The sequence below is a fragment of the Passer montanus genome, unplaced genomic scaffold (genome assembly GCF_014805655.1).
Source record: "Passer montanus isolate IOZ18808 unplaced genomic scaffold, ASM1480565v1 scaffold2, whole genome shotgun sequence".
NCBI classification, from domain to species: Eukaryota; Metazoa; Chordata; class Aves; order Passeriformes; family Passeridae; genus Passer; species Passer montanus.
Window position 1 is genome coordinate 17,932,283 of NW_024366591.1, and position 121,896 is coordinate 18,054,178.

Sequence of the window (121,896 nt, forward strand, 5' to 3'; positions counted from 1 at the left end):
TTACAGCTTAAGGTATAACAGGAAAACCAAATTGGTCTTCTCTTTGAAACAGGGAAGGCAGGCTTGATGAGGATGACAGTCTGGTTAGGGGTCAGTAAGTCACAGGAACTGTTACAGGGAAGAAGACAGAAACTGGGTTCTGCTACTGACCTGCTGAGCAATCGGGATTCTTTCGTCACTTCCTCTGCCTTATTAATTCCTGTAAATGGTTGGTAATGCTATCCTCTTAATAAAGCAGGTTAAGAGTAAGTGCTGGATCAGAGCAGATCTTAATCTTGTGACTTAAAGGCTTCATTTTGATGTAGGTTCTATGCTTAATTGTGAGGTCTGACTGAAGATGATGTGGTTAGTGTGGCCATAAAAGCTCTCTCTTGCTTAGCTAATGCCTAAATCTAGAATTAACCAAGTTCCATAGAGTTTTAATGTGGAATTGTCCCCACATTGCATATTGGTATCTGTTTTTTCTATATTTGTACTTCTGCCCCAGAATGTCTTGATGTGGGTTGATTGTTTTGTGCCGATTTCATGCCTTCTCCAATATTCCCTCACACCCACTCCAAAGAGGATCCAGCCTCTAAACATTCTCAGACAATGCTTATCAGTATTATACATGATGTCCATACTCTCAAAATTCAATATACTGATTTTCAAGGCAATCTCAGGAAATCCAGAGAACAGAGAGCTTTTGCCCCCACTCTGGAGCAGAGGAGAACTGTTTTGTGTCTGGAAACAATGAGAAGGCTTCTGTATAAAAGGGAAGAAGAAGCTTGCATTATGTACCTTCCCATCCTTTTAGGGGGAAGGTGGGGAGAGAAATAAAAAGGAAGGAGCTGAGTGACCAGCTGTAGAAGAGAATTTTGTACCGTCACAAAGACACCTACCTAGCCAAGTCTTCTATAAGGTACAGAGCTCTGCAGACAGCAGGGTTTGAAAACACACCTAGCACGAGGCAAAAGCCCAGGAAGGAAGCGAAGGGTGCCTAACACACACTCCAAGCTGGCAATTGTTCTGGTTCCTTCCACTGAAGACAATTCTTCCTGTGTAAGCTCAGTATGTTCACAGTGGCTGGTTTTGGGTGGAGTGGTATTGGGCAAGCTGGTAGTTATGGATGCCATTGAGGTATCTAGCTTTCCCCATGTATTGCAGGTGACTGTGGAAGAATGGCACAAGTTTATGTGCTGTGGCAAACAGGAACCTAGAGATGGTATGTTGCCACACTTAATTATTAGTCACCTAAATTCCTTTTGCCTCTAGGTTTGTGTGTTTAGGAAGCAATGGTAAGTGTTAGAAAAAAAAAAAAAAAAACAACAACAACAACAAAAACCCAACCAAAACAGGGGTTTTAGCTTGGATATGTAACTAACATATGGAAACAAATACTTACCTGACTAAATATGATGTATTAAATGAGACATCTCTCTGACATAGAGGTTCTTCAACATGAAGCCCCAGGGTGATGGTCTCTGAGCCCAAGTTGAGCTATGGACAGGAAAGGAGTTTGGGAATGAAAATCTCTCAGAATGGAAATGGGTTTCCCATTAGATCTGTGCGATGCTTTGTTTCAAGGGTATGGAAACACATACACTTGTTTTGACTTTTCTGTTTCCAGTCACAGCCAAAATCTGGATTTTAAGACTATGGCATGAAAATATCTCTATCCTTTTCCGTCCCCCAAAATATCTAAGCATGTCACTTAGGGTTCTGAGTGAGAGCTGCAGAAGCTGGGTTCTTACAGCACTTCTTACTTGGAACAGTTGTTCCTCGTGCTTGGCAGCCTACCCAAAACACTGTGATAATTTGGTCTGGTTCATTTCCAGTGTCATCCTGCTGAATAAGGCATGAATCCCACCATAAACTTATTGCTTAACAGAAGAGCATAGAAAGTGTCTCCACAAATCATATTTTTGTTAAATTAACCCAATCCAACAGAGTGTCAGCACATTTTGTTAAATTAACCTGACCCAAGTAAATCTCAGTGGAATTGTTTCAACTGAAAATGGAGGCCATATCTGTTTCCCAAGGATGTTTGATCCCATGGCCCTTTTCTTGGAAGCTGTTCAGCTTAGACTATTTCTTCTCACCTGCTATTGCAAGCTGCCACCCCCATGGCTCTGTTTTGATGGCAAAGCCGCCTCTAATCTCTGAGGATCATGCAGCAGGAAAGGAATATCACCATGAATTCCTTCAGCCTCCAACTCAGCTCCCCTCCCCTTTCTTTCACAGACCTGACACAGTAATGATTCTTTTATTTTAATGTGGCACAACCAAGTGCTGCTTGGGGGAAGACACCATTTGGAACTCTGCCCAAAGCAAGACTTGTATTGTTTGGGCTGTCCTTTTCATCACCATCCCTTGATATTTCCCAGGCTCTCTCCTGCCCCATATATTTTCCATGTAGTGGGTGTTACTCTCCTTGTTGTGTGCCTCCCTGTTCCCGTCCTATGCCAAACAGACAGACAGTGGGGTGTTGCAGACAGCGGCTTGGGGACAGGCTGCACAATTTCCTCAATCTCACAGCTCAACCACATGCCATTGCTGGCGCAGTGGAAGACCTGTGTCCTACAGGCCGTTCGTTGCCCATGACTATGTAAATCAATGTGCTCTTGTGACCAGCCAAGCAAGGAGATGCAGTGGGAGGCCAGCAGCTCCTGGCAGACACTATGTACAGAAGTGCATTACACTCATGGGTGAGGAGGGAGAAGGAACAAGGGGCAGAGACACAAACTTCATTATCTGTGTATGTTCGTCAATTGTTACGCTACTTGCATGAACTTTGTTGGGCTTTATGAGAAATCAGAACCACCTGAAGTATACTCTATAGTTTCTGAGCTTAGATGGATTTTCCAAGTTTTCTCTTTTGCTGACAATATGCTTTACTACACAAAGCAAGCCTGGGTTTTGTTAAGTAATCCCATTTTCTGACTTCGCACTCCGGACACACAGCAACTATTACAGACCACCGCTAAGACATCACCCCTGTGCCGGACGCTTTCCCGGTGCCACCCACCGGCTTGGGAAGCGCCGACCCTGGCAGGTGCGGGGGCGGAGGGCAGGCAGGGCAGGGCCGGGCCGGGCAGGGCAGGCAGGCTCGGGGGCTGCCGAGGCTCCGGGCCGCGGTGCCCCCTGCGCGCCGGGGACGTGGAAGCGAAGGCGGCGGGGGTGCCCCGCGGTTGGGCGAGGCCGGTGCGGCGCTCGGCAGGCGCCGGGGGGAGCGGCGGGCAATGGCCGGCGGTGAGTCACCGCCGGGCCCCACCTGCCGTACTTAACCCGCCGCCGGGCGGCCGCCGCGCACTCGCGGGCTGCGCTGCCGCCGTGGCCGGGAGCGGCTCCTTCCTCCTCCACCTCCTCCGCACGGGGCGCTCGGCAGAGGCGAGGCAGGCGCTGCATGAACGTTTGTGTCGGGAGCAGCAGAAGCAGCAGCAGCCCTCAAAATGCCGAAGCCGGTGAGCGGGGCGCGGTGGGAGGGAGGCGCTCGGCGGGGCCGCACCGGGGCCCGCCCGCCCGGCGCTGGGCGTCGGGGGCTTGCCCGAGCCCGGGCGCTCGGCGGGGCGGTCACCTCCGGGTGTCGCGGGCTTTTGCCGGGCTGGAAGGGCTGAGTCCCGGTCCCTGCTCCCCGCGACTGGACGGGGCGTTTGGACTGGCGCGCCCGGGGAAGTTGTGCGCGGCGCCGGGAGGGAGCGGCGGGCACCCCGCTCGGGAGCCACATCAGCGGCTGCTCGGAGCCGCAGGGATCGCTAGGGCCGCGGGCGGGACGGAGGCGCCTCGGGGGGGCTGGAGGATCTCCTCGCCGTCCCGCCGCCGGGAAGGGGAGCACGGAGCCCCGGTCCCTGTGCTCCAGAGATCAGGCGGTGGATTTGCTCCGTCTTGTGCAGCGCTTCCGTGCTAGATAGACATGTACAGAGCTCCCGAGTAACTCTCGAAAGAAGAGCTTTCATCACGCTCCCGCTTAAGGAGAAATGATACAACTGCGCCGGCTGCCATTTAGTATGCTTGTGGCCTATGCATTTATCTACAGGAAGCATGTATGCATCTGTAAACATAGCAAAAACCTTGTTCCCGCCTTTTTTGCGATCTAAAAACGAAATGCTAGGGGCTGTTAATAAAAGTTCTCCACACTGGTCTTTACCAGTCGTTATCGAAGTCCTGTTTCCTTTTTTGGTTGGATTTTTTTTTTTTTTTAATTTGAACGGTCCTTTTTATCCCTCCTTCTTTTTCTTGACACCACCACCTCCTCACTGCCTCCCCCACCCCCCCACCCTTCTAGTGGGTTTTTTTGTTTGTTTTATTTTAAAGTCTGCTGCTACTGTGCCGGTTAGAGACGGTAATTCCCTTGGGGAGCCAACTGCCTAATGCGGAGCTTTGAGCAGTCCTCCGAGCAGACGCATTTTTGAACTTTGAGGAGCATAATCAGAACAGATTGTTGTTACTATCTATTTTCAATAGAGGCAATATTTCTTAAAATGCAACGCAGTGAAGGACTTATGTATTAGCTCACTTAAATGAAATGTGAAATAAGAGCAAACAAGCTTATCTTTGTGGTAATAAGTAATTGATGTTTTATCACCATAACGTTAAAGTTAGTTGAATTTTTTTTAAAGTATTTAGGTTAACTTATATAGCAGTTGCTATAAACCTACCAAAAAAAAAAAAAAAAACCCAACACAACAAAAGACAAAAACACGCCAAAACCAAACTGTGTTCAGTCTGAAGAAATGATAAATCTTCAGTCTCTCTGGTTGTATTTCATCCGTAGGAGGTGATATATTGCTGTGTATAATAACATCTAACTGAAAGGGCCCTTCTGTAACTGGGGAAGCAAATATATAATTTATAAAGTATGGATAAAAAAGGGTGTGTGTGAATAATCTCTTTCTGCCATGTTAGCTGTTTGCTAATTAGAGTGCTTTCTTGAAATATCCTGGTTAGAATAATCTGAAATCCTGGTTTAGGACTAAGTCACGCTGGAAGCCATGGATAGGTGTACAAAAACTCTATAATCTCTTAAAAAAATACAGCTGTGTTTATCCTTTTGCTTGGCAGTGCTAGGTTTGCATTCCCTCAGAGATGGTGATTTTTCTTTGTTTCTTAGCTGAGTAGTCAGTGAATAACAAAGGTGGATGGTGTAAACCACCATCCACTAGGGAAGGACAGTAGTACTGTAAAAACTTCTGAGGTGTGACCTACTGGCTGGGATTTATGGACAAGACTCTGTGTCGATACTTTGTAAATATAAGCCTTTTTCTTATTTAGTCTGCTGTTCAGTGGGACTAACTGCCACCTTATTGTAAATTGAAAAAAGAAATTTTGCAGAGGCTATTTTAGTAAAACACACTGTTCACTCTGTCTGCTTTAGGCTGAGACTGGATTTGGATCCTTCCCAACTCAGCTCATTTAATCTTAATACAGCTAAATAGGATTCGTGTCAGTTTGCATGGAGAGGGGATGTAAAGCTGTCACTCCAGAGGCAGAACTGTGCTCAGGACGAATGTGACAACAGCCTTTGGCATGTGTGAGGAGCGATAGCACGACCTCTTGGGATGCACAGGGAAGCAGTGTGTTTCTGCTGGGTATTTAGCATGGATGCTAAATATTTATTACCTGTGCTTGTTTGCATGTGTCTTGTCTACATGGCATAAGTAAATATGGTGTTTCTTGGCAGGCTTCGTGCTGCTGTGTGTGAAGTCTCACACACTGGTCATCAGTTATTTACAAGTAAAGATTATGATGACAGAAAGCAAAATTTTGGCAACACCTTCCCCTCTGGCCCCTCCACCCACAACCCAGTAAGCTAAACCTTTATATGAAACTATTGCTGTAACAAAAATTATAAATGCACGCAAAAAGCTGATGGATCATGTTTGTAATTTATTATTTCACAATAAACAATTGGTGAATCCATTAATAGTAGGACATTAGTGATTTTGTATCTTAATTGAGTACCAAAGTGAAGTCCTAGAAAGCCGACTTCCTGAGTCTGTGGTAACATTTGGTCACAATTAGTTGTATCTGATGCATGTTTACCATGCTCAAAATAAATCTTAGTACAAGTCCAGAAAACAATACTGAAATAAGTATATTTGTTAATGTAGACACGTGTTAATATGTAATTTAACACAGCCATTCTGCCATGTGCAAGAGTTACAAAGTAATGAGATCTCTCCAAGGTAAGCTATAAATATATAACCTATACCCAGTTCATGAGGTTTTATGGCTGGGAGTTCATCAACAGTTCAGATGCATGATTTCTATCTAGTCTGTACAGAGGTTTGTTAGGCTTTACAGGTAGTGAATTATTTTGTAAGGAAATGCAAAAGGTGTCATCTTGTCCAAATCTTGCTGTGCTATCTGGAAATGAGTGAAATGCTAAATAAACTTACTTGCTCAGCCTTGCTTCGTTTAATTACTGGAGTGTCTGTGTGCTCTGTGCATTTTTCCTAGATTCGTGGTACTAGTTTATTTCTGATGGTGTTTTAGGTGGATTATATCCTCTTGCAAAACATACCAATCTAATAAATTGTGGCAAGAACAGCATGGCTGCGGGCTAATGAACAGTGCTTACCAAGGAGGAGGAAATGTGATCTTGGGTCTCTACAGCTCTTAATTTGATCTGATCTACCAGCATTCTTGGTTACCTTATTGAAGGTGGATTTTTTTGGTTGGTTTGGGTTTGGGTTATTTGTTTCCCGTTGGGGGGAAAAACCAAAATGTAAAGCTTCACAAGGAATTAAATTAGCTTTGCAGTATAGCATTTGATTGATGTGGTGTCACGCAAGAACTTCTAATACTTGTGTGAATGTGTATAAAGCTATGTAAAGAGAGGACAGCAGTAAATGCAGTCTAGCAGCTTTTGGTCCTAAAGAGAAAATACAAGTGAACAATATCCAGAGGCACCTTTTTTAATACCTTTATTAATGGCGTGTGGTCAGGAAGCTGAGCATACTAATGAAATCTGTTCATGTCATGCTGCTGCGGGGGGAGTATTATTGATGCAGAGGGCCAACATATAAAGGGCATTGAAGGGCTGGGGTAATAAGCTCCCTTTGCATATAGTTGAACTTGGAGGGGTGGGGAAAGAAGGTCCCTCACTAAATAGGTTAGAAGGAGATAGATTAATCAGTGGTAGCATAACTGTCCTGTTGTGCCTGTCATCCGCAATGGGTAGGGCTTCTCTATCAGAAAGCATTAATAGAAGGCTCTGGTGAGAGCTTTCCTTTAGTGTAGGTACTTACCTGTGCCCAGGACAGACAAATTCAAAGCAAAACCTAGAGAGTGGGTTTGGGATGACCACAGACAAAATTCCACATTAAGATAAGAGGGTGCTTGGCTATTTCAGCCTGGTAGAATTCAAGGAGTTATCTTTTCCTTCACCTGTGTAATAAAATGTAAGGAATTTAAATGCCAAAGAGGAGAAAGAATTGCTTTAAGCACAATTTGTGGTTTAAGAGACTTTAAACTTTTAGAACCAATAAGCATGTGTGGTGGGGAGGGGAGGGGAGGGAGTTGTGAGTGGGTAGGATTTTTTCCCCTTCTTTGTTGATCTTATTAGAAGACTATTCCAAGACCTAATTTTATCCTTAAGATAAAATTTGACAGTACACAATTTAATGCTGCTGCCTGTAGGAGTGGGGAACTGGAACTGATGTCTCAAAAGGGTTTTCCCAGCCCTGTGTTGTTAATAATGGGCTGGTGTGTGCTAGGCATTAAGTGGTTAGACAAGTCATCCATACCTGTTTGATGTTGAATATACATGCATGCTGTCTTCAAGTTGTTTTTTCAGAATACAGGTCTTCTGCCAAGCCTTTATCTCTCTGTGAGCAGACTATGGCATTAAAATTTAACAAGTTTTTGATAAGCCAGCCAAAAAAATATGCAAGTGTAGTGACAGGAATTTATTTCTAAATATCAACAATTAATATTAGTAATTGTTTCAAGATCTTCTCAATTTATTCTTGACTATGTGTCTTCTAACTACACACAGTGGTTTTATCTCAGAGCTCTTTACAGCAGATTCCTGTAAGTGGACTGAAATAAAAATACTTTTTCAGACCTTTAAGTGTTCACCATCAATTAAAATACTCTTTGCTTATGGATGGCTACAGATTTAGTCAAGAATAAAATATTAACCTCGTAAGCACCAATTGCAGTCCATCAGGTGATACAGTGTATGGTGTATTTGATACCAGGAGACATATACTCACTCTGGGGCAAAATGGAAACTCAAGGAAGCTTCCATTTGCCAAATGTCAGAACTCCCTTACATTTGCCAAATGTGTCACTCACTGCTGAAAAAGAAAGGTGGAGGATTCTATGAGTAGTAAATTTAAGGATTCTATGAGTAGTAAATTTAAGGAGATAAATAAAGTTTTAAGAGAATGAGTTCACAGTTTGCCAAAACCCTTATTTACTGTGTGAGCTGAGTAAGCATTTCCGAGGGCAGTTTGTTGTGGGATGTTAGCTGCTACAGAGAAACCAAGGGTGTTAACTATTATGTTAGTCACTAATTAAAGAATTTCTTAACCTTCTTAAAGGTCAAAAGGAGGGAGATAAGCCTTCCTGTTCTGTTCTCTTCCTCCACCCACATGAACATCTTCCTTTGTCCATGAAAAAAAGCTGTGATATGTCAGGACTTTTTGAGAATAAGACTTCTTGATGACCACTGAAGATTCCCACTTCGGTGTCGTTCTTGTTTGGCCCACTGTGCCCAAAGAGCTTTACATGCCCTGTAAATCCCATAATCACTCAATTGACCTTGATGGAAGGCAGTGCTGCCCAGGATCACTGACCCACGCTGCACACTGTTAAGTAACGTGCTTTAGCTGTGTTGTGTGCTTGCTTTGAAGCCTGGTTTCTGCAACAGATAACATTTACCCTGTGAGCTGAGATGTACGAAGAACAGCAGTATATGTGCCTAGGAGAGGGGAAAACTGTTGCTATATGAGGCTGGAAACAAGGCATAGCTCAGTGTAACAACCAACCATGCTGCCTCCATACTGCTCATCTGTTCAGATCCAGATTTTGTTTCTCTTTCTAGTTCCTACTTCATAGTGGGGAAATTCACTTGCTTTCTCTGCATCTGCTCTCATCTTTGAGAGGGCGTGAGTAGCAGCCATGTGCTCAGCTGAGGCTGATGGACACCTCATAGTAACAGCTGTCCATTAAGGAAAAATCCTGACTCCTAAGAATTAACATGCAGGACTCTGCCTTCTAATTGAGTAAGTAAGAAAAACTGTTGCTGATGACCATGGACTTGTATTTGGCTACCTACTGTGCAGGCTCAGTGGAAGAGATACTAACTCCCCTACACAAGGCATATAGCCTTTTGCTTCCTTTGCGAGGGGAGTGTGTGATTGCCCTGTTTGGTTTGTGTGCATCTGCTTCTCCCTCACTTTCACGAGCAAGTGCTGTAGCTATTGTGTAAAATTCTGAGGTGTTACTATCACCATCTCTTATTTTCTTGTTACTGCATGAAGAAGTCCATGCTTGCTGTATCTGTTCTAACCTCAGTGTGAAATGAGTGTGAGAGAATTCTCAGTGGATGGATGTCCTGTTGCTGAATCTTTAGCAGGCTTACAAAACTCTAGAGTGGCTCAGTTCTGCCAAGACACCATCGCTGTGTAGATGCAGAGAGCAGGTCTGTGAGCTGTCTGCTACCTGAAGAAGCAGAGATTAAAAAATCTCACTTTTGAACCCAGGCATCTGAATTTAGCCTGTGTAGCTCAGTAGATGACTTCAAGCCTATACCATAAGTTCTGGTCTTCAGAGTTATTTGTGGGAGCTAAAGTTGGTCTTCAGCACCTAGCTGAGTACATTTAACTGGCTTAACTTTTTGTCTCTGAAGAGATAAGTGTTTGTACAGAGTTCCTGCTGCACAAACTGTGGTGTGTGGTGGGGTGATTTGCATGATTGATACTCGGTGATCTCAGTGTGGGGGCGATAGTTCTTCCTCCAAAACAACTGTCACAGCTGTGCAGACAAACTCTTTAAAGGTACTTTATCTGCTGTCACTATGCTCAAGGTACACTTTGGGAACCACTGGAGCATATTTGTTTGCCATCACACATCTATAGTGAGGGGGTGAGAAGAGTTTCATCTCAGAAGCCCTTAAGCTGTTTTAGGGGTTACGAAGGGCTACTTTGGTACTTTGCCAGTCCTTGCAATTACTTTTCCTTTATGATTTGTAACTGCTCAAGAGCAATACCTTTGTGCTCAGGTGACATTCCAGGACTTGCCATGACCTACCTTTATCTGGGAGCAAATAGTACCTCTTGCATGCTGTTTGAAGTACCTGCTTGAGAAGTGGAAGCATTGTAGTATATTGCACATAGATCAGATTGTCGAGCTGTCAGAGGTGATCACATCACGTAACCCCACTAAGAAATTTCACAAATGGCATGAAGTGTGTTCCACTGAAGTCTGTGAGTAAAATGAAAGATGCTGATATGGAACAGGTGAAACAGAAGGGTGGAGTATCAAACAAAAATCTCTCTGACAAAAGGATTTGTATCTAGAATGCAGAATGAACGAACGTCATTACTGGGCCTTGTGTGACTTGTTTCATTGCTATTTCTCCCTAAGTAAATGAAGTTAATTTTCCTTCTGCACTTTGATGTCTGTATGAGCATGGCTGGCCTTGTAGGTCAGGCAGAAGCCCTTGTGGCCTAGTAGTACACCTCTGATGTTGGCCAGAAGCTGATGCCTGAGGAAGAGTATTTCAAAGATATGCACCATTGCTTTCCTCTGAGGTATTGGAGGTTGAAAGGTCGTATATAATGAGTTACTAAATGGATTTCTGTGAACTTGTCCAGTCTTGCTTTAAAACCCTGTGAACTCCAGCATCCATAGTATACTTTAACAAAGGCTGTCCTAGGTAACCTTCACATTGTTTGGAAAGTTATCTACAAACCTCCTTGCTACAGTGTTACATGAACACACCTCCCTTGTCTAGTCTGTTCATGTAGCTCAGGAGTTTATATGCTCTTATGTCCTAGCCTCAGTTAATTTTCTTCCTGTTCACATCTGATGAAAATACTGCTTTGCATCCTGTAACATCTCTGTCCGGGAAGAGAACAGTTACTGAGAACGTTTCCCCAGTAGTTGTTTCTTGGATGCCTTAAACTCCCAGGTCATAGTCCTGTGAGACAGTAAGTCACAGATAATCCTTGTGTTCACTCAGCCCACACTGTTCCATTGTCATGTGCTGCTCTTCCACCCCCGAAGAACAACCACCACAGGGTCTATTGAAAGTGTGGAGAGCTGTGTGCTGTCAGGCAATGTTGTTGCTGTCAGACTTCTGACTGTGTAATGGCACTGGGTTTTCCATGCACTTTGCCCTCTAGCCCTCTAGAACATAGATCTCTCCATAAGCGTTGGAATAAAAGGCACCAATATTGGTGCTTAGATTCAGGAGAAGCTCTGAGGCTATTGTAGCTTTTATTTAGATTATTCACAGATTCACATCCTGCCCTGGTTGTTGTGAGACTGTGTAGTTTACCTTTTGCAGAAATTGTTGTGTGTTTGTTGCTTCCAAGTGAAAAAGCCAAGCAGAGGCATAACATGGTGTTTGTGTTCCAGATCAAGACTGTAAGATACTAATTTATTTTTTTCTTTTTCCTCAAGGGGATTGCAGAAGAATGATATTGCTTTATGTAGTGTAAATATTGGAGATGTTAAATTGTTTAGAAGACTCTAAAATTATGATAAAACTTGATAAACTCTATATTATTTGCACTTGGCCCCATGCTTATGTTTCTGATGGAAGACAGCAGAAGATCTGATCCATGCTGATCAACTGAGCATCCATTCTGAGCAACTTCTTGAGATAAAGCATATTTGAGGGGTGTTTGTGGGACTTGCTGTAAACTTCATGTGTAAAGCCTCAGTCTCGCAACTTCATTATGTTTAATTAGATGCAACAGCTGTCATGATAAAACAGTCTGTGTATGCAGGAGTTTGATCCAGTGGCCTCTAGCTTTCCTCTGTATTTATTCTTTATGTACAAAGGAGCTATTGTTGCTGCACTCTGTGTTCCTAAATCCATCCTAGCATCCATTGAGGGCAAGTGACACATCCAGGCAGTGGTGCTATGTTGAGCCTGTTGTCACGGGCTGTGTTCCTCCTTTAAAGAGCAGACTGCTGCTTGTACACAGATATTTTGAAAATGCTAATGGCGTATTATACAGCATCAGAGAGTCTTTAAAGTGAACATTAATGTATTTCAATGAAACACCATAAACCTTCCTGCTTCTTCATAATATTGTGTTCAAAGTAAATCATTCTTACATCCCTCACACAGAGTGAGGGCAAGTGTTTTGCATGAAAAACACCTGGGCTCCTTAAGTGTACGGGGCTTTGTTCAAGGGCAGTATCCTGGGGCCTTTCAGACTTACTCTGCATTGCTTCATGTCTTGCCAGAACATAGAGTTGTGCCTAGATATTTTCACATTAAAAAAAAATAAAATTGAATTTTAAAGTTTTAGATAGGCCTCTGTCTCTCAGTTTTTCAACTTGTTTATGGCTTGAGACAGAATGATGCTGTTAGGAAAGAGTTGGGGGAAATCTTCAGTGACTGGAGAAAGATTCTTAAATTTTTTTTCTTTTTTTTTTTTCTTTTTTTTTTTTTTTCTGGGAAGAGTGTTTGCTGGGTTTTATTCTTTGACTGAGCAGTTACTGTTAACTGTACAGAGCTGACCAGGGATGGAGAATGCTGGAAGTCCGTCTGGGGCCTAGGCATTTGAGAGCCAGGGCTATCAGAGTTGTACTGTCACTTGCACTTGCCACACCTGTATGAAATCTTCATGATCTTTTGGCATGCAAAGTGTTATTGCTTGACCTAAGATAAAGAACTGAATTGCAGCCATGGCTGCTTCTTGACTTTTCACGCAGATGCCTACTATGCAGTTATTACATGCTGACAGAAGAGATAGTAGGCCTTCATTAAGGGAACTGAGATAGGCACGCAATTTAGTTTGGCATCTTCTGCACATCTAAACATAAAAAAGTTTGAATTTGCATTCTAGGATTATGTTAATGTTTAATTATAAGGACAGTTTCATGCTATATTACAAACGAAAGTGGCATGGCTGCAATACTGAACTCCATGGATTTGCTGTCTTGTGACCTGTTTGTGTGTGTAGGCAGGGAGGGAGAAGTTTGTTCTCAAAATTCCACCCACTTTGTTAAAACTGGAATTTCTGGATGACTCCCCACGTCTGGGTATTGAAGGTTTTCCTTCTTACATGAACCTCCCCTCCCTCCACTTCATCCAGAAGTCTAGCTTTCAGATTTCTCTCCAGAATTTTTCTTGGCTTCCCCTCAAAGTACTTTATTTCTCTTCCGAAAAACTGCCACAAAAGAAGTTATAAGTGTTTTTCACCATACATGAGAGCAAATACCTGGGCTCCTATTGCCTTGACTAAACTTAAGAAATTTCAGTTAAGTATGACTGATACAGCTATTGCTCCTTAAAACTGAGGACTAGTGCCCCCAAAAATGTGATTCTGCAAGCTGTTGCATTAAAGCTGACTAGTAGTTAAGGCTAACAATAGTACTGGGCAATTTAAAAGTAACTACTAGATTATAGATTACTGTATACAACTCAATTTAACTTCAGTGGTATTTCTCCCTCTCCTGGGAAGGTAAGCAAGGTTTTAAGGAACAAAGACCAGTCTACCAGCTCTAATTTTACCTGTTACAAGTGCAATACCTAACTGCTTCATAGACTCTGAGGAATTCCATTGGAACGTGACTTAATGTTCCCATTTATTTGCAATGAGGAAGCAATGTTTAACACAATGAGATCTGAAATGGAACACGTCCTTCAGTTCACAGAGGGGTATTTTGATTTAGCATGGTATGCTGGGAAACTGGGTCGGTCAAATGGGTGCAACCAGCTTGCCTTGTCAGCCAAGGGAATGCCACTGAGGCCGTCTCCTGTTCTCCTGTTGTGAGTCTCTGAGGCTCTTTTCTTCTTTGTCAGCAAACTGCTCCCCACTGCACAAGGGAAGGCTCGTGGCTGCTGTGCTGTGCTGCCACTGCCCTCTCTGAGATGCTCTGTGTCAGGCCGGCAGTGCATGAAAGGTTCTGCCATGGGAGCTGGGGAGGAGCCTGTGAAAGGTTTTCTTCATTGCTGGGCTGTGCGGTTCTTTCCCATTCTCACAGGAATCAGATTCTCCTTCCCCCAGAAGAGAAATGATAGGTCTGTCATTTGCCTTTTCATTTCAGGTTCTTGGACATCCTTTAAATCATAAAAATGTAGCACTGGGAAGGACTTGGACCTCTGTTTTCTGAAGGCTGCATGGAAGTGGCTACATAATATCATAATACCTTAGCACTCCAGCAATTATTGTTTCTTGTCATGTTACCCAGCCTGCAATAAGAGGGCTTTTTGTTGGTTTTCTCCATGTGGGTTTAGAAGTTTTATAGCCTTCTATATAAAACATATCATGTTTCAGACAACTCCCATTTGGAAAGGGATTACTAACATGTTTAAAAATAAAATATAGTTTGAAACAAACAGAAAACCCCCACAAACAAATAAAAAGCCCTAAACACACACAGATTTAAAAAAACCCAACTGGCAACCAACCCAGCAACACTTGACCTGTAGATCAGTGTAGACTTTCCTTGATTAACTTGCCCCTTCCAAAAGAAGCATTCAGATTTGGGTGACAGCATTCCATCTAGCAAGTCATCAAGGCAGGCAGAACAGAATAGTCACCTGCTGTAATGCTTCCGGTGACAAATACACTCAAGAATGTAATTTTCCCCTCTGTGTAATAGCATCGCACCAGGAAATGTAGTGTTTTTCTGGGGATTATAATAAACCACATCCTTGTCTACAGTGCTGCTGTAGCCCATTGTTTGCAAGTCTGTAATTTGTTCATCTCTGCCTCTTATCCATTCTCACCTCTCCAAGTGTAACACTTGTAGCTATTTTTCAGACCTATCAACAGCCTTGAATTCCAGTGCTGTCCTCCCAAAATACTTACTTGTTCTTGACTAGGTGCTGTTCATGATCTTGTAAGTGCACTCCATCTTCCAGGGATTGTGAGAAAACTTTGTTTTCTTATTCCCTCAATCCCACCACACTCACATCCCCTTTTCAAGACCTTGGTTTAGCAGGAAAAGGTCAGAATATGTATCCCTGCTGTAGTTCCAGCAAGATGAAGGTGCTGAGCCCAGTTGAGAGGGAAGCTGTGTTTTGGCAATCCTGCAGCAGCAGATGGAATTGGTAATTTGCTTGACATTCATGACATTTGTCTCCTGCTCTGAAAGATGCTATGGAGAATGCAGGTGCGCAACTGGTCATTTGGTTGTAATTTCACATGGCTCAGATTTGTTGTATGCCTAGTCTGTGTTATATGGCATCACATCAAATATGCTTTTAGATTTTATTTGATCCATCAGGCAGGTTAGTTATTCTGTCAGAGAAGAAACAGAATTGTCTCCAGGTGTTGTGTTCTTGATATGCTGCTGTTCATAAAGTACATTCTTAAGATGTATACCATAAATTGAACTAATATTTCTGCAGTTGCTTCTGTGATATTTACCTTCTACTTACCTTCTCAGAGTTGTCTTCTCTGCACGATTTTTGAATCATTACCTGTTGACTTAAGTAACTTGTGCAGGACAGAGGAATGCAGATACTGAAGTGTTAGCAGATTAACTCTGAGCTCTGAAGCTGATAGGATTTTTTTCCCTCCTCAAAGTTGAAAATTTTCCCTTAACAGTTTCCAGGAACTGGGACAACAGTTGCTCCATCAGTTAGGACAATATCTTTCTTTGTGTTGGACCTGGAACCAGTGAACACTACTGAATGGAATGTGGAAGAATAGAGAGCAGTTTCATTGCCCTTCTGATGCTGCTGCATGAAGTTGTTTTTCCTATTACCAGATACTTAATCACTACACGTGTCTATGAACAGCTCTGGTTGCTAAGGTCAAAATGAGATTACTTTGTCCTTGCAGATGCATTGCAGCCCAGGCCAAGAAGCTTGCCTGTTGTTTATTCCATTAGTAGTTGCTGCTTGCCTGGTGAAAGAGTAGACCTACAGAAGTGAGAATTAATGCTACTATTCTTAATACTAGTATTAATGCCACTGCATCCTCCTTAAGACTTTTGTATTCCTTCAGCACAAGCAAGTCCATATCCATACAGTCTGTGTGTGTGCAAAAAGGCATAATAGCTCTGCACACTGTTTTTCATAGAATGTGCTGTGCTGTACAGCAGTTAAAAATGTGGCTGATTTCCTTAAATGTACCAATGACTCCTGGGATTTCCAGATATCCAGTGACTGAAGAAACAAGTCATGTCTATCATGGTTTCTCCACTACCAATTGCCACCACTTGGAAAGATACCGTGCTTGGAAACCTGCTGTTTAGGAGACTCTGGTCTTTCTTGCTCCTTGTAAAGAGGAAGAAAACATTCCTGAGCATTGTCTAAGGCATTTAGACCTGCCTAATGATAATGATAAGTGACACAGTTAAGTACGGGTTTGTCCTGTGTTAATGGGTAAAAGTTGGTATTTAGTGCCCTTTATCATATGTATTTACTGAAATTAAATTGCATGGTCTTATTTAAATGACTTGCACAACTTCATGGTTTCACTATTTTATTATGCAAGTGAACTATTAGATTACGTGCATCAGGGTGCAAAATATCCACAATAGCATAGTGTGTCTGAGAGCTGTGGGGTTTTTTTCCCCTGTTCTCCCTGCCCTTTTCCCTTTAGTGTGGGATGTTTTTCAGTGGAGCTGCACTATCAGCAGAGCGATGGTTAACTTCAAAGACACCGTGTTGCCTGCAATCAGATTGCAAACCAAGGTGCTCAAGAATCCAATGTTAGAAAAACTACAGCTGTGTGTTCAGTGTCCAACAGACCTGAAAACTGAGTGTTTGTCAGAGGATGGGTTTGAAGAGGCAGTGTCTTCTTGGGCTCCTATCTAGGTTTTGATTCTTGCACAGACATGGTGCCACTCAGCTGCTTGGCAGTGTTGCCTCCTTAAGAGAGTTTTCTGAATGTTTTTCAAATGGCACTTAATTTTTTCAAGTTACTCTACTGATATGCATGGACTCTGAAAGGCTGCACCTGCCCCACAGATCGATCTACTGACTTAGCATTAGAAAAGATGTTGTTTTATCGACAACAAAAGAAACAAATGCATGACTTAAGGGCATTGCTAAAGCACAGAAGATTCCATCCTAACTACCATTGCTTTCCATAGTGTTACAATCATTTAAACTGTACTCTGAAGTTATCTCTAGCTCTGGCCTTCATCTTCTATTCTCTTGTTCGACTTGGTAAGGTGGCTAATATTTTACAGTCCAGTAAGAAGTCATGGAACTGGTGTTCAGTCTTTCAGTGTACTAAATTCTTCAGCTTCATGGATAGTTTTTTCTTTTAATGCAAATGGCATTGCCTTTTCAACAGCATGCTTTTTCCCTTCTGGATCAAATTTGTTAGCAATTTTATGCATCCTAAGACGGGATGAGGAAAATCTTGTGTTCTGTAATGTTTTTGTATGCACAAGCAAACCTTAAAGGCCCTATTTGTCATTTTAAGTGTGTTAGCCTCAAACATAAAAGTAGAATTATTGAATAGTTACAGTTGGCAAGGACCTTAAATATAATCTATTTCCAACCCCCAGAATAATAAAGCGTTATGACATTGGCCTATCAAGAAAGAAGTTACATCTTGCTGTCCAGGATTTTTAGTGTGTTTTGTGCATTAAATCACATATTTTTTAATACAACCCTTTTTTCATGTATAACAGCCATGTGCTGTTCTCTCCACACCCTTCTGCTCTTAAAAACGAAAAGCTGTTTTCATTTTGGTTATGGCTTCAACATTGTCCTGCATTGCTGCCAGGATTTGGTAGGATCTTATAAAGGACATGCCTTGCCTAGACAGGGTGAGCAATACTTCACTTGTGAAAGTTGTCCTAACGACTGTGTCTTCCTCTTGTTGCTCATGGAAATGAGTTTGAGTTCTTGGTTGTTTTCCTCCCCAACAATACCTGAATTGGTTAGCACATTAGGTGTTGATTTAATCACCTTGGCGCCGTGGGAAGTTCCATCCGGTCTGAGCTGAGTGCCAAACTGATGGACTCTCAGTGTAGCAGACATCAAGGTTTCTTCAGGTTGTCTAAACCAGGGTTTCATGTGGGTTAAGCTCTGTTTGCTGCTTTAACACGAGTTTCTCTGTGGCTAAAGGCTTGTATGGAGTGGTTGTAGGACATCCATTTAGAAACACTGTTAAAATCATTATGTTCTTGGAGTCAAGGCTAAGGTTTGGAGATAAGAAGCAGGAGAGCTTAATAGGGCAGGAAGGAGACTCAAATGATATTCCCAGGCAGTCATCAACTCAATGAAGGACAGAAGGTCTCTTCTTGTTCTGCCTGTCTTGTGCCTGGCAGTTTGTCTGAGGGCACCAGGGAAATTCCTCTTTGTCCTGATGGTTATGCAGCCCTTAAAGAACACAGAAAAAATTAACCTTTACTGCAGGCCCCAAGTGTCCTTGAAAGCTTTTTGGATAACCAAGTAGTCATGTTCCTGCGTGCTTCTGGCTTTAAATGATTCAAGTGGAAAAGCAGATGACTACAATTTTTAGTCTTAATACTAAAATAATTCTTGAAATCTGTAGCAGCTAAATGCACTAAATAGCTCACTATATAGCTGATCGTACAGTCTTTGAGGATTGTAGTAAAACAAGACTAGGGAATTTAACTTTTTTACTACCAGTTAACCACTAAGGAGAGATAGAGGAAAATACATACTGGTATGAGCTGGAATTTTGTACTCAGCCAGCACTCTGCAGGTTTTCTGGTAAGGAATAAGAAGCACCTCCCTTTAAGTTCTTTAGCTTGTAAAGTGATACTTATTTTACACTTCTATGGTGTTTCAGCCAGAAGTACAAATAACTTGCTCAGCACAAAACTAAGACGATGAGCATATGTTTTCTTGAAGTGGGTAGAAAGGGATTAGAATATGATTAGGGATTTATTGTTGAGAGGGATTAAGCAACAGGTGTTTGAGGTCACATCTTTGAAGTGCAGACTTGCTGTTCCAGAGATTTGATATCTGAACTTCCCCTCCCTTCCTACACTGGAAACATTTCTTGGGAAACCTGTGGTTCTTAAGGCACAGGAAGAAAACCTTAAGCATAGCTCCATTATGATCTCAAATGCTACAGTTAGGTTTTCCAAGAACTCCTTTTACCTTCTTGCTTGTTCTTCCATCTTGCATTTAAAGAAAATATTTTCAAGTCCTAATTTAAAGGACAGCTCTTTAAAAACACAGCTTGAAAGTGGTGTCACTAAGTCATCTTCCCTGGTTCAGTTCTGGGGTCCTGTAACTTGGAAAGTGCCTTCAGTCATCTTTCTTTGGGAGGATACTCTGTCATGTGGGAGCAGAAGAAAAGAAACAACTCTGTAAAGATACTTGATGCCTTTATAGAATCATTTAGTTTGGAAAAATGTCTCTAAGATCAAGTTCAGCCATTAACCTAACATTGCCAGGTCCACCATTAAACTGAAGAAGGTTGGTTAAACATTGTGTCTCATTTAAAAAGTAGTGCAAAGCTTTGTAATATATTTTACTAAAACTAGCTGAAGCAACTTGTTTTATTCACAATTCTGTGTTAATTGTAACATTGTTACACCTGACATTTGTTCTAGAGTTTAAACATACATAATTTAGTTGCTAGGAACTGCTGAAGGCCAAGGCTTTGTAGTGAGCGATTGGATTCCTCTCCTACCTCTTTTACCTCTCATGTCTTCAGATGTGTGCCAGGCTCTCTGTAATGTGGCATTTACAAATTGTTGGGAAATTGTCATGAAATCTCATCTGCCTGTACCTTACATGTTTTCTGGCCTTGTAGCATAACTGTACTACACAATCATACATGTTTGGGATTTCTAGATTTGTTTTGGGATTGTTGGGTTTTTTGAGAAGTAATATAATATTACAAGCTGTATTCAGAACAGTTGGAGATAATCCTTTCCCGATTTGCCATTTTACTGGTCCTTATGCCATTCCCTGCAAGATTAGTTGCTGCTTTTGCATCCTGATTAACTGCTAATAGACTTTTTCTAGTAATTTAACACTCTTGCCTTCTGCATCAGCAGTAACCTCTTCCTTGCAGTCTGGCTCTATTGCAGTAAATCTAGTTACGTTGTTTCTTCACTGGCAGCAAGAGCTTATGGAACTCCTGCCCTGTAGAATCATTCAGCACCTGTTACTGCTGTTTTTATGTGCTGAATAGATTTTTATGAGGGAAAGAATGAACGTTTATCAGGTTAATGCTGATTGCTTTATAGTAATAATCTGCAGCCTTTTGCCTTTAAAACCTCAGATTAATTCCAGCTCTAATATAAATGGAAGTTAAATTATAAGTCTTAAATTTAATTTAGTCATTAGGGCCTTTCGTAATCCAGGGGATGGCCTGCAGGCAGCTATACTGTGCACCCACAGTAGCTCTTAGTCCAAGAGGGTTTAGGCCTGGAAAGGGTCAGGTCTAAAATACCCTTCTGTTGAACTAGAAGATCTGCCCAATCCTGTGTTGAATAAGAAAACCTGTGGAGCAATTTGGTTAAAACAGCAGAATGAGTGCCTCAATTAAGTTTGCTGGTGTGATAACACGATTCTAATTGAGGCTTAAGTGTATTTATTATAGAGGTTACAGGAGTGCATCAAAGCGTGGAGACTCTTGTACACAAAGTACTGTGTTAACACCTAGAAGTAACTTTCAATGCATCTTAATGCTTTTTGTTTTTTTCCTTAGATCAACGTTCGAGTTGTTACTATGGATGCAGAGCTGGAGTTTGCCATCCAGCCAAACACTACAGGCAAGCAGCTGTTTGACCAGGTCAGTAAAGGGTTGGTGTGGGCTCTTGTTGTTTAATTTTGCAGTATGTTTTGGACTATAGTGTTTTCTTAAGACTGGATTCCAAACCTGTCTTGCTTCTCTCTACCTCCTAATCAAACGGCCCCAGTCTGAACTAAGATCTCTAAATTCCATCACAGTAAAAGAAAAAAGCAAAAACCCCTTGCAGGTATGTCATGTTCCAGTGAAACCTGTCTTCCTAGCATGCTGGATGATGAACTGTCACAAGGGATCTAAAATATTTAGACAGCATAGGTAACATGTAAAAATGTATCTCTTGCTTTGAAATGCTGCTTAGCTCTTACATAGTTCTTAACTTCTAAGGCTGAACTGTTGTGCTTGTGCATAAAACTGTTCAGAATCAGGTCTTCAGGCTGCTGCTGAGGGCGTTGGCATGGCTGTATTCATTCAAATGCTGGGTTTGAGGAACCACTTAGCACAGGTGTTTGAGTTTGTCAAAATACTGGAAAACCAGAAGAGTTTGTGATCTCTTTACATCATTTACAAGTAACATGTCTTGTAAGAAGCCCCTGTGCAGCAGGGTGGAAGAGAGATTAGTGCAGCCTGCTTTCAGGGATTCCCAGGGAAGTGGAGGGCATGAGTGGCTAAGACTCTCCTCCTGTACTGTTATTCTTCCTGTTATTGCTTTAACAATGCACAGGTCTATTTGAAGATGGACCTGCAGAGATCAGATAAAGGCAACTAAAACAAACTCTGTGCTATTTGTGAAACTTTGTTATTATTGACTGAGTAGCTTGCTGTTATAAAACTGAAGCAAGGCCTAGATTTTAGTAGAAAAAAATTTGCTTACTGCTCTTCAACTCAAAAAAAAATTGCTGCTAGCCATTTCTGCTGTAGACCTGAAAAATAAGAGTTGGTCTATGCAGGCTTCAGTCACACATTTTAACATGTTCACAAATTGTTGTTTGTACTTCTTCCCTTGTGCTCACCAGCCTTGATAGCTAAGGGTGGTTGTGTTTGAGTAGCTACTGCTACTCAGGTAGGCAGTACTGGCTAAACAATGTCCACTCCTTCTGAGGTATTGTTGGTACAGTTTCTTGTTTCAGTGAGTTAACTAGAACTTGCTAGGCCTTATGGCAATTGTGCATTGAGAAGTACTTAAAAAGAAAACCCCCCAAAAAACCCCAAAACAAACAACCCACAGATCAGTTAAAAATAAACAAAATTCCAAACCCTCAACAAACAAATGGAAAAAAAGCTTTTAGTGAGTTCTTGAAAGGAATCAAAGAAGGAAATCAGTTTTGTACTGTGAACTGCAGAAGTTCACAGTACAAAACTGAGTAGTCCAGCTTGTGTTTAGCATTAAATCTAACTTTAATTCCTTACGATTACAACTAATGTGGGATAAGTATCAGGTGTTCATTGAACACAGAGGCCAAGGGTTCAATCCCCATATGGTTGATTCATTTTAGAGTTGAGCTTGATGATCCTTGTCAGTCCCTTCCAAATCAGAATATTCTATGATTCTGTGACTGGAAATTTGCTGAAGTGCATTTGAAACCTGCATTTTTATAGAACCAGTACCTGCTGCTTGATCTTCCAGAGGAGAGTCACCAAGCTGATTAGGGAGATGGGTCACCTCTCCTATGAGGAAAGGCTGAGAATTGGGATTATTCAGCCTGGAGAAGAGAAGGCTTTGGGGTGACCTGACTGCAGCCTTCCAGTACCTGAAAGGAACCCTAAAAAAAGATGGAGAGAGATTATTTACAAGGGCATGTAGTAACAGGGCAAGGGGATATGGATTCAAACTGAAGGAAGCATCTTTAGATTAGATATAAGGAAGAAATTCTTTACTGTGATGGTGGAGAAGCACTGGAACAGGTTGTCCAGAGAAGCTGTGGATGCCCCAACCCTGGAAGTGTTCAAGGCCTGCTTGGATGGAGCTCTGAGCAATCTGGTCTAGTGGAAGGTGTCCCTGTGCATGGCAGGGGGGGTGGAACTAGATGATCTTTAAGGTCTCTTCCAACCCAGGCCATTCTATGATTCTGTGATTCCATTCATGCTGATCACCATGGCATCAGAGTAACTTCTTCCCCCAGCCTTTTCATGTTAATCCAAAACAGAGAAATTGGATTTTATCTCTATCAGGACGAAAATCCAAGTTACTGAAAGCCAGGTTTTTAAAAGCAATGCTTTAGATTAGACTGTAAGTATGTCCTCATGACAAGCATTCAACAAGTACTTCCCTCCTCCATATATATTAACTAATGCTTACATCTATTCAGAGTCAGGGTCATCTCTCTGGCAGAAGAGAAACTACTTTCTCTGTTTTCAGCTGAGAAGTTAAAAATCCTGAGAACATGAAAAAGGCAGGATGTTTCAGATTCAAGATACTTCTATTTTCTCTTGCTGTCTGGGTACTTTGGGATTTCTGAAGAACGCTTACTGCAGTGCTTAGTGCATGATTGGGATAGACCTACTCCTCATGAAGATTTGCTCCTTACATCCAGTGGCATGGGTTTAAAACCTGCGACTGAAAATTCTTATCCATATTTCATACCTTGTTGGGGGATACTTCTGCATATCAAGGGAAGGCTGAGGTAGAATTGAGCAGCACAAAACTAGAAAAGGTGAAGACCATACATTCTCTCTTCAGTTCTGTTGAGCAAGCCTTTCACTAGGCCCTTATCTCGGGTGGAGTTTACACTCAGATAAAGCCTGTGGAGGCAACAGGTTTTCACAGGTATGGGGAGTGGCCCAACTGGAACTGCAGAACCACTGTGGGGGTTTTGAAGAAGCAAGCTATTTTTAAAAACTACAAGGTAATTTCTTGGCCTGGTTGTCAGCTAGCAGAGCTAGGCTTTGCTAGCATGTCTGTATCCTGCAGGTAAGGTGTTCTATAGCTCCTTTTACAGGAGAGGGAGACCTGTGAATATTAAGTTTCTCTCCACTTAAGCCAGTCCTGTGCAGAGTTTGTGCTGCAGTGAGGTCTGAGGCATCCCAAGAACCAACCCAGTGTGCTCTGCAGCTGGCTGGAGTATGTTCCAGGTAGTCATGTGCCCTCCTGACCATGCATAAAAGAAATTCAAATGGAGGAGAGTGTAACTGGCATTTTCTGGAAGTGAATGCGTAACTGGATGGAAGGGGAAGACTCAAGATTTGCGGCTTCATGCATTTGAGGAAGCAGAGGAGGTGTCTTTCATCTTGCGTATAATGCCTCGTTTCTTATTTCTTCCTTGTTTTGCCATGGAGGAAGTTTACAGAGCATTTCCCAGTACAGGCTAAAACAGTCTTTGTTCTTTGTATTGAAACTCAAACAGTCAAATTATGAAGTTTAGCTTAATACTTTCTCCTTCCTTGCTTTTGGGTTTGGGAAGAATTTGAGGGGTCATGATTTCTGAAAGCTTTCTAACTCTATAGGAAGTGTACTTTTTCTCTTGTAAGAGACATTCAGAGATAATGACCTGATAACTGCTTGATTTATGTAACTTTTTATTTTAACAAAGTTGCAACATTCTTTTGTGCAACAGGAAGTACTACACTCAACATACCCCTGGTTTTCTGTTAGACTTCATAAAAATACATCCAGCTGACAGAAAACTTGTCTCTTCCATGATGAAACAAGCCACTTCGAGGGAGGAGGGAAAAGGAATTTTTGTCAAGTAAAAGCTGAATTATTTACAGAGCCAAGCTCTTCTTTTAAAAGGACATGGGGTTTGTGTTTTTTGTTTGTTTGGATTGGTGGATTTTATTGTCTTTTTTGTAAACTCTAGTTAAATCTTAGCTAATGTGACATTGTTTCTCTCAAGCCTGCTCTCCAGCCAGAGTGTCTCCAGCAATACCATAAATGTGGAGGTGAAACAGATCCTTGGTTGAGGTCTTAGACTTGTTGAAGCACATGTAACTACACATTCCCAAGTCTGTCACATTCCCTAACTCACTAAGTAGTTTTAAGTACTTCTTGCCTTCCACTCAGTTGAGCTCACTCTAGCGATGCCTGCACCACTTTTTGAGGGGCTGCTCTGCAAATAACATTACAAAGTGATCCAGCTATGTACGTAGTAGATCTTTGCAGATTTTGTCTGTGTCTAGAGCACAGCTTTACAGGTAGATGAGCTGGCAGCCAAACACTTGGCTGTAAGAACAAGCTGTCAAGAGTAGGTGAAAGTCAGGGACTTGTTCACTCTGTCCTCCACTGAGGAAATGTAACATGTCCAAACAGGGCTGCTTTTCTAGTCAGTGTGCCATCCAGTCAATGGATGGTGTTTCTGTGTCTCTCAGCCGGTTAGTATTTATATCTATGAAATTAAACTTGTCCTAATGTAGGGGCATCAATGTATTTTTGTCCTTCATAAACTCAGCCTTTTGGGGAGTTTAAAAAAATAATTACCTTGACTGAGAATACTTGCATCTTGTTTTAACTCTCAGAGCCTCACAGCAGCGTTACGAAGCACCTCTCAATTGCTTCCCCTAGAAGGAATAGTCTCTGGTGACTGGCAGACAAGGTCACTTGAGCCACTAGTACTGCTAACTAGTTAGTACTAATACCACTAGAGACCATCCCACCAAGAACTTTGGTGACTTAACTCGTCTGCTTCACTAACTACAATTTTAAGATGGGTCAGTAGATAAAAGCAAGCAGAAACCCCACTTGCTGCCAGTGTATCAGTCTAGCAGTTGGTGGCCTGTCACTTGCTGTTTGTCTCACCTGCTTTCCCCAAGATCATCATCTTCTAGAAACTGGGTGGGACAAGTATCTTAGCCTATGCTGTCATCATCGTCTACAATGGCAGTTGTATATCCTTGTCTGCAAGGTGAAATTAAGAGATGAGTAGGTTTAGGCTGTTGCCTACACCCATCACAGGTGATGTGGGACTCGAAAGGATACCTGGACCTCAAGTGAAGTTTTTCCTGCAATAGCTTTTTCTTTTTTACCTTTCTGTTGCAGGTGGTTAAAACCATAGGTTTGCGAGAAGTGTGGTACTTTGGTCTTCAGTATGTGGACAACAAAGGATTCCAAACTTGGCTGAAGCTTGATAAAAAGGTAACAGACTTTGGGCTCATTGCTGGCCAAAGGTTAAAGCCTGTATGTTTCCTGATGTGTTATTGGCTGCAACTTTATACACCTTGTGCCTGCTGTTGATTGTGCCCTAATTTTCATAATTCCAGGATTGTTTTTAGAGATAACATTGTGATTTCCATAGGTGAGGTGTGACACGACAGAAACCCTTTCACTCTCTGAGTTGCAGGAAGCATTTGCCACATGTGCAGCAGCACCTTGATACTGTACTTTGTTGGGAGAAAGCAACTGCACTTTCTGTGGCTGGAGGAGCACCTTGGCTGACGATGGGCTTAGGCCCTGCCTGGTCAGGATCAGTTGTGTCCTAATTGGAGAAGAGGCACTTCCAAGCTGGGCAGCCAAGTGCTGATGCCTCTTATGGGCTCCTGTTTTTGTTTTCCCAGCTCTTATGAGGGCATGAACTGCTTTTCCTGGTGGGGCAGTCGGTGACACACCTGTTTAATGTCAGGGGGCTGATCTCTGTCAAACACACACAGTACTGGGTGGGTTTGCCATCTGATGCAGCACAGTAAATCATTCTCCAGTGACCAGTGTTTGCTGTACAAACAGTATTTAACTGGCTTAGTTGGAAAACATAGTGCATCTCCCCCATGTTCTTTCCTATCAGTAAGCAGCCAGAATTAAGGAATTCCACTGTAGAGTTGCCAGTCACTCACCTCTTATGGCAAATGCCCCAAATTCTTTTTTCTGTCTAAAAGCAATCTATTCTATTTGCAACAAAAACACCTGCTCAGTTGTGGTGTCATCTCTGTCCTCAGGTTTCTGCTCAAGAAATCAGAAAGGAGAATCCCCTCCAGTTCAGATTCCGTGCCAAGTTCTTCCCAGAGGATGTGTCTGAAGAGCTGATTCAGGACATCACGCAGAAGCTGTTCTTCCTGCAGGTGAAGGAAGGGATCCTCAGTGATGAGATCTACTGTCCTCCTGAAACAGCAGTACTTCTTGGTTCCTATGCTGTGCAGGCCAAATTTGGAGATTACAACAAAGAGGTGCACAAGCCTGGATACCTCAATTCAGAGCGTCTGATCCCCCAAAGGTGAAAGAATTGGCTGATGCAGTCTCTTTTTTAATTTTTTTTTTAAAGCATCTTTGATTGGTTTTTTTTTTTAACTGAATTGCATATAATTGGGTTTTTCCCTTATTTTATTACTATCTGTCATACTTGGGTATGTTTTTGCTTCTCCTTGAGCTGTTAGAGAGGAAATACAGTTTTGCATTCAGCTTTTATTTCTTAAACACTGCTGCCGTGCTGGTATAAGTGGCAGTATGAATGTTTCCTCTTTAAGAAGAAAAGAGTAGCATTAAATCAAGAGTATGACATTCTTGAAGAAGGTTGGGTTGTGTGTCCTTAATCCTAATGTACAGTCCTAAAAAATTTGTGTGTGGAAAGCGTGTCTTGCAGCTTCACAGTCCATCCCCACAGAGGATCAGTGGATGTTATCAGACCAATGGCTTCTGTTTACCCTTCCTGATGACACTGCAGCAATGTCTAATTCCAGGGATTGCACCAACTTTTGCTTTGCTGTAATCCCCTGGTGTCTACAGTATGTGTGTGATTTGATTGCAGAGTTTTGCTTATACCTCTCACGTGTCTGGTCAGTGACCAGAAAGGCTTTGCAGAGGGTTATTGCTCATTCTGAATTGCTCTGCTTCACAGAGAACATCTTTGGGCTGAGTAGGGTTTTCCTTTTGGCTACAGTAAGGCTTCCACCAGGGTGAAAGTAAGACTATGGCAAAGATCACCATCAGTGGATATTGCAGGACATCTAATCTTGCTGATATCTGTTTCCTTGTGTAGGGTGATGGACCAGCATAAACTCTCCAGAGAGCAGTGGGAAGAACGCATCCAGGTGTGGCATGCTGAGCACAGTGGCATGCTCAAGTGAGTGTTTTGTGTTGGTCCTCGGGCTGATCACCTTGCTGCTTGTTTGATTACCTGAAGTTTGCATTTCTACAACATGGTTTTGTTAGTCTGTGGTTTAGATTCTGAGCTGCCTGTGTGAGCCTATTCCCGGTGGGTGTTTTTTAGTTCAGTATTGAATCACATGGTAAAGCACAGCAGTATATTTTGTGCTGGAGAACAGTGTGGCTTCCTGAAGATCTTGGACCTGTGCACATTGTATTAGTGATAGCTTTGAGTGGGAAAAAGAGCAAAGGTGCTGTCAAACCTTACAGTCATTGAAGCATTTGCATTGACAGATGGGGAAGCTCAGGTCCTGTACCTTTCCTACCCACTGTACCCTGAGACAAGGATGAGTGCTGAGAGAGGTGAATGTTGCAGATTTTCTGTCTGGAAGTACTAGGGATTGGTATATGGAAATATTCTCTGTGTACGCTCTTAGATGTGATATCAAAACTTCTAAAGTCCATCCTAAATGGTGAATGTTCAGTTTTAACTTCTGTGTTTGAAGGTTTGGAAAAAACTTTTTTTCTTCTAAGGTGTTTGTGTTATCTGAGATAGAGCACATGTTGTTTTCTCATTTATCTGATTTTTTTTCCTGTCTCAATCAGAGAGAATGCCATGCTGGAATACCTGAAGATTGCCCAAGACCTGGAGATGTATGGAATCAACTACTTTGAAATCAAGAATAAGAAAGGAACTGACCTTTGGTTGGGGGTCGATGCTTTGGGGCTCAACATCTATGAAAAGGATGATAAGTAAGGCTTTTGTTTTTGCCTCTGATCTTCCAAAGAGGGCTGGTACAGGATATTTCTCATTTACAGAAATGCTTGTGTTCCAATTTTGGATCAGCAGGTGAAGCTAGGAAATGGGCTTTCACATCCCCTGTGCTTTCATGTCTTTCCTGACCTGCTAACACTACCTGCTGTGTAAAGAGAGATGTCAGTTGTGTGATGCCATCTTCCTAGTAATGCACAGTGGTGGAGCTGAGTCCTGAACTGAGGAGTTTGCCAGGCTTTCCCTTGAGTCAGGTCACCAGGTTTGCCATCAGTGACTACAACATGAGAACCTGACTAGGCTAAGGTTATCACTGGCTAGGCCAAGGTTAACACTGCTATCTGCAGTGTTCAGACACCTAAGGAACTCCTGTCCTGAAGTTAATGATGGATGTGTGTGCAGCTGCATGGTTCTGAAAAAGGCAGGTTAAGGGTGGACACGAAAGCAAAGCTGGGTAACACCCAGAACCCAGGGAGAGGCTAACCTATATAGTTACTGTGAACAAGGAATGAAATGAGGGCTTACTGAAGTACACACAGTTTTAATCAGCCCTTCTGGTAAAGGCAGAGCCATTATTAATTGGATAGTAGGTGGGAAATGATAGACTACATCTATAAATAAACATAATAAGAAGGTGAGAACAGCTGTGTCTAAGCCTGCTAGTCTCTTCTAATACTCTGCAACTGAAGGATTGAAGGGAGTTAAAATAGATATTTTTTAGAGGGAGCATTGCTGTTTAGACTGCTTTCTTTTCCTCTCCCCAATGTTTCAAATCTTTGTTTCATGTCACTAATCTGTAACAGACTATCATTGAAATACAGAATGGATTTCACCTGTTCTACATCTTTGCCTCCAAAAAAGCTTTGAATGCAACCCAAATATTAATTGGAACTCCCTGGGTCTTCTGTTGATAAGGCAAAGAGAAAGGCAGTCTTTTCTGCAATGCTAATATGTGCTGTCACCCAGAAAACAAGGAGTGTCACTTGAAAGAAAAGTAGTTTCGCTCATGTAATACTTCAGTCTTGAATGACTGGTCTTGCTATGTAACCATGGTCACACAAACAGGTTTTTCGAGCTGCAGAAATCAGAGTGTAGCCATTGACTGTGCAGACCTATCGAGAGCGTTTGCAAAACAAATACAGTGCTGGAATAAACTGCTTATTTCTGCTGTAACTCTTGCCACTATATAATTAAGTCTTTCCAACAGATGTGGGGACTAGGAAAACAGAGATGCCATACACATTACTAGTTTGTAGATGCAAAGATTGGGGACTGAGGGCAAAGATGAAAAAGCAGAGATTTCATTGTTGGAGTTTAACATGGGGAAGATGAGGCTGTGCTGTTGGTGTGTGAGCCTCTATACTGCAGTGCATGTCAATGTCCTGTTTGTGGGTATATTCAAGCTTTTTTCCCCTGCATTAAAGGGAAGAATCTGCATAGAACTTACTAATGAGTGAATTATTTTAGTTGTCTGACGTACTCTATTATCTGGGATTTAAGTACTTGTACTAATGTGATGGAGGCTGGAGTAATTAGTTCATCTTAGTCTAATCAAATAATTTTCTTTTACTGTTCTTAATGTTACACACACACACAGTTGCATAATCTTGCAGTTGAGTTAGAGGTTAGGGAGTGGATAGTTCTGAAGAGGGTGAATTTTATTCTTGATGTTTGAATTTAAATGAAGCAAGGGGTTTTTTTGTGCTTGGACCCAGCAAAACCTTTTGATGTAGTAGCTTTCCATCTCTTTGACAATGAGTGAAATTCCTCCCAAAATTGCTCTTTTTTTCTTTGATCAGTGTGTTCCATAGAATTCTTACAGAATTTGACTGGTCCACTGTGATGATAAACATTTCTGTAAGTGCTAAACATTAAATACTTGTGCCTTCAAATAATTTGCAAGAGTAATTGTGACAGAGACACATACATTGGCGGGGCTAGAGAATAACAAGATTGCTTATGTAAGATACAGTTATTACAATTATTAAAATTCTTAATCATTACCAGCTATCTCTAGAGAATATACCCTCCCTTGCTAAGAGAAAAATAAAAGAATAATAATGTGATATTAAATATAAAACCAAAATATTTTGTTGGGGTAATTAAAGGACTTTATTATAGTCAAATGCACAAGTCCTTGTGATGTTAGAACTTGCTGCAGAGCTGATCAGCTGTGTGAAGGTGAAGTATTGGAATGGCTCAGAAACATCTGATCTCATGACAAACTGGATTCTTTTTATATGCAAGACTCTGGAGAAATTAAGGCAGAGGAAAATCTCAAGTGTTTAGTGAGTGATATAGCAAAATTTCAAACAAATCAACAGACCTGAATTCCTCAGCAGTGAGGAAGAGCTGGGAGTCTGAATCTTGCCCTTTGCTTCATAGGGGAGCTTTTCAATAGTGGGGAGCCACGTGGCACAGCTCATTGCATGACCAGTGGGTAAAGTTCCGCTTGGTGACTCATGGGATGGGCTGAAAGAGCAGTTTGTATGGAAGAAAAGAACAGGGCCCTTTGTTACTAACCTTGCCTGTAATCCAGGGGAGGAGATATCTGAAGGGAGGGCGTCAAGAGGATGGAGCCAGGCTCCTCTCAGTGCTGCTGAGCAATGGGGCAAGGAGCAGGCACTGATGCACAGGAAGTTCCACCTGAAAGTGAGGAAGAACTTCTTTACTGTACAGGTGACCATACACTGGAACAGACTGCCCAGAGAGGCTGTAGAGTCTGCCTGACTGGAGGCATTGAGGATGCAATCCTGTGCCATGTGCTCTGAGATGACCCTGCTAGAGCAGGGAGGTTGGACCAGATGGTCCACTGTGGTCCCTTCTAACATGACCCATTCTGTGAAACAAAAGAAAATAAATCTTCTCCTACCAATGGTGCCTGTCCAGCACTTCAGAGTGAAGGCAGCATGGAGGTGACTGGCTAGCTGTAACACAGCAGGATAGGTTTGCCTGTGGGTGCTGTAAGGTGTGGGAAGCAGCTCAGTAACTTTGACTTATGCCTCCCATGATGTGTGAGAGGCCTGTGCAGGGAAGCACTGCACATACCATCTGCATGCTGTGGATTTTGGGTCCAGAGTTAAAACAAACAAGCTTAAAAGCAGCTGAGCGTGTGGCTTGAGTCCACCCTTGTTACATAGCCAAAGGTCAGTAGGGGTGGCTGATGAGAAGGACAAGAGACTCAGCAAGAGAGGTTGTTGGGCTTCTTTTCCTACTCCCTGTGGTGTTCTGGTTCAATTACTATCTTCTCTGTTTTGGGACAGCATTGCATTCCACCAAGTCTGTGTGTTGGAAGCAATATAGGGGAAAAATATTTATTGCATCATCCCTTAAAACAAGTTTTTCTTCTTTCCAGACTAACCCCAAAGATTGGGTTCCCCTGGAGCGAAATCAGAAATATCTCTTTCAATGACAAGAAGTTTGTTATCAAGCCTATTGACAAGAAGGCACCAGTAAGTATATCTAGAAGGGACTCCTGGGTACTGCATAGGAGTAACTGGTACTGTTTCATCTCAAAATAAAGTAGTCTTGGGAGAGGAGAAAGCCATAGATATTCTAGATGCAAAATAAGCATTTGTATTTAGAGTGTATTTAGAGCTGCTGTTTTTTCTGTGCAGCATAAATGAAGGGCTGATAGTGATAGCTAGTGTGGAAAAAGATAAAGATTTTACAACTGCAGACTGGGTAACTTCATGCTCAAATTTGAGATTCTTTGCTAGTTCACTACTTCTGTGAGTCCTCTGTGCATATCTTTCAGTGCATGCAAGCTGATAGCAAAATTTTATTTTTGTTTTTTCATTTACAAATACCCAAACATTAAAAAAATTACAGAAGTAGTTCAAGTGCTACTGCAAAACCACTTGGATGTATAGGGCTTCCCATCCATCACTGCTGACTTCCACATTACTGACAGAGTAAAATATGGTATTCATTGACTTTCTGGAACACCAAGGTAAATTTCAGGGATATGACTTTGGTGGAGAGCTGAAATATAGCTACCTGTGAATGTTGCTTTTCAATACTTAAAAGTATGTTTTCAGAGTTATTTTAGTGAGGAATTAGAAACTTACTTTGACCTGTTGAGAATGTAAGGTGGAATAACTGGTATAGGTGGATGTCATTCTGTCAGTCTTGTGAAATTATTGGAGTAGTTGAGAAAGACCTCTTCTGCTCTTCCCCCACCCCAGTACTTGGCCTTGGTGGGTAAGTACAGCCCAGAGAAATAATAAGCAGCCTGGCTTTGGCAAAGGATGATGGCTTATAAGTATCTCCAACAGAAAAAGATCCTCCCAGTAATCTAAAGGATATTAATGCACTGTGTGCTGCAGGGATTTCTTCCTTCCTTTAGATAAGAACCTGGGGGAGAGGAGCTTTTTTCTGTGATGCTGTTAATGAAAACAACAGAACTCCCCAGAGACAGAAAGCTGGTCTGTCAGGCATGCTTTTCTCAAGAGAAGAGCCTCTTGCATGTGTTGCAAATAATTACAAAACACAGATCACAGCTTGCCACCCACTCCCCAAAGAGTAAATCTGAATTTGAAATGGAAGGCTTGCAAAAGGCTGGTACAGAAAGGTGTTAGCATTGAAAACCTCAGTTATGTTTCCTCCTTCCCTGTCAATTGTTATTTTCCCTCTGGCTGATGGTATGTTTAAAGCTGTGCTTAAAATAAGAATTTACCTGGGCACTAATTTTGAGTATTCAGGAAGTTGTCTGGGTCTTTTTGTGTACTTGTGTCTCCTTTTAAAAAGGCAGGCATTATAACTACAGTGAAATACTCAGTCCACTTGAGTTGTAGGTTGGAAGGTCTCTTTTAATTTGGAGGATTCTATATGTTTGTGTTTAAACTTACAGTAATGTAAAGGGCAGAGTCTTGTGGCACCTTGCCCAGGATAAGCTTTTTAATTTTTGGGCTGTGTCTGCCCGTATACTCCAAGATCTTCAGCACTTAAAATATCAAGGAGCAATTCTCCCAGTTGTGTGAGATCTGGGGTATGCTGAGGATGAGGAAAGAAAGGAATTCTTTTATATTTGTATTTGAATGTTGTGTCCCTTGATTATGGCCTTAAATGACAAATGTAAGCACCGTCCACACCCTTAGTATTTACTTCCATGAAAGTGGGCTTTGCCTCAGCACAGGACCTGTTCATCACAATGTGCACAAGCTGTTTTTACAATTATTTGTCAGAAGTAGGAGGTTGGATGAGCAGCTTACAGTCACAGTTATCAGGATCAGACCTTTGAGCCTCGGAATGGCTCTGGCAGGATTTAGTGGGAGAGCACAGCACACTGCCCTGACTGCCTCCTCTGCAGTCAGTGTGCATTAGGGAAATGCATTGGAGAAAATCAGTCTTTGTCAGCATATTCATCTTAATACCACTTAGGGAGCTTTTAATTGCATTGTGTGACTTCTAGTTTTCCCAGAGATAGCCACAGTTGTGCTTCTGAGCTCAGGCAATTAAAAACATGGTCACTGCTTCCATGCCTGGTTCTATCTCTTGCTAACAGTGAGGCAATCCATAGTAGAGTCATTCCAAGGAATGAGCACTGGTTTATGGTGGTAATGTGCAGCTTGCCCACTATCCGTGTAGTACACAGAAAAAGCACAAGGATGTTTAACCACTGTGGAAGTTTAAACTGTGTTGTAGATGTGCGTTGTTGTGGAGTCAGAAAAATTATCAGGGAGGTAGTGAACTTGGGCCCTCTGTATCCCTTCCTTAGCTGGTTTTCTTCTAGAAGAGCTAGTCTAATTTATAGTTTCTGTAAAAGTCTGATTATAGGACAGGTAACAGGAAATTTGGGAATGTCCTTTTTACTGAACCAGAAATTTTAGAATATCATGTGTTTTGTTACTGCCTGCAAACTGATATTCCAAAGAAACCATGTGATTGGTGGTTAAAAAATTAGTTTTCATTTGACACTCTTCTAACAGCCTAGGTCAACTTAACTAGGAAATGCCAGGGAATGGACAAGAATTATATTGAAAGGCACTTTTCTCTGAAAAAACATGGGCCCTCAAATGTTGATTCAGATAGATTGAAAAATTCTACAAAGTTACATTTGTAGTTTGTGCTTTGTCTTTCAGTCACAAAACTGCAAACTGAAAAACTACTCAATACTAGAGGTCTGTGTGTTGCCCAGATATTTACCTGCCAACCTAGAACCTTCTATAACATTTAACAATCTCCATTTAAATGAGACTTCATCTATCTGGGATTTTCTCTGAAAGATGCTTTATCTAGAAGAGTAACTTGCACATTCTATATAGACTTTAAATGGATAATATAAATCACAATAGTTTTGGCTTCAGATGAAATTTGCAGTCCCCACTGCTGTGTTTAAATGGCCTTGCATGTGTGTCTGGATTAGAATTAAATTAGTGACAAGATGTTCTGTCTGCAGTTAGCTGGGAGGAGAATGAGTGTTTGGAAAAAACTGACTGTGGTGTCTCTCTCCTAGGACTTTGTGTTTTATGCCCCTCGTCTGAGAATTAACAAGAGGATCCTGCAGCTCTGCATGGGCAACCATGAGCTGTACATGCGGCGCAGGAAGCCCGACACCATTGAGGTGCAGCAGATGAAAGCCCAGGCCCGGGAGGAGAAGCACCAGAAACAACTGGAAAGGTGGGCTTGGATACAGGCAGCTGGTGTGGCATGGCAGAAATAAATGGCACCCAAGTGCCAGGGTTCAGCAAGCAGCTGCATCCCTGGGCAGGGTCAGCGACGCGGGCGAGGCTCTGAGCCATCCCAGGCTCAGCAGGAGCACTGGAATATGGGCAGGGACTTGGGGTGTCCTGCAGTGGGACAGTTTTACCCTTCCTGCTTGGCCCTGTGCCCACACAGTCAGCTGTCCTGGCTGCAGCCTCAGGAGCTGCAAGAAAAAGTGCAAGTAAAGGTGCAGCAGGCTCTGGTGTGCACCTAGAGAAGGGTTTTCCTGACTCTGGAGTGTTGGCATCTGATTTATGTGCTGGGCCATGGGATGGTTGGGGGTAAGGAGAAGCCTTCACAGGGAGCACATAGGTGTACACTGTAAAGACAGAAGGAACTGGGAGATCTCTTACAGGCAAGGAAAAAGGAATAGCAATTCTACCACTGGCTGCAGGTTGCTTATGATTCAAGAAATCATGCGGCTTTTTTCCTCAGCTTGTGGATTGTTTATCTCTGTTCTCTCAGTGCTGTTGTTTTCACAGCTCCTTAAGTTTCCATATGGCAGAAGTAACAAAGTTACACCTCTTCTGCCTTGCAGTACAAGTCCTCTTTTTCTTCTCTGTGTCTAACAGCTATTTGGTATTCTAAATTTCTGTGGCAACCAACAAAAATACAAATGCTTTTGTGAAATGAGGTATCTAAAACAGAGCAAAAATTCTGAAGAGATGAAGGAACAGCCTATTTCTGTCTTCTGGCTCCTGTTTTGTGGCAGCCACTTTCCCATTGAGCTGCCTGGAGAGATTCCCAGCCAGCTTTCTTGTCTGGCAGTAGCTTGGGTCTGAAAGTGAGCTTCCAGCATGAAATGTGTTCCTAACAGGAAACAACTAGAAGACGAAAAGAAGAGGAGAGAGACAATTGAGAGGGAGAAAGAGCAAATGCTGAGGGAGAAGGAGGAGCTGCTGGTGAGGCTACAAGAGTATGAAGTGAAGACTCAGAAAGCAGAGAAAGGTAAAGTATTTGCCCTGGCTGACCAGAGCACGTATTGTGCTCCATAGAGGAGTTGTATGGGTTGTTGCCCATGCCTTTCCTAAATCTGATGACACTGGGATCACTTGGCAAGACTTTCTAATGTCTGTCTGCCTATACAGCTAAATGTACAAATGTGCATCCAAGGGATGAAAGTAGTATAAAATCTGCAGCTTTTATTTGGAACCTGAAGGGCAGGAACTCTGTCTTCCCCTGTTGCCAGGAGGATTTAAGTAGCAGAGCCTCTTCCAACAGTGAGCAAAAGTTCAGCCCTCAGGTACTTTTTACTAACTCCTAACAGAAAAAGTACTTTGGGAACAAATCTTTCCAGTGAAATGGAAGCTTCTGTTTCAATGCACAGAAAAACACATTGGAGGCAACAACATCTGGTCCATGCAGCAAAATTAACGGCAGCAGAGTCATGTCAGTATTGCAGACTTCAGTGCAAACATCTCGCAGAATATTTGATTACAATGTGCATCTGACTACTTCTGAATTACTTACTTGGTGTGTTATGCAAATAATTACTGTGAGGAGCACAGTGAAGGGAGTATTCCAAGCTGGAATAAGGTCCTATCATGACTTTTGCAGTTTCCTAAGGGACTGAAGTTCTTTAGCTTTGACCAGACTTGTGGACTAACCACACTGATCTGTCTCTTTGCAGAGCTGTCAGATCAGATCCAAAGAGCCATTCAGCTGGAAGAGGAGAGGAAACGGGCCCAGGAGGAGGCAGAACGCCTGGAAGCTGAACGTTTGGCAGCTCTGCAGGCCAAGGAAGAGCTGGAGAGACAAACTATGGACCAGATAAAGAGCCAGGAACAGCTGGTAAGACTCAGTTATTTTGAGAACAAGATACACAGACATATTACTGTGCCCTTGAGTAAGGCAAAGCCAGCATGTCCAGGGAAAAACATAGTGCAGTGAGGTACTGGGCCATCATTGTGGCACTGATTTCTATCATAAGCAATCTAATTTTTAGTTCTTCGTTTTCCTATTCAGTCTCTATTAGAGTTAACAGTATTTTTATTGTGTTTGTTTTTTTTGGTTGGGTTGGTGTTTTTTCTAAGAGTCCTTGTAATTCCCATTTTATTATTCAACAGGCTACAGAGCTTGCAGAGTATACAGCCAAGATAGCACTTCTTGAAGAGGCAAGGAAACGTAAAGAGAGTGAGGTTGAAGAGTGGCAAATCAGAGTGAGTATTGGCTTTACCATTTGCTCTAAAATTCTGTGTTTAAGCAGAGCATACTGTGACTTCTCGAACATGTGGAAGCAAACATCTGTACAGCAGTGAAAAAGACCAAACTTGCACGTATTGTCATGAACATGCAATATGTCTGCAAAAACACCTTTCTTCCAACAACCCTTCAGTCAAAAGTCAGACTGAAAACCTGTATAAAACCTAAAAATGTGATCATTGTCTTGAAGCCTTGGAGAGAGAGTGGCACGTGAATAAATGATGCATGTAATCCATGATAAAATGTCTTCAAACATTATATCAGTCAAGAGAAGATGCTGCAAATGCAGCCACACTGCAGCTGTCTGTTTCGAGGGACATGTGCTGTTGTTGGTGGCTTCCTGGTACCTGGATCAGGAGAGTTTAATAAACTGCTGCACTAAAACCACACAAGGCTCAGAGTGCTGGTACTCCCAGTGCACTGTAAGACACATGGGAGGGCAGAACCACTGCAGCAGCAGGGAAGGTGACTGCCTGGTGTGTAATTGCACTAAAAATGCCAAATTAGATTCCCAAAGTCTTACTCTGTGGAACCGGTGTGTCTCCAGCCTACACCTCTTCAAATGGAGAACAGAATGATGATAACTGTAGCTTTCCATAGAACTTTTTCCTGGGTTGTTTTATTGGAAGAATATTTTTTGTTCAGACCCCCTGCACATTACACAGTGGCTGATGATGACAGCATCCCTAGCAAAAAAAAAAAAAGTTCTCTAATAATGGAGTACCATCAGCTGCAGGCATTTAATTCTCTCTTGCTTTTCATAGTAGATGGAAAAAACTGTGAAGATAAGCATTTAAGTGTTCATTAAGCTGATTTAAAGTAAGAAATGAGTTTAAAATATTTTCCACTCTTTTCCCTAAGGCCAGGGAAGCACAGGAGGATCTGGTAAAGACCAAGGAGGAGTTGCACCTGGTAATGACTGCTCCACCTCCACCGCCACCCCCTGTCTACGAGCCAGTGAATTACCACGTCCATGACAACTTGCAAGATGAGGGCTCAGAGTACTCAGCCTACAGCGCCGAGTTCTCCAGCGAGGGCATCAGGAATGACCGCAACGAGGAGAAGCGCATTACCGAGGCCGAGAAGAACGCACGGGTGCAGAGCCAGCTGAGGGTAAGGCCCTGCTTGGAGCAGGCAGAGAAACTGAAACAATTGGTCCTGGATTGTCCAAGTGGTCCTTTAACCACTTGGTTAAACACACAAAGCATGACAGTTTCTCTGTTACTCTTAATGCTCAAATCATCCATATGGTTTTGGAAAGGCCAGGTCAAAACCAGGTCATGTGTCTGTCCAAGCATTAACACCTATCAGCTCTCCCCAGAGAACATGACTGACAGGAGCTGAGAGCTTCTCACAATAACCTGTATTTATTGGTCTTCGTATTGCAGGCGCTGACAGATGAGCTGGCCCAGGCTCGCCATGAGGACAAGAGGACCCAAAACGACATCATCCACTCGGAGAACATGCGCCAGGGACGGGACAAGTACAAGACGCTGCGGCAGATCCGGCAAGGCAACACCAAGCAGAGAATCGATGAGTTTGAGGCAATGTAAAGATGCTTGTAAGAAGAAGGCAGGACTGTGGGAAAGGCAGATCTTAATGCTGTGTTCTTGTTTTGGGGTTTTTGTTGTATTGGTTTTTTGGTTTGTTTTTTTTTCTCTGAGGAGGGGTCACTGTATGACACTTAACCAATGTTGTCTAAACTCAGAGGTGTTTGAATCTCCCTTCTATTCTGAACCTTCTGTGAAATTTGGTATAGTTTAAAACTTATTGTACCACAGATCCTGGTAACTTGCTCATGCCTTTACTTCGTGCCAAAAGGCCTTATGTCACATCTCTCTTTAAGCAAGACAAATTTTAACAGGCCATGCTTCTATTTAAAGATGTGTGTCCTGTGCAGGTGCTGGATTCAGCCTGGTCTAAAAGATAAGCATCTGTGGGTGAATTTTGTGCCATATGTCTTTGTATTATTAACTACGGTGTAAAGTGTAACAGCTGAGAAGACAGGTTGTGGAACTCAGGATTTTCAAGCACCTGTATGTGCGTTGTATATCCACACACAGGTGCTTGTAGATCCTGTTTTTCCTTAGTCTTGATGCCCATGTTCCCCCTTCCCTTCCCCCCCCACACAAAAGAACTGACAACACCTCAGAACTTCTTTGTGTAGAATTTAGATATTTTCTAGTTGCTGTTCTCAACTGGAGAAATGGTGCAGTGCTGGCTCAGAAGTGCATAGGGACACTGATACCCTCTTCATGTAACAAGTAGCAAATACTCCTGGAATCTACGACACCGCTGTGTTTGCATTCCAGCTTCATTAATGATCAGTTGTAGTGTAGTATTTATAAATATATATATATATAAGACATGCAATATGTGAATTGCAGTACTAGTTAAAGGGAAATAGTTTTGCTCTGTATATTTTGTTACTTTTCAGATTTAATAAGACTTGCGTCTGTAAAAATGCCTAAACAAGACTGTAGTCTGATACAGTGCAGCTGATTATTTACTATAAAGCATTATTTGTAAAGATCATTTTTTTTACTTAATGAAAACTGTTATGTGTACACATGATCCAATATATACAATTTTACTGCACCTATTTTTCTAACAAATTTTCTAATTTTTTTAAATGTTTGATTTAAAGTTTCAGACTCCAAAGATGAAGGGACTGCTTGTTAATATCACAGTTGTATTCTCTCTAGTAGAGAGCATTTCTGTGACCATCCTTCCCCCACTCTCCCCTTTTTTCCTTGAAAATCTGTTAGAAAGTGAGATACAGTATGTTGTCACCTCTTCATTTGCAATATCTATGCTGCGTTATACTTGAGTTGAATCTTGTGTGGGGTTTTTTTATTTGCAGCAGCAACCATCTAAATAAAAGATCTGCAAAGTAACAAAGGCGATGGAGTGAAGAGTTTCTTGTGTGGGGTGTATTTTTAATAAGCTGTGCTTCTGCTCTTTCAGTTCCTGAACTTAGCTTATGAGTCCCTGTGTTTTTAAGTCTCAAATCCTTAAAAGCCACAAGACCAACAAAAGAAGGGGGAATACTCCAAGGACTAAAAGTATAACACAACAACACTAGTTAGGGTTGTACACAAGAAGTTTCTGCTGACTGTAAAGCTACAGCCAAGGCAAGGCAAACTGACACAGGAGTTTGGCCCTAAGCTTGTCTACATGAAGCAATGATAAACTTAGCTAAACTTTTGTCATGTGCTGTACACCCTAGGGATAAAGTTGTTAATTCTGTCTTACAGAGGCAGCTGATAAGAAGGCACTTGTTACACCCACCCTTATTCCATTGGCTATAGTCCCACCCTGGTACTGACAGGGACTTTATACATTTAACTTTCTAAGCACCAGGCTAGAGCACACATTTGAGAGACCTGGCTACAGGCCAAAGCTTTTTAGGATCACGTGAAATAAAGTGGCACTGTAGTTAAGGCTGAAGCAGAGGCATTAGCATCACCCAGTTGCAGCAAGCAAAGATAAACTGGTTTTGCATTCTGTGGCCGAAACATCAATGTAAGAGGGAAACAATGTAACAATGTAACTTTCTTGTTGTAACAGTTATTCTCTCAGAAGTAGTCCTAGGTGTGACTTAAATAGTAACAGTTCTGGGGAAGCTGCACATTGTCTGGCTCCTGTTACTTTGACAGCATAATGCATCTCAAACTGAGGCTGTCACTCCTGAAGAAACAATATTATCCTTATGCTCAAGCTAGAGACAGGCTAAAGCCTTAACTTTTGAAGAAATATAACATTCAGAATGTCACACACGTTCAAACACATAATTTTATTCCCAAAAAAACTGGAATAGGTGCTATTGCAGTGTACCTTTCCCAGACCTGAAGCATATGTACCACTTCAGTTTAAAACATTGGACATGGGACAGGAAAGGTTGTTGTGTGATAATCTCTCATGATTTAAAGTTTTCCTTATTTGAATGCAGTACAAGTGTGAAGTCCATCCACGTGTTTGGGTTGCAGAGCACTTCCTGCCATTGGAGCACTCCCTGAGAAGCAAGGTCCACAGACCCAAAGAATTCTTCTGCAAGAAAGCAAAAGGAAAGATCAGAGTTACTTTTCACTTGGCCTTACTTGGCCTCACTTGGCCTTTACTTGGCCAACTTCTGGCCAGCCCTTTCACCCACTTCTACAGTAATTTCAGCTGTTCTGTAGCTCCTGAGGCACTAATTGCAATAAATGGGATTTATACTTTTGAACTATTATTTAGATCCTGTTAAACTGGGAGCACTTTCTGAAGAGTCCAACCTGCAGCAAAGAAAAAGTTTTTGGTTGTATGACTAAAAGCAGCAGAGTAAGTGTGCATGCTCACGATGGCAGAATGGCACTAAGCCTCCTGCTTCAGTTCATTCCATGTTTAGGATAATAATAGATAATCCCTGCTCTAGCAGAAAGGCAAGTGGATCACTTACACACAGATAATCCCTGCTCTAGCAGAAAGGCAAGTGTGGGCTAGGATAAGCACAACAACTTCATGAGGAAGCCTGCATGACATGGAGCTATCACTAGTGACAATACTCTGTAAACTGCATGGTGACACCAAAAGAACATCTGACCCTTTCCTCTCAAATACAGCCAGGGCACTTAACTCACTGGGAGAAGGAACCAGGGTGGGAGACTTGAGCAGCCTTCAAGGGACAATGCTTCCCTGCTCAACTACCAGTGAAACAGGGCCTATTTAGTCACTGGGAGAAGGAACAAAGGTGGGAGACTCTTGAGCAGCCTTCAAGGGACAATGCTTCCCTGCTCAACTACCAGTGAAACAGGGCCTATTTAGTGAGCAGAGGGTTCCTCAGACATTGCTCAGCCCAGAGAAAGAAAGCTCACTCTTAGGTTAGAGCAGAGCCCAAAACTTCAAACATCCAACATTGCCTTTGGAGCAACTTTCACCTCCTGTATTTCACTGATTGGATTGATTTGTGGATATTAAGCCATAAGCACAGACATAAGCAAGGTTGGAATCTATGAGATGATTGATTCTCCTGCTTCCTTTTGATGGGAAGTTATTTAAAATAAGCCAATTCATAGAAAACAACTAAAGGAATAAGTCTTTAAAAATATGTAGAGCTCTGTGTGAGTTAGAGCACACAGTTTCTGTGCTTGTCTCAGCATGGCTCTGTCCCATAAAAATCACCATGCTAACAAATGGCTTTCCTGAAAATTTCCACTGACAACCTTGATCTTCTGCACAGACCTGAACAGAAGCATCATGATCAGAGCCCGAGACCGAAAGTTGCTTAGGACAGAGGCTGGGACTGCATGCGCAGGCACATGAAAGCAGGTAATAAATAGCACAGGATAATTTATTATTGCTTGGGATGTAAACTAAACTTTTCCCCAAATTACATTCAACTTTCAGTGATAGAGAGCTTACTGGCACCAAGCTTGGCTCCTCCTAGGAACTGATCACTTGAGCTGAAAGTTGACTTGTGCCACACAGTCAGGTGTAGACAGGATTGCTGTAGCTGAGCTGGGGTCACACCATCAAAAACAAACAAGTGTTTCCACTGTGGACAGGCTTCTTTCTTCAGGACAGGAGACTTTTGCTTTACCTCTGCTTGGTCTGGAAGGATAAGACAACTTCCCCCCCCGCCAAAAGAAGAGAGTTCAGCAAGGTTATTGATTTCTCAACCAGAAAACAGAACATTTTGATAACCAAATAGAGGTTAGAGGGTTTAACTAGAGCCCGTTGGTTTGCCTTAAATAGCAAAAAAGTTCTGCCTTAGTGAAAGGTAGAACATGGTGCTCTGGTGTCGATTTTGGGACAGGACCTTTTCCTGCCAGCCTTTAGTGCAGGTGCAAACAGGCTCTTGGAGTCTGCTCTGACTTTGCTGTCACTATCTGGAAGGATAAGACAACTTCCCCCCCAAAACAAAAGAGTTCAGCAAGGTTACTGATTTCTCAACCAGAAAACAGAACATTTTGATAACCAAATAGAGGTTAGAGGGTTTAACTAGAGCCCGTTGGTTTGCCTTAAATAGCAAAAAAGTTCTGCCTTAGTGAAAGGTAGAACATGGTGCTCTGGTGTCGATTTTGGGACAGGACCTTTTCCTGCCAGCCTTTAGTGCAGGTGCAAACAGGCTCTTGGAGTCTGCTCTGACTTTGCTGTCACTGACTGCTGAAGGAGTCTTTGCTCCACGTGCTGCTACCCAGTAGTGGCTCAAACCTAACTTTCAGGAGATGAAATGCCCACCCATTTCACCAAAGGTGAGGGGCACAACAGTGAAATGGCTTTATGAGATGTAAGTTTACCCCAGTATCATCCTTCCAGCAGCATCTGATGCCTGACAGCAAGGAAGTAAAACAATCCCATGTACAAGCTACTCAGCACACTGAAGAAAAATTCAGTTTTCTCTTCCAAAATGTCAAGAATGAAGAGGATAAAAGTTTTCAATGTATCCAGAGCAATACTTAATTCTGCAAAGGCACAGCTGAAACTGTGACAACAGCCTCTTCATTTGCACCTTTTTTCCCCTCACTACCCTGCACAGTGCTGCTGTTCTGCAGACACCCAAGTGTCACCATTTCTAGGAAGTCTGGTTAAGAGTGTGGGCAATGCCACCTTCCCATGCCAGTCTCCTGCTGGAAACATGTTCATATGTACATTTGCATGGAACACATGTGACAATCTCTATTTGAAGTGCTAGGTCTCAGACATACCCTTTAACAAAGGAGTTCAGCATTCCAGCAGATCTCAGCATGGGCAAGTTCTTGGCCCCAAATATCATAACCTGAAGCTGGCAGGTGAGAACTCCTTGGTCTTTGTTTCCTGAAAAAGGAGCACTTATCACATGAAATGCCCAGTTAGCTCAGCTCATAGCTTAAGATGCTGCTAAAAGTAAGCAGGGGAATGCTTAAGTGGCACTACTGAGATAAGGAGTCATAAGGCTGGACTAGGAACATTTCAAAGATTTGAATGTTTGTACAGTGAATGATTCACACACAAAGCAAACCAAGCAGTGAGTAGCAGGCTGCTTTGTGATCCCTGTTCCAAAGACAAAGCTTTCTGTTGTGTTTTGAAAAGCAAATACAGGGCAGTACACACAGCATTTCTCTGGAACAGTCAGAAGCAGTGGAAAGAGCCAAAGCCATGGTGTGGTACTGCTTCACTCACAGCTCTTGGCACAGAGCAGAGACCCAAAACACAGGCCTGCACAGGGAGGAAAACCAGAAGATAGAGTTGGCAACTTTGGGGTCATTTGGAAAAGAACAGGGAACAAAAAAACCAAATCAGTTCATTAGAGCTTCCCATTGGTCTCGACCTGCTGCTGTGGTCCTGACACAGAGAGCACTACTGGAGCTCTGAATGTCTGTACATCTCACTAAGGTCTGGGGAGGTAAGGAAAAGAAGTTTTTCCTATCCCGCCCTCCCAAAGTGTTTACTTCACTCCAGCAGCAGGTGCTTGCTCTGACCTACTACAGCAATACTTAGTGTACCTTACAAGTTTTCATTACTAGAAACTGAATCCTGACTATACATTTTGAACCTAACACCTTTCAAGTTAAACAATCTCCCCAAGATGAGACCACTGGAAGAAGCCAAGGGTGCTGGTCTGGTATCATTGCAAATATCTTCCAAATTTCCCCCAAATTGGCAGTCTCTGCCTTGGACAGCAGAACTGCTGTTTCACCTCCCGAATAACTTCTACTGGTAACATCATGACAGGCACAAGTTTGGAAAACAGCTGGATGCAACATACTGCTGCCATTATAATGTACAACTTTTGCTGGCATTAAAAACAACAAATATACAAAGCTTGAAAAGGTTTTGATTTTAAATAATCTAAGACATAAAACACCACAAAGCACCATTTGCTGTAGCTGTTAAAAAACTCATACAAGAATATTACATGGACATTTTGCCAGTCCTTCATTGATCTCAATTCTTTTCTAGCCAAGGAATTCACAGAATCATAGAATCATTTATGTTGGAAAAGACCTCCAAGATGATTAGAGCAACTGGTAAGCACTTGTGGATGCCAAAACATTTCATACCTTCAAACTGGAGGTTTTGACACTGGGCTGGCACCGACAGCCTTGCAGACACGTGGAGTTCAGCGCTGTACTGGATAAGATCAGCTTCAGGTTTTTCAAGCTGAAGAAAGACACATACAGAATCTTGCATTACTGCAATCATCCTCACAGCTTATTCTCACATCCAATTTGTGTTTCCAACACATCTTGCTAATGGGCTGGATTGACAGCACCTTCCCCTCAGTGATCTCACAGGGGTGATCTTTCTCACGGTTTTCATCACAACTTGCTCTTAAGGCACAATTAATCACAAAAACTTAATCACCTTGGGTTTCAGTGGGTACCAGTCAAACTGCATCGAGTCCTCTTCAAAATTCCATGCTGCCAGGGGAATCACCACCTCCCCCAAAAACACCCTGTATTTGAGAGCTCCTGCATGCCACACAGAGATCTGAAGTTGCCGACTTCTCAGCTGGGAGTGTTCAATCTTGTACTAGAAAGACAAAGAGCATTTACAGAGCAGGGCACAGGATGAATGCAGGCCCATGCTCACAACCTGCTCCCAGGAAGCCCAGCCAGAGCACGACTGAAGGCCTCTGGATGCAGACAGAACCACGTTGTCTGACTGTGCTTTGCAATCTGAAAAAAACCCAACTACTTACACATTATACATGCTGAATAATGGTCATTCAAATAGGAAAAAACATTCCAGGAATACCTTGGCCTGCCTTGCTAAAGTTTTTGAATATAAATTCAGAACTTTAAATAACTCTTCAGCATTTTTGCTGGGGTTTGAGGTTTTTTTTTTCTTTTTTCTTTTGCGGGGGGTCTTGGGGGTTGTGGGTTATTTGGTTGGTTGGTTGGGTTTTTTTTGGGGTGTGTGTGTTTCGTTTATATACATCTAGATGTTTATAGATTTATATAAATTTCTGTTTACACTCCCAGCAGAATGTGGCTGCTCTGGAAGCCAGTTCAAGAAGACAACACCTAATGATGGTTCTTAAATTCCCATTCTGGCCAGTGGACATCTACTTAATGCAGTCAGCAGGGGCAAGGAAGTAATTCAGCTGATGACTAATGAAAGCCTTGATCCACTCTCCAAACATAGCTAGAGCCCTTTGAGGCATTGCTGGGTATCTAATTCACCCCCTGAGACTGGCAAACCCAGCCCACAGGTGACCTGCACAGAAAGCTGGGGGCAATGGCACAGGCAAGGAAATCAGTACCCATATTTAGGCTGCTGAATCATAAGCTGGGTGTGGGCTCTGTGGCTCACCTCCCTGAGTCACCCTGGGCTCCAGTGACTCCCAAGAGCACTCACACAGCTCTCACACATGAAGCTACCTCCAAATGCAGGTGCCTTAACCTGCAGCTGAATCCCACCCACATGGATGTCAGTGTCATGATGGAGCTCACCTGCACTAGTGCTACGCACTTTTGACCATTTCTGCTACTGTGGAAAAACTAATAATTAAACTATTTTTAAATATTTCCAAGTAAACACCTTTAGAGTTTATGCAGCCAGCTCAGGCATGGCTCTCACTCTGCTTAATCACTTCTGCAGGACTGTCATTGAAAAACTACTATAAAATTAGGATCAGCTACTTCAACTTCTGGCCATTTTTTCTGCCAATTTAAAAATTGACAGGCTTTGGGCTGTGTAAGAATCACATACATTACAAAAATCCATTTATGTTATTATCAATCTTTAACTACTGTCTTTACAAACATTTTGCTTTTTTCACTCACTATTGATTTTTGATGTTCACACACACCAAGAGTGGGGGGTAGCACTGAAACTTTCGTGTAGTTCAAGAAGCAACACAAGTTTGCCTCTTCTCTAACTTTGTGTCATATCTCTTCCAAGACAATGTATTAGTGAAGAACTCATCATCTTATGTCCTACTGCAGCTTGCCAAAGCACATACACAAAACAATGGTTTGCAGTGATCTGAGTACAGAAGTGGAGCTGGGAAAGCTGGGAACAACCAAACTAAGGCAGGCTCTCCTGGCTGACAGTACTCATATTTAATGAAGTGACTGGGAAGTAAGAATAATGACTCCAGTTTCCTACACACAACTCTAACAAGGATGTAAGAAGCAATACTGAAAGGCATTAAGGAGTTGAAAGCGTAACTACTCTTCTCTGCTGGGATTATTAATGTTTGAAATTAGACAGTACAAAGAAAGAGCCTGGCATCAGCTGCAGAGGGAAAAGGAAGGAGATGCTGTTTAGAGATGGTGGATTTCAGTTGGCACACAGTTAACTGTAGAGAGACTCTTCCAGTGGCATTGACCAAAGGAGTATCACTTGAAAAGGATATTTGTGTAAAATTCCAATTGTTCTCCAATACACCCAGTTACTGAATGTGCAAGAAAAAGCATCTATGGAAAACATTTTGCTTTTGCCACACGGTAAATCAGACCAATACTGGTATTCACTAAAAGTACTTTATTGGACAAAGGCAGACTTCTCTAATGGTTTACAATTTACTGTTGAAGCTCCAAAAGCAAGTCTCTTTTATTTAGACTAAAAAAACCATAATTTTTAAACTTATTATTTTCAGTGACTCCTAAATTTGTCCCATCAGGTCAGTTCAGAACTTGCAGGATTGTACCATGGAAATGCAAAGTTAGCAGCATGGGAGTGCAAACCATACCTTCAAAGTCTCACCAAACTCTGGATCCACTGTGCTCTTTTTGACAGCTGTCTTCCTCTTACTCCAAGGAGATTTATCAGGAAGCAAATAAACCTTCACATATCTTGGAGATAAAGATACATGGAAAGTGATCAGAAAGAGCAGGGAAGATCAAATGAAAAAACAATTAGACGAGAGGAGATTTCTCTTAATTCTTAAACAACTCTATTGACTTTGTAAGTTCTCAAGCAATAACATGGAAAAATATTATTTATATATTTTCTCAATATCCTTGTGGGTATTCAACTATCCTTGTGTACCATTCAGCTCATGTGTTTCAATTCCATTGTACTTGGGAAGGGATTAAGGTCTGAACAGGAATCCTGTTTCCATACTCTTGGCCTCTGATAAAACAGCCCCTAAAGAAGTCACCTTGTCAGTTGCAGTGACAGCTTTATGATGAAAACAAACAGCATATTATGTGCTCAAAGAAAAAAAATATAAACTCAATCAACTTTAGAATCACTACTACTTATCCCCCAACATTCATGAAGAAAATCTCATCTTCACAACATCAGGTAAATACAGAATAACTCAGAGGTCTTACAAATGCCAATTATTCTAACAGCCACTAGAACAAAAATGGGAGATTGTTTCAAGGGCTCAAAATTGCCCTAACATTGATTCAAGAAAAACCAGCCAAAAAAATCTCTGGAAGCTGAGTTGGACCAATATCAAGCACCAATGATTCATACCCAAAGTTTCTCAAGTGTAGGTCTAGTGAACACCCATACTTAAATATTTCCCTTAATATCAGTTCAGTGGGCTGTACATGTGGTACACCTTCAAAACTAAAGAATTTCAGCAATAGAAAGTGCTTCTAGCCTGTCAGGGAAAGGAGCAGCTGTTTACATAATACAAAGCATTTTTACACTGTACTTAAACATATTTCAGATATTATTATTTAAATGAATTTTAAAAGAGCTTCTTGATTAATTTACTGGGCAAATAAAATCAGCTGTATCTCATCATCAATGCAGAACTTACACATATTCCCTATTTTTTCCAAATTGATCCGTTTAAACATAGTTTTAAAAATATACAGGTACTAGACAATTTAGCCTCTTTTCTATGAGCCCAGATCATTTTAATTAAAACATAGCCAGCCAGACTTCAAACCAGCAAATAAGCTAAATAATTAATCAGTTTTAAACATCAGTTAAAAGCCTGCTTTTCAGCAAGCATGTCAAATAAGTGTGCTGTACTTTTTCATCTGGCTTGGAAACCAACAGAAGTATATAAATATATACCCACAGAGAACATAATGTTTACTACACAGCACTTCCCACGTTGCCTTTCAGGCTTCCTGCAACTGTTTGCCTGGCTTAATTACCAGGGGACTTAGAGAACCTTGACCCACTTCTGAAGTGCTCCCAAACAGCACTTCTCCACAGGCTGCTCTTCCAGCAAAGTACTGCTCATCACCAAGCCTGTCTTGATGAATATTCTCTGCAAGATCTGCACAAAATCCACTTCCTTCTAGGTGAAAGTGACCGTAAGTCCACAATTCCAAAGTGAGCACTCAAATACTCAAACATGGTGAGACAGCAGAGGCAAGAACAGGTAGTCAGAGACTCCACCTGGTGATTTAGTGTCAGTGGTTACTGCACAGTCAGAGAGGACTCTTTAGTGATAAACAGAGAAATCTGTTTTCTGTGGCATGTTTTATGCACTGAAATATCTACTTCCTCTTACAATGGTGCAAAATTATTAAACAGCTTTAGATTTTAAAAACCAAGGCTTAACTATCCAACCAAAATTTTCTATGGCATGTTTTATGCACTGAAATATTTACTTCCTCTTACAATGGTGCAAAATTATTAAACAGCTTTAGATTTTAAAATACGTTGTAGAAGCTGAAATGTTTACTTTTATCACAGAAGATGGAAGCATCCAAGTAGTACAGCAACCACCCAGTGACCCTCAATGGGTCAGCAGATGAATTAGAAACATGTTTCAACCACAACTTAATAATTAAAAACTGATCAGCTGTTCCTGAGGCCCAAAGGTACTCACCAGCAACGCACATTCCCAACTGCCTGCTCACAGGCAGGGAAAGAATTCCTAGCAGAAAATGGTCATAATGGAATAAGAACTGGTATGAAACCTATTTGTCTTGCAGAGTGTGTCTGTGCAAAGGGCTGGTGTGTATGTTGGATGTTCTGAAGGTGCCAGTATGGCATTTCACTCAGAACATGTATAAGTATTGTAAAAACCAGAATATTTTCCTTATGTTTCTTCTTCTCTACATAAATACTTACGGGTTACACTTTTTCTTCTTCTCCTCTCCATAAGCCAGGTTCTTGCATCCCTTGATGCAGATTTCCAAGATGCAAGCTCTAAAGTTGTACTTTAAGGCAAACTCTATTTCTCCTGTGATGTTAGCCTTGCCAAAATTGCCAGACTCAGTGCAAGTGCTGCTAAGGCTATACAAGCTCCCCTAAGAAAAGACAAATGCCTGGTAAAAGCAGCTCCAGATCAAACAGGACAGAACATTTATTTTCCACAGTAGTCAGTATTTTTACAGCTATCACTGTAAAGCTACTGCAAACCATGAAATTTAGGGTATCTGTATAAAATATTCCCTTGCTTCCATAACATCCCTGAAAATCACGACTGCAATTGCAATTCTACTGCTTTGCTCTCTTCTCTTCAGTAAACCTTCTAGGCTGAGAAAATGCTTTCAGTAACTTCTGGATCTAGAAACTGCTTTCATATAAAACTGCTATGTTGCTTTGCACGAGAAAAATGGGCAAAGTGTCTGAAAGGGAATAAAAATACCCTCTGAAATCTAAAAATATTTTAAAAAACCCCATTGAATTATACTGTTTTTAATACATAGCTCATAGTAGGGCATACTACCAAGACATTTGGTTCTACCACGTATTAGACGAAATACCAAAGTGGCCTCTACATCCAGTAAATGCTTCACAAGATGCATCAATTCCATGTAAAAATTATGTACTCTGTATTGCAGACCACTCAGGAGAGATTAAAACATGAATACTTTCACCTGTTGCATTTAGGTGCATAAAGATGTTCCCTAGCTGAGCTCAGCCACTTTGTTCTCCCTTCATTTACTTCCACCTTTGGGGTAAAGGTTTGGATGCTTTATATATGGTCCATCCACACATGTAAAGAGCACTTGTGTCTAGCACTGACCAAAGGCAGGACACTGCAGAGCAGGAAGAGACCAATCCTTTGGGTGGCCCAGCCAGACACGTAACTCTAGGGTGCTATCTTGCACTCACTGTAACAAATTATGAACTCAGAACAGTTTGATCTCCATTCATTTATAATGATATTCTTTAAGGTGAGCCCTAGAAACTTTTTACACAGCATTTGTCACGAAGGCACCACTGTTGTGATCAGTCTCTCAGCAACACTGCCCTAGATTGCTAAGATATCTGTGTTAGATCACTCCTCCCCCCGAAAATAAACACCAACCCACACAGGACTGGTTGACCAAGGAGTTCTGCATTGCACAACCCAGCAGCTACGAGTGCAAAGCAGTGTTTGCAAGATCATATCTCTCTTCTGTGGAGAAGCTTCTCTTCCTTTGTACAGCACACCAAATACTCATTTCACACCAAGGGATTTATTAGATTAAAGAGGCTACCTACTCTCTCTTTTCAGCTCTAAGCAACACACACACGGGTCAAAAGAAGGGTTAGAGTGCTTACTGAGGAAGTCAAAGAAGGGTAAGGACTGTTTTGACCTGATGCTTGCTGCAAATAATGTTGCTCCCTTCATAAGAAGTGTATCAGTGTAATCAGTCTAACTTGCAGCTTTGCTCAGCTCTGCACTTTCTTTCACTAAAATATTTTTATCCACCAGACCAGAAAATGTTTATTTTCCACCAAAATCCGTTATGGCAATGGAACGCAAACAGAGTTTTGTCCTAAGATCATATGTCCCAACACAAAATTCTGTGAAAGTCCCTCACATGTATTCCACAGAACATCCTATTTATTTAGGAAGGCTGGACAGGTGTTATGATTAAGGATGTTTGGACTGAATATCACTACATATGTCTGCCACCTGATCAGGCATCCCATATATTCTATGTGGAAGTCACCACTTTAGGTTCAGTGAGCAGGGATTTAGCAATGACTTAACATACTGAACTTCTGCTGGCATGGCTGGAAGCAATGCCATCTGATGTTCTGGAAGATACACTTTTTATGGAGTGATCTTTAACATCCAACAATTACCCATAAAGCGAAGTTCAGTGGAATTTGACCTCCACCTTTATAAGATAGTGGAAAATATTTCAGTTTTAAGACAGCTTTCTGTAGCCCAGCTCAAATTGTTGTCATTGGAATCACAAATGTAACACAAAACTGTTTTCCATTTGTCAGCTTAACACCTCAGACTCCCCAGTGCAATGAACTACAAGAGAGCACCTAGGTCCCTGTGTTTCTGCTTCTCTGTCAAGTGTGCAGCCTGGTTTAATTTTGATTCCCTAAGTCATTTTAGCTCCTCTCTTTACGAGATCAGTTGTGAATTCTTTGGATACTTCACCTTGCTTAACCTCATCACTAATAGATAGAAATTAGTTTCCACAGTTAATCACAGAGGCTTTAAAACACTGTGCTGAATTCATTTATAACCAGCTTCCTTCTCTCTCATTTGCAGTATTCAAAATGCCATCCAACAGAGGATGATTCAATGTCATCCCCTAAGCCTGTGAACTGTTCCCCTGGCTTCCATCACTGTCAGTTTCCTCTTCATTCACTGGCATTCTGACATTTGAATTTTCACTGACATTTCCAGTACCACAGTTCTTGCAGACTGATAAAACCCTTCTGCTAAATGAAGCTTGAAGAGAAAAAGCCAGATACCAGGTGAGAAAGTACCACGATCATAATCCTGATCCTAATTATCAAATGGGAAGACTGTTAGCTGCATTTGCAAAATTCAGAAGTTTTTCTATCAATTATTCATTATCAGTGGATGATATATCCATCAATTATCCATTATTAATTTGCCTTATGCTTCAAAAGGTTCACAGTGTTACCATGAGGACTGTGCCAAAGGCATCAGTCTTTCATCAGATAAAAACTCAAGTGCAATTCTTCATTTTGTAACATAATCCAAAATGCACCAGCATTCTGCAGAAGCTTTTATATCTGTGCCCTTTAAACACCTCTTCTGTTGTTTTTCACCTTTAACTTACATGTCTTCTGCCATCACAGAAAACGGTATCACTTGTGGGACTGGTTGTTATGTCTTCTTCCCCCTTGCAACTGCTTTTTCTCTGAGTTTCACTGTCATATTGGGCCCCAGTGATGAGCTGTTGCAGACTGGGTGTACTTTTCATCTGTAAGAAATTCAGAAAGCAATTTTATTTTTTCAAATTAAGAAAGATGTCCTGATTCAAGAATATTATCAGAAGAAAACTCAGTAAATATCTACAACTGACTCTGATTAAGGTCATGCAGGTGACACACCTTCAAAGATAATGTAGCAACTTAACTTAAATGTTGATTTATAACTCTCAACCCAGTTAGTGGTTTATATATGGTTTAGTATAACAGTCATTATATTAATAATTTTTAAAAAATCAACATACCACCATCTAATCGAAGGGTCACAGCCACAGCAATTACTAATAGCAATCTACTAATAACATACCAAAAGTAGCAATATACTAATAGAAGTCCTTATTAGGCCTCAACAAAACAGTAATTTTGGAAGAAAACATAATCTTGCCTCCAGGAAATTAAAAACTGTGTTTTGCAATATGCATGACACATGCCCATATTTACCTATGCAAGAATGAACATAAGCTGAAAGAGATTTGAAAATAGAAACAGACTGACAAGTTGCCGTCCCTTTGTTTATAGAACAAGTTTAAATTTCCAAGGTGTTTTTGACTTTGCTTTGACTAAGTCCATTCACCTTTCCAATTTTCCCATGAAAACCCGGATTATTTCTGAGACAGTTTTAAATACATATATAAATCAAAACTTCTTGAGTTTTCTCTTCAGCCACCTCTGTTACCAAGAACAACAGCTAACAGAATGCAGTGCCAAAATACAAATATATAGGGCTGGAAATATGCTCAAAATATTGGTGTTTGTGGCACATCACTTCCTGGGGATAATACAATCTGTGAAATGTACGTTGACACCTCAATGGATAACAAAAAAGCAAGGTAAGAAATTTTACATGGCTAGGATCTAAGAAAACAACTTTTTAAAGTAAGTTGTGTAACAGATTACCTGAAAGACTAAAAAGAATACAGTGTGACTGAATCAATAGCAAGGATTACGACTTATTTGCACAAAGGAAACAGGAAATGTGAAAGAATCCCTCCTGCACAGCAGCAGACAGCACTAGAGAATGAGGACAAGAGGTGAGATAACACAGTGAGATTACTTCTGAAAAAAACAGTTTGTGCAAAATCTTAACCAGTCTGCTGTTATTATAACACACAGAAGTTGTGATGTCTATTAAGTGCCCTGCCTTAAGAATAGATGCAAGAATTAAGTTACCTTGTGAGAGGGAAACAGATATAAAATGTATTCAGAATACAGTCTCAAAAAACCCCCAAGTAAGCCCAAAATAACATTTCCTAGTAAAGAAAGTGTCTTCTGCTTTATAAAACCTGAAGCACAACCAATTTTCACTTGCTAACCAAAACAAGCTGAAATACACTGAATTTTAGCTTCTACTTGGATCAGAATGACTTTGCTGTTGTGCAGTACAGAACAGAAGAGAGTGACAAGGCAGCACAGCTATCAGTGCTAAACTCAGCAGCAGGTGACACAAGCCCAGCCCAGCTCTAATGTCTGCTGCTGTTGCCACAGCAGAGGTATCCCACAGCTACCAATGCACCACAAACTGCTCCCAAACGTGGCACATGCCTGCTTGTTCCCTCAGTGAGGCAGGGATAACTGCACTTCCTTTACTAAAGATAGGGATTCTAAAGATGAGAGGCCCTCAAAATCCAGATTTTACACTGGCTGGTACTTCTTGCCATTGGATTTGGTTTTTTTTCGCTAATACTGAGTTTAATTATAATCTCCTCCAACTTTAATCCAAAGGAATCAAACTCTCCACACATCTCAAATTTAGAAAACACATTTAAGAAACAGTGTCCTTGAGGCTTAAATAGTGCCCCAGATTGCAACACTGCACATTCAAACTTGTGTTTACAGTTACTACTTCTCAGTCATTCCTTAGAGAAAAATACAGTTTCGAGGAGGAAAAGCCACTCTTCTGATTCATGCTCTGAAAACAGAAGTTCTTTCTGGGGTGGAAATCATAACAAGTAAGATTTCAACACTATATTTTCTTATAAATATAATTAGTTGTTTGGCAAGTGTAATTTAAAACAAGTTCTGTCCCATACTTAAGGCATAGTTCTAGTAAGGATGTAAACAGCTACCCTTTCTAAAGGAAAACAAAGTCGAAGGACATAAAAAAAAAATCAACATTACTTCTTGCAAAACTAAAATTTCAGCTTAAATATAGTCCAATTGGTTCAAATTACTCAGCGAGATAGTGCTCCGGCACAGAAATATTGAAATCTATTTTTCAAAACTTGCAATGTAAAGCGTGGACATAAGTTCTAAATTTTTAAACAGGCAATTAAAAATCCACACAAACAATTTGGATTCTCCTAGTAATTAATGTCTTAAGCCAAAGAATCCATATCCATCTTTTAAACGTGGCAGATTGTTTGTGATCAGCATGCACTGAAGCGTAATCTGAATTCACATTGCCTCCAACAGTGATGTTTGTCAATGCATTAGAAGGGCAGTGCTTTGCCTGTGGAATAAAGCTAGTACCAAAGTGTGGCTTGCCACAATGAAAGCAGCACTCAGGTAACCAATAATTGTTGCGAATTCTATTGATAATTTAGTTGCATACACAAATACCAGAACTGATTTCACAGAGTCCTCAGATGTTGTTGGGCCAGTTCAAACTGCCCAGTCCATGCAATTGGACATCCTGTCTCTTCCATTTATCAGCACTCAACACTTCTGAGGAAAATGAAAAAGTGCACAAGGGAACTGTGAGCAATGTGTGCCACAAGGTCTGGCCCAAAGCAAGGGCTTTTCTCAGCATCTAATCCAGGCTCTTAGCAAACCACACTGACCTCATTCAGACTAACAAGGCAATTCAGTAAGTAACCACAATGTGGAAAACCGGGTATGGACAAAGTTCAGTCACTTGAGAGCTGAAAGTGTACAAAACAAAATCTTCAGTGTAACTCTAAAACAGAAATGTGAGATCATCTTCAGCCCTGAACAATTTATAGGAAAACATTTGACTGGATTTTTCTCAAACTTCTCAAGAAAACAGTGAAAGCTAGAGACTGTAACCAAAGCAAAAGGAAAAGAGAGGTTGCATAGCAACTAACAGCAGCGCATTCTCCCTGACAATTTAAAAAATGCTCAGAAAACATCAGGATGGGTCTGGGATGGCCATAGCTTGTCCTGTTCAGCAGCAAAAGGGGCTGGAAGAAGACAAGGCAGAGCACCTCCTTGCAGTCTAACAATCACATAGAGCAGGTATCAATTCAACCTCAAGAGAATCTGTGAGCAAAATGTCCCATCCTCGTCATCCTTCCCTCTCCCTTGTTAAAAATCTCCGTCTAACATTTCAATTCTGGGCAGAATCTGAAAAACCTGTGAAGAATCAGAGTTCTGACCATAGTCAGTGAACATCAGCTCTGTTCTGTTCATAAAATAAAAGAAAAATTCCACTGTGCATATGATTGCTCTCACAAATGCATTTCACTCTGAAACAGCTCTTACAATTGGAGACTGTGTATAATAATATGGATACCCTGCTTGTAATGTTGATTGCAGTGTCAGACTGGCTCCTTCTTTGCTCTCTTCTTTCCACATTCTTCCCATAATCTGTGGTTAGGACACATCTGTCAGCCATATCATTCTGGGACTTTGATATTTCTGAAGATAAAATAAAGAGAAAAGTCACAATAACAAACTTTGCATGCAATCCTATAGATTTATAGGTTAATTCTGTAGCTTTCAAACTGTCATCCTGCACCTTCAGCATTGATCTCCTAAGAGTAAGAAGCAGCTGGGAAGACAAGTGGTTGTCATATTGTATATAATTATATTTTGCCTGCATGAAATATTTCATGCTGTTTCAACTGGAAATTATACTCCTTGCTGCCTATCATTATAGCTGCTGCAAGGAATTGTAAGCCATCAAATACAGTTTCCTCTCAGAAGCAGCTACTACAGTCCCTATGTATAGTTTGATTTGTAAAGTGGTTTGGTTGAGGATAAAAGCAAAATCATTACAACAACATAAAGCAACATGACAATGAAAAGTAGAAAGAAAATCATATTGGAAAATATTTAGAAATGTATCCCAAAATATGGATGAAAGGAGAGATATTACATACTCTGGTCCCAAACCACATATAATTTTAAGAACCTGAATAGCCCTCATTGACTTCAATAACATTACTCATATGGATAAGCTTATGTCCATACTTAAGCATCTTGTTGCATTAGCACTTCAGTAACATTTAGTTTATTGGCAAATAAATCTAGAGGATGATTGAACATCTGATGCCCCACTTTTCACTTCTTATTCCTCAGTGTATACTCAATTTTGCTTAAAGGGAAGGGCAGCACTCATCCATGATTTCTGAAGTTGAATATGAGCAGGCTTAACTGCAGATACTTCATTGTCAATCCCAGATAGACTCCCATGAAAAATTAAAAATTTATAAGTAGCACATGAAATAGCTATCATATGTTTAATTCATACAGAAGAAATAAACACCTCTCACAGCATGAACCTCTGTGGAGGAACCTCAGACAATACAACATTATGGTATTCAAAACCAATGGCACTCAAGTGTGATTTTTAAAGACACTCTGGGTTAGTTTTGTTCTTAGCAGCAATCAGTCCTCAGTTGTTTACTGTACTCTGTGTACACCATTAAGGTACCATGTGACCCATTCAAAAGCAGGCTCAATTAAGCCATCTCTGTAAATGCAACCAGGTTTTTAACATACACAATGAAATCAGAGATCATAAAAGAGACTGGAATTGAGAGTTCTAATGGAATAGATACAATCTGAGTGCCTTGACCAGCAATAGAGGCAGAAACACCAGCCTTGTCCCACACTCTCTTACAAGGAACGTGTTACAGAACAGGTTACTGTGTGAGAAAACACAAATGTTCAGTTTTCATATCTATTCCTCTTTTGGCTTCTCTACCCAAATATCATTAAGACTGACACTCTCTCTAGTGTCAAGGGCAATTTTTCACTTCAAATAAAACTACAATCATTTTACATTCACCAAAAGGCCACTACTGGATTATAATCTCCTCTTGCTGCCAAGGCACACTGGAACAGGAGGTAGCAGCATAAAGGAGCAGACTGTACAATGGCAGCTTTGTGCTGCACGCGCCGATCCCTCGTTCCTGCTGCTCTCAGACACGCACACACACTGGCTCCAGTGGGAGAGTCAGAGGCAGAACAAGCTTCTTCAGGTTTATTTACTGTAGTACACAAGAGCTGGGTGCATTAAATACCTCTGCAAACCAGGACACTTCTATCTAGATAAGATACAGGGTACTAACTTTAGACGTGATCAACAACATTTATCAGCACAGTACCAGGTTTCATTGAGAAGCCATATTGTCTGAAAAAGTTGCTTTCTTAAGTCAAGAAACCAAAGTCTGTAAGACTTCCTATACTTTTTAATTACTGACTTAAATGATTGCAACAGCCTGTTATTTTCTCCCAAATTAAACTGCTCCACAGCAACTGAGGATGAGAGCACCTGAGTGGGGCTTCACCTGTAGCTGAACTGAACTAAGAACCTGCTTCCATCTCCCTCTGGAATGCCTGCTCTGCTCTTCTCCATCCCTGATAAGGCTCCCGATCACATGGACCAGCACTCTTTGTTCCAACACATATCTTACCTTGATCCCATTTAAGTCACTAAAACAGCAGAAAAGTACCTATGTGTTTTGTCTAGGTTAATGCTCTGCCCTTTAAAAGAGATAAACCAGTTTCCAGAGGGTTCCAGATGCTAATTATATATATATGCTCGAAACAGAGAGAAAAGAAAGATGTGAGTGGAGTAAGACTTTCCTTTTGGTAGCAGGAAAATAATGAATTAGTTTGCTGCAGTCCTGACAGTTTTTACCAGTAACTGGGATATGGCCAGGCTTCAAACTAACAGAAAGCTGAATAAATTACACTTTGCATCTGGTTCTGTGCTGCCACTATTACTGTTTCCAGGGTCTTACACCACTGTATGCTTCTCCTTAGGAGCAAATCACCACATCTCTGCATAGCTTTAATATGTGTTCTCACAGGCACAACATTAAATTTGCAGAGTTCAAGGAGAATAGGTCTTTAAGATGGGTGGAAGAAGCTAAAGGAAAGACCAAACAAGAACTAAAACAAGAGTTAGGGGGAAAGGCACTGAAGCCAGATTTGTTGAGGTCTAATCTCACATAGGGGTTGTGTAAGTTGAAGTTAGTAAGAAAATACTACTGTTTGTTCAAAGCCATGCAAATTTGCAAGGCCCTGTAATCTTCTTAAGGCTCAGAAGTTGTTTTCCTCTGGTCACTGATGCCTTTAATTTGTTTTTCACAAAGGCTGACTGTCCTCAGTGTAGTTAGCCTTAGAGGTGCACACAGTCTGCATCCCTAGGAAGAAGCAGGCAGTGCAAGAGAATGGAAGGAACCAAAAGCATCAGAAGGGAGCAGGAGTTGTTAGGACTGGAAAGCACTTAGAAATGTGCACTGAAAAGTTCCACACAACTAGACTGAGGAAAGAGGGAGGAAGTCCTCATGAATACTGCCAGTGAATGAAAATATTAAACTCCTGTTAAATGATAGACTCTAACTGTGTCAGCTGGGGTTTGGCCAGATAACATGAAGATCAGGAATTGGTTATTACTCTAACATGAATTAAATAGACTGCATCTGAACACCTGGTAAGTGAAAAGAAAAATTATACAGTCTTTTCACATCTTTACAAGAAAGGCATTTGATATAATCAGTTTATTTAACAACTGGCAGAATACTCAAGGAGAATTAGATTTCCTGTATTATTTTTCAGGTTGGCACAACCTTGGCATTAATAGTTTCAGCCATTACTTGATAGCCTTTTTTTATAACAACCTCTTGGCCAACACTGCGGTCAAAAAATCAAAACATTTTACTGTATTATCCTGGAATGACAAGACACTGAAAGCTACTTACTTTTTATATGTGTTGTGAGAGACAAAAACAAGTTTTCCACAGATTTATTAAACCTTTTAGACTCTCCAAGTTCCTGCAAATGTGAGATGCAAAGAGTAAGAAAACACAAAATATTTGTAATTTTCAAGTTCCCATGATCACATATCTACAGACCACATAACAATCAGATGGTAAAGCTGCAGCCCTTTGTTCACTTCTGTAGACAAATACATCTGAGGACATACATGGACACAGTTGGAAACTACCACACTAATGGACAAAGATGGAAAGTAATTTTTTCAGTCCCATGGTCTTTCACATATAAGCGGAGCTCCTCGCAGAAAGATTACACAGTAAGTTCATAAATACAGCTAATTACATCAGTGACTTGTGGTAAGGTATTTAATACTTTTATCTATTACTGAACAAAGTTTTCATCAAACTCTAGGTAAGTATTTAACAATGTTTACAGAACTACAGTGGGCTTTAAAACCAGGGCCTGAGGATCCAGTTCAAAATTAAACAAAATTACACAAAATTACTAAACAGTAATTTAGTGCAATTTCTGTGAATTTCAAGCCATGTTCTACTATTCTACCCACTAGAAACTGGAATGCAAAGGCAGCCATCAAATTCACTGTTTCTCACACAGTAATAAAAGTGACACATGACTACTGAATGTCACAGGAACATGGGATCCTTCAGGTTTGAGTGGAACTCAGATCTCAGTCCAGTCTTCCTGTGATGAGGCACCAAACCAGATGCAGCATTTCAAACTCAAGTAGAGTGGTTAACCACTTCCCTCAAAACCTGAAAACTAATTGAAAACAGCCCTCATAGCCTCTAAACTTTCTCTCTCGGTACCCATGCAGCATAAAAATAATGACAAAGTAGCAAAAGGCTGTATTTATATTGCAGAGAGATGTTACAGCAGTTATTTACCACATTTCTGTGGCTGACCTTTTCATATGAATGACACCCTAGGGGGTGCACTTATATGTATATTTTACAGATACATACATTTCCCATCACATTGGTTCCTGCTGGTGATTCTGTGAAAGGAGGTGGAGTTGGAGGTACGACAGAAATTTTACTAGAAATTTAAGAGATAAACAGTACAGCAATTAATATATGATGCCAACAGATGAATAAATAAACCACGTCCAAGCACAGCATCTTCATTATGCATGTTTCCTGCACTCTGTGAAGGTCTGGGTCAACATCCTGTGTCTGTAAGAGTCGCAGCACAGGTTTATTGCCTGTTCTTAGAAATTAGGACTACCTTTCTACAATCTCAATCTTGGGGTGCTCCAGGTAAAATTATTAAATTAGAACTATCAGGAAGACCTAATTTAGGATAGGCTCCCTGGACTTCTATATGGCTGGCAGTATCACAGCCTGTGTCCTGAATTCTAAAACAAAATTGCTGTAAAATGCACCCCATCTCTTGTTTAGAGATGTTTTCACAAAGCAGTCATCTTTATTTACAATACTAAAAGGATCCTTCCTTGCCTGGGTTCAGAGCTGTTAAAGACCCTTTAAACATTCCTGCCATTCCATCTGTGGTAAACAGTCCTGGTCTGTGAAAAAAACTCAAACGGACTGATTCTGTTATCACAACACAATCACAGATCCTAAGGTAGCTGATGAATTTCCTTCTTGATTATTTTTTAATTTTTACCATATTCAGGTAAGAGCAAGTCTTGTTTAGGATCTTATCCAGCTGAATATAAGTTTCTTTCTTATGCAGCCATGCCTTTCCAGACAATTATAATAAATTGAGACCATCTCTTTATATCTTATCTTACACAGGGTTTTTGGGGGTTTTTTGGTTGGTTTGGATTTTGGTAGTAGTTGTTGTTTGGTGTTGTAGTTTTTTGGTTTGGTTTATTTTGAGGCAGAGGCCTCCTTTAATAACCTAATAGACAGACAGTTACTTCATTATATATCACTGGTAATAAGTTAAGTATGGTCATGTATTGGCCTCTAGTCAAAGTATTTATTCACTGTAAACTAAACTTTTAAAATTTTTTAAAGTTTGGTAAGTGAAAGTGTCTAATTTATTTCCACTATTTATTGTAAAACTATAACATCAGCAATATCTCCCATTGAACAAATAATGATGCTGTTATGGTAAATAACTTTCATTTACAATAATTTAAAAGTATTTTAAAATGCAAAATGCAAATTTAACAGATAATTGTATAAATAATTACGCAAAAAAATACAAGCAGATAAAACAAAGATAATGCATGTCCCTTCATTTCAAGTAAGACACTATTACTCCAAACATGGTACTTTCTGTTGTGAGACCTATTCTGTGGATTGCTGACAGCTAAAAGTAAAAATTTTTCTATGCTTTTATAATTTGAACTCCAAAAGTATTGAATCTTTTTCATAATAAAGGAATACAAACTACTGGTTGGTTTATAACATAAAATATATCACCCATACAAATTCACAGTGTCCCAGGACTGTTTGTCCTTTTATGAGTCTTACCTCAGATTTTGGTAAGATTCCAAGAGCTTTGCACCAGCCGTTTCATGTCTGCCTATGAAGCAGGGAAAGAAAAAAACAGAGACCATTTAGTAGCAATATCAGTTACTTATGCCTGTGTAACACTTTTTAAAATCGGTGCCTTTCAGGAACTGGCCTGTGAGAAAAAACAGAGACAATTTAGTACCAACATCAGTTACTTATGCCTGTATAACACTTAAAATCGGTGCCTTTCAGGAACTGGCCTGTGTTTACAGAAGCTCATGCACATTCAAGTCAGGAATGAAGTCTATTCCCAACTAATGTATCAGCACATGTGCCAAGCAACACAAAAGTCTCTCCTGCATCTCAAACTGTCCCATGATCTCACCCTCCCCTGTTGCAGGTGACACACTCAGATGAACTCTTCACAAATGCTAAGGACAATCACAGAGATGCCAACATGGCCATTCCTAGGTTGCTAAGTGCTGTCAGCCTCCCAGGGTCCAGGAGGCAGGCAGTGCATGGGCCTACTGGGCTAAAGCACTTCAGCCACAAAACTCAAACACTAAGGGAAGCTTGAAAATATCTACAAGAGCAGGCACATGGTCAGTCCTTGCACCTCATGAAAACTTTTTTCACTCTTCCTACTAGAGACCTGAACAATGATGAAAATGCTTGACTAGCTCACAAACATGAGTGGACCCTTTGCTAAGAGCATCCCTGCAGGGAAATGGCAACCATGGCACATTCCTGAGCTGAGCAGCCACACGATGTGAGGACACCAAGGAGCAAGAGCTCCATCAGGCACGAACAATGAAGACTCAAAACTGTTGTTTGTTCCTGGGGGATCACAAATATAACAAATGGTAAACTGAAATTATCTGGAGTGACTTTAATCACTAGTAATTTCTGATACAGTAAGCAGCATGTGATCCATGTTTTCCTGAAGATGTAATTAATTAGAACATTACTTATATGAAAGTAATAGACCTTAGCAGTGGGTAGAAACAATGATCAGCTCACAGATGTTAGAATTTCCAAACAGAACTTCAGAATTTTCTTTTATTGATAAAGAACATTTGCTATTTAAATTGATTGGTCATGAAAAGTAATCTACCACTTTAATGAAAATATTAATCTCATTCTTTAGGTAGAAGATACAAAAAATTAATAAAAAGCATAACAATTGGGGTTTTTTACTACACAGCATGAGAAAACTTCACTGTAAAATTTTTTTTCAGTTAAACTTACTTTCTAGTGCTTACTTCAGTTTTGTTATATTTTCAAACCAAAAGAGGGCACTGTCCCTCCAGGATTGAAGACTCAAACAGAGCAGCCTTTGCAAAATTTGTCACTTTTTAAACTCCTTCAAACAGTTGGTCTAATCAAAGGAACTAAACAAAACATATTTCTCCCTGCAGGTTTATCTTCTGTATATCCTTAGATCTTTGTGACTTTAATAGTATTACCATTAGACTAACTGAGCAAAATGCTTCAAGAACCCACAAAGCCTTCATAACTCAAAGTGAGAACTGATTTATTTTGCTGGAAAAAGGGACAGTCAGTAACTTGCATTATGAGATTTGATATCCAAGAACAACATTTTCCAATAATAATGTATCATTGACAGATTGATAAAACCACCAGCTTCATACTAGTTGAAAAGAATGAGGGGAAATTATTATCAATGGTTATTGGATGAAACTGTGCTTTTAAAAGATCTGTCAACTAATACTTCAAAATCAGAAACTGTGCTAGCTAGAATGGACTTCAGTGAAATCTTTCAAATTTTAAATTAATTGTTTTAACAGGAAAACAAAACTTTAACAGGAAACTAAACTTTAGTTTCTCAATATGCTGCCTGCTGCCTTTCACAAACACCCACTACCCAAAATGTACCTGATTATGCTCTTCCTTTTATAAAATTCTTCCTACTCAAGCTTCCCAATAGAGATTTAAGGCCTAGTTCTTTCCTTTTTACTGACTACTCTTAAACATAGATGCAGATACTGGAAGTGAAACTGTGTCATTTAACTACAGTCAGGCACAAAATTAAGTAGATGCCTGTCTGAAGTGGCACTTGAAGGGAAAGAGGAAACAAATCTTCTCCACCTTGCTAGTTATTATAGGTGAAAACAAACACTAACTACCCCTTTGTTGGCAAAACACATTCCCCATAGAGCAATCCATCCACATCCTCTATAATTTCTTTTAGAACTTTGTATTTTTAATGATTCTGAGTAGACCCAGCACAAGGCAATGGCACAGTCAGCTGGCTGAAGGTAACAAAACAGTGTTTAGCACTCTGCTGATTTATTGCTGTACATGGGGGGGTTTATTTTATTCTATCTTTTCTTTAAACTTTAGAACTTCCTCAGTGAAAGCAAGTGAAGTTTAAACTTGGACAAATTATGAATGCAAGACCATTTTCTTCCATATCTTCTGTACATATAACACTTCTATATTAATTTCACATTGCTGTATTTCTTAGAAGTCTTACATGCTCATTAATTCAAATGTACATGGCAATGTACAAGCAATATTCTTATTTTTATTACTCCAACAAAATAAGTTATACTTTTAAATGCATTCTGCTAATTTGTGTTCACGTTTTATTTACTGCACAGAGAGATGGACTGCATGGTAAAAGGGAAGAAACACTGGATACAGTGTCAGACTACATTTGGTGTTGCGCTTGGATGACAACTACACTTTACATAGCAGTTTATGATCTGTTCCAGTGATTACCTTCACCTGGATATTTCTTTGCTCGTTCCTCAAAGAACCATTCACCAGCCTTTACTTTCACATCCCTGGAAAACAATCAAAAGAGATTCAAATCAAAATTTCTGCAAGTGCATTTCTTCAAATATTCGGTTACCACATAACCATCCAACATCTTTTATTAATCCTACCATAAAACTAAGATTTCATGACTATTCAATCTATTGACTGGTTTTGCTTTGGGTCTGAAAAAAACATGGAGGGGAGGAATCCTTTGGGGACATTTGTTTTGATTTTGTTGTTGGGAGGGAGGGTTTGTTTGATAGCTTGTTTTCCTTTTTGCAGTGCAGGACTGCCATGGAAAGTGATACACACTGCTCTGGCCATTGCTCTGAATGCAGGAGAGTCCTGGGTGCACTCCAGTCTGCACAACCAAGTTGCAAAGCAGCCCAGGCACTTGTGCTGACTAGGGAGCTGGCTGCTTACAGCTGCAGCCTCATCTGAGAAGTGAGTAATGTCCATGGTAGAGGACATGATTCCAAGCAGAACTCAGGATGGTTTCCAGGGAGCACTGAGCTCCACAGCCCTGGCAGCACAGGGGCTTCATGGCCCAGCTCTCCATTTTCTGGAGACTACCATCAGTTACATCGATGTTTTACAAAGGCACCAGGATCACAGGAACAGAAAAGTAATGATTAGCAAGTACAAGACCATATCAGATTAAATAGCTTTGTCACTATCAGATTTTCAGCAAATCTTATTCTTCCTGAAGCCTGCAACTTAAACTCGCCCATTTTTAAAGAGACAAAAAAAATTTCTCATCTAAATGTCTTACTAATTTTTAGGGCACATTATATATCTCCCTTCCTTATCAATTTTGTGATGCTTACTATAAGATGAAGTCTCACTGAAAAAATTTCCTCAGTGTAGGCACTGCTAAACTTTTTCTCTACTGTGTTGTTGATTTTCCTTTTATAGAGTTAATCTCTTTATTACCACTCCCTCTGCCAAAAATTGCTTGACACTGGCAACAGCATACAAACAGTAAATTCACGTAGGGCTTACCTTCTTAAAAAGCAAAATCTCTAAATGCAAGAGCTAAAGTGATATCCACAAATAGGCAAGGCAACAAAACATCTGGGTCTACCATTTCACACCTCACCTTTCTCTGCATCAAAACAAACTATAGATAGGATGCTTCTGGTTCTGTCACTTGATTTTAAACTCTTTTAGGCATTTTAATGATAACTTTGTAAGAAGCAATGCAGACAATTAAAAAAAAAAATCAGCACCCACGTAGACTGTACAATTTATTTTCATACCTAACCATAGACCCTCATGCATAACTGAACATAGGTTTAAATAACTGAGACAGGATACTTACACATTTTGGATGGAGATTTATTAACTAATAAATGTCTGAAATCTCTGTCTTCAAGGGCTTTGCATTGGTAGTGCCTTGGTTTCCATTCAACCCCAGGCCTCCCTTTATACTATTCCCACCACCCCCTGGTTATCTTCCAGAGTTTAATCCCCACTTCTGCACAGATCCATGTGATAATTGAATCTACTCACAGAAGTTCTGGACACCTTGGAGGTATTCCAGGCCAGGCTGGATGGGGCTCTGAGCAACCTGGTCTAGTGAAAAATTGTCCCTGCCCATGGAAGGGTGGGTGAAACCCAGACAATCTTTAAGGTTCTTTGCAATCCAAACCATTCTGTGATAATTAGACCACACAGAGAATGAAAATACCCGTCTCTTTTTGATAGTGTGTTCAGTTAAGATTTGACCAAAAGTATGAAAACAAAGCTAATAAAGAACCTTCATCAGGTAAAATAGAGTAAACTCCTCCAAAACAAATGCCTTTCTAGACTCCTAGAACATAGGATTCCTTTAAAAAGAAACCCAACATACTATACCAACTCCATTTACATAAGAGATGCCTCTTCCAGGTGAAAGATACAAATTTTATATCAGTTCACAAGCTTTTCAAAATTCCTTATTTTGTAAGAAATACTATATTTGCCTCTCCTGCATGCTCTTTCATTGAGGTGTTTAAGCACACTCCTTACAAACATGACTCCAGTGTCCAGGGGAGAACTCCGTAGTGCTACTGCTGCTGTTTGGTTCAGGAAAAAATTACTCTAGTGATAAACAAGACCCAAAATTCCAGTTACTTGGGACTTCAAAATCAGCTCTTTACCTTTCTTAGCTATCCTATTTTTCCCTCATCAGGAAAAACAAAAGGGGCTGGGTACCATTTACTACATTGCTGCACTCCCTACCCCTTCTTGAGATTTGAAGCTTTGATGTAAAGCTCACTGAAGGCAATGGAAGAAGTCTGACTGAATTTAATCGATTTTACATCATGACTAAAGACCAAATGTTCTCTCTCTTAACTACAAAGAGAAATTCAATGACAGCTGGCATATCCATCTGTATTAGCAAGATTACAAAAAAGGTAATTTCCTGAAGGAAAAGTAAAAAGGTCTTTTAATTAATCTAAATAATGTTTTCTTCGTTTTACCATTAAATACCTGGACAAGCTAATTAAATAATTAAGGGTATGCAGCACTACACAAAGTAGCTTAACAGCCAAGGACACTTTATAGGGGATTTACACAGTGGCCACCAAATAACTGGAAACTAATTTAAAATAAGAGGAAGCAGGGAGGGTTATCTAGACAAGGATACTCAAAGTTAACTTTTGAATTTTCAGTTTAGCGCATATAGTTTGAAACACAGCAAAACACACCAAAATCCAGTAAATATTTTGGATCAAGTATAAATATCACTGAACTATTTTGCATATTAGTTGCTAAATAAACTGAAGACTCATAGAATATCTTGTTAGCAATGGTTTAAAACTCTCTTCCAAACTATAAAAAATTAGTTTCAACTAGGACAAATTTGTCTTACTTTAGACCAAAACTTTGCCTTATATTTCCCTTTATTTAAATCTCATTTTGGCACCTGCAGAGGGAGTGGAGTGGTGGATTCATCTTCTGTTGGCATAAAGTAAATTTTCACCCAAATCCTAACCCTTTCTACAGGATATTTATCATCCTGCAGAGCTTTTGAATGATTTCCCAAACTATCATTCTTCACCTACATATTGTTTTTCATCAAATGTGGAAATATATCTAAACCATTTTGCTTAGAAAGACTGCAATGAATAGAATGGATGATGAATAAATATTTTGACATTAATAAAGTACCAGTACAGTAAAAGAAAGATTGTTTCCTGCAGCCTGAAATACAAAAATAAGATGTAGTAAAAGAAATAATCAGCTAATTCAAAGTAAATAAATTTCTATATCTGACCATACTTGAACAAATCCTAGTAATCTTATTCATTGGTTTTGCTGTTTATGTAATGAAGCACGACTTCAAATTATTTGTCAATCACATTTCTCACTCCAGTGGTCAGAGTCAGAAAACAACAATGAGGAAATTGTCAAGAAATTGGCTATACTACACCAAAGCACAGCACCTTCAGCAGGTTGTGAGGAAGCACTGGTTCAATATTGAGTAGGGGAAGGAGCGCTCTCTGTGGCTCAGAAACTCACGACTGTTTCTATGCTCTGCTGTTATCATCTTTGTCACACTCACAGTACCTCTGGCCTACCCTGAGGATCCATTTTGCTAAACGTAGGAAGAGAAATATCAGCGATGTGAAGAATAACACAAAGTTTCCGTCCATTTCGTCACTCAGCCAACATTGTCACTACACCAGTGGCTTTACACCAAGGCAAAATTCCTATCCATTTCGTCACTACCAGGACCTCAGCCAACATTGTCACTACACCAGTGGCTTTACACCAAGGCAAAATTCCTTACCCATGAGCGTAACAAATGGTGCATTTCCAGAGGCAGGGGCTCAGGCAGACACGGCACTCCGAGCACACGCGGTGGCTGCATCCATTGCACACGGCGCCTCTGTTCAGCAGCAGCCCCAGCGACTTCTGACAGCGAGCACAAGATCTCTCCTGGTACTCACGCCTTGCATTCTTTGCACCCTTCCACCGAAGCTGCTGCAGCTGCACTTTCATTTTTCTAATTCCACAGGTAAAAAGAAAAAAAAAATTACAGAGGACAAAATACTCATGTAAAGCACAAGATAATAGTATCCTGGTTGTGCAATAGGATTTCTAGTGGGAGATATGCCCTCCAGTGTGACCTCTGTTGAGCACTGTTTAAAAAGGTGCACACACAGCATTTCTGCAGTGTAACTGTGTGTATGACCAGAACTGTGCATACTAACAGAGAAATAGTTTAATATAAATGGGGTATTGTTCATTTCAGACCCACTTCCCACACTGAAGTCATTGTATGCAAGTGATTACGCACTTACCTCCAGAAACTGAGACTAGATGGTGCTCTCTTCCATTTATTTTTTTAACCACATTTATCCAAGAATTAAATATTCTACTGAGAAAAAAAAAATAATCCTAACAAATGCATCGTCTGAAAGCTAAAAAACCAAACCAAAACAGCACACAGCCCAAAATATCAAAACCTCTCCTTGTCATTAACTTTGCTTCCATTGCATGTACCGATAATCAAGATCTATGCTTTTAATTGATACTAACATCATGAGCAGTTGAAAAGGATTTTCTAACCAATTCAGACTTTCTATGTAGTCTCCATATAATTACTATTGTTTTATGTTTAATATGTCCCATAATACTTACATAAATACTTGATGTAGACAAAGTTTAAATTTCCACATTCAAGGGACTAAAAATTTATATCTTATCCACACCAATACCTAGTTTTACAGGGGGATGCAATATCACAAAGCAGGATACAAGGTACTGGGAAATCCTGGTCCTAGCCAAGATATAAAGCAAATAAACTACTGAAGAATTATCCTTTATCCTCACCTGCCGAGATACTGCAGAGTGTGAAATCAGTAAGTAAAATCCTTTCTTAACCAATGACACCTATTGACACAAGTAACAACCTCCAAGGTAGAGTGGTGTGCTTGCTGCCTGTTGTGTGTGAGGAGGAGCAGTGATGGATTCAGCACAGGGATCAGGTATCCAATGATTCTTAACTCCAGTCTTGGCACAATGTAAGCTAAACAAGCCAGCCAAAGATCTGAACATGTTTCATGTTACCAAGACTACACATAAGCATACATAGGAACATGATGAGAATACCATAAAGCCTTCACAGAAAAAATGCAGCCAGCAACTGAACTTTCTATGAAAGCTGGAAGTAAAATTCACTAAGTACATTATTCAGTGAACGTGATTTGCTAATCTTTAGTGTAGAGTCAATAGAATGGCAAAAACAAGAGGCTCTGGATAATCTTAGATTTCCCAGAGAATACAAAGGCATTAGCTAACAAGAAGTTAAAAGGGGAGTACATTTAGGACAAAGTGGAAGAAGAGTAATTCAGAAGGAAAAAAAACAAACCAAACAACAAGAGAAAACATGAATAGGGGAACAGCAGATACCTTATTCTTTCCTCCTCTGTTTTTCTCACCATCTGGTCACGGTACAGGACTTCCAGAACAGCCTCTCGTTCTAATTCCTTAAGGAAGTTCAGATTAAATTCACAGGCCATTTTTGCCAAATTTCACTATTTCACTTGTTTTGTAGACTCCTGTTCTATGGATTCCACTACATCCAGAGTGCTGGTCTGGGTGTTTCCTAAATGCCCGTGCTCCTACTTGATGTGTTTCACTGTGTCATATCCTTGAAAAGAAAAATAACTTTGTGTGTCTTCATACAGATCATCATTTAAATGTCTCTGCTACACAGGAAATACGAACAGTTATCAAGGTCACAGCAGTCTTGACTTTTTCCGTGTCCTTTAACTTCCTTTTCTTTTCTCCACTGAAAGCGATTCCAAGAGAGATGAGAGCTTGCAGGAATGTTCCAGGCAGGGCTTGAACTGGCACCAGATGGAGGGACAATTTGTCAAGAAATGGTGTAAAGTAGTGGCAGAAATGTTTTGGGTTTCTTTATTTGGTCTTGTAGATTCGGGATTTCTGGCCCTAAGGGAAAAAAAACCCCACCAAACATTATCCCTTTTCACCTCTTCAAGACATTTCAAAAAATGTGAAGGACACATTTTATTCTCAAAACTTTCATGCAGTAATTCAGACACAGGAGAGGTTTTAAGACAGTCCTGTTCTTCAGAGAGGCTCAACATTGCCTGTAGCACTCAGGCATACTTTTACTTTCTTTTTTTTTACAGTCAACATAGAACAACCAATAAAAAAAGCTTAAGTAAGTTTTGAATACAGGCCTACAGGTCCATGACTGTCATACTGCTTGAGACAAAATTTTTGAGAAAAAATGTCCCTTCATAATCTCATTTTGTTGAAAAGACATCACAAGACTAAGAGGAAAAAAAGAAAAGACCTCTAAATCACTTCCATCAATAATAATAGCTGTTATCTTTGCTAATACACAGAGACACTAAAAAGTTAAGATATATACTATTTGTGTATATAGCTGCACAACTAGTGCAGCTCAGTGCACTAATGATTTTGGTCCCAAACTGATAAAGTACAAATACATGCAAGTATAAAGTTGAAACAGTATCACAGCTGTAGTTTGCATATATTCTGTGACCTTCACTTTTGCAAAACTCCACTAAAATACAAAGTAATTTTAATATACTTGGCAATAAAGTCAAGAAAGAATATGATTATTCAACCTAAACCAGCTTACACACCACATTAATTTTAGATATTACATTTAGTGCACATTACTAGAAATCTAAACCAAATCCACTTATAGCACACCAATATGAAAGCTGTGTATATGAAAACTGGTTTAAGAGTTTCAGATATAACCTGAAGTAGGTACACACAGTCAGACTCTAGGCAGGTGTAGACATTAGGACAGAAAGGCAAAGCTTTCCTAAAGCAGTTACTGATGCTTCACTGATGGACCTCAGCTGAGAATCTGACCAACCATCGGCATTGCCGGATCTTTATTTTCAAACACTAAGTTCTAAATTTAAAACAAACAGCCAAGCCACCAAAAAAAACCCCACTAAAACTTCAGATAGTGACAATGTATTTTTGTCAGTGAAGGGAATTACTTTACATGCAGCTTTCCCCAATTAAGTAACTTAATTTTCCAGCAGAAAAAGCTGAAGGTGATAATATGTATACATAAACAGGCTGCATTCCATTTGTCTATGGAAGACTCTTCAAGAGACACTAAAAGGACAAAGCATTTCACAGAAGCTTGTGTTCAAGAAAAAAAAGATTGGTTTCCTGTGGAAGCAAAAGAGACAGAGATAAAACATGATTATGCCTATTTCCTTACCAACTGCAATTTCACAGGAAATTACTCATTTGAAACATAAAAAGCCTGAGCAATTTTTTTTTTTACACAATATATGTAATTTTCAAAGGCCCCTGCATCCTTCACTTGCTTTCATCTTTTACCTTATGAATACCTCTTGGGATTGATGAGCATGTTTAAAACCATCAACTCAGTTTAGGTCAAAATAATCTAAAGGCTCCTCCTAAAGAGGAGTCAGTACAAACTCTGTGTCTCTGCTCTACACAGGACACCAAAACATCCATTACAGTGTAAGCTACATTTGCGATAAACTCTTAGGATTGCAGGTGTATCTAGAGCACCACCAGAAAATCCCACTAAAGCATCAGTAAAAGCTAGCAAGTGCATGACAGTCAATACTAAGTGGATCCAATAAAACTCTGCTCTGGTGATCTTATACAAAATACATGAATGTCTTATAGAGCTATTAAGAATGTGCCACAGTAAAACAGTTACAAAGTCAACACCTGCAGTTAAGCAAGCCCAGAAAGTTACTATCTGATGTCTCCTTCAAATTATTTTTTAAAAATCCAGCTGAATGATGAGGTAGCTTTAAGAATAAATACAGTATTATAAAAGTATTACAACCCCCAAAATGAGAGAGAATCCTCAGCCCCACAACAAACTTGAACTTGTAATTATTTCACAGAGGTTTTCAAATTGGACTGAAAAGTTCTCTACCATTGTGAAACAAGAACTTTTCTCTTACACCAAAGCCCTCTGCAATAGAGTAGATGTTTGGCAGTAATAAAGAAGTGCTTTCAGCAATGACCCTGTTTGACAGGAAGAAAACCTCATAAACCTTCAGAGATGCCCTCCTTTCATGTTCATGCATTGAATCCAGCTAGCTGCTTTATACAGTCTGCTAACCTCAAAGCTGAGCATCTTCTACGTAAAACCAAAAGTAGCAGCAACACTTTAGTAATACCACAGTGTTCACAAAAAGATTCTGTTTAACCATTTCTAAAATTATAAATTCAGCATTATTTATTATTACATTTCATATTTAAATTAATGCAGGGTCAGGCACCTTGCAGACAGATCAGTAACTTCTTGAAAATATCATAAGAAATCCCAAAGCCACTGTAAGGGAGAAAGGATGATGAGTGTGGCTACACTTTTCAAGAGAGATTCATGCATGCACAGAGTATAATCTCAAAAAAACATGGGGTTTTTTTCTATCAGGATAAACTAGTATGTAGTTCTGTTACTGAAGATCAAGGAAAAAGCTTACCTTACACTAGATTAAGTTTGCAAAAAGAGCTTATTTTCTAAGCTTTTAAACTTAAAAATTACTGGCTTAGCAAGCTTTTCCTCAAAGCAATTTTACAAGTAATGTATTATTGATCTCCTTTCAGATTCTTAAGCATCAGCAAAACAATGGCAATTAAATAATTATAAATTAACAGATCTTCTAAAGTCACAGTTTTCATTTAGTTGACATAATTGGATTACTTTATCCATTAACCCAGAAGATGGCTGTGACACATCAGTAGCGAGGGACAGATTAGGAAGCTTTGGAGTAAAACCAGTCTCAAAAGCTACTGCAATGTGTGGCTATTTTCTGTTCTGCTGAGACCAATCACATAAATTAATTCCTAGTTAAGAAAACTACAAGTGTTATTTTGTACTACCAGACTACAACAGTTTAGCTTTCACATTCCTACACATGCATGTGAAAATTATTAAGTTTTTTTGATAATGCTTTACCAAAATTAAGTCTGTGATATTAATAACATCCTACCCCAGAATTCAGAGTACATATAAAACCAAATAACTAAACCCAACACAAACAATTAAGTTGCAGATGTAGTTTTTCCATTAAACCGTTTCCAATTTGGAAAAAAACCATACCAGTAAATAAAAAAGCATAAGCATTCCCCTGTGCTATGTCATATAGAATAGAGTAAAATGATGCCCTTACCTCTTCAGCAGCCATCAAAGAGAGACACCAGGAAGTAAACTGCTTATAAAAGCTGAAAAGCAGTTTTACTATTTAATTATCTCTCCTTAAAGAAAACTGGGGGCTGTCCTCCACCCCCTTTCCTTCCTTTGGGCACCAAAACCACTGATGGATGTTTAGAGGAGCGCCCCAAAACAGCTGAAAGCAAATGCACTCAACAAATAACTCCAGTGTTACAACAACTTTTGCCAGGTCTCTGGTTTTGTTACCAGCAATAAGCAAAGATATTAGTTTTTCTAACATTAAAAGCAGACTGAGCACAAGAGACTACAAGAGCTGACTGATACATCAAAATATGCTCAGTGTTCAAGCCACACACAGGAAGAGAAGTGGCTTTGACTTATACATATTTCTTTTTCTGACGCCGTAAACCTGAAAACGCTTCTAACCTCAATGTCTCCAGGACTTGCACAGAAAGCTTGGTTTCTATCATAAACAGCTCTTTCCTGAAAACAAAACAGTTTTCTACATAGGTCTAGAAGATAAAGCAATTAGCAAAGATAAAAATGCAAGAGAATGCAGTTTTTATGCATCTGCAAGAAAAAGAAGAAAGTTACCTCACAACTGCAAATCTGATCTCAGGTAACAACTGAAAGTTAAAACATTATTCAGATTGGACATCTTAAGTCAAATCTATCACAGAATTAAGTGTGGGTAATGAAGTTCAAAATTATATCCCAATTATTTCTAAGTCTGGAGGGAGGGGAAAAAAAAAAAAAAAAAAAAAGGTTATTCTTACAGCTCGAGCTCCTTTCTTGTTCCTGGCTCTACCAAAGTGTCCGTACCACACAGAAGCCCTTCTTAACTGTGTCAGGTGTTTTAAGAGCTGTGATTTCTAAGCACAGCAATTCTACTCACATGGCAAAGTTGAGCAGCCTGCATTTTTATAACCTCATCAAGCTAAATAGGTACAAACATTTCCACCTGTGTATGTCAAGTTTAATCAACTTCTTCAACTGCATCATGGAAGAGAAAGCAGCTGTTAGTGGGGCATAAAGCTATGCACCATATTTGGATAATTTGGGCCTTAATTTTAGGCAAAACTTGAACTGAATGGGATGCCAAAAGTAAGCTGAGGATTCTAACTACCCACAGTGACAGATTAATTGTACCCCAAATACAGGCTGCAAAACATTAGCCCTACTACCAGCTTCCCCCTAATATTTAATCAAAGCCTTAATTGCCACATATTTAATTCATTGTATTTTTCCTCTCATCCCTAGACCTGGAAAACAGCTGCAGTATTTTATACATGTTAAGAATATAACCAAATATACAGCCATCTATGCTTTTGTTCAATCAAGCACCATTTGTTCACTCTTCCCATAGTCCTCACATTTTTGTCTCTGTTTTTTGGAAACAAAAGCACAAGACTTGGAATGGGGCTGAGGATGTGCTCAGCACCCAGCCACAGTCCCTCCGTATCCCTGTGGAGCGAGCGGAGCTGGTGCTGCCCACAGGGTGCTCCCAGAGCCCCAGAGTGAGGTGGCTGCTCAGGATCTCCTTTTTCAGGAGAAACAGGAGGCATAGCCTGACACAGGACTGGAGAGAGAATCAAAACTGCTCAGTCAGCACACTCAGGCCCTAGAGCTGAAAGTCCCTCAACCTTCCTGAAATACAATGCCCAAAACTGGATAATACAGTATTCCTTGTGCAGCCTTACTGCAGAGAAGGCAATAGGAACATGCTTCCAGACTCTATGTCCTTTTAAAATTTTTCCCCATATTTTTTTTAAACAGCACCATACAAGAAATTGAAATACAATGCCCAAAACTGGATACAGTATTCCTTATGCAGCCTTACTGCAGAGAAGGCAATAGGAACATGCTTCCAGACTCTATGTCCTTTTAAAATTTTTCCCCATATTTTTTTTAAACAGCACCATACAAGAAATTCAGACAAATTGCACCTAAACGCCTCCCTGCTCCATGTGTCTATGGAACAGCTACTGAGTGAGCTGGTCCTGCACTTGCAGAGCTGGTTATTCCTGCTCTATGTCCTTTTAAAAATTTTTCCCATATTTTTTTAAACAGCACCATACAAGAAATTGAGACAAGTTGTACCTAAACACCTCCCTGCTCCATGTGCCTATGGAACAGCTACTGAGTGAGCTGGTCCTGCACTTGCAGAGCTGGTTATTCCTGCCTCCACACAGCCCTTTGCACTTGTCCCAAGAAGGTATTTCTTCCTCCACCCAGACTCTTTCTGCCGTTCATGCAGGCCCCCCTGAGCCTGAGCAGCATCTCCCCGGCCTGGAGCAGCTCGCAGGGGCTGGCAGCATCAGTGCTTTGGACAACCTGTAAACTGCACACACACACACACACACACAACATCCGGGCAGTGTGACAAGGGTGCCCTTTAATTTCATTCTCCTGGTTCTTGCTATGTCTGCTAAAAATCATGGAATCTGCTTAGAACTCTAAGAATTCAGATATTCTTCTGTGGTGGGCAGACCCTGTCTGGATGTCAGATGCTCACCAAAGCCACCCTGTCACTCCCCTCCGGCTGGGCGAGGGGGAGATATAATGGAAAGACAGGGGAAGTTTTTCTACTTTTAAAATTTCTCAGTTTATGACCTAGGCCTTCTTTTTAAGCTGCTTCCAGAACCAAGAAGCAGATCCTCCTTCCCTCCCTGGGGAGCAGATGAGGACCCCCCAGGGAAGGACTTCCCAGGGAAGGACCTCTTGGATGACTGAACACGAATGCCAAGCTATCTGTACGAAAAGCACAGCCGTGACAGGCGGCCCCCACGCCTCTCTCAGCCACAGCCTTCGGGACGTGTGACAGCCGCACAGCCGCCCCGCCGAGCGCCATCTCCCGCCCGCCTCCCGCCCGCTGTCGCTGTGGCAACGGCGCCATCTTGGAGGGCGCGGGGCCGAGCCCAGCGGCGGCGGGCGCTGGCGCGCAGGCGCAGTGCGGGCGGCGAGGGGCGCAGCGGCGCGGGGGCGGTGCCGGGGCGGCGGCGAGAGGGGCTCCGCCGGGAAGATGGACGAGTTCCAGACGGCAGAGGAGGTAACGGGATGGGGAGCAGGCGGAGTACAGCTTCCCGCCTGGCGTCTCCTTTCAGGGCCAGTGAGGGTCTCATGCGGTGTCCGTCCGCCCCGGATCGCACCCCTCGGCGCCCCCGCCGCCATCCCTGTCGCCCTGCCCCGGGGTGGAGCCGCGTGTCCCGGCACCGGCGGCAGACGGGCCCGGCCTTTGTTCTGCCGCCCGGGCAGCCGGCCCCTGGCCGGGTGTTCGCTGGGATCCTCGGCTCTGGCTTCTACCCCTGCTCCTGCCGGTCCCGCGGGGGAAGGCGTGCGGGGTGTCCTGGCCGCGGGCTGGCCCCGCAGGAGAGCCGAGCGCCGTGATGGGAGCGTGGCCGGGGCTGCTCGGGCAGGGCGAGACTCGGGCAGGAAAGAGGAGTCCCAGCCTCTCGTCTGCCTCTCACAAGTCACACCCCACCCACAGGATACGGAGGGGGATAAATCAAGGGTCTCAGTCTGTTATCGTGCCAAATGACCCCCTGATGTCCCCCCGCTAAGGAGGAGTGTCATTTACATTTACATATGTAAATGACACTGTTATCGTCTCCGTGTCACTGAGATGTGACACAACTGCGAAGCAGCGACAGGGGCGAAGGTGTGTCAGGCTTGTCCTCTTCTAAAAGCCTCGTCCCTCACCGCAGGGCCTGGCCTGTGTTACAGTCACAGACTGTTCGGATTCTTTAAAAATATATAATTGACGTACTTGAACATAATTCTTACAGCTGTTTTCAAAAGCCTATTCAGGATTACTGAAGGCTCTAGTACTGCTCTGCAGTTTGCCTGTGTTGCCTGGGAGCAGCCCTTTTAAACAAGGGCTTGGAAACATTGTCTGCCTGCTTTGTGCCAGAGAGGTGCAGCAGGGGAACTGCAAAGTAACCGATTTATTTTTCCTTTATTTTTCAATCAAAAAAAATTCTTATGTCATCTTATTAAAAGATGACATAAGGAAATACGTTCTTATTAAAATTTTCTTATTAAAAGATGACATAGTGATAAAACAGGTAGTGTTGTGCTATTTCATAGTCCAGTTATAGCACATATATCCCAAATCTGGATATCAGAAATTTATGTTCATCTTTATCATTCCAAGAAAGGAAGACAGTGGAAAAGTAACATCAGCCCTGGAAGTGAATTCTCAGATCTCTCTATTGTTTCAGTACAAATTAGATATCAAAATACCTTGGAGAACTTGGGTTGAATTTAAATCATTTTACTTTGGTGTGAACCATGTTTGTACTCAACCAAAGGCATCTCGGAGCAAATTATGTGAAGAAGAAAACTGTATGTGGTTTATCATCTTGCTTGACAGCAGTCTTCATGTCTGCCAGCATAGCATGTCTGCCATGCATATTCTTAAGCTCTGTAAGTGTTAAGGGAGAGAGTGTTTTTTGATAATTGTAGCTCTTAGTTGGTTAAACACACTGGTGCACCTTAAAATGTAAGCACCTGAAAAATGCAGGACCATGAAAATAAATGAGGTGTGTTGAAATTAAATGCAAGTCAAGAAGCTGAAAATAAAAAGCAATTTGCCACAGCACATAAAAGCTGTTTAAAATGTTGAATTGTACTTCTAGATAGGTACAGAAAAGGAACTGCCCAGCTTGTCTCCCAGGATGTGCTGTTCCTTCTGTCATGGAGAATGATCAACCCCTCTCATCTTTCTGAATGTCATTGAAGGAGGTTAGACTGGTGTAACTCCCCAGGTGTTATTTCTCTCAGCTGGGGAGGCTGACTGACCTCCCAGTGACAATCCACTCAACAGCTGACGCCTGGTTAGGTTCATCTTTACACTCTTACTCCCAGTTTGCCTGTACGTGCTGTTCCTGTGTCCTGCTTTGCGGGGTGAGGCTGTGACACACGTGGGTGTGAGTCGCTGCTGCAGCATGGGGTCAGTGCTCCCTGGCCCTGTCAGGGGCTGCCCCAGCAGAGGGGGCAGCTTGTTCTGACCCCCTGACATGGGAGGCAGCAGGAGCAGAGGGAATAAAACAAGAAAACATAAACTACTAACCATACATGTAAATGGGTGGTAGTTTTAAGATCAGTAAAATGCTGGGACCTTCACTGTGTGATTTCACGTGCTTGATCTCTGCTTGCTGAAGGTCCAGTGAGCTGCATTTCCCCTTTGGTTTCCAAGGGGCAGCTTTCTTATCCTAGGCTGAGGCTGTCAAGACGGTTTTTCCTTCAGCTCTGAACTGATACCTTGTCCACATGGGTGCCCTGGAGATGTCAGTTCCATTTGACTGCCAGCTGGGGTTGTCTCCATGAGCCCGCTGTGCAGGCATTAGTGCTTGTTGGGAAAGGGGAATACATGTGAACACAAGTGCCATACATTGTATTTTAAAATGCTTCCAAGTTAAAATTTGAAAGCTTTCTTGACTCAAAAGGCCAGCCAATATTAGTTCATCTCTTACTTTTCATTACTTTTCTAAGAAGGTTCACTTGACTGGGCTGAAGGAGCTAGAGTACATATATATGCACATAAAGGCAGACTTGGTATCTTTTGACTTGCCAGAAATCTGACAAGGATAAATTAAATTTCTAGTGCATGTTCTTAACAGAGCTCAAACATCATAAACAGAAGAATGTCCACTCATTATTTAAAATTCTTTTTCTTCTGTAGGCTTCCTTCCTTGTTGATGAAGTCAGCAGCATCATTAAAGAGGTAATTTAAACATTTTCACTTTGCTGGTGTAGAAATTTCATATGTTGTGTGCTGTGTACTAAAAGGCATTCAGTAAAATGTGATAACTGATATGTAATAGATTCCTAGATAGGCTGCTGTCAGAGTACAGGTAACTGTGGATTTAACCAGTGTGTGGACTTCAGCAGAAATGATACCAAGCTTTAGCTGTGATATATATTGCAAATCCAAGTAATTTCATACAATCCTCTCTGGTTGCAGTGCATCCCTTTTAGAATTTCTAGAGGGATGTTTGATGTTAAACACCACAGAAATAGATTTTATGTTTTAGTAAAACACAGGCTTTTTTTGTGTCTGTCTGCATACACATGTTACTGTGTTCTTTCAAGATGCTTTTCTCCAAAGTGAATTCTTGTTTGTTTGGAATGATTGAACGTTCTTGTTGCTAAGAAACGTGAATTTTCTGTCTAGAAAATTTCTAGCAGGATTTGGAATTCCTCTTGTAGAGTAGTGCAGTCTTTTTGTTGTTGCAAAATAACTGTTTTGGTCAAATTGTATACACATTGAATACACATGCTTTAATACATGTTACTGTCTATTCTGAATCCAATTTTGTGGTTATTTTTAAAATAATCTCTGTGATGAAAAAATGTGCCAATGAAAAACATGTAGGTTTAGTGTACTTTTATTTATATCTTAAAAGGGAAACTATCCTCATAAGTGAAATGGATTATTTGGCTGGAAGCTTATGCTCTGTTAGTAACCAGCAACTACATGGGTCTTCTGTTTCAGTCTGGGGGTCTGTCTTCCAAAAATTATTCTGCTCTAAAACTGGAATTTAATTTCCATAGAAGAATATGCATGGATGAGCTATTGCACTACTGTGCCTTTTTTAATTCTCTTCAGGACTGTTTAAATACAGGACCCTTTTCATAACTATGGCTGTAGGACTTTACAAATGATCTTAAATATCACAAAATGAACAGAGGGTGGGATCTATGATGATTTCTCCTATGCCTGGTTCAGACTCTGACCTGCATGTTTTTAATAATTGAACACACTTCCAACAGCCAGTGTGGACCAGCAGTATTTAGGATTTTTCTGTGGGTATGGGCCCACGTTGGAAAGTTTAATGGGTGCCTTGCAGCTGACAGTGCAGCTCCTTCACCTCTTTGTCCCTGCAGGCCATAGAGGGTGCTATCGGTGGCAATGCCTACCAGCACAGCAAAGTGAACCAGTGGACAACAAGCGTGGTGGAACAAACCCTGAGCCAGCTCACAAAGCTGGGGAAGCCCTTCAAGTACATCGGTGAGCTCAGCTTCCCCTTTTCTCTGAAAGCTGGGACAGGCAAGTGCTCCAGTAGGCACGGGGTGGGGGAAGATCTTAGGCAGAACCTCATCTGTGAACTACTCACCAGCCTGCATGTTTGCCTGTGTTTGTATATGTGTGCTAAGCTGAGCAAAAATGGAGCTAACTGTGAGAAATTAATCAAAGCTTCTCTACTAACAGTGACCTGTGTGATTATGCAAAAGAATGGTGCTGGACTACATACAGCAAGCTCTTGCTTCTGGGACAACTCCAGTGACGGTAAGGAAAACCACCCTTGGATTTTCCAGCTAGCACCTTAATGCCAGTCTCTTTAAGACTAGGCAGCATATTTCCCACCCAGGTCTGTAGTTTTGAAGTAATAGCATACTGTTAGGTATTTTTTCCATTTGGCTGTGATGCTATCTGTGCTGTATATGAAATGCTTGGCTGTTGTGAAAGCCTCATTATTAAGATTCTTAAAGGAAACAAGTATGAAAATGCATATAGGGGCATGGATGTAATCATTTTAACTTCCTTATGTTTCTGAAACCCTTATTTTTGTATTTGCAGGAACCTGCACTGTGAGATGGGAAAATAAGACCATGTACTGTATTGTCAGTGCCTTCGGACTCGCAATATAATTGCCTTGTTCATTCTTCTCTTTTCTATTCCAGCACTTGATTCCATCTCCACTCAAACTGTGAACACCTGAACAACTTGTTTTTAATGCATTTTTTTAGTAACTTTTCTTCAAAGGTAGAAATTTGAAAACATGTTATTTTATGTTTGTACCTAGTACCATACCAGTGTTTTCTATACTTTTTATCACTTAAAAACTTCTCTTTAAGGTGCTAATACTGAAATCTGCTGCAGTATAAACACTTTCTCTAGATTTCTTTTCTTAGACCAATATAAATGAGACACTGATTTCACACTTTGTACTTTTGGTTAGCATTAAATTATTGAAATTCATAACCATTGGTGTGATTCATTTAAATGAAAATCTTTTGTTATTGGGGGGAAAAGTTTCTGTTTTTTCAATTCTCTTCAAGATAGTCGAGGTACATACCACAGTGCAAAAGCACTTTCATAATTTTGCCAGAGTCACTACAAAGTTGCAAGAAAATTAGATCATGTTTATCAAAAAGTAATTTTGCTGCATTTTTGGGACCTGTTTAGTCTTTTTGTATAGTATTTAGAGCATGGAACAATAACTACGTTCATTGTTGTGTCATTACGAACAAACATGGGTAAGAAATTTTTCACGTTCTGGAAGTGCTCAGCAAGCCACACCTGGATAATCATTCACTTCTGCAGTCAGTTGAATGTGTTAAGTAGGTCTTGAACTTACTTGCTACAGTCCATGTGGATTTTGCTGATAATGCAGATGATGAGTTCTGGTAGCTGATGAAACAAGACCCTTTCTGAAAGGGGAAAAAACTGCCTTGAGGCAATGTGACTAAATAACATGTGAGTAAGTCTCCTGCCTTCTAGAGTAAAGTTGCAGAAGAATAACAAGTAAATAAGTGTTCAGAATAGGCTTGGGTAATGTTTTTTCAGCTAATTAAAGAAATGGGAGCATACTATGAACTTCAGAAAAACTCTGCAAACAGCTGTGCTGCTTCTGCAAGCAGCAGCTCCCTGCTAATGAAGCTGAAAGAGTTACAGACCCATGTGGGAGAGCATCCCTGGGCTGGAGTCAGCGTGAGCAATCTGTGATTTGCTTCTTTGTAGGAAGCCCTGTCTAGTGTGTTCAGAATCTGGCTCTCAGCTAGAGCTGTTTAAGAGAGAGATGACTGCTAACACAACAGTATGATTCCACAGTCCGGAGAGATGTAATTCTACAAATTCAAATGGCAGGGGAGGCTTTGTTTGCCATAGTGTTATGTGTTCTCTGCTAACTCAGTGTAGTCAGACTGGAAAGCCCTGTGCTAGGCAAGGTTTTGACCCTCTTCCTGCCTACCCATACCTGCTGTCAGAAGAGCAAAACAGGTGTATGTATCAGCAGATTTGGGCTTGGTGCATTTGAGACTTCTAACAGAGCTGTAAGGCTTCTGTATTTCTGCTGACATTCCATTCTGCTGACAGTCTGTAAATGCATCTCCTTCAAGACAAGCCACTTCATTCTTTTCACATATGACCTGGTGAGTGCTACAGGCTATACAGAGTGTGCATAGACCTTAGCCACAGGAGCATCCTTTACATCCCTTGCTGTAAGAGAGCTTGAGTACGGGTTCAGTCTTCAGTCAGAAATCATGCAACATCTGTAAAAAGAAAATATTAAAAGCAGATTGAATAGCGTGCCTAAAAGAGTCATCAGGGTCAGAGAGAAACGTGTAATGAAAATAATAAATTTTTGCCCTCTTGAGTTGCTAAGGAAATTTTTCACCTGGATGCTTAGATACTTTTTCCAATTTCCATCACGCCAGAATGATGCTGGCAGTGTAGTACCTACTGAACTATTTATTTACACTTAAAAGAAACAGTTTTGTGCACTTCGAGTCAATATTTGCATCTTGGTCAAGCCATCCAGACATTCCTTGTCCTTTGTTCATGTTAATAATAGCAAATCCCTTGATCTTTTGGTGTTTGTTGGTTCATGCATATGCTGAGCTGCAAAAAAACCCAACAAATGTTTGAGATGCTTGTAAAGGCTGCATGGGAAGAGAAACTCCTGTTGCATTAAAACAGGAGCTGCATTACAGGAAGGTAGATACAGTTTTACAGATGGTTTTAAACGTGAGCAATAACCAGCACTTCCAATATAAGTTCTAGGACTACAGAAAGGGGTTTAGAGGTTGTGGATTTTTGGGTGTTGGTTTCCCACTCCCATGATTATTCTTTAAAATTGCATAGCAATTGCTGTTTTGGTCTTCTACAGTAACTGATTTTTAAATTTTCATTGCCTTCAAACACCTTAGTTTCAAGCACTTTTCCCAGCCAAAGTAAAGCATTTGGGTGATGAGCTGGCAGAGTCCTGGCTCTAGGTAATTAATTTGCCTTAAAAAAATAAACCCAAACTGTGGATGGAGCAGTCAAGGTAATTATACAGCCAGTCTGCTGTCTCTTGCTTATTGCAATGGCTCTTTATATGATTACAGCTACAGAAATGAGGGGCATGGCTGTGCCAGTCTGCAGGGGAGGAGGAGGAAGGGGGAAGCCTTTTACTGTCACTGCCACAGAGGAGACTGACCTGTGTTAGCTATAACCTAAGGAAATGGCTCCAGGATTAACTGCTGCTGCTAAAAGAGCACCACCTTATCTGATACTACAGCCAGCAGTAAGCTGGATATACATTTGTGCTGGGAAGGCTGTGGCCATTTTATTCAGCACAGATTTCAGTCTCCCCTTGAGCTGATATAAGCAATGGCATCACCCCAAACAGCAAGTGATGTGCTGATCACTTCTGCAGTCTACCAGCTATGAGCAGACTTTTGGAAGATACAGTTGTAAGAAGTTGGTGAATGACATCAGCATCTTCACTATCTCTAAACCTATTTTTTATTACTGCTATTAACATTCATCAGGGGAATTCTCACTGCCAGCGTGGCCACAGCAGACTTGGCAAAGCCACTGTGAAGCCATTTGAAAATGGTAGGTCCCTTAAGTCCAGGCATGGTAATAAAAAAACTCCAATAAACGATACAAAACATCTGCAATGACACAGCTTCTTGGATCCCATCCTTATGCAATTAACCAAGCTTAAATATGCATTAAAAATGCATGTAAACTGAAAATATGTGTAAGTCATGAAAACAGTTTATGAGAAGGAAACTAAAATGCAGTAGAAGGAAAATAAACCTAGGATACGATATAAAGATATAAAACTTTATTATGAACATATTTAACAATGATTATGCACATAAAGTCTTCAAAGAAACTTTCTTGAAGTAAAATATTCAGTTTTCCTTCATATTCCACATTAGCATAAAGTTTTACAACATAAATGGATAATTTGCTGTTATTAGCACAACTTACACACAATATTTAACATGTCCTCATGCACACTTTCTCAAAGCAGCATTTAATTACAGCTTCTCATTAAACAGAGCATTTATCTTACACATTTTTATACCATTTTGGTACACAATTTTTCCATATTTTCATTTTACATATTTACAAACTCCTAAAAAAAGTTTTACAGTAATGCAAAAGTTATTACTGGCATAAGCAAAAGGAAATGGGTGGGGTGACTATGGATGAAATGTTGTCATTTGGCTCAGAGAAAGACTACAGATCGAAGTCTTTCCTAGCTGGAACTGCTCTCCCCAGTACTGGTACCACAGATCCAATGCACAAGCTGTTTCTCACCAGTGTCAAGCCTTAGGCTGCCTCTCTGCCAATCCTAGGAAAGTTTTCACCAATTTCAACACTGGCTGTGTTTGTAAAGCAAATATTACAGAAAGTAGTTGGTATGACTGGCTTGCACTCAATTATGGATTTCTTAGAAGACCCTTGTAATCACTGTGTATGTGGAAGTCTTGCAGTAATTAATGGGTGATGTCTCCTTTAGGGCCAGGATCACTGTGTGCTGTGGGGCCTTCCTGTGTACATTTCTTGTTTTGTACAGTGGCAGTAGTGATGCAAATAACTACTTTAGCAGTAATAAAAGGAAAGCCAGGCTAGCTTCCTAAAAAGATTTCTTCTGTTTAACCCTTGGATTTCAATACTTTAACTCAGAGGTGAATTTATGCCACCTACTCCCAAGCTGTTTACAACCCATATTGGAATATGCTTCAAATACTGTCTGCTCTCCAATCATGGAAATAAGAGGAGTCTTGCTGGCAAAACTAGTTCCTCACCTGCTTCACTGCTTTTGCCATCTTACTGTGTATTGAATTTGATGCAACAGTGACTCAACCAAGCTACCATAACACTGTAGCACTTCCAAAATAGAAACCTATTTTGCATGGCAAAAAAATTGCTTAAATATAATCTCTAAAAATAACCACAGAAATTAGTTTCTCACTGTGTTCATAGTGAAATACTTATTTAAGTACACATTTCCCATTCTTAGCTTTTCTACTTCCACTGTGAATGTAGTGATGTAGTGAAGTTTATTCAAACAAAACAGCAAGAGAAATGGGTTGAAAACAGCTTAGAAAAAATAATCTCCAAGTTAAATTAAAATATGGTTTTTAGTTAATGAAATCCCAAGGCATGACACTATTTGAGAGTTAACTGTAAACACTAGTTCAGACTGTGGTAAGAAGCATTGGTGTACTTTGCACACTGGTCAAATTTTCTCTTTCATAACAATTTAGGAGAAAATTAAACAATATCACAGGAAAAATATCTGGGTATGTAAGAATAGCGTAAATACCAGTTTTTGAAAACCTCCTTCCTGTACCCACAGTTACTCCAACAGAACTTGAAAGGATTTGGCTTATGTAAACAATGCCAAATTCGTTGCCAAGTCTGATTCTGCAATTGAAATAGGGAGAGTTATCTCAGAAACAGGAAAAATGACAATGGACTCTGGATACAGAGCATCTCCCATACCCTTTCAAAACAGTCTCAAATGAAGTGCTGAAGGTGCATTTTACTACAGTTTTCTGGAAAGAAAACCACCACTCACTTGAATTACTTCTTTAGTGTTTTCCTATAAGTTCTTCTAAAGTAATACCGAGTAAGAAGTTAAAGGGGAAAACCTGCTCTTTCTCCCCAGTAATTTCCTTGCTTTAGCCATACAACAGTGCTTTGGCTTCTAACAAAGAAATGATCCCTGGCACAAAAAGGTTTTAATTTCAGATACTCTCCAAAAATTTCACAGCTCCACATAATTTTAGAAAGTCTTCCCTCTCTCTCTCACACGCACACAATGTCTCACAACACATCTTTAGCAGAGCACTGCTTTAATCTGAACTATTCTATGACAGCCAGGGCACAACCACATGAAGCTGGAGTTCCTTTGGTCCTCTCTAAGTGAGTTGCTGCCTTGTGCAGCCTCCCCTTCATGATCTTGAACAGCCACCAGAAGGTCACTGCAATGGGCACAGTCTAGAGCAGTTGTTGCATTAAAGCATAACAAATCTCCTTTTTCCCCAATGACTCAGCAAGTCTAGCAGGACTTCATTGCACTATTCTGCTTAAACTACTTTAATGATCAGCACAATTCCCTAGTGCAACCCAGCACCATAATGCAGTAGATTAACAGTGCTTTTGGGAATCTTCTAAAGCAGCAGGGCAGAGAAATTTTACAAGAGTAAATCTCTGTTGCAAGTACATGAAAAAAGGAGATACTTTTAGAAAGGTCAAGTATCTGAAAACAAAAGTAGTTACAAACAAACATCTTAAATAAAGAACCGAACAATGGTGTAGGAGAAAACCAACTTCTAAATAGAGAAGCAGCAGCATTGTACAAGGAATACTTAATTCCCATATAACTTTGTTCCAGCACAGACTGGAATACAGATAACCACAACGTGTGCTAGTAAAAGTTCCCATCATACAGGTGGTGACTGGTATGACAAAGAAGCTGAACTGTGCACAGAACATGCTCACAAGCTGACTCTCAGACACATTCAGTATATGAGCAACCACAACTGTTCCTAGCATGTAGAGTAACTATCTATAAATACAACTTAAGGGAAAATTGATGTAGGGAAAAAAACTCTAAAAATGAAATGTGTGGAAATTTGAAACTGTAATTCCTTAAAAAACTTTCACACTCTATTCTCTGTAAGTGTCAATCTCCTCCAGCATACAAGAAGACCAGGAAAAAGGCAGTACTGGCATCCTTCTGAGATCTGTTGTGGCTGAAGCATTTCGATTTGAAATGGCTGTTTAAAAAAAACAACAGAGACACTTCTGCTGTAGCAGTAAAGCATGTCATGAAACACATAATTATACAAATAATTTTGCACCACTGAGAATATTTTGGCCCACTACAACTTGCCTATTTGCCCGTATCTTGCACTTCTAAATCCAGTAAACTTACTGACACGTATTTTAAAAATGGCCTTAAGTCTGTATCACTTATTTGAAGGAAGAATAGAAAGTGTCTTCTTGCACTGATAAAAAAACAAAACAAAACACTTCATTCCTTGCCTCCAGCTCAAAAGGCTAAGGTAGAAAACTGAAAGGGAAATGAGGCACTTCATACCACGGTGGACAGAATACAAAACAGCTAATGCAAAATGCAAGAGATGAATGGCAGTATGCTGTACATCATCCTAAAGAGAAAAAAGAAAAGAAAATAAAACAAAACAAAAAAAAAGCCAAAACCGAGCAGCAAGGAAGCAATTTGAAACGCAGTATACAATCTGTGAGACTTTAAAACAGAAATAGACAAAGATTTTAGTCCACAGACATCCTGCTATTAGGCATTTTATAAGACATGTAAAAATTTTGGATTCTTCAGTTTTCACCACAACCATTTCCATCACTTGTTTTCTCAGTTTTATCCTTGTAAACAGAAAGAGAAACAGGATGTCCTTCCTGGGAGTTGGTGTTCAGATGATAGCAGACTGTAGGAACTCAAAGAAGTTATCCAACAAGGAAAACTTCAGAACTGGATGAACTCCAGATGCACAAGTCTGTCTGCATTGAAACCAGTCAATCAATCACTGTCTGACTCTTCTTTATACTTGGCTCTAATAGCTTGGCCGTTCTGAAGAGGCATCTCTTCATAGTCACTCCTGTGAAACAGACATGTGTTGTAATTTCTGAACATACAACAGTTCAGATAGCAAGCTGAAAATAAAGAGGAAGGTTCTAAACCACATTGAGGCATCAAATTGTTACTTGGGTAAGAAGCTGGTGTCTGTTTTTCTTCCTTGTGGGAGCCATGAACAACACATGATTTTCCTTTAGAGGATGATGCATAATAAAAGTTATTCCAACAAAAGCCATTTTTCACACAGAATAGCAGGAAGCAAGCTGGCACTACCACTACTCATCTAACTAACCAAAGGCAAGCTATCCCAGCATGAACTTGTTCAGGCTACTGAACAAGTTACTGGTTCAGGTTACCAACAGGTTAGTGTTGGTCCCATCCTCACTGTCCCAGCCACTTCAGTGTCTTTGGTGAGGGGTGAAAACATCACGGGTGTATTTCATGTCCAGCACAGACACCTGATTGCATTGGGTCTCAAGTGCTACTGTAATTCTCATATTACATAAAATCATCCAAGTCAAGGAAGTTTTGCTAGACTTGATTATTCTTCATTCAGTAAGTGCTGGAGACTTAAAAAGTGACCCTGTCCTTCCCTGAATCATTTACATATGAGATGGCTCTTTGCTAATTCCATCTGACTTCTGCAGTCCTTCCCAGTGTAAAAAGGAAGCCCTTTCCCTTCACAGCTCTTACTGCCTTCACTCCATGATCTACCAGCACCATAATACTTTCTTACCTGTTTGTATCACTGCCATGGCAATCCCTTTTAGAAACCAAAAAAAAGAAAAAAACATGCATTCTCATTGTATTTCTGTTTCAGAAAAGGCTATACTTCTATCCTTCAGGCAGAAAACTTTCACTAACAAACCCTTCACTTAATTAATATGTAAAAGAATATTGCAAAAATAACACACCAGAAGTAACTCTCCATAGGTATTTTTAAATCTTACCCATAAATCACATCATCATCTGAATCATTCAGCATAGAAAAAGCAGGATTGTCTTTCAACTGTGATTCTGGAAAACACAAATAAGGGTTAATTTAGTGTGTTAAATAAATGTGACTGTAGTGCTAACTCAACATTGTAGCAACAGACACAACAACTTCCAAGGCAGTCAAAACCACAGTTCAGCAAAACTATATGTAAACAGGAATTCTCTCCTTTAAATTCACTACCCCTCAGCCACATAATTATAGTGTTCTTAAGGGTTAAGGAGATAACACAATCTCATTTTTAGATAAATATTCTGCATGTTGTCTAAGCTCATTTCCTCCCCTGTGCAATTTCCCGTGTCATATTTCAACCGGCACATAAATTGATTATTCTTAATCAAAATTTCATATGTATTTAAAAGTACAGACTTCTTGATTATTTCTAAACTAAAAATATAGTAGACCAAAGTTGGAATTCCTTGACTGCAAGTCAGTGATTATCCAGTTATTCTCTATCCTTAAAAGAGAGGAAGGAAAAACTTGTACCTTTATGGTGAGATGAAAAGAAACACATACTTTCCAATTGCTATTTATGACAATTCCCTCTAGCTTGTTTTAAGGGCTTACTTTCTTGCATAATCTGTGCTGCTTAGCTGCAGTTCATAGTTATATGCAAGTAAAATTCAATCTAGCAATTTGCCACAGCAACTTTTTCCTGGCAGCATTTTACCTTCTGTTGTCTGCAAACAAATACTTCTGCAACCCAACAGAAGGCTTCCAACTTTATCTGCATCCTGCCAGCTCTTTTTCCATTCTGAATGGAAAAATAGCATTTTTCTGGAACAGTTTTCTTCATCTCAACTCTAAATTAGAGAAAGGACGAGCTCCATTCTTTAGTGCCTTCCCCCTGCATGCTCTCAGCATACACAATACAATTGGACAGGCTGATAGATAATCTCAGCTAGGCCTCCTTTCCCATGAAAGGCTGGGCCACACCATCTTTCCAGGTCTATTCCAAACTGGGCTCTTCTATGCTTCTGTACCTTGAACAGAATGCTTAAAGCAGACAATGTACTCAGTAAAAATATTTATTTTAATGATCTTTATCTTTTAGTGAGGCAAATGCTTTATAATCATTATGTAAGTCAGACTGTATTCTTTATATCAACAATGCAAAACCAGAACTGCCACTGACTCAATCCTTTGTCCCTCCTTACATGGGCCCTGTACAGCCCCCTGTACTGCCCATAAGAAGTTCTCCAAAATTTCTCCCATATTAGAGATCAGTTTCATTCCTACTTTTCCAACAGCACTTGGATTTCAGAGTCCAGTTTGCCAGCATGGCAGTGTATTAACTTGCATTAGAACAAAGTACAAATGAAGTGATGCTGTTCCTTAAGGGCTGTCTGTGAGTCACTTCAAAGGTTGGTGCATTACATGCAAACATCATACTGACTGTAAACTTGTTCTAGGTGCACAAGAATTCAAGCCCAGCTAATCAGTTGATTACATTTTATGTGTTCCTTCATATTTCCAGTACTAATTTGCTCAGGAGCAGCGAGTGCAGCTCTGGCTTACGTTAACTCAATGCAAACCAGAACAGCAATGAGACAACCAGAATACAAAGACATTGCACAGTATCTGCTAATAGGGCAGCTCTTGTCATCCACATTTGCCACACAATGGCTCACACTTACCATACAGTGCATTTTTCGAGGGAGAATACACAAAGGCTAATGTGTAGAGATAAAAGTTCAATAACCCATAAAATGATAAGAATTCTGCTGGTAGTAAGTGTTAAGGATATTGCTCAATATAGTTCCATACATATTAACTTTGGAAACAAGACACAACCCATACACAGGCTGTTTCAATGGAAAGAATGTTTACCTCACTCAAGTTTGTGTGCATGAGTGGCTAAACAAAACTGCATGTTTTAAACTCAATGACAACTAATGTACTCAAGCTATTTCAAGGTAAAGCTCCCACTAAAAACAGAACTTTAAGACAAGTAACATTTGCTGAGGTACAGGGTTCTCTTGAGCAGTGGAATGTACGGTCAATCAAATAGTTCTGCCTTGAATGCTGAAAGAAAGCAGAGTAAGTTGGGTGTTCAGGTAGGTTTGGTTTGGTTTATTTTTTAAAGTTCTTCCTTGGCACAGTGTTGAAGAACGAAGGAGAAAGGACATGTGGATAGAACTCTGAAGATGGTTTCTTGCCATTGTTTTAGGTGAACACTAAAGGTTTTATATATTGTTTTCTCCTACCTCCCAATTCATATCTAAGCTAATCAGCAACCAGAGCAGCTGCAGTCACACAGAGCAAGGATCTCATAGTTCAGGGAAGGAATGCAGGTCACAATCCTGCTGGCAAAAGACATCAGAAACAGTCTCCCAAGCCAATTAAATTCTCTGTTGTCACTTATCACATATAGACCAATACACAAATGCATTTTCAGTGACATGCAAATGATTAATTTCTCATATTTTAAGACGCCCCATGACAACTGCTAAGTATAGAGCAAACAACTGAGGCAGCAAATACAGCCAAATTTGCCATAATATCTCATTAAAATTAGTTAGATATGCATAAGGTACACATATCTAAGACTTCATTCCTCTTGGAGAGTATGACAAGCAGTTGTGATGCCTGTGATGTGGACACACTAAACTCAGATAACTTTTATGAAGAGCCATTGCAAAATGCTGACAGGAAATCCTAAACAAAACAGACTCAACTATAAGAGTCCACCTAGAAGTCAAAGGTCTCAGTCTTAGACACATCATTTTAAAGCACCTTCTGCATGAAAACAGATTAACATTCCTACTTGAGCAGTATCACAACAAAAGGATATAGTTCTGATAATGAGTTGACAGCTCAGCAACAAAGTTGTCCTGTAGAACTTGTGCTCCAAAGCGTAGGTAGAGTATAACAATGCTGTGGGGAAAAAAATAAAGCATATAGGTGTACTGTGTCCTTAGGCTGCAAAATTGAAATAGTAGGTTGATAGAAGAGTATATGAGAGGGTAATTATGTTAACATGCAGACCATTTATTTTAAAATACATTTGCTTAGCTAGTTCTAAATTAAGAATAATTCTTTTGTGATTAAAAGTTAGCACTCAGCTGAGAAAAGCAGAAATCCTCAGATTTCATCTACTACAGACAATCCAATAGTCAACAGTTATTTGAAATAACAGCTTGATGTAGGGAAAACAGATTTTAACAGTAATGTAAGAAATTAACAGTAAACTTCTGCTTTGACTAAGTGAAGCCTACAAAGCTCCAGAAGAGCCCTGCCAAGTGAACTTCTAAAGCTTGTGCATTGCCAGGTAATCAAAATAAAAGAAAGTTAGCACAGAAAGCCTCAAGAAGGGTTAAAAAATTAAGAAATGCTTGCCATCACAATAATATTAAAAGGCATTCTTCAGTTTCATTGACTAACTTATTACAACACAATGTATTCAAAGCCCTGAAAAAAAGGTTAGAAAAGTTGGAGTACTGACAAATGTACTTCGAAAAGCCTTACCTAATGACAAGCACTACAAAGGTTAATGCAGTCAAGAATTTTAACCTGAGATCTGAAAAAGATTGAGAAAAGTTGTTAGCAGTGAATTTATACCTACATCTAGGAGAAGCAAGTGTATTTTGGAAGAATCAAAAGAAGTACTCCTTACCAACATAAGGCATGTTTCGAAGTTCTGAGCATGCCCTCACTATCAGGAACAAAAGGTAGAGAATGTATGTGGTTGCCACCACAAGGAAGAAGATTTTCATTCCCTATAAGGAAAGTGTTAAGTTTTATTATTCAGTAAGATTTCATCTATTCCTTCTTCTGCCAATAGAAACAATTAGTTTCCAAAAGCACAACACAGAATGGTCAATTTATACAGGGAAAGTAGGCTCATGAAACACGGATGGTGATACATTCAGGGAAGTTTTTGGGGAATGTAAAGAAAGGATGCTTAATAGGAACGAGGATTTTGTTAACTAAGTTCAGAGTTGGCTGAATTTCAATAATTCTCTAAAAACACAGCTCCCAAGAACAATACAAGGACCCATGTACATCAAATCTTCCTTTACAACAAGAAAATCTGAAATTTACTAGAGTAGAGGACCTTGGCAGGAATTAAGACGTACAAAACTGAACAACAAACTAAAAATTTTTTCTTTCAATCCCAACGAACTTGTGGTGTTTAGTCTCTAAATTGGCAAGACAATTTAATTTTCTCAATAGGACAGCTATCAATACAGTCTATTCATGATCAAAAATGAAGTACTCTAGTCAGAATAAGACTGCCTGAGCAGCATTTTCTGTTTTCTAAACTTTGTTATACATTTTTATAAAAGAACAGGCCTGTATCTCCTTATATTGCCTAACTGTACCTGACAATTGGACAGCAAGAAGTAATTTCTGACTTACCTGGAAATTACCTGTGTCAACCCTGTATTGATAGGTAGGGTCATGTACTTCATTCACACTACAAAAGATTCAAAATTAGAAAGTGGTATTAAAAATGCACAATTCCAGACAAGGTTAAAAAGACATGCTGACCAAGAAACCCACTCACAAAGAAAAGGCTTAAGGTTATTATGTGTAGCTTATAACAAAAGAGTTTGGCTGTGTAAGTTGGTGCAATGCCATTAATTCCAATGGAGTCATGTCAATTTACCATATATAGCAAACTAAATTTGCAGAAATATGGAGGATTTAAATTGGGATCATGTCTAATCTCCCCACTTGTTTTTTAGAAAATATGTATCATGTCAATTCCTACAAGCCTTCAGGATTCCTACACGTCTTCACAATTCAGTGTCTACATTTTATCCTTAGAAAATTGTGGCAAGAAGCCTTCCCTCATAGCAATTTTACTAACAACATGAGCATTTCCTGCAACTGCACTGCTTTCAGTAATGTACAATGGCAAGGAGAAAGTTAGAAGGCATCTTCCTTCTGAGAGATAAAATAAGGGACAAACACTTGAGACCAAAACAGTATGAAACTACAAATGTACTAAAATGGATGAAGTTTTCTGGGTGGGGAAGAGTGACACCTTTATGTTAACACAACAAACTGGAAAAAAGGGAGAACCAAGCAAAATAATGGAGTTCTGAGTAAGGACAGCATAGCTTGACTAAGCCATGTGAGTACCAGTTGTGCAGGTCTAAACCAAGCAAAATAATGGAGTTCTGAGCAGGACAGCATAGCTTGACTAAGCCATGTGAGTACCAGTTGTGCAGGTTTAATAGTCAAGAAAGTCTGGTCAAAGTATGTCATAATTAGCCAGAGAGAAACTGATGCTTCAGCTACTAAATGCTCATTGAGCCATAGCACTAGAGTGATTCCTGTAGGGAGCCATAACACACTGACAAAGGAGAATGATTTCTAGATCACACTCAGATTTATGAAATTGTTTATTGCTAGGTTGTCCATGGAGAACTGTTTTCAAATCAGTCACAATCTGCAGAACAGAAAGATGTAGAATTTGAACTCCATTCCTGTATCACAATCTGAGTATTAAGAAACAGATACCACTAGGTACACACAATCTTCTTATTGGTGAACACTCTCAGCTCATACTTGTGAAATACATTTTAAATTACTTACGTTTGCCATATTCCCAGAGTAACAGAGGCCAGCCACAGCAGTCCAACAATAAAGAATTTGGGCAGATAGAAAGTTAAGCACTTTCTTTCCCCCTGTTAAGAGAACAATAACGTGGTGAAAGTGTGAACCCACACCTGAGATTTTTTTCATTCTTGACAGAATAAAATAACTATCATCTTTGTTTTACTCAACATGAACTGGATTAAGAGACTCATCTTTTGCATTTTTACCCTGCACAAGTGACTAGAGAAGACATTATATTGTATCATCATTAATAAGATGAAGTAGAGTTGGAGCACCCTATTTATAAGGTCCCACATATTTCACTGATAATGCAAATACAGGCATAGGCTCCAGAACTCCTATTTCTCTTATGTAGTATTTTGAAGTAGTTGAAAAAACCAATCAACTACCACATACAACATCAAAACCCTTCAAGCAAGAATGAAGCATAATGGCATCATAATTCTGATGACTGTCCCATCTATTGCATTTAGGCTTGGTTGACTCAAAATAATCTACATCACCATAAATCATTTTAACTGCAAAGCTTCATATGACACATTGCACTTTATGAATAAATGTTTGTTTTGTAAGAACTGGATTTCGTTTTTGTCACCTTTTGAGAGAACTGAATAAAACAAGCCCTGTCTCCTCAGTAAGCAGAAGATACTGCTGCATCTCTTACCTGTACTCTTATACCATGGTAAACACAAAGCCAGAACAACAACAATGCACACAGAAACAGCGACTGGAACAGATCATCCAGCATTCCAGGAAACCAGCTGTTCACCAGAAAAGAAAGGGGGAAAAATGGATCTGTAACAAAACAAAAAAAAGGTTAAACAGAGAGAAAAAAACCCTTTCAGTATGAAAGGCAAAAAAGAATCTAACTTCAGCAGAACAACAAAAAAAAAAGCCTGTATTTTTCAAATTACCCCAGTAAATGAAACTGGAGCTTCTTTTATTTTAAATAAATTAACAAAGAAAATGGTGCCTCCAGCAGCAATCCACTCTGTTGTAGGAATAATATTGAATGGTTGCCAACATTTCTAGAAGATTTCAGGTTTTATTAGACTTTCTACTAAACCACTGTTAATGGTGACAACCTAAAAAATTATCATATAATGACTAAGATGCAAATATTCTTTTGGTACTGCTAGAAAGTGCTAGAATTTGCTCTGTTTTACTGGACTAAAAGTAGCCTCCATTTTTAACTGAAGTGTGAATATCTGAAAAATGAAGATAGCAGAAAAACAGAAATTGAAAGGTTAAGTATGGCAGGCACCTATTCCAATCAGAGTTTTAAACAAATACTTGACATCCATGTGACTGAGAAGAACAAAATCCACCCACGCATTATGCCCTTGAATTTGCTGCACTTGGAAAGGGCTGGTGTTTTTTAAATTTCGTTTTCTGAAGCTTTATAAACAACTGCTTATAAATTGAAGGAGAAATTCCATTTTGCCTTCTCTTTTTGCCTTTTCTTTTCCTGCTTCTATTTTAAAAAGGTGCCTTTCCAAAAATTCAAGGATACAAGTACCATTGTAAAGCAGCAAGAGAGGAAGTAGGATGGACATCCATTTCTGTTCAATACCCCAGTCTCTCATGGAGAATTTCCGCAGCGAATGTGCAAAGAGACACTATAAAACAACAACAACAACAATTTGTAATGAAGGACTACAGCCTCCAATGGTTTAACCAGAGCTAAGAGAGAACACAGGACACTGCAAAGGCTACTTCATGAGGCCTTTGCCACTGAGCACACTGTAAAATGGGCACCAAGTCTCCTAGTTTCTATTTCAGGTTTGTTCGCTGACCCCAATGCAAATGACTTCATTCCTCAAGCAAACTGGGAAGTAAACCAGCCAGTACCTGAAAACCAACAATGTGTGAAAAAAGAGATGTTGCCTCATTGTGTACTGGTAACACGCTATCAACGACTTGAACTCACTTTTTTAAAAAGCAGATTGCATTTTATATTCACAATTGCCTGAGCAACATCATCTGCAAGAAAAATGCTGTGGAAGCGTGCAGTATTTTGGCATCCCTACTTTGAAAATTCAGGATTTTAGATTTTATGTTGGCTTTTTTTTACAAACACTTCTTTTCCAGAAGTCAAGACAGGTTAGAGAGGAGACATCATCTAAATCATAGCATAATTTAGGTTGTAAGGAACCTCTGGAGGTCATCTGGCCCATGCTCACATGCAAGGCAGTGATAACTTTAATGTTGGATCAAGGTCACACAGCCCACACTCTGGCCATCCTATTCCTGAGCCTACCTACACTGCAAAATAATACTTTTCTTTAGTATCTCATCACAATTTCCTTTGTCTAAGTAATTTTTTTCTGTTTAATCCAAACCCAGAGTTTAGAAAAACAAGTTTTCCCATTTATCCTATTTTCTTAATGTCCCTTCAATACCACTTGCAAAAACATAAAAGGAGCAACTACATAAGTATTTCAGAAACATTTTTACACCCCTTCAGTGACATGTCAACTTTGCTGCCTGGGGTTAAATTCCTAACCACAGCATTAGAGAGCACTGTTATCAGCTGCCTACATAATAAACTCCAGAAAAGCTGCAAAAAAATCTTACCGTGACCATAAAAGTAAGAACCACAAAGACAAATCGGAACCATATTTCCACTTGTGAAAAGGTTGGATTATAGGTCTTCCACTACAAGAGAACAGAAGAGCCTGATGAGTAGTATTTTGACAAACTACATATGACAACAATAATTAGCACTTTATTGCAGATACTGAAAAGCTCGGTGGCTTTTCAAAATTTAAAGGTATAACCAAATTCCACTGTGTCATCATAGAAAAATAAAGACAAATTTGTAAACATAGGACTATCTGATAAAAAGATAAGAAAAGCAGCCTAATAGCCTTGCTTCTCTTTTATCCTGCCACTTCCTAACATACTGCTGTCCTATGTTAAAGCACTCTCAGGACAAATAAGATAGTCTTCATTGATCTCAACTGCACTTTCAATCAAAGTCTGAATGCCAATAAATGAGTAAATCTGGTGTGTTGTTCTGTACTACCAAGGTCAGATGCATAAATTGATTATGGAGAAGTCAGAAAGGTACAGGGGCACTTCCTGTAAGGAGTCTGTTTTCTTAAAGCTTACTCACTTGTCTCAGAAGTTAAAAAAGAGAAAATCATGTAAAGGAAGGATAAGTAGCTTACCAGAAACACAGAAATCTTTATATAGATTAAGGGGGAAAGCATCCTTCTTCTACTCTAATTATTAGAAGGCATAAATATTAATTATAACATGTCAGTTTACATAAACTCTGCTCTGTTGACAATTTATCTCATACCTGGCACGCTTCTGAAGCCATTTTTGAAAAGTAAGCTCCCTGGCACAACACATGCTCTGCTCATCTGAACAAGCTTTACCTTTCAATGTATTAAATCTGTCAACCACTGTCTTGTTTTTTAAACTGTAAATGTAGAATGAAAATTATATGTAGAGAAACCTATTATACAAAAGGCAATCCATTGATTTCAACTGAGATCACCATAAACCATTTAATAATTAAATAAATGTGACAATTTTAGTTGCTGCAGGAAAGTTTGCGTTGAAGTTTTTTTGGGATTACATACAGGTCTCCCTTAAAGGCAGACTGCAAAGGAAGATAAAAAACTGTACAACCATAAATGCCCCAATACTATGCTCTGTTTGAAATATGGAACTAAATAAAGGGTTTGCAAGCCTAGGGTGCTTTTCCCCTTAGAGCTTATTTTTAATTATGTGCTTTATGCACTGGAGTATTAAAAATATTAATATTTATTAAGTTCATTTGGTATATTAAAAATATTTTTTCTTTACAGTAAGATTTTTGGTTGCTACCTGCTCTGACACAGTGAATGCTGTATACAGGTAAATATACAAGAGGAACCTGTGTTATAAACCTGGTTTAGTTCCCTTTTCTCCCAATGCAAATGTTTCTAAATTTCTTTCTGGAGTCAATCAATACACATTATATAAGTGCTTTATAAGCAATCTTTAGCACTATTAACTGAGATAGTTATTCCACTGGAGATCATTTGAGTGAATTATTTTAGTAACCTGCTTGTGTTAGCTGAAAAAAACCAATTATCTTCCTCATAAGCACAGTGCCACTCAAAAAAAATCTCTTGATTTTCCTTTGAGTTAGCTAAACCTTTCCAGTTCACACTTTTATGAAGTCTGGAAAATTTTGGTAATGCAAATACACCTCCTGGGGAGGCTGAAGAACAAACCAAAAAAACATCCTGCAGACAAGCAGCATCTCTATAAGCAAATGCAGAAAACTGGATGTTCTAATCTAGCTTGCCTATTGTAAAACATATCTCCCAGCACTCAGACTAAACTTATCTGTTACAGAATACAGCAGCAGTAGTTCTGAGAGATTTTTTTTCCTTTTAGAGTTAAAAAATTGGTCCAGACCCTTATCAACAGTAAATGCTATAATAGCTCTGACATCAGTAGTGACAGAAAATAATTATTATTATGTATTTTTTTATCTTCAAAAATACGATACTTTTTTGTTGCAGTTGAAGCACACTTCTACAGCATTAAAGAGACTTCTTTTACTAGACTAAACCTTTATACTTACTGTGAAAGTAATATTCTGGATGGTGTATGTTAACTTGTTCAGATCTTCAAAGCTTACAAATATGTTGTACTGAGTGTAGTTCAGGTAGCCCAGGTGAGCAACAATGATTTCACTGCATTTCTGGGAACACACACAGAGAACAGAACACAGAAGTCTTCAAATTATTCCAGAATATGCACTGTTAGTATAGGTCAGAGAATTTATTCCTAAATGGCCCAATATTGATTATATTTATTATATATTTCACCAGTCTCAGTAAGTCTAATCAAGACTTTCTTGAAAGATACCAGAGGGAGCAGAAGAAACTGCTGAAGTCAGTCAGGTGGATCAGTGGCTGAACAATAAACTGTGCCAGCTTTTCACCTGAGCCAGTGACAGCAACTGCTTGCAGCAGCAGGATGGAATGAAATAGCTCTGTCACTAACTCAAGCTGGTGAGATGGGGCTACCTTGTAGTAACTCATTTAAAAAGTTAACAGGACAAAAGAGAAAAGCCAAGTATATTCCTCTCTTGGCTGTGTAATTAAATCTAATGGAGCACTTCTAATTAATTTCTGCAAACTTCATAGATATGTTCATATATCTATATAAAAAGAAAACACTTGATTAACTATATATGCTTATCATAAAAAACTTCAGCTATGTCCCTCCTAAAGGATTTGCATCTGGAGAAGCCGTTTTGAATGTCTTTAAGCTTAAAAATTTCAGTGAAAATTACATTAGCATCTCCAAACGTTTCTTCACACTGGCAAAAAATGTGGCTTTTCAGAACACAACTGCCAGCTGATTTCAAGCAGATTCTGCAAGGTGTTGGAGAAGAATTTTTCTCTCCTCTGTAACCCCATATCAAATCTTCTGCTACAACTTCCCTTTCTTCAGTACTGCTAAACCTGTTTAGGTGACCGAACAGGACCCACTGCTTTACTGACAAAGAGCAACTCTAACAAGAAAGAGGGGTCTTTAACAGGCAATAGACACAAGTCACAGAAGTAAACAGAAAAATGATGGACAGGAAGGTGTCTTGTCAGCATTCTGCCTCCATTGCCATTATAAATAAAACTGTCCTGTAGAGTCTTTCCTGAGGCATGTTTAACAGGTCCATTCTTATTGTTTAACAGGTCCATTCAATGTAAAGTAGGATGCACACAGATTTAAAGCAAATGCACTACATCAGAGTTTTGTTTAAGCAAGTGCATACTTGTGCACAGCTGAGTAACCTCGTCCGATTGTGAACTTGATTGTTAACGTATGGTGTGCTTCCATCCTTCACCACTCCCAGGACTCTCACTGTCATAGTCACATTCTTCTTGAGGGATACTGGAATTAAAACAGAAAGCATTAATCTATTGCTACATACAGAAATTAAATCTCAAATAGAGTTCCAAAACTGTTTAAAACACATATTCTATCCAAATACTACTCAGACTAACCCAGTTATACATTACTGGAGTAGGGTACAGTATTTTTATACACAGGCAGTAAATCTCAAACCCTGTACTGAGTCTTGACAGATTAACAATTACTAATACAGTATTTCTCACATATATACACGGAAGCTGTATTGAAAAATCAATATAATTACAATCTACACATCTAATTCCCCCCCAAATGAAGTAGGAAATACAAAGATTATCTAGATACTATGGTTTTCACAAAAAATAGCAAACAACTTGTCCCCTACTCCTGTTGCTTACAATTCAATCAGTCCATGCTTTGACCAAGGGAGGTGGGTGAGGTGGAAGAAAAGTGTATCAGGGGAAAAACCAAAACCCACGAACCACAGCCAGAAAGCAACAGGATCATGTGTGTGACAGATGGAATTAAAGGTACAATAGACAGGTTGCTATAGCAGTTTCCAGAGAATTAGGCCAGATTCTCACCATCATGCTGATCCAGTTCAACCACACAGGTCAGCCACAGCTGCTGGTTGTAAGTTGACAGTGGTGGTGAACTTAAATTAAAGGGCTTCAGCTGTAAAAAACCCCACAAGGTTAGCACCAGGCTTTTCACTGTTACATGACATATCTGTAGTTACAACAATGAAAGGCATGTTAATTATCTTTGTGACAATGTTTTTCAGAAGAGATTTGTATGTGCTACTCTGTGGACAGCGTGATAAGCAGCTCACACAGAAGTCTTCCACAGAAGTAGCTTAAACAGCACATGCATTTTGCAAAGCACTGAAGTAAGGAAAGGTACAACTACCTAAACTTTATAAAAGCAGCAGCAATAAAACAGAAAAGTTCAGATGTGGAAAACAAAATCCTGAGGCCTAGCCTGAATAAAAGAAATAATTTTTAGCACTTTACATCAAAAGTCAGATTTGCGGGCCTTCATCTGCTACAAAGTTTTAAGATTGTTAAACTATAATTACAAAAAAGCCCTATTTTCCACAAGGTTTTCTAAAACTTCCACATTCAGTTCAAAAGAATGAAAGGTATCATTAACAAATAAAACCTACACACAGGAAAGACTTCTCTGATTTGAAATTAAGATGTGCTTGAAAAACAATAAAACCCACCCACAGTACTGCATCAATCCAAACACAAATAGGTGACTGGTAGATTAAAAAAAAAAGAAAGTGTCCCAGTGTATTTAAAGGAAATGCCATTTGAGAAAAAAACCACAACAAAACCTTTTTAGCCCTTTCCCAAAATTACTTGAATATGTGAATGTTCCTCATTGGAAGCCAGATCCCATGTCTTGGTCACATGATAGTGAACAATTAACAAGAAATATTAAATATTTGTTTGACAAACAAAAATGCAAGAACTGAGAACCAAAATATGAAAGCACTTGAGAATATGTGAATGTTCCTCTTAGGAAGCCAGATCCCATGTCTTGGTCACATGATAGTGAACAATTAACAAGAAGTATTTCTTTACAGATGATAGAAAGGGAAATCACAAGAGGGATAGCATTAGTTGCCACCGAGTGCATTGTTTTTCAATTGTTTTTCAACGCATATTCTCAATTTCTGTTTCTGAACCCTCTGTCATGAATCTCCAACACTAATTCACCAGGGAAAAACTCATGTGCTTCTTTATCAGAAACCTCTGTACAGAAACACCCCAGAAATCTCTACCTGCCCTGCTCACAACAGTAAGAGACCAGAAATTGCTGCTGGGCTATTCATGAAGTAACACAGTGGTAGTACAATATTGCATGTTCAGCTTCAAATCGGAAAGCACCACTAAGACATTCTGCAGTAAAAGTTTAAATATTTAAAATAACCAGGGGGAAGGAGAGAAATGTTTAACATTACTAACATCAAAAAAGCCATTCATATAATCCAACAATATTTATTAACTCTTACCTTTAGGCTGTTATTTAAGTCAGTTCTTGCTACAGAAGTTTCAATTACATTAGGACCTACACAATATATAAGAAGGAAGAAAGAAAATAATATTGAAGTATACGTACAAGTGATGATGTAAATATAGGTTGTCAAAAGACTGCACAAAATACCACCTGCAAAGCAGGTAAATAGTATTCCACTTTCCAGATGTTTCAGATAAAGGGTAAAATACTTGGATATTTCAATATAATTTACAAATTTTACCTTCATGTTCCTTTAAGCATCTCTGACATGGTATTTCTATGCATTATTAAATAAAGTAAATTATAAATCAAGAACTCCACATCAAAAGCCCTGAATGTGTACTCCAAACTACTACAATTTTAGTAGTTGTTTTTTATTCATATCTCTATCTATCTGTATCTCTCTATATATGTATATGTATCTCCCAGGATTTTATGGGAATGCAGTCATGAAAGCACTCAGTTACAGAACCCCCTTGTTTAATAAGATGAGGCTGCTGAGGGCCAGGTCCAGTTAAGTCTTTAACACCTTTAAGGACAGAGACTCCCACAACCTGTCTGGGAAACCTGTTCCAGTATTTAACTCCCATTACAGTAAGAAAAATTCCCTAATGCCTAACTGGAATTTCTTGTGCTCCAGTTTGTGTTGCACCTCTGAGAAAAGCCCCATTTCTTTATAACCCCTGATAAGGTGGTTCCAGAGAGTGGTACAATTTCCCTTTAGGCACGCAAGAGCATGGGGCACTGAGGACAAGAGGAATGTATGTGTGTTTGTGGTTTTATACATGTTTCATGTATAAAAATGATATGTTTACATCATGGGGTTTTTTTGCACACAAAACATGAAAGGACTAAACCAGGAAAGTGACAGGGAAGAGCAGGAAATCATCTGTGTCTATACAGCAGGTTGTGAACACACACAGAGAAGATGCCTGGCAGGCAGGCACATAAGCAAGACATATACACCTGTATTTGGGCCAGGAGGATCCCTCTGTCCAAATGGTCTCTCCCTGTGTCTGGCAATTGGTCTGGCAATTTAATGGAATTTTCTAAATCTCAAAACATGCTCTTTCAATCACAAACTCAGTATTATAAAAATTATGCAAGAAAAGAAGTTTCTCACACAGACCAAACATTTCAAAGTTAGTACAAAGAAAGAAGAGAAATGAAGGAAGTTTATAAATGAGCAGCATATGATCACTCTGTCCAAGACAGGTTAGCTGTCATGACAGCTCTAAACATGCAGCACTGCTTGGGCTCCTACAACCACTCTAATAACAATACTAACCATCTTACAGTCTTAAAGGGAAAAATTAAGAATTTCAGCCATCACAACCAGAATTTCATATTAGAATTGCAGTGGAACATCACTAACAGCCACCACTATAAAGTCAGTTCTGTATCAGTCTTTTCAGCTCTCAAGTACATATAAACCAGATTTTTGAAAGGCTTTTTTTGTTTTAAAAAACAACACTGAGTTTCAGTAGGTGTTCATAGTTGCTAAGTCACCATATATCAGTAATTGAGTCTTGACAAAACAACTGGAATTAGCCTTTTTTAAGGGTTTTTATTTTTTTATTGGAAGATATGAACCAATATTGGGACAAAATCACAGTGAAAGTTCTTAAGAACAGCAACCAAACAAATAATGAAGCTCTAGTGCTATAACTGCTTCTTCTTTAGCAAGCAATATATAAAAGCTGTGGCTGCATCACTAACAAATGGAGACTAATTTAAATAGTTACTGTTTTTCTTTTAGTCTTGTTCACTTAACATAATAACAGATAAAGGCAAAGAACTATCCTGAATTGATGAACTGCACAGCTACAGAAAATGAGTTCTGCAACTTGGATTTTCTTTGAATTTGTCTCACCCCAAAGATAACACAGACCCATTATGAAAAGAGAAAGAAAGTGAGTGCAACTTGGAAAAAACTCCAAACAAGTCTGTTTTGGGTTACCAGAACTGTTAAGAGTAGCATCCATCTCTGATCAAACTATATTGATTTCTCAGATGAAAATCAAGACTTCTGCCAGGCTTCCCAAACTGCAGGTATAGATGTTGAGTGTGGGCAATGGCACATTTGAGTAGCACAGAAAATATGGATGTATCTCCCACACTTTCATTTACTTAGTGGGTTTGGTGAGTTTTTCTCAGACCGTACCCTTTAATGAGGGAGAATTCTGTTGTTAGGGCCCCTCCTTCTATTCACAGGAAGCAAGCAGCTGTCAACAAAAGCTGTGAGGAATATCACAGTAATTGTTCAGTGGATCTCCTCCCAAGGTAAACAGCATTCTTTTAAAAACATTTAAGTTATAATAATGAACACTGTCACCCAACTATCCAGCAAACCAGTCTTACAAGGACAGGAATCCCACAGCCATGCCAGTTCCTGAAGGGGATCACAGGCAAGGCCTGGGACCACAGCATGGTACAGATGACCAAGTGCTGCTTGCAGCAGCCAAGTCCCCTGGGCCAAAGGTAACCATACCACCAGATTACTCTGCATGCAGACACAATACTCCAGCACAGCTCCCTCTCAGGTTCTGCTACTGATTAGGAAAAAAATCACTCAGTTTTCTCTTCCAGGAGCATTCCCTAGTCTTACATAAAACAACTTTTTTCATTTCTTGCAGCCTGGCAGTGTAAGTACACAACTACAAATATCGTTCAATTTTAAAACCAAATAGCCCAGTTACACCAAATTAAATAATTAATTCCCCCCCCTTTAACATAAAATGCACTTTTGCAAATGTGTTGATGCAGTATTTTAGTGGCCAAATATGCCTTTCAGCATCCTTCAGCAAGTCACAGGAATATCAGCGGTTAACCTTTATGAACTGAAAGCCAATTTAGACCTTCGGCTGTTAGAATAAATCAAACAGCAGGAAAGAAGATTTTATTTCACAGACAAATTTTATTATTGAAGGCTATTATGAAAAATGTACTGCCTACAAGGCACAGATGGGTATAAAAAGCCCTAACAGCTGCCTTCAATTAACCCACCCTTCTTTCCAAGTCAGGCAGGACTGGATGGCTCTGAGGTCTGGGAGCCCTTCTCACTCTGAAGGAGGTGAAGGACAGGGCAGAGGTGGAGAAAACCCAACATGTCCAAAAGTGTCAGAGAGGGACACAGGGGAACACACTGGACATGCCAAGTGATGTGGAAGTCAGCAGTAAAGTAGAGGAAGATGGTAACAACCTAAAGTAATTACTATACAGGGGTGGCTTCTTAATGAGTTCCAGTCATTTTCCTTCTCCCTGTCACTTCTGTATCGATAAAGCTCTTCTGACAGCAGAGCATCAGCATATTTAACACTGCTAGGAGAGCACACTGACTTTTTTTTCAAGTATGTTTTAGCCCTGGAAAAGCCCTCTGGCATGAAATAAAGAAGGCCCCCTGCTTTTCAACTCCCTAGTGACACTGCATCTTTGTTGCCACCCAGACTACAAATCTCTCTGATCTCCAGGATGAGTACCCAGGCTTTATGTGCTTAGCCTCCCAGGTCATGTCAGGACTCTCACAAAGATCTCTGAAACCAGAGACCTAAACTCATATATGTTTGACAAGTGAAGTTCATATTTTTACACTAAAATATTTTGTATTTATGTGGCATCTATCACCCAAACATTCAGAAGGCTTTACAAACAGTTATCAGTTTCCTCGCAGGAAATCAAGTATTAGCACTGCCATTTTACATATACAAATACAAAGAAAAACAATTAATGTAGCAGTCTGCTGAAAAACTATGTTGCAATGAAGCTACTTGTTTCATTTTATCGATTCTCCCCTGGTGCAAAGCAGCTGCAAATACCAAGTAGTACCAAGAAGGTACTACTTCTATGAAAAAGTGAGATGGAAGAAAAACTTCCCTGTCCCTGTAAAGACAAAGGCTTCCTCTGACATCTCAGGGGCAGTAAGCTCATTAGCATTTAAATACATCTGTAAATACCAACAAAGTATAATGAGAACTGCAATCTTTTAAAAAGAGAACATCCTTACCTGCTATTCCTATGAAGACTGTCAGACCAAAACAAATAAAGAATACTACAAAGACCAGAACAAAGTGCCTTTTGGACAGTGTATACAATCGCATCGGGGCCAGCCTACAGGAAGCAAAAGAAACCACAGAATTAGTGCCTGTCATATTTCTAAAGGGGCAGAAAATAAACCCCATTCACTCTTCAACAAAGAAAATTAAACCAAACGCTGAAGTAACATGTAACATTTAGAAAAAAGGTATTAATGCTGCTTCATAGAGCAAAGATAACAGGAATTATTAAACACATGTATGCATGCACATATCTGTGCTCCAAATGAATTTTGCCTGATTTTTAATGTTAGGGTTTTCTATTGTCCTAACACTTGTGCAACAGAAAGCATTTCCTAAAGGGAGAAAAAGTTCTTTTTGTTATTTCATACATTAATAACTTAAACATCCAAGACCCTATGTCTCCTGCAATGAGAGCTTAATCTAAAGGGACAGACATCACCAACAGCTTGGTTACCTGCACAAGACCTTGATGAGTTCTCTGTACCCTATAAATATGCTTCAACCTAGCAGGATCACCCCTAACAAGGAGTAGGGCAGGACTCCAGACCTGCTAGATGTGCATGCTCAGGCTCTGAACTCTTGTCTGAGTTCCAGCAAAGCTTGGGATATAAAAACCTGAACTCAAGTTTGCTATTGGACACCTACATACAAATACACACACAAGCAATGACATCTCCTGCACTATGCCTTGGTGGTTATCATTAGGATAAAGACAAAATGGGAGCAGGGGTGTGGGTGTGCATTGAAAATACCAACTGCATTCCCTGGAAAACAGGTAACTCCCAGTTCTGTTAGCCTAAGGGAAATATGATCAAAAAACTAATCTTCCGTAAGGTGGACAAATCCACCATGTTTCAGAATACAGCAAACATTTCCTCTTGAGATATACCAGAACTGAGCCACCACATACCTGACTTTCTACTGCTGTTCCAGGAGGTATGATCATAGCAATCTGCACAGTTCATATAGGAAAGCTGCAGGACTGGGGGGCTGATGGGCTGGTTGTGGTGTTTTTCAATAAATTTGTATGAGTACCATCATGGAAAGAAATAAAACCTTAAGAATCTGTAGAGTTCATATGGGAAAGCTTGCAGGACTGGGGGGGGCTGATGGGCTGGTGGTAGTGTTTTTCAATAAATTTGTATGAGTACCATCATGGAAAGAAATAAAACCTTAATACTTTAATTACAGCACTCCCTTTTAGCTTGAAGTACAACTTCTTTCTTCTTTTCACCAGCTGAATGGTGCTCTTACTGGTACACCACATTAACAAAGAATTGCAGAAGAGGTGGTGAAATCCTCCCCATAAACCCAGCCTGAACTCTGGGAACAGGTACCATGTGCTGCATGCATGGCAGCCCTTAAAGCAAGGCAAACAACTCACTTAAAACCAGTGAAAGGATTTAATAACAACCTATGTTTTCTTTGAGAATCGCTTCATTTTCACCAAATGAAGCACTACCAAAACCAGTTTGAATTATTTCTTTACTGTAAAGTTTGAGAGATCCAAACCTTAATTTATTAAGGCAGAAAGGAGGTGGGGAAGGGAGGAAAACCCCACAGAAGTAAGGAGAACTGCACGCAAGTAGCTGCAAATGTTACAAGCCTGCACAAACTGGCTGTGCAGGACTGCAGGCACAGCACCTGCAAAACACTTGCCACACACCTTCACACACAGCAGAAATTTTGCATCAGTGCAGGGGTCAGAACAGCTGACTGTACAGCCAAAAAAGGCAAACCATACATGAAATGACCAAGTAATTACCATATAAGCAATATCAGATCACCACACAGAAGCCTCACAGACAAATAGGGTTTTAAGCTGACTTTTTAAAATGCCAATTAATAGAGGCATGTCAAACCAGAACTTGTCTGCTCAACTTTTGCAGGGATGTAACTGCAGTATTTTTCTTATATCAATGTCTTAAAACCTCTGCCTTCAGGCACTTAAACCATGTTAAAGCTATTAAATCCATACCAGTTCTAAAACAACTAACTAAGGTGCATGTTTCCATCAGCTCCAGGGGCTTCTTCAGTTCCAGACATGACCTGGTATTCCCTGTCTACCTGAGTGCACCAAGTATGGGTTATTATCTTGAGATACCAAAGTATTAATTGTAACAAGAAAATCCCTGATACATAAAAGCAGTACATAAAATGTGGACATGCCTAAATTAACTGTAAGAGTTCAGGTGGATACCAAATGCTTCATGGCAGAGCACATACTGAGGATCTCTCCACACAGGAAAGTCCATGGCTTGAGCATAGCTGATAAGTGGGCATCCATTTGACAGCTACAGGCTGATGCAGGACACTTCTGACTTGCTGTGTGTGTTCTTAGCTCTTTTGTTAAGTTTCCTAATTTCAAAGTTTTTGCAGACGTTTTAAAATGCATGATGTGGACATGAAAAGCAGCTCCCTCTCCACACTCCTTACAGGAAAGCCACCAGTTCCTCACCCAGCCAAGAGTGTCACAACCACTGGCAATCAGCACCTTGGTTTACTCATAAGCCAGAGTAGATGTGCTTGTGAGCTTTTGAAGAAACACGTTCCAGACATTGGCTCATTCTTTATTCCAGCTGCGCTCCAGATGCTGCAACACCTAGGAATGGGTAAGTGCACAGCTACCTACCAGCAGGGATGCTGCAGCCAGCCTAGAGTGGAGACACAGAGAGCAGGGACACACCCCATGGTGCTCTCCTCTCTTCACTCCTCAAGTCTCATTCAAGCCACTGACTGAATGTGCTGCTTTAGAGGTCTGCAAGGCAACACAGACACTTGCAGGTAAGAACTCAGCCAAATCTTAACTGCACTTCCCATGGGGCACACCACAATTTACAGCATTCCCATCGGGTGAGGCACGCTCCACTGCCCCTCGCCGCAGCCGCAGAACTTCCTTGTGCAGGTTTAAGTGCCTCACTGCACCTATCACCAGCTGACACACAAAGCAGGCAAAATCACCTTCCCATGAGTTCATTGTTTAACACATTGTTTCATTGTTTAACACATTGTTTCTCCTTCTGGAAAGAGATGATGTAAAGTTTATGAATATATGCAAGTGCAAGTTGGTGATGCCTCACTGATAGACTCTATCTTACATTTGAAATGCCCAAGAAAGAATGAAATGTTGGAAATACATTTATAGGAAAATCAGAAAAGATTACTGCCTCTGGATACACCTGTTCAAACAAGTAAAGAACTGTGCTTTGCTTTACCAAGCAAAGTGGAAGATACTTTAATCAGCCCAACCACAGCAGTCCAAAGCTCAGGACTAGGCATCCAGCTGTCTGCAGGTCTTTCAGGCAGCTTTTACCACCTACACTCAGCTTTACCCTAATTCAGAGTGGTTTATAATTAACTTATGTCTGAAACTGACTGCAAAGGAGGAGAAAACACTGAGATACAAGCAGAAAAATAGTGTACTTACACACCTCAAACAGCAGTCAGTAAAACTAAACTGCTCTAGTGCAGCCTGTGACAGAGTTAACTTTGGAAACACACACTCATAACTTAACATAACACTCATACTGCAGTCTTTCAGTAGCCATTCATACATGAGACATAAAGGTGGGTTACATTTTGCTTTTGGAGTAAAGCTTTGTCTCAAAAGGGTCAGCAAAACGTCTCTCAGGATACTCCTCATCTTCAATCACTACTCATGACTGCATAACAAAGTCTTTAATGAAGACCATCATGAAAAACAGAACCTGTTATATGACAGTTTTCACTAAAGACTGACTTTAAAGAAGGAAAATCTGTGGTGAAACTGAGATTAAGCAGTAGGTAGGTACAGAGTCAATATTAAAATCAGAAACAGCTCGCTTTTATGCACAGCAGCTTTTCTGAAATCCTAGCCTCAACATCTTTGCCTCCAACTGCTCTTCTCTATTTTAGGCTCACTCCCAAATAGAACCATCAAACCCACTTTGATTTGAATAATTATATATGCTACCTACGTTGACAGTACTGGGACTATCCACACACTCTGTATTTGCTCATGGTTTAAATATGTTGCCTGCTTTGGTGTCCCTCAGAAGACCTTGAATTCCTTCTTGCAAATGTATTCCACAAGGCTTGATAGCTAATGAGGCAGCACATGACTGCACAAAAGAGGCATAAAATTAACATTGTCAGTACTATATAGAACTGCTACATGACAACTGACAGATAAACACAGCTATGCTTTCCCTCTGTATGCGTGCACGGGGTGGGTTTGGTTTTTTAGTCGTTGATCGTTGTATTCATTTAAGTATGAATAATTAATCACAGCTATCGGCTCTGTCCATGCCAAGAAATATCCGGGAAAACAAGTTTTTCCTTTTCCCTTTGACAAACAATCTGAGAGTGAAGATACCGGGCGTGGGGGGAGGTTTTATTGGCTATGTAAAAGGCAAACTCACAGCGTTCACCTAAAGAAAGGGACAGACACCCCCGGGGCTCTGAGCGGCGAACACAACCTCACAGACACTCATTTAACCCTCGGCGAGCTGCTTTCCTTAACGAGGACAGCATGTATAAACTGAATTAAATCGCCCACAGAGGCGGAGGGTCTCCCTGCCCGGGCAGTCCCGTCAGGACACAATCCCGCGCCACGTGCTGCAGGGCTGACCCTGCCCGCGCGGGCAGCCTGGGCCAGACGGCAATGACCGCGGTGCCTCCAAGCCTGCCCGTTCCGTGATTCTGGCACCGACAGCACTCGGCTCCCCGCTCAGAGCCAGCAGTCCGTTCTCCCGGACCCGGACCCGGAGCCGAGCGAGCCGGCGCCCCTCAGGCCCGCGCCCCCCGCGCCCCGCCCCCACTCACGGCTCCATCGCGGCGCCGCGCGCGCGCCGCCCCGCCGCGCCCCGGCCGCGGGGGAGCAGCTACGGCGAGCCCGAGGGGACACGGGCTCCGGGGGACACGGGCCCGCGCTCCGCCGGGGCTGCGGGAGGGAGAGCGGGAGGGACGCCTCGGGAGGGAGTGCGGCACTGCTGATCTTTGGTGAGCCGGCTGGCAGCGCCGGCACACGGCTGGTCCTGGCCTGCCCAGCGCTGCGGGCTCAAAATCGCAGTAACACACAATCAGGGAACAAGCTGGTTTGGAAGAGATCCCCAAGATCACCGGGCCCAACCTATGACCTGACACCGCCGTGTCTGCTGCAGCATGGCACGGAGTGCCACGTCAGTCTTTCCTTAAGCACCTGTAAAGATGGTGACTTCACCGCCTCCCTGGACAGCCCGTTCCAATACCTAATCACCCTTTCTGTGAAAATATTCCTCCTGATGTCCAACCTGAACCTCTGGTGCAGCGTGAAGCCGTTTCCTCTTGTCCTGTGGCTGGTTCCCCGGGAGAAGAGGCCAACCCCGCCTGGCTGCAGCCTCCTGTCTGGGGGCTGTAGAGAGCGATGAGGCCTCCCCGAGCCTCCTCCTCTCCAGGCTGAACATCCACAGTCCTTTCCCACTTCCCAGCTACTCTTCTCCCAGCCTACAGCACTGCATGGAGTTGTGGCCAAAGTGTAGAGCCCAGCGTTTGGTGTTGAACCTCGTACTGTTGGTTATGAGGCCAAACATGTAATTGTGTCAGGATAACAGCAGTATTTTCCACATTTCCAGTGCGCTTTGTCAGCTGGTGCTGTAGTAGTAGCAACCACAGGTTGCAAAGGGAAATGAAACTGTATAAACAGAAAATACTTAGGACACAGAAGTGGTTCTGAATCCAGTCTAAACCCGTCCATTTTAGGCAAAAGGCGCAGTGTGACATATCCATGCTGAGCACGCACATGTTTAGTGCCACCTGGGTCATGAATGATTTTGTTTCCCAGCTCTTTTGGTGGAATTAAAAGGCTGTCACTGCAGTCATCTGCACAAAGCTTTGTGGCATTCAAAGGATGTGACTGATGTGTCGAGTTTGCAGAGAATTCAGTCAGCTCACGAGCAACAGAAATTAAATCCTAGGAGTAAGCGACTACTTTAAACACACTATGTAATAAAAATCTCTACTTCACACCCAACAGTGTTCTGTTCTTGCACAATGTTAAGATAAAGTTGGATTTCTGTTCTGAATTTCTGTTAAATGTCCTAAGACTGGGCAACAAAGATTGACAACCTGGGTAGCGATGGTAAAGAGTAGGAAGGTATAAGGGTTAGACAAACTATGTTTTGTACTCATTTTTGATAGCTCTAACATCTGCTCATAGAAAGTCAGCACTGCAGTTACTAAAACATGGGAATAGCTGATGTGAAGTCTTGAATAAAATTCAAAGTAACTGCCTGGCTTTGGTGTTTGTCATATACAGAAGGCAGAGCCACTTTGGGATGACCCCCATAGAAATGCTTAGATAGATCAGTCAACGAATAATTTAAAAATTATCTCTTCAACAGTTAAATAACCTCATTAAAAGCTTACTTAGATGATACAATGGTCTTATTGCATTTCCTTTTTAAAAGTCCTTAGGATTAATAATATTATTCCTTTTATTCCATTACTCTGGGGCCAGTTATGTCATTACTTGACATATGTCATTACTTGACCTGTGGGGCCCAGTATACCACTCTTGTGTAACACCACTAAACCTAAAAACATGCTGGGAATTAATTCAGTCATTGATGTTGGTATTTATCCCATCAGTGATTTACAGCACTGATGATCACTTAGTAATCTCATAAAAATAGCTGCATTGAGAAATACATAGTACCAATTCATGAAGAAAAGGTGTCCATGCATTTTAAATCAATAAGAGTTTAAACTGTAGACAATAATTAACTGGGGGAAAGAAAATAAAGCTTTGAGTAATCAGGACAACTTAACAAAGTTTTCTGCTCAGAACAAGTTATCATCACTGCCAAGCCACAACTGGCCATTAGGTCATGGATGACTATGACATGCATTGTGTTGCATTCAGCACACTTCAGGCTTCTCCTACAAGTTCTCCCTGACCAGAAATAATGGAATGGTGCTTACAGTGTCTGTGACCATTCCCAGTGTTCTGGGAAGCATGGTTGTGGAGTTAAGACTCTCTGTAGTTACACTTCTATTTATGTGCACACAACTGAGCTGTTCCAAGGACTGCTCCAATCCCTCTGGCACTCAGGTGTCTCACTAACGTGAATTCATTATCCTCAAACCAAAACTACGTTCTTCTCATTGAGTAGGTAGGAAACCTGAAGCACAAAGAGACTGAGCCTTGCCAAAAGTCACTTGGAGAACTGTGGGTGGCAGAGCTTGAAATCCAGCTCACTTCAATTAGCCGTGGGACCACATTTCTCTTTGCCATCCACCAGCTTACAAATGTACATATTTACAGTGAATGCACTGTAAACATGTACATTTCATGCTATTTTTGTGAAAATTTTGGCACTGAGTTCACAAACTAAACACCTGGAAGGAAGACACTGTGAAACTCCTCTCTCTTCACAGAGTCAGTCAGTCTCACTCTGCTTCTTCCAAGCAGGTGCCACTCCGTGCCTTGTCTGACCTGCTCTGGGGTGAAATAGTGCAGGAAGCTGCTGCCTGCCTCATCGGCTGTAGGAGCTGGACAGTGTGTGATGAATGAGGCTTGCAAGAGAAGGCAGACTGAGCTACCAAGAGGAGGCTGAGTGCTCACTCAGCTGGGATTCTACTTAAACCGAGCACCTTAGCACTAAAGCTGGACTTTCATGGCCAGTTTACACTTTCATGGCTCACAGCTACAGAGTCACATCTTCAATGACAACAGGAGTGACAACAATCAGTGTCAACAGTGACAACAGGAGAAATCCAGCCTCTCTCTAGCTAGAGCTCTTTCAATTTTACACTGATGTTAGTGCAGTGAATCAAAAAATGGAAATAATCTGAGTTAAAGGTCACTTAGGAATCAGTTGCCAGCACTCATGTTAGTGCAGTGCACTGGTGAATCAAAAAATGGAAATAATCTGAGTTAAAGGTCACTTAGGAATCAGTTGCTCAGTCAGTGTGCAGATAAAGGATTAATTGTGGGCAGATGGGGAAAGAGCAGAAATGTGTGACCAGGGAAATGAGAGCTAGGATGGCTTTTTCCAGCCACAGAGCCAGCTAATGGCAGCTTAAAGCAATCAAGAAGCTACAGTGTTAGTCTCATCCTCCTCTCTCTGTTTCAAGCCTTCTGGCCCTAGCTGTATACTTCTCCTTGAGGCCATTCAGGTCCTTCCAGTTGTCAGGACCCTAAAAGAACAACAGAAGGGTACCAGCTGTGGCTCCAAGAAGCCACTGAAGATCCTGCCTGGGTCAAGGCTGAAGGCAGCATGAACCTTCCAGGAATTTGCTTGCAGATATCCAACAAGGTCTTGTTGACCCCACAGCTTCTCACAGACTTGCACTTTAGCCCTGGTAGAAGATGTATATTGGTGTGAAGAAATGTATATTTTATCGCAACAGCCTTCTCCAGCAACTTCAGGTTTCTCCTCAGAAGCACATAGGTACCAATTCTCTAAGGAAAAATGAACAGCTTCTCTTTATTGCTGAGTCAAATTATATGGTATTCTCTGGTCTTTTTGCCAGAGGAGCAGAACCACAGTCAGTGAAATTTTCCCACATGGTTTGAAGATTGTAACATCAAGCATTAATTAAAGCTGCAAGTTAAAAAATACTTTTTGTGATGTTCTATATATAGTCTTTTCCTTTTGATGTACAAAATATCAAATTATTACATGAAAGGAGTTTAAAGTTTATCCCTTGTGTAAAGCAGGGCAGATTGAAGGACATTTATCTCAGTCTCTGAGTATTATTAGTAAATTCAGCATGAACACTGTGCTTCCCTGTATAAGCTGATTGGCCAGTGGGACATGTTCATTAACCTAGAAATTGATTTTTCAGGAATGCCATGTTGTAGTTATGCAACTCTGATGTCAGACCACAATTTGGCCACCCTTCTGCTCTCTCCTGTCTATCAGACAGACACTTCAATTCCTATGAAAATATTTCCAGCAAGCTGAACTCTTCAACACCAGCTAGGTGATAGAGTTATGAAATTCCCACTGAAAAATATCTGTCACCTAATTGGGAAGCCTGGTGTCTTCTGGTAAGCTTTCATATCTCACTGCTAGCATGTCAAAGAGATAAAAATGTGTTTTAGTAACACTAAGCTGTTTTCATACCAATAGTCTACTCAAAATGGCTTAGAGAAGCAGGGGAGTTGTCATCTGCTGTCAGAGCAGTAAGTCTCTACACTGCATCCCAGAGTGTGCTCATTTATAACCTGACCAAATATCCTGAGTAAAACAAAGAGGGACAAGAGGATCAAAAATCTAATTCTCCTTCCTGTAAGTGGGAGTTGCCTGTAAGAAGAATGCATGGTAGCATCAAGGAGCCCTCCTCCACAGAAGGAATCTAAAAAGCAAGGTGCCATTGCTACATCCATCCACAGTGCTGAAAGGAAACACTTGCCAGAACAGCAGGTATGCAGTGGCAATAGCAGAAACTCACTTTACACCAGGTCACTTAGGTTAATATATTGGGAATGCAGAGAATTACTAGCATGACTTGCAAGTCAGGAAGTATTATTTCCAGAGTCCAGTGTTACTCCATTTCATTCTAGATGATCAGCAGCTAATACCTCTTGGGAGTATTGTCACTGAAGAAAGGGCAATCTAGCACTAACTCTGCAAGCTCATTTGATTCACTGAGGTAGCTTCTTTTCAATGAAGAAAGTCCCTCCATACAGTCTTAAGGTCATAAAAATGAATGAATAATAGTTTATCTTGGAGAGCTCAAGATTTTTCTAGAAACAAAGCTGAACAAATGCCTCTCCCAGGACCTCTTATTTGTTAATTCAACAAGTTAATGTCTCCCCTCTTTCTCAATTCTAGTGCCAATATTCCTTATCGCACTGCCAGATGCACACAGGTACATTTCCATCACTCCTTATCACCTCCCATGGCTTCTCACACCACACTCCTCAAGTGTAAGGAGCCACTGTTTTGCCAGGAAAGCCCATGGTTTTATTAGACTCTGCCAAGCTGTCAGGCAGTGTTTACAAGCTCTGTGACTCTTTGATGTTGTGAATAATGAGACAAATGCAATCTAATGGACCACCTGCCCCTTCACTGGGAAAAACCACATTCTGGAGTCAAATCACTTAAGCAGAACAGCTGGGGTGCTGTGCAGAAGCAGACTGCCCAGATGCACAGTAAAATAGAGCTGAAAGAGACCTTGCAAGGTACCTCATCTTTCCCTCTGTCTTAGGACAGCATCTGCCAGATCTAAGACTTTCCTGGCATGTGTTTGTCAAAAGTCTTTAAAACCCTCCAGTGATGGAGATGCTGGAATCTCTCTGGCTAATCTTTTCTTGTAGTGTTTTGCCATCCTTCCCATTCAGATTTTTTTTCTTGATGTCTAACAAGAGCTTTTATTACTTCAGTTAGCATTACTCTGTAATGTTTTGTCTAAGATGAACGTGAAGTTTCTCTTTACAGAAATTCCTATTCCTCCAACTTCAATGTTTGTTCTTTTGGGGGAGTAATCTCAAATTTTCCTCAAAGCTATGCTTTCAAGACTTTTGATTATCCAGATCCCTGTCTTATCCTCTCTTCCACCCGCAGGTCCTTGAAATGTGGTGTTCAGAATTGGATATAGCTTACACTAAGGTCTGGAGTGTTGACTAACGTAGGTGATGTAACTCAGGTCTTATGCTTCTGCTGTACATTTATCTTTTTCATGTGTATAAGACAATGTCTTATATTTTATAAAAGATTACAATTTCTATACCCTTTTAAGACAAAAATGTCATATAACTGCTCCTCAACTTGTACTTGCATAGCTGAACAGCATCCATTCTCTGCATAGCTCCTAGCACCTGTTTCTCCTGATGTTCATTCTAGCTTTTTGGAAACTTCCTTCAATTCAAAAATTCCTTTCATTTATAACCAAAGCATCCAATACCCTTGGAGCCCTTCCCAGCCTTGTGTAATCTCAAACGATCCATCCTCTCCAGCCATCACTTGTCAGTCGCGGAAACAGCACACAAGGCAAGGCTCTGAAGAAATGTGGTTGTACCCACGCATTGTATCTGTCCCTTCTGACCTCAACCTTTGCCACCACTCTCATTTTCCTGATCTATTCTTACCCTGTTCCAGGATTGTTTCGCGGCTGCCTCTCGAACACATCCTTGCTTGCCGTGGCAGTGCAAAAGCCGTGGCAGGGAGGGGCGCAGAGGGAAGTTGCCTGTGTGCGGGTGTTACAGGTGGGGCAGGAAGAGAGGCGAGCGGCTGTCCGAGCGGGGCGCTGCCAGAGCGCATCCCGGCCGAGCAGCGGCCCCGCGGGACCCGGGCGCTCGGCCGGGGCTCCCGGTGTGATGCTGCCCGGCACCCACCCCCGCTCGCCCCCGAGACGCCCCGATCCCGGCCGGAGCCGCGCCCGGCGTACCGGTAGTAGCGATCATCCTTGTAGGGCGTCAGGTCCTCCTGGATCTCCCGGTACGTCTCCCGCACCCGCCGGCAGAAGCGCTTGACCTCGCCGCACAGCGGGCTGCCGAAGGCGGCGAAGTCCGCCTCCATGCCGCCCACGCCGCCGCCTCAGGGCCCGCGCTCCGCCATGGAGCCCCGCCGGAGCCCGCCCGGCGCTGGAGCCGCAGCGGCGGCGGCGGATGCGGGGGGAGCGGATGCAGGAGCGGGGGATGCAGGAATGGGGGAGGCAGGGAAGGGGCCGAATGCAGGGGCCACCGATGCAGGGGCGGGAGATGCAGGGACGAGGGATGCGGGAATGGGGGATGCAGCAGCAGCAGGGGATGCAGGGGCGGAGGATGCAGGGCGGGCTCTCGGCGCACGGCCCGCACCCTCGGGGGCGGCGGGAGCCGCTTCAGCACCACGGAGAGGGGCGGCCGGTGCCGGGAAGTAAGCAACGAGCTCTCAATATCTCTTTTGGTTTTTCTTTGTTTTTTCTTTTTTTTTTTTCTTTTTTTTTTTTCTTTTATGAAACTGTTTTGTTCTCAAAAGCACACCAGCTCTATGTAAAATAAATGCCCTGATTTTTATTGCTTCTTTTCCCCAACGTAGCAGGTATGTAAAAGAAACCCTATGCTAAATCCACTTTTCATGCATGGTCGTGACACTGTAAATGGTCCAAAACGAAGAATAATGCTGTTTACATTGTCTAAATCCAGAAACTCGGAACTGAACTCTAGTCAGTTTATAGAGCACCATGCTAGCTTCATTCATATTAAACTTTCCGTCATAAACAAATTCACATTTAAACTCGTTTAAATTATTCAATCAGTTGAAGCCTTAATTTCTACTAACTAATGTCAGTGATGATATCCATATTAAAAGCAAAAATTCCTCTTGATATGCAATCATTGTGTCTAGAAGGTATAAATATAGAAGTCTTCTGTACTGCTCCTCTCATGTAAATATCTTCCCTGATGACATTCAGGAAGCTGGGCTGGGTTATTTGCCAGCCTTGCCCTTAGTCTGTATTTTATCACCTACTAAGATTGGAACATTCATTTTTACTTAAATTGATCTCTCACAAATGTTGCTGGCAAGAGGTTACTCCTGGTGGTGCAGTGGGAGAGGGACAGACAACTCATCTTCCCCAGCAGGTGGGGGAGAAAGGAAGGTTCATCTCTGACAAATAATTTCTATTTTCTACCTATGAATATTTCTAAGCTTGAGAAGACATAGCAGCAGGATAAAATCCACGTGCACATTTAAGCCAGAGAAAAAAGGGTTTTCTCGTTGGTTTGTTCATTTTTTGAGGGCCCAGAGCAGCATCATTCCAGACACACAATGTTCTTTGTTGTGCTGAACATCATCCAGGCTGGCTTCCAATGGTGTTTGTATCCCTACACCTCAAATGCCATGGGAGGGTTCCACACCTTCTGTGGCAGGTTACTCACAGAGAAGGTGTTAGCATTGACCACATATTAACCCACCAACTTCTGCTATCAAAAAAACCAGACAACATTTCAACCAAAAAATACCAGATATTATGGGATTAAAATTAGGCTTGTGAATAGCAAAACTTGTGGGAAGACACAAGCAACTGTATATTCACATTGTGATCCACATTAAACACTCAAATGACTCTAAGGAGGTCAAGAATGCATTTTGAATCTCCACAACACTTCAATACGTTGACAAAACAAGCAGTACTCGGGGCTGTATGCAATTCCTAAGTAACATTTTTAAGGTAAATTTGGCTTACATCCAAACCTTTTCATCAAAGAAGTTTCAGGTTTCCTCATTTTAGTAAACGAGAGAAGCATTAAAACATATTTTTAATATTCAACAAACACTTCTATTAAAACTGCCAATCTATTTTCTTTCGTGAAGATCTGATATCTGATGAATGGAACATTTCAGCTTGCTGCTCACTTACCCAGCCCTGCAGACCTAACAGATCATGCTTCTCCCATGACTGGGTGTCTGTCTTTCCTGTCCAGTGCAGTCACAGCACAGACTGGCCTGTGTTTGAAATGTGTTTGGTTCTGCAGGAAGCACAACTTAAGCAAAAGCAAAGGGAGGCCAAGGTTGCATAGACAGCTTTGCAATAATAATAATAAGGTGCAAGAGTAACCAGCAGATAAGCAGCACCGGGGCATGACTTGCCCTGCTCATTTCAGGGCACCTCATCTCATCTATCCAAGCACAGCACCTTCTGTGTCAGCCTGATTTTGCTGATTCATAGACAGCTTTGCAAATAAGGTGCAAGAGTGACCAGCAGATAACCAGCACGGGGCATGATTTACCCTGCTCATTTCAGGGCACCCCAGCTCATCTATCCAAGCACAGCACCTTCTGTGTCAGCCTGATTTTGCTGATTTTCACAGCACGTGATAAAAAAGGGGCAGCATCAAACTGCATCTAAGAACAAACCGATCTAAAGTGCTGCTGAGAGTCTGACAAATCTCAGTCAGAATTCAAGCATCTGGAACTCAATTCATCCCCTGAGTGCTTCTGG

The 121,896-nt window shown here is 40.7% G+C and overlaps 4 protein-coding genes across 12 annotated transcripts; 2 read left to right on the forward strand and 2 right to left on the reverse strand.

The window, feature by feature from the left end:
* Positions 1 to 3,282: 3,282 nt before the first annotated feature.
* Positions 3,283 to 40,405, forward strand: EZR (ezrin). Of its 2 annotated transcripts, XM_039707437.1 has the most exons (13): positions 3,283 to 3,443; positions 20,781 to 20,864; positions 25,792 to 25,887; positions 26,682 to 26,956; positions 27,719 to 27,802; positions 28,432 to 28,578; positions 31,953 to 32,049; positions 35,055 to 35,218; positions 36,120 to 36,250; positions 36,933 to 37,093; positions 37,369 to 37,461; positions 38,366 to 38,617; positions 38,893 to 40,405. In XM_039707437.1, exons 1-13 carry the CDS (start codon positions 3,432 to 3,434, stop codon positions 39,055 to 39,057), a joined length of 1,761 nt encoding a protein of 586 aa, XP_039563371.1. In that variant the 5' UTR covers positions 3,283 to 3,431; the 3' UTR covers positions 39,058 to 40,405. The 2 variants fall into 2 exon arrangements, with proteins under 2 accessions (XP_039563371.1, XP_039563372.1); XM_039707438.1 differs by lacking the exons at positions 3,283 to 3,443; positions 25,792 to 25,887; positions 26,682 to 26,956 and having other exon boundaries at positions 20,806 to 20,864.
* An 880-nt stretch (positions 40,406 to 41,285) lies between these two features.
* On the reverse strand, positions 41,286 to 75,735 carry SYTL3 (synaptotagmin like 3). 7 transcript variants are annotated; one of them, XM_039707431.1, is made up of 17 exons: positions 75,625 to 75,645; positions 74,847 to 74,898; positions 71,074 to 71,616; positions 69,449 to 69,664; positions 65,632 to 65,696; positions 62,905 to 62,956; positions 61,426 to 61,498; positions 60,427 to 60,499; positions 57,006 to 57,130; positions 53,383 to 53,526; positions 50,465 to 50,643; positions 48,165 to 48,267; positions 45,830 to 45,997; positions 45,526 to 45,625; positions 44,191 to 44,299; positions 42,905 to 43,110; positions 41,286 to 41,554 (listed from the first exon to the last, which is right to left on the reverse strand). In XM_039707431.1, the coding sequence occupies exons 3-17, from the start codon at positions 71,181 to 71,183 to the stop codon at positions 41,424 to 41,426; spliced, it is 1,854 nt and encodes a 617-aa protein (XP_039563365.1). In that variant the 5' UTR covers positions 71,184 to 71,616; positions 74,847 to 74,898; positions 75,625 to 75,645; the 3' UTR covers positions 41,286 to 41,423. The 7 variants fall into 7 exon arrangements, with proteins under 7 accessions (XP_039563365.1, XP_039563370.1, XP_039563363.1 ...); XM_039707436.1 differs by lacking the exon at positions 74,847 to 74,898 and having other exon boundaries at positions 65,638 to 65,696; positions 75,625 to 75,735; XM_039707429.1 differs by lacking the exon at positions 74,847 to 74,898 and having other exon boundaries at positions 75,625 to 75,735.
* Positions 75,736 to 77,782: 2,047 nt separating this feature from the next.
* DYNLT1 (dynein light chain Tctex-type 1) lies at positions 77,783 to 82,835 on the forward strand. Its single transcript, XM_039707180.1, has 5 exons — positions 77,783 to 77,897; positions 80,532 to 80,573; positions 81,737 to 81,860; positions 82,062 to 82,139; positions 82,431 to 82,835. The coding sequence occupies exons 1-5, from the start codon at positions 77,871 to 77,873 to the stop codon at positions 82,499 to 82,501; spliced, it is 342 nt and encodes a 113-aa protein (XP_039563114.1). The 5' UTR covers positions 77,783 to 77,870; the 3' UTR covers positions 82,502 to 82,835.
* Positions 82,836 to 85,674: 2,839 nt separating this feature from the next.
* On the reverse strand, positions 85,675 to 119,884 carry TMEM181 (transmembrane protein 181). 2 transcript variants are annotated; one of them, XM_039707547.1, is made up of 17 exons: positions 119,362 to 119,884; positions 107,955 to 108,058; positions 103,947 to 104,002; positions 102,511 to 102,601; positions 101,829 to 101,947; positions 100,632 to 100,751; positions 98,621 to 98,701; positions 97,563 to 97,662; positions 96,708 to 96,838; positions 96,020 to 96,111; positions 94,835 to 94,892; positions 94,089 to 94,191; positions 93,941 to 93,992; positions 93,267 to 93,349; positions 92,110 to 92,199; positions 90,429 to 90,495; positions 85,675 to 89,500 (listed from the first exon to the last, which is right to left on the reverse strand). In XM_039707547.1, exons 1-17 carry the CDS (start codon positions 119,490 to 119,492, stop codon positions 89,422 to 89,424), a joined length of 1,557 nt encoding a protein of 518 aa, XP_039563481.1. In that variant the 5' UTR covers positions 119,493 to 119,884; the 3' UTR covers positions 85,675 to 89,421. The 2 variants fall into 2 exon arrangements, with proteins under 2 accessions (XP_039563481.1, XP_039563482.1); XM_039707548.1 differs by lacking the exon at positions 119,362 to 119,884 and adding an exon at positions 112,810 to 112,853.
* Between the last annotated feature and the right edge of the window lie 2,012 nt (positions 119,885 to 121,896).

What these genes read in the sequence shown, in the direction of transcription:
- EZR (XM_039707437.1), top strand. An exon ending in ATCTATGAAAAGGATGATAA is followed by an intron (nt 28,579 to 31,952) that starts GTAAGGCTTTTG and finishes TCTTCTTTCCAG; the next exon opens with ACTAACCCCAAAGATTGGGT. An exon ending in CACCAGAAACAACTGGAAAG is followed by an intron (nt 35,219 to 36,119) that starts GTGGGCTTGGAT and finishes TGTTCCTAACAG; the next exon opens with GAAACAACTAGAAGACGAAA.
- SYTL3 (XM_039707429.1), bottom strand. Translation starts at nt 71,183, where the DNA reads ATGGCCTGTGAATTTAATCTGAACTTCCTTAAGGAATTAGAACGAGAG. An exon ending in AAAGAAATATCCAGGTGAAG is followed by an intron (nt 62,957 to 65,631) that starts GTAATCACTGGA and finishes CCTGCTTCATAG; the next exon opens with GCAGACATGAAACGGCTGGT. An exon ending in TCTGTGATGGCAGAAGACAT is followed by an intron (nt 50,644 to 53,382) that starts GTAAGTTAAAGG and finishes GTCTTTTCTTAG; the next exon opens with GGGAGCTTGTATAGCCTTAG.
- DYNLT1 (XM_039707180.1), top strand. Translation starts at nt 77,871, where the DNA reads ATGGACGAGTTCCAGACGGCAGAGGAG. An exon ending in AGTTCCAGACGGCAGAGGAG is followed by an intron (nt 77,898 to 80,531) that starts GTAACGGGATGG and finishes TTTCTTCTGTAG; the next exon opens with GCTTCCTTCCTTGTTGATGA. An exon ending in GAAGCCCTTCAAGTACATCG is followed by an intron (nt 81,861 to 82,061) that starts GTGAGCTCAGCT and finishes CTCTACTAACAG; the next exon opens with TGACCTGTGTGATTATGCAA.
- TMEM181 (XM_039707547.1), bottom strand. Translation starts at nt 119,492, where the DNA reads ATGGAGGCGGACTTCGCCGCCTTCGGCAGCCCGCTGTGCGGCGAGGTC. An exon ending in TCTCTTGCTGCTTTACAATG is followed by an intron (nt 96,839 to 97,562) that starts GTACTTGTATCC and finishes GTTTTGTTACAG; the next exon opens with ATCCATTTTTCCCCCTTTCT. An exon ending in GTCAACTCATTATCAGAACT is followed by an intron (nt 92,200 to 93,266) that starts ATATCCTTTTGT and finishes AACACTTACTAC; the next exon opens with CAGCAGAATTCTTATCATTT.